The sequence below is a fragment of the Amblyomma mixtum genome, chromosome 4 (assembly GCF_055824585.1).
Source record: "Amblyomma mixtum isolate Tamu chromosome 4, ASM5582458v1, whole genome shotgun sequence".
In the NCBI taxonomy this organism is placed as follows: Eukaryota; Metazoa; Arthropoda; class Arachnida; order Ixodida; family Ixodidae; genus Amblyomma; species Amblyomma mixtum.
In genome coordinates, this window is record NC_143015.1 from 85,830,440 (window position 1) to 85,971,068 (window position 140,629).

The 140,629-nt window shown below is 46.0% G+C and overlaps 1 protein-coding gene and 1 pseudogene across 1 annotated transcript; both read left to right on the forward strand.

The window, feature by feature from the left end:
• The first annotated feature begins 4,444 nt into the window (after positions 1-4,444).
• Positions 4,445-58,484, forward strand: LOC149347291 (uncharacterized). Its single transcript, XM_089586987.1, has 10 exons — positions 4,445-4,595; positions 10,394-10,547; positions 25,043-25,196; positions 25,861-26,064; positions 28,774-29,029; positions 43,571-43,739; positions 45,890-46,052; positions 48,254-48,424; positions 55,218-55,312; positions 56,614-58,484. The coding sequence occupies exons 1-10, from the start codon at positions 4,481-4,483 to the stop codon at positions 56,855-56,857; spliced, it is 1,725 nt and encodes a 574-aa protein (XP_089443113.1). The 5' UTR covers positions 4,445-4,480; the 3' UTR covers positions 56,858-58,484.
• A 48,358-nt stretch (positions 58,485-106,842) lies between these two features.
• LOC149347292 (uncharacterized) lies at positions 106,843-108,061 on the forward strand (annotated as a pseudogene).
• Positions 108,062-140,629: the final 32,568 nt, after the last annotated feature.

Here is a 140,629-nt window from a genome sequence, read left to right on the forward strand (position 1 = left end):
CAAAAGTCAACCACACCAACACCCAATACTGAGAAATATGCATCCGCAATGCGACGACGGAAGACTCAAGGCAAGCGCAAAAGTCTGGCACTCTATCTATGGCAACGTTGGAGAAACGTTATACACGGACATCCCAACACACCGGATGGCTGAGATGACTGCGGAGGTGGCTGACTGGAAGGGTGACACAGTCACAACCACCGAAAGCACATCCACAGGCCTCAATGGCAGCTCATAGAGGCAAAATAAATCCAAGACATTCAGTAACACTTCGTTCATTTTTAGCAGAATTTTGTGCCCCATCTTTCAGAAGTCTATATCAAATGGTTTGCTCCCTAGAGTACAGAAAATCGCCAAAACGATCCTTAAGTTTAAAAATGGAAACAGAAATTGAGCATAAAACTCTCACATCTTTTCTCAAACCTGCATAACGTGCAAATTACTCCAGCGCATTATAGCTTGCCTGATTAACTGTAAACTGCTTAACTGATTAACTGATTAACTGTAATTTTCTTCTTACTTAAGCAGTAGGACTTCCGGAAAGGATCTTCATTTGACTCGTAACTACAAGTGGAGTTCATCCCTGAATTAGAATTGAACATGAACCCTAACGTTCAAATACGCTGCCTCTTTTTATACTTTTCAAATGTTCCGACCGCGTTTTTAACACCCGCTTTTCGTCAAAATTGCCTGCACTTCACCTATATTCTTTCATAGAGTCATGGCTTCGTACATTTATATCTTTTCGCCAGCAGTACACGGCAGTTAACAGTTTCGCTTTCTCACTTTTTCACCCAACACCAGGTGTGCCTTTTAGTAGTGTTCTTGGCACCTTATTATTTTTATCATACATAGATGGCTACCCACTGAGATATCTTCTTGCTGATAACTTTTTGCTGATGACTTCATCATTCACCGCTTTAAAAATTCGACACATGATAACCTTATGCTTGAATGTTCCTTTACTTTCGTTGGAATTCGTGCAATAAATTGCAATTTACTGTTATAGTTTCCTATAATCGCTACATTATAATCTCGTTCTTCCTTTCCTCTCTCTAATGGTTGGCACTAGAGGTACTTAGAAGTCGGAGTTATCGTTAAATATGTCTCGGTAAGCATTCGGTAAGCAGAAACTCTGCTTACCGAATGAGCCGCGGCGCTCTAACATGATTGATTTGATTTGAGGAGGAAACTCGAAAGGCTTTTTTTTTTGTCTTAAAATAGTTACGTAAATGTAGCGGCTCTAAAACGGGGCACGGTACGCAGCTTCCGCGAAAATGTAACGCGGAGTTCGCTTACATCATGCTGCGCATGGGTGTGTTTTTCTGGAGGAGGAGGAAAATGCTTACTTCAAATGGCAGCACGACTTTCTTTCCTGAAATGAATAATATAGGTTTCAGCCCAAAGCCGTGATCACAGGCGTAATGGCGGCTTCATGGTTGCCCCTGATGGAAGAAGTGGTCGGTCTGTTGTTGCCATGCCTTCGCATATTTGAACGCGCAAGACAGTCAGAAATCTGACCGGATTGGATTGTCACACCTGCTTTTCACAAGACGTGCAAGCGATCAGGCGGAGCTCACACAGCATCGTTTCCGCCTTCGGGACCAAGGGTTCGAGGTTCAAGCAAGGAGGACACTATTGCGCTACTACTACTGTGCAACGACTACTCCCATGGGTGCCAACCCCAAGCAAAATAGTCCGTTGTCCCGTTGTACATGTGCTGGCCTAGCGCTGCAGCTCCGTGCCGTGGCAGTGCCCGCTCATCGTCGCCTTCACGGTGGCACTAATCAGCTGATGCCACGTGTCCGTTCTCTCGTAGCAATGAAAGAGCCCTCGCCGGGTCACTATGGTCTGTCTGCTTCAGAATTGCGGCGTGCTTCCATAGCGGCCTCGTTACCAAACCTACCACCCAATGCGGCACACGACTTAGTCATTGCCAGTACGAACTCCGCAACAGAGATCTACGCAACCACCAAGTACTACACATAGCACAGGACAGTCTTCGTTAATCTAGACAGTGCTTAAGAGCACAAAATATAGACGAAAAATAATGCAGCCATCATGCGTGCATAAATTAGGTCAGAATTCATGGAAATTTCAGGCACAGTTTCAGTTACAAGGAAACAACAGTAAAAAGCTGCTTTCAAATTGCAATCGAAAGTTGGCAGCATTCTCTGTAATGTTTCGGATGTAATTCGAGCTTGGCTTCAATGCCCTTTCGTTTGACAACTGCAACCGCCACATGCCACGAGGAAAAGTTTCAGATATGGTTCGCAGCTATTCATTACCTGACTGGAACAGTTCTTGGTCGGACGAAATTCGCTTAAGATGTTCTGTTTTTGTCCTAGCGGGTGTTTCAGCGAACACATTCAAAGTTTCTAAATATAGGCAGTTCGCAACTGGAGCAACATTCATCAGGCACAAACGGTCACCCGCTGCGGACGTCACACATGCGCTGTTGCTCCGAAGAAGGGTAGGGAAAGAAAGCGAAAGGAAAGGCCATGCAAGTTAAAACAGTTAAATTAGACCACGAGTGTTTATGCCACAGTAAACTACATTGGAAAACATGGCACTTATGCTCAGACCTCATCCGAACCCATATCCGAGCTTGAGCACTCGAAAGCGCGCGGGCAGCATCGCACGCGCAAGCATCTACACAGTCGTTTTGCTGCTGTGCTGTGGGAGCTCGCCGGCCAGTGGAGCTCAGAGGATGAGGAATGCGGGAAACGAGTCTTGGTCACACAGGTCACTCACTGATTGCTCATCGCGTGTCGCCCCCGGCAGCAGCCAGCGGAGACGGAGACTAGCCAACTAAGGCACTCCGCACAGGAGGGCGACAGGGCAGTGCTTGGGCCAAGGCTTGAGCAAATATACCAAAGGAGTGCGTTTAACCACGCTTGTTCATAGTACCCTGCTAAAGGTCGAGGGCACGGTGGAAAACTAAGCGCGCCTTGCGGCTTCCCGGGCCAGTGGCCGACTCTCCGTTCATTTCCCGCTCATGATCTCTCGGAAAAATAACCCCCCAATAATGGCGACTCTAGGCCGAAGTAGGACAAACAGGTGGGAGGGTGACTGACGGCGGTTCTCGAAAGAGCTTCCGTTGGAAAGAGGTAAAGGAGTGCGTCCAGTCTATTCCCGCAAACACTACACAGGCAGATCATACATTCTCTACGTGGACACAGCTCAATACACCCTACCAGGCTATTATATCCCTATCACCGCCTAACAGGATGGCACTATCGAGGCTGCAGCCACTCTCCATGCGAGCAACCTTCCGGAGGTAGAAATTTATACGGTACGCAAGATCCCATCGTCACTGAAATCGGCACCGACTCCGAAGGTGCGTACTTTAACCATCAGCAAAGCATTATGACAACAACCACCCGACGCATTCTCGCATCAGGACACAAGCTTATCCAAAAGATAACCCTGGTGATGGTTACTGGGCATGTCTTGATCCGCGGTAATCAGCGCGCTCAAGCGCTGTCTCGAGAACAATCCCTCCGGGCCCCGGAATATCGGACACCCACAACCACGCGGGAAACCTCGCGGGCTCTACTCACATACCACCAAATCATCATTCTTTACAAAAACAGCCGCTTCACCCCCCAACCACCTCACAGTACACTGTATCACAATACAGTGTGGTCTGGTGCAACTGCCGACAAACTGCTACATCCCACCTTACCTCCTTCTTTGCTACCACCCTACCTTGACTCTTCCACTTTGCTCACCGTGTGGGGCGGCCAAGACCCCCCTCATGCAGTACCTGTGGGAATTCCTCCAACCAATGGCAGTTTCCCCCATACTCAACCCATCCCCCTCCTCATGGGAGGCCGCTCCATTAAGCAGCTTTTTTGACAATAGCGAAAACGTTTATAGCAAGAAACTGTAAGCTTGCAGAGGGGATATCTGCGGCTATATTTACTGTTTACTGGAATCTTACGACATATGAAAACATTTCATTCATAAATAACTTCCAATTGAAACATGCGCTTGTCCAGAATTCCTCGGTATATTGGTGTATAGGGAAACTACAGCAATAATTACTGCTTTTGTTGAAAGGCTTACATGTTTTCGCATGTTTCTGTATTCATATGCAGCGTTTCCTGCTGCAGTGCTTCGTTGCTACATTGACTGGGTTTGTATGTGCAGCAGTGCTTTTAAATCAATATTTGCGTAAATTAAATAAATAAGTAAATAATGAATAAATAAATGCCTTATCTGAACTTAAAACATGACTTAAAATGCCTGAAACATGCCTTATCTACTGTTCGTCGTGCACATAGTGGGCTCTGATTTCATGTTCGCCAGGCTGTCGCGCATTTCCTGGCACGGTAGCATGCCCGCAGCTGGGACAAGGAGCGGAAACACATGTCCCGCACCACACTCTGTACTGCTCCGCAAGAGCACCCAGCTCCTTCATTCGCGCATTAAACTCTCGTGTTGTTGGTTAGGTAGTCGGCAGCGTGCGGTTGTAATGGCCTGGCTCGGCTACAGTCCCATCTTGAGGCGGTATTCCACTCGCTTTCCCGTGATCGCTGCCCGGGCAGCGGTGGTCAGCGACGAAGTGCTCGCCAGCCAAGCAGGCCTCGGTGAGTTTGATTGCGTGAGCACCACTTCTTGCCTGCATGATTTGCGATGAGGATGATGCGTTCGAAATGTTACTACTGTTTTTCTTTTTTTTCAAACGATAGCTGTGTGCGGCTTATTCTTCGTGGGACTTGTACTCACCGTCGTTGTATGGGTAGTACGTAGTAAATAAAAACTCCCCTTTTAACGCTAAAGGACGGTGTTGACCAGCTCGTCCTGAGTCATAACAGATATAAGAAGCGGCTGGTCACCAGTCCCGTAAGAGAGTGCCGAGGAGGCATAACGAAGAAATGATTAGCAGACGCGTACTTAGCTGTGCCATGAGGGACTGGTGAGTCGGTGCTGCGGATGATGTTTCATCGGTCGTTATGTTGTCCTGGCATCAAGCCTTAGAGGAAGAGCAAAGAAAGGGAGATGAGGGGAGAGTGCAGCTATCGCAGTGACTCCTTGCTTCCGAAGGAGCGAGAAAGACACAACATTTCTACATGCTAAAGAGAGCTAACAAAGCAGAATTACCAAGGAGAAATAATACACACACGGAACTGTTTGTTTCCCGACCTGACACCGAATTTGGTAACGATTCCTTGCTCTCAGCTATTGAGCCGGAGGACGTGGATGCGATCCCTACAACCACGGCTGCATATCGATGTAGGGGAAAAGCATAAGGCGCCCATGTGCTGTGCGTTGTCATCGCACATTAAAGAACCACGCATTATAAAAATAATCTCAAGCCCTGCACTACGGCATTCCTCATAACAACAGGCCCACAATTTAAAAGGCCTAGTTCTATTCGTTTCTGCGCTTGTTTATTGGACTTTGGTCGTGTGGGCTTTAGTACCAAAGCCGTGGAGTTATATCACGCAGTAGCTGACAGTTATGACTTCACAAGCGACAGCTACCAAATATGTAGAAGGGCAAGAGAAACCGTACCGTTACAACACTTTTTTTTTGTTTTCGGAGGCCCTCGGGCAGTGTGCATGAGGCAGTAGCTCGGCGTCAAATAGTGAACGGCGATACGTGGTGTTGCGTGCGCACTTATGTCAAATGAGTCGATTTCCACTAGCCGTTGATTCAACAGGAGGATGTGTTATCTTCTGTGGAAGTGCGGTCATCACCGTCAGTGCTTAAATACGGACATCATTAGGGATTAGTTAGGTATACAGGCATGCTTCGTTAATATGTCCATTATGGTTAACACGAGAAGAACTTTTCATGAAGCGAGTCGTCCCTAATAACGAATCATGAAGACAAACAAAAAAGTTTTTGTGGTCAAGGTGCACTTCTGAGCATTGTGATGGGGTGTGAAGTGGTAACTAGACAAATTCGTGGCAGCTCCAAGTGAGTTTTTGTAACTGCCATTATCTTAGCATAATGTAGTGTAGTCTGAAGCGGCTGAGTGGCATATGACTCTCATGATGCCGTCTAATGACGCGAAGAGGTGTCCTGTACTACGACTGCTCATATACCACAAACCTCTAGAACATCTGTACTAAGTTGGGCGATAGCTGCTGAAGACGGCTTACAAACTAACACGGGCCGCAGAGAGCATTTATTTTGCAACTATTCACGCATTGTGACAAATGGTAAGGAGCGTTAACACGTTTTGGCGGGCTAGTTGGTTAAGCATCTTGAATAAACAGCGCGAACGAAGACGAGCACAAAAGACAAGAAAATGGACGACACAGCGCTGTGTCGTCCATTTTCTTGTCTTTTGTGCTCGTCTTCGTTCGCGCTGTTTATTCAAGATGGTAAGGAGCGTCGAATTTCACCATGACGCTGGAAAGCATGAAACCACAAAAACAGAGGCATCATTCTGGCGTGACCACTTTCGCGCTTTCTTTTGTTAGTATCCAGCACTGAAAGCAGAGGAAAAGAAACATCTCGTTTTGGGAGCTTACACTTTGTTGTCATCGCTCTTCATATTGACGCGCCAAGAATGCATGGACCTCAATAGGCTCTGAGCATTTTCGCGTGGTCCATCGTTAAGAGAGCGAGTTTCCGCATGAACGAACCGAAAGTTGGGAAATAATGTCGCAATAAGAGGGCCTGTAATATAGGGACGACTGCAAACGACTGAAAATGATATGTGAAATATGTGAGGTATTTCATTGCTGACTTAGATTTTGTAGTCTTGCATCAAGATAAAAAGAATAACATCTTGCAAGTCAAGCGCTACAAATATGAAGGACAGTGAAGAAAAGAGAGAGAAAAACTTTGTTATCAGGTATTCGGAGCATGCCCCTGGTTCCCCGCACGACCCCACTATACTGAAGCGTTTAAATTCCTGACGTCCATAACACTGGCAGCCCGGCCGGTGGTGCTCCGAGCGCAGCACGGTCGCACAGCCCTCCCAGGTCTTGAAGAAGACACGAGACAAGGACTTCAGTGCGATCTGTTTTGTTGGGCTACGTTTGCAACATATGATCGCCTAATACGCCGAATACGCCAACTCGCCGAAACACGCCGTATTGTTAATAAAAATAACACCGTAAGAAAAAAAAAACTCACCGCTGCTGAAAACAAAAGAAAATTGGTTTTCAGGAAAGGGAATAAAGCAGTAACTTTCTCACGTACGTCGGTGGACACCCGAACCGCGCCGTAAAGGAAGGGACAAAGGAGGGAGTGAATGAAGAAAGGAAGAAAGAGGTGCCGTAGTGGAGGTCTCCAGAATAATTTCGACCACCTGGAGATCGTAGCACAACACACTGGCGGCTTTTGTGTTTAGCCGGCATCGAAACGTGGCCAGATTGGAAGCCGGGAAATCCGGCTCAGTTGCCGATAGCCTTAGGTCCTGAGCCACCGCGGCGGGTAGGCCACAGCTGCCATCCACGTGCTTTATAGCCGTGTTTCTTGATTTTTTCTGTTTCACTTTTGTCAATACTCACTTTTACTTTATCCCTCTGAATCTGCTGTTATGATTTTTTAGCAAGCTTGTACATGTGCACTTCCGCGTGTCGCCCGTTTTAGCATTAATTCCTGTCTTTTTATTGCATTTTAATGACATTTGACAAGCGTTTCCGTTTCGCTGTCCTCTGTCCCTCACCTTTTGTGTTGGTTTTACAGCACGTAGTATATATGTAGTGCTTTGCTGTTCCGTTTCTGTTTTTTTGTGTGTGTTTTCCGGTGAACTCAGTTCTGTCAGTTCTATGCCAGCTGTCGCAGCCTCCGTGCCTCACTCACGTTTAACATTTTACCACTCTCCCCACTCCCTGACGCTACCTCCCTTTTCGTTGCTTCCTCTTTGTAGTGAAAGATTCATATAACTTTCGCCAGTGATGATTGTACTCAAGCACACGAAGACATATACGTTTGTCGAAACGTTGGCTAGTAGTCTCAGGCTCTCTTCCTCTTTTTGTTTAATTTTGTTTTGTGTTTTCATTAATTTAATTTTTCTGACGGCTTTCTACCGCGTGAGATTTGTGACCGTTATTTCAGCCGGCCGTTGGCCTTATGACATCGGTTAGGAGTATCTGTTCTCGCTTCGGCGAGCGCGGCTTCGGCCGCTTCTTTTTGAGCAGCGTCCGCTCCGGCGGACGCAGTTGTTGCTGCGACGCGCGTCTTTTCTTTCCTTTTTCTCTTTCCTCTGATCTTTTAGCTCTCCTCTATCTGCACGTGGCAGCGGTGGTGGCTTGGCTCGAGCCAGTAGCAGGCCCGTGCAATTTCCTTTTCATCCTTCTCTCAGTCACAACAACAACAATGACATCGGTTGAAACGCATGCAGCAGTTTTCTGTATCACTGACTCCAATGCTGCGAGATTTGAATGCGGATGCTTTGTGAGCGCATATCACCACCTTTGCTTTAAGGTCAATCTTAGGACGAGGAGCCGGTAGGACTACCATAGGTCGAAGCCGAAGTTTCTGCGTAAAAAATGCATTTTCATAAGCAAACTGCAAGAAATTTGTAAACTTAGACGGTGAAATTTGCACGGCTTATATCGAGAACAATGTAACAAATCTGAAATTTTCGTCTCCGTTTTTAAACAAAACCTTTACATCCGGAAGCAACGGCTTCACATATGCACAAGTGGAAAAGGCTTATTTCGGAGAGTGCGTGATTCGACCGGCAAGGATACGCACATTTTTGAAAGGCTGCATGACATGCAGCTTTTGGAAAATGTGGCTCATTTGTCGGTCCTGCATGCATGTAGCATTGAATGCCTACATGCAATAACGTAATCGGTAAGGCCGAAAATATATCTGCTGTAATCAACATAGACTTAGCTATGGAGTAGGCGTGACGAGCAAAATATCGCCGATAATTTAGTGTTTTCATAATGGTGGTGGTGAAAACCTTTTATTTATTTGAAGGCCTAAAAAACGAAAATTATGCAGAAGCATTGCGGGTGGCCTTCAGGCTGCCGGCTGTGGCGTCTAAGTCGTGCCTAGTCGCGACGTCCTCTGCCCAGGTCACCAGCCGAAGTTGGAGATTCGGCTCTCTGCTGGACAAAGCAGCCTCCCACTGCTGCGGACTGTTTAGGTGCCAAGAGGCAGGGGGCAAGTGTGCCAGGCAGGAGAATAGGATATGAGTGTACTGGACTCTTGGGCTGTCACATATGCGGCAGGCCGAGAATTTCAGACACCTTTGGTGGTGCAGGTTTAACACCACTCAGTCTCTTCAACGATTTTGAATAGCGGTGGGGAGTAGGCCTGCCTCACGGATGGCCGTGCGTCTGGTTTCGACCCCGCGTCACACGCTGTAACTCACGGTCACTAGTCCATTCATTTAATTTCGACCTCCGGCGGGCACTATGACGTCACTAAATTGCGATCAAACGCTATGGAGATGCTGACATTACCTTAAGATTGGAATACAATAGCATTGAATTTGGCATTGTCGTAACTTCTATTACGAACCCTTTGTGCATTTGCGTCAGTTTATTTCTGATTTTCAGTCAATCAACAGCCATTATCGGACTGCTAGCCGCAGTAGCAGGTATCTGCTATAATATAATGGTGCCAGCAGTCGCAAATATATTTGGTTTTGATTTTCATTTTGATTATTAATTTTGGTTGCTGTCTAGAAACTAGGTTCCTAACAACTGGGGGGACAGCTTCTGATAACGTCAAAATAACGTACTAACAATTAACTGAAATGCCGCCTGCCCCGATGGACAAGTTGCTCACAGTCTGGTGACGAGGTTGCCACCTGCCAGAATGGCAGGTAGTGATGACGTCACGAGGTCACGTAGCCTCTCTGAACTAATAAGCAAATTTCGTTTCGGACATCGGCGGGGTTTGGGTGTCATTACAACTACAATGCTGTCGCACCAATAGGCATGGCACGCTTCGCCTGCTTTCTCTCCCTCAGTTATTTACTCACCGCACTGCTTATTGCACCCACGCCGCAGGTTCGGGGCATGTACCCTTTACTGCTGTCGCATTTAAAAAGGTCGCTCTTCTCCTGGCGACGAAAAGAGAGTAATACTTTTGCCCCCCCCCCCCCCCCCCCCCTCCCACCCACCCAAGCTCAGGCGTCAAATGTGTAGATCCAGCTGCACCCCCACAATCCAGAACTGTGCATTATTGAAAGGTTTTCATCTCCAGATCTGTATGTTGTCTTCTGGCTCCGCATGTTGCGGTCTCGTCTGGCAGAGTCAGTTCAATAAATTTGTGCATGCGCTCCCAGGGGAAATTAGAAGCGGGGGCAGCCTGCACCCGGTGCAAGACGCTGTTGGCGGCATTTCCTCTGCCTCAGGTGGTCAGCAAAACAAAGCCGTTAAGAGCATGTCCACTATAAACGCTAAGCTGCTACGCTGACGCAGGTTCCGATTCCATTTCTACTTTCTTTCTTAACGCGTAGATGTGCTGCGTCGCGGAGGCAACGCGGCCGACGCTGCGCTCGCGACTTCGGTCTGTATGAACGTCCTGCAACCTTACACCACAGGAGTGGGAGGGGACTGCTTCGCCCTGTTCTACGACGCCCGAACCAAGAGGGTGCACTGCGTGGATGGAAGGTAAGAGCTCAAATGGATCTGGCCTAAAAACGCAGCCAGAGACACTGCGCTTTTTCTACTGATTTAGCCATCGACTGAGAACAAACATCATTGTACGTACTGTCGTCGTGAAATGAAACGCGAACCGGACAACTGACACGCTAGCAACGATGGGGGAGGGATTTTTGGGGGGAAAACAACACTAGCCTATTTGGTATTAGCGTTTAAGTTTTGAAGACCAGTCTTTACAAGTTTTAATGAATGTTGGGTGTCTTTCCTCGACACGACTTAATATATTTATGCTTGCATGCTGGCAGTTGAAGAGTCTTGTTTATGTTTCATTGCACTCCCAAGGTACCTCCGAAATTTGCTCCGATCCGTGGGAGAACTGCGGTGCTCCGCGGGGAATAATACAGGTAATGCATCTCGTGCATAGTAAAGGCAATGAAAAAGCTGTTGCCAGTGTGAAATTGAAATAAAGTAAAAGGACCATTTTTATCGCTGTCTTTGAAGCTTTCTATAATTATAAAAAAAATGAAGTCATATGAGGGGGATTTATAATCTATATAAATTTGAATACTGTATCAACCGTAAGCCGCTGGCTATGACAGAAGAGAAATTTTTGGTTGACGAAAGCCGAAGGTTAAACAGCAGACGAAATATTTTATTAGGAAAAGAATAAAGAGCCAGTTTTTGTGTAACTGACGAAGAATAATTATTACTTCCGCCACAACGCAATACTTTTCATTACTAACGATCCATGCGCCCGTACGAAAGTATTTCACTTGAGGTTTCGATGCAACCACAGAAACGCGCGTGCGGCTTGAACTCAGTTTACCTTCTGTGATGGATCAGAGTGTGGCTAAATCAGAATTGAGTTATTCGTTGCTGAGCGTCTTAGTTGCAGACAGAAGACCCGAACTCAGGCACATTGCCAAGAAGCTCACAAACGATTATTTTTGCACCATCCAAAGGCGACAGATTGCTTCTACCGTCTATTGTTGCAAGCACAGAGGACAATTGCACAGATTTCAGTAGAATTTCGTAGCTGCAAAAAGATTCCTCCAGATCCGAGGATCGAACCCAGCACCTCCATTTGACCGTGGCTGTCATTCGACTTACAAGGATAAACTGGCCAGCTAACAGATTTAATCATCATAACCATCTAGGCGGCGCGCACTGGAGATCAGAGCCTTCCGCGCTCTCCAATTAACCCTCTCTTGTGGCAACTGCGGCCATCGCATGCCCGTGAACTACCGAAACTCATCTGCCCAGTTGACTCTCTTCTGCCTTCTGCTACGCTGGCCTTCGCTTCAAATCCAGTAAACTATCCTTAACCACCCTCGGTTATCTTGCCTTCGCATTATATGTCCTGCCCTTGGCCATTTCTTTTTCTTGATTTCGACTAGGTTGCCATTAAAATGCGGGCTAAAATTACTTTCTTTATACCATCCAAATAAAAGTTGCTTCTTAAATACTAATTTCCATCAAATCTACTCCGTCTTGGGGGGTTCGTCATGAAACATTCGGTCATGTTATCTTCGTTTACATGTTCTGACAGAACAGAGAGCTTGGGAACGTGGTATAAGAAACTTGCTGTTTCGTCTGTGAATGGTCGGTATTTGTCTACAGATAATATGCGGGGTAAAACAATATGCGAGAGGGCGTGAAAGTTCCGACATGAAACAGAAGCGTTCAGGAAACGGAGATGAAGAGAATCAGTGCCGCATAAAACGACTTCAGGCACTGCGCACTGAAGCCATGCGTGCGCAGCCTCTTTTAATGGTAACTAAATGTCGTCGATGGCGAAAAGTGCATAAGATTCTTCGACAGATACGAGTCTTCCTTCACTGTTGAGCTGACGTGGATCGCGCGTCTCCGGTTACATGAGATTAGTTTCGAGCGAAGAAATATGAAGTAAGACTCACGGCTCACCGAACGAGAAGACATCATAGAGTGGCAGCGAAACTACTTGAAAGATATTGCGGTAGGAAGGCAGCCAGACTTTAACCTAGATTGTAGCAGCGGCTACTTTTCGCCAACGACACCGCCACCACAAGGCTGGGCTCATCGGACATGCCGAACAGACGGAGTGCGTAAATCGTCTGCCGCTCACCCCCTTGAGCAATCGCCGCGCCATCACGCAAGATGTTTTTTGCCCGTCAGGTGAGCTTGTTTAAAGCTCGGTACTTCACCTCCCAACTGATTTTTTTTCGAGATTACTTCCTCACCTTCCTCACCAATATCGACATCTCTGCTGTGCGATGTATTTCTGCGTCAGTCGGCCTAAAAAATCGCGCCCCAGAATACTTCGTGCAGTTTGTACCACATCACCTACTGACAGCTACCCACGCTTTTGTCCGTCAAGCATCACAGCACAGCTCGCTTGATTTCCATAACGTAGGGCCGTTTCGAGACCTTGAGGGTCGTTCGGGGTTGTGCACTGCCGACATTAATGATTCCGCTTACTCGACCGCTTTTGAGAGGCTCATGAAGGCCTTCTTTGCAGACTCAGTTGCGTCTCACCTCCCTCCGCGTCTCTGAAATGCGAATAAGGCGTTCTGCTATGTTCATTGGTCCAAGCACCTCAGTCTCGCTCGTCATCGTGTCTCATCGCATGAGGAGGAGAGCCCTGTAGCAGCTGCATATTCGGACACGGTCTTCTTCACCATCGGCAGTAGAAGATTACGAAGAAACCCGAACTGCGTGACATAGAGCTTGGGTCTGGGATTCCCATGCTGAGTAGAGAGAGCAAGTTTTACGGTTCGGCAACACATCCGGCACGGGTCCTATTGGCGTCAATGTTCTACAGGATGATGAGTGAGTGGTCGTAGAAAACATGGCCTCAGTGACGCGGACGGACGAAAGAGTAGCTTGTTACAAGAGAGAGAAAGGATTAATGCGAGGTAGTAACACGTCTCTGGCCAGCTACTCGACAACAAGGAAGAGAGAAAGGAGAAAGAAACAAGGAAGAAGTAGGGAGTTCGCTGGGCGCATCGCCTATTGGAGATGAGTGCTTCATATAAGCATTGCCCTTCTCCTATGGTAGCCTCAAACCACCTTCACAAGGCCGCGGGTGTGCCATTCTTGGTACGAGCTCCTTATTTTGCACTATGACAGCTGTTCGCAAACCTGTTTGCACTAATGGAGAGGGGCTTACCAACAGATGTCAGCATGTGTTTCCTAACACAAAGAGTGCAGAATATCACGGGGAAAAGCGCGACAGCCGCCTAAAGATCTGGTTAACTGGTGTGCTACAGAAGCTGCCCAACAACGGAGTTACTGCGGTGGACAAAGCGCTGCGCCATTCACAGCGACACAGATTGCTGTTAGGAACCTCACGCAGATTTCTTCAGCAACTCTGAAAAACGGAACAGGTGGTGAAGACTACCAATGCCCGTGTTCAGCGAATAGTAGTAATAAACTTTTATTTCCTGGGTCATTCAGGACCTTTCAGGCCGGGGAGCTTAGTCCATGGCTCCATTAGCTGCATGTATTCTGCAGGCCATGTAGATCAGCCATCACTGTTCCTACGGGACGGTGCCGGATAGAGCGCCTTTTCATGATGACGAGTTAGTGGTCTCAAACGTGAGCTGGGTGCAGATGATTACGGCACTCTCATGAGGAGTGCTATACATTGCATCGGGCGCAGCAGGAGGAAGACCATGCTGACGTTGCTAGCGCGAGGGCTTGCAGCATTGTGTCTATGGTGCAATCAAACCGCTGTGACGTCAGCTCTGCATAGCTCTCAAGGACCCAAGTCAGTTAACTGCGCAATGGCGGCGGGACCTCACTACCGCGCATTACATAGGTGCTGCGTTAGGCTCTTCTAGGCCAACGCATATTCGCATGCTGTCCGCGCCCGCATTCGGCTTGCGCGAGATGGGAACAGATTTTCAGACGCTTTTCATGTGGGGAGTAGGTGGATCAGGGTCAGTTTCAACACTTCAGTGTTAGCGCTTTAACCACTGAGCCGCCGCGGCATCTGTAGAAAGCGAAAAGTTAGATGCTCGAGTATTGTGTATTGTAAATGCGTGTTAAAAAACCCGAGGGGCATAATTTCCTAGAGCTCTCCACTACGGCGTCTCCATAGCCTGAGTCGCTTTAGGACTTGGTACCCCATAAAAATAAACCAATTCAAACTTCCAGCGATAAACCGCCCCTGTGCTTTATGCATTTTAGGTGCACCGTAGTTGACCATCTGTTGCTGCAGATGCGCTATCCACGTGCACACGACGGTGCATTACCTGTTGCCGCGACTACGGAGCCTTCATGCGTACAAGCGAGGCAGTGACCCCGCTGTTCGCTTCCATTTACCCGCCTCACTCAACTGCGCACCGGAAAAAACAAACAATAGAGCGCGAATAGGAATTACGGAATGTTGAGTCGCACTTGCACAATAATAATACCAATCAAGGTGTGACATGCATTTTGCGAGGTGGTACATAGTCGCCGGCCTCCAATGGCTCCGTTGTGGAATTCAGAACAGTGGCCACTGCATATGTCTCAAGCAGCCAAAAGGAGCCAACCCTATTACTTCGGCGTCAAATTTGTAGCCATTGCATTAAATTAGATTAAAAGAACTCTTTATATCTAGCGTCAGTCTATGGTAATCTAAATATTTGATGCCGCAGCGCGAGGGTTGTTGGTGTGCACTTTCTACAAAATAAAACTGGGAGCCTCGAACGTTGACGTACAACTTTTGTGAAAAATAACCAGGCTGCGCGGTTTGCTTCTCAGTCGTAGATTAAAGCTATTAGGGAGTTTTAGAATAAGAGGCTTCAAGCTTTGGGGCCTCGAAGTGCGCATGCGCAGAACGCAAGGCCCGCCTTGCGTCTTGGGTTAACGTTAGCCCCAACGTGCGCCCCGACGCCGCTCTACGTTCAGGCAACATGGCGGCACCCATCTAAGCGTAGCCTCTCGCTTCACCACCGATTCGTCGTTGTCGCTACGCTGTGCCCCACGTTGACGGCAAACTAAAGGCCCAAGAAGCTTTCGCTTTGTGTGAACTTGCCTGCATCACAAAATTTGAGCGATAAAAGACCCAGATTTTCAGATTGCTTCCGCGTTTACAGGGCTGCTAGCGAGTGCGCATTGTTTGGTCGCCATGGGGATGGCGGGACGGTCTAATGTGTCGTGTTCATTGTGTATCTCAGTCATTTCATCGAAAAAATTCTCATATGAACACTAAGGGCAACCGCATGCAAGCTATCATAGAGTGAAAACACCTAAGAGTTCACAAGTAGGGAATGAGAAACCGGTCAATAGTATGTCTGCCTTTTTTGCACCGTATCAGTATATAGCCTGCTAGCTTTTCGGGCTAACTTCTACTACTTGAAGTTTCTCAGCATTACGTCAAAATAGATTAGTTTCTCCTCTACCGATACGGGGGCTGTTCCTGGGCACTAGTGTTTACGAACCCAAAGCGACCGTAGGTAAACCACGAGCTCAGTGGTGAGCTAAAGGTATGGTGACATGGTGGTGACGACAAGGCGAACTAAACTGCAGCATTCAGGCTTCCGTAAAGTTCTAAACTTCAAAACAAAGAGCTTATTTGGCCGGTCTTGATTCCTCGAAAGGAAGCTTTGCGGTGACGATACCGGCCCGTTCACTCGAACCTTCGCTATAGCTTCGTGGTTATGACTTTTGGCTGTTGGTCTCAACGTCGTGCGAGGGAATCCCGGCCGCGGTGGCCGAATTTCAGCGGAGGCAAAATGAGAAAACGACCGAGAAATGTGCGGCGTCGATGCGCGTTTAACAAGCGGACGTAGTAAATGTTGATAAGGAGTCATTTACTGCATGCCGCCCCTCGCATTCAATGTGAAGTTTTTGGACGTTGACTTCACCATACCATACCATACCATACCGTACCATACCATACCACACCATATCATACCATACCATACCATACCATGCCATACTATTCCATACCATACCATACCATACCACACCATCCCATACCATAACATACCATATCATACCATACCATACCATACCATGCCATACTATTCCATACCATACCATACTACACCATCCTATACCATGTCATACCATACCACACCATCCCATACCATACCATACCATACCATACCATACCATACCATACCATACCATACCATACCATACCATGCCATTCCATAAAAGGTAGGTCTGGCCGTAACCCTAGGTCGTGTTCGACCTAAAAAAGAATAAACGATGGCCGCGAATTTCCGGTATAAGGCCCTTAACACGCCGGCGTTCCTCTGGAACATAGTATAAACAGCCGCGCCTCATTCTGGTTGTCTAGACCGCTCTCGTTACAGTTTCGCGTAGCTAAGACAAAGGGACCCGGTCACGTGACCGCAGCGATAAGTACAAGATATAAAAAGAAACAAACAAGCAAGCAAACTACATTTTGGGGTAGTGTGCTCAAAAAAGTTTCCGCCTCCGCCAAAACTGACCAGGATTCATTGCTTGCTGCTTACTAGTATAGTGAAGTCCTTAAGACTTCTTTAAAGATAAAAAGTTCTTTAAAGGTGAGGAAAAGTTTTGGCTTTACCTTACTCAGATTTATAGTTCGCGAGGTGATGTAAACATTACATTTCGCAAAGACGGTAGGTTATACATATTTCGAGCGGCATAGCCTCAACATACGCTGTAGGGACCACGACATTTACATGCATTTCGCAATTGCGTTGTTTTTTCTTCTGAAAAAAAACTTTTTCATTCACTGCATGTGTTGTGGTACCTAGACAAAGAATGGCTTCAGCACAGCTGGAAAATTATTTACGATCGTTGGTTCATACTGCTGAAAGCCGCCCGCATATAGCTCGGCGAAGAATAGCAAACGTTCCGTGGATTTTCCAGCTACAACAGAAAAATGAAATGATGCGATTCCACACTTCTGGGCACGGCACTATATTTAGCATTGTATTGTTTGTGGAGGTTCACTATTTGACGGAGGAGGTCATACGTGAAACAGCGGGAAAAAATTGAGAACGACTGCTCTGTACTATGGAAAACAGAGCGATAACTGTTAATGCTGTGGTGTTCCCCTACCTACGGCAGGCGCGTCCGGCTTGGCGATGTTACGCTTTCAGACAATGACACGATGTACCGGATGCAGCCAGCGCCACTCGGCAAGCGCCAATTCCGACATTGGTGAATGTATTCTTTGTACTTCTTTTATGCTGTCCCTGATTTAGTTTTTGCGCTGACTTCCATACAGCAGCGTCGACGTCGCGCAGAGCACCTATTTCTCGCCGATCGCGGTGGCCCCGCAGGACCGTTTCCTGTTCTCCGTGAATCCATGACACGTGGCCTGTGAATCCACGATACTTGGAGGCAGCTGCTACGCCGCGTTGGACCAGCTGGGTTGGGCTATGGGCGCGCCGAATTAGCGCCTGAAGCGTCATCGCCAACATGCCATGAGTCGTATGACAGACCACCACCGACGCTCAGCCACGTGCCGAGGGCGTGCAGTAAAACCTCGCGGAAGAAAAAAAACAAGAGCCATATGCGCGACATCCGGCCGCGACCCCGACATGAATACGCGGAATCAAGTGATTTAGCTGCATCCATAGCGTGCGACGCATAGGAGATGCGCACAGTTGCGGCGCGTCGATAACACACATGCACACAAGACATGTTGCCACAGTGAGCTAACTGGCTACGCAGCGCGTGTTCTTGTCTTTTCTTAAAATGCTTCCCCTGCCACGTTCTCCACGAAACGTACCCCAGTTACTAAGCCCGACTAGCAGCCCGGGATGTCCTCCTCCCCGCCCCTGTTTCGTCTCGTTGTCCAGTGAAGTGACGCATGCCAGTGTGAAGGGAACAATGCCGTGCTGTTTATTCATCGAGCATATTTAAAGAGAAATAGTGGCAAGGGGGTTAAGAAAGAGGGGACACAATATGAAGTCAGGGCGAGGGCACAGCGCTATCTTGCGCACGCAGGTTGCGATACGATACATCCTCCTCCGTCACAGTTTTTCGCAGCACATTTAACGCTGGTGGCTGATTTGCTTGAAGTTCTCGTCGTAATGAAGGCGGTCAAGCGGCTTTCTCACACGTGCGGACCGGCGGGGTTGCTGGGGCGCCGGACTGGTGTCTCTGGTCGGCATAACCGGAGCCGCTGGTGCCGGTGGTAGGGTTGACGACTCTTCCCGGGCTAAAATGCTGTCATCGCTAGATTCATCGCTGTCTGAGGCCTCAGTGTCAAACTTCTCCTTTGTTGCCAGTAAATGTTGTCGATTGCGCCGCAACGTCTTGCCATCATTGGTTTGCACGTAGTAGGAGCGAGGAGCTGCCGCTGCAGTTACCTTGGCCTTGCGATCCCACGTTGTCCCCTTAATGCGCACGACGTCGTCTTTTTGAAGTGGGACCAGGCATCGGGTGGCGTGACTCGCCTGCTCATGTTTCTTGACCCGTGTAACAGCCTGACGTCGAAAGTCTGGCAAAGTCGTGCGCAGGGTCCTCCCTTGGAGCAGTTCGCCGGGCGACCGGCCGTCTTCCAATGGGCTTGATCTGTAATTGAGCATACCAAGCCAAAAGTTTTCATTCGCCTCTGTGGTTTTCTTGAGGATACGCTTTACTACTTGCACTCCCTTTTCGGCCAGCCCGTTGGACCGAGGAAACATCGGGCTTGACGTAACATGTTTGAAGTCGTACAGCTCAGCGAAAAGAGCGAACTCATGGCTGGAGAACTGTGGGCCATTATCTGTGCATACCTCCATCGGGATTCCGAATCGTGAAAACATGGCCCCAAGTTTTTCGATGACGCCGGATGCCGTTTGGTCGCAGAGCTCCTCGACATCTGGAAAATTCGACATGGCATCGTAAGCAATGAGGTAGTATTTTCCGCCATATTGAAATATGTCGACACCAACGCGGTACCAGGCTTGGGTTGGAGTGGCGCGGAGCATCAGTGGCTCTGATGGTTGGTTATAAGCATACTTTCTGCAGGTTGAACAACCCTCAATCATCGATGCAACGTCACTGTTGATGTTTGGCCAGTACACCAGCTGCCTTGCCCTTGCTCTGCACTTCGCAATGCCAAGATGCCCAGCATGAATGCGTTTCAATGTCTCGGCCCGCATGCTTCGAGGTATAACGACCTTCGTTCCTTTAAACAGTATTCCACCCACTACTGAAAGTTCAGCAGCCACAGATTTGAGCGGACCTTCAACCGTGACCCCGTCTGCGAGGTTCTGCATCACCACTTTGAGATAGGTATCAGCTCCCGTCTCACGCGCAAGTAGTGCAGCTGTTCTGTCACTCACCAGTGCAGACAAAATGCTGATGGCATGGACTTCAACATCTTCTGTCTCCGAGTGGCTGATGTCAGCAGGACCCGCCGACCTTGAGAGCATGTCTGCCAACTGCATCTGTTTACCCGGAACAAATGTTAGAGCGTAATCATATTTCAACAGTCTCAGGAAAAACCGCTGCAATCTCGGCGGCATGTCTGCTATGGCCTTTTTTGATATATTTATTAGCGGCTGATGGTCACTTTCAAGCAAGACTGGGCGACCGTATGTGAAGTGGTCAAACTTCTCACAGCCAAATACGAGAGCCATCGCTTCTTTTTCGATCTGTGAATAGCGCTGTTCACACTCTGTCAGTGTTTTCGACGCGTAAGCGACTGGCCTCCAATTTACGCCGTGCCGCTGTAGCAGAGCTGAACCGATGCCGTTCTGTGACGCGTCTGACGTCACTTTTGTTTCTTTCTGTGGGTCAAAAATTGCGAGTAATGGTGCCTTGGTGAGCGCGTCGCATATATCTTTCCACTCTCTCTCGTGATTGGCCGTCCATTCGAATAAAACATTTTTCTTTAGAAGAGAGCGGAGAATTGGTGTTCGCAGAGCTAGGGATGGCAAGTACTTGCTGAAGTAATTTACCACCCCGAGCAACCTGTGTACTGCCTGTTTGTTTTGTGGTTTTGGCATGTTCCTTACGCTTTCGACCAGGGCCGGACTAGGGCTTATTCCTTCGCTGCTGATCACGTCGCCTAAAAATGCTATTTTTTCGGCGCCAAACTCGCATTTTGCAACATTGAATGTCAGGCCTGCAGCTTCAGCTGCTTTTAGTGCACATCTTAGTCGTTCATCGTGCTCTTCTCTGGTAGTGCCCCAAATGAGAACGTCATCCACGTACACCCGTACTCCAGGAACACCGTCAGACTTCATTCAGCGCCTTTTGAAACACCTCGCTGGCGGACGCGAGCCCGAAAGGAAGCCGGAGAAAGCAGTACCGGCCGAAGGGCGTTGCGAACGTACAAAGTTTCGACGACCGCTCCTCAAGCGGGATCTGGTGAAAGCCCGCATTTGCGTCTAGACGAGAAAAGAACTTAGCTCCCGCTAACTCCGCCTCGATATCTTCCCGACGCGGCATCTGGTAGTGCTCTCTTTTCAGGCTGTCGTTGATCCTTCTCGGATCCATGCACACCCTCATTTTTCCGTCTTTCTTGCGTGTAATGACTAGTGGGCTTACCCAGTCGGTTGGGTCGCTGACCTTTCTGATGATTCCTTCTTTCTCCATTCGCTGTAGCTCAGTACGCAATGGCTCCTGTAAGGCAATGGGCACCCTCCGAGCAGCTTGAACGACGGGCACAGCGTCCTTGCGCAGCAGTATCCTGTATTCACGTTGTAAGCACCCAGTTCCTTGAAAGAGCCCAGGGTACTCCCTAGCCACTTCATGAGAAGAGGTCGAGGTGACGGTGTCCACTGTGCGGCGAAGTAGACCTAGCAGCTCGCTGGCTTGAAGTCCCAAGATGGCCTGGTGGTTTTTCTTGACTATGAAGAATTCAGTGCAAATTTTTCGTTCACCTACTTGCACCGGCGCTGAGCACGTGCCGCAGTGTTTGATGATACCACCTCCGTACGACCGCAGAACGGCACCACTGGGCTTCAGTGCACCTGCATTTAACGTCCGAAAGAGTGACATAGGTACAAGATTCGCCTGGGAGCCAGTGTCGACCTTGAACGTCACCTCCTTGCCGCCAAATTTGGCCTTCACACACCAGTCGCGGTTGCTTATGACACTGCCAATGGCTATGTCCAGAACGTCAAAATCGTCACCTTCGTGCTGTACTTCTTGAACGTGGGCATTCGCTCTGCAGCACGATGCGAAGTGGTTGGGCCTGCTGCACGAATAGCAAGTTTTGCCATAGGCAGGGCACTGTCGTGGGGCGTGAGTGCGGTCGCATCGACTGCACCTGGAAACTCGCCTCGAGAGCTGTTGTAGCTTCACTCCGGTTCTACTCGAAGAGACAGCGTTGATCTCGGACAGTTTCTTTGTTCGACTCCAGAACTCGTTCTGACGTGCTGATGTTTCTGCCGCCTTGCACAAATCTACGGCTTTTCCCAGAGTTAGCTTCTTTTCCCGCAGCATTTTTTCTCGCAGTTTTGGAGAGTTCGTGCCGAATACAATTTGGTCGCGAACCATATCGTCTGCACTTGTCCCAAAGTTGCAATTCATGGCCTGCTTTTTTAGGTCGCGAAGGAACTGTTCGAATGGCTCTGCTTCGCCTTGGATCCGTGAACGAAACACATACCGTTCGTGTACTTCGTTCTGTTGCTCGACGCAGTATTCCTCGAACTTCGCAATGACGGTGGCGTAGTCTTCTCTGTCTTCCCCGTCGGCAAACAAAAAATTATTGAACACTTCAATTGCATCCTCACCGGCCACGCTAAGGAAGAGTGCAGTTTTTGCTGCTTCTGATGCTGGCTTGCTGGCAGTGGTTTTTTCTGCTTCTGATGCTGGCTTGCTGGAACTGGACGTTGCTTGCAAAAAGAGTTCAAATTTCTGTTTGAACAACTTCCAACTTCGACCGCCGTCTCCTGTTAGACGCAGTGGTTCTGGCGGCCTTAGGCGCTCCATTTCTTGCTTTCAGCAGCACGCCGCCGGCAGCCGTTCCAGGTCCTAGGTGCAGGGGCGTTCCTTAGGCCGAGCCTTATCCCACTTCTGACACCATGTTTCGTCTCGTTGTCCAGTGAAGTGACGCATGCCAGTGTGAAGGGAACAATGCCGTGCTGTTTATTCATCGAGCATATTTAAAGAGAAATAGTGGCAAGGGGGTTAAGAAAGAGGGGACACAATATCAAGTCAGGGCGAGGGCACAGCGCTATCTTGCGCACGCAGGTTGCGATACGATACAGCCCCTAGCTTCTGCAGTGCTCCTCCCTGCATCGTCACACCGAGCGCTGGTGGTGGTTCTCTCCCTCCACCGTAGCTTCCCTAATCGTGGGCGGTGAGGACGGCCTACAACGCTGGCTTTAAGGACATCCCATAAACACCTAAATCTTCAGAAACATATCCGAAATGCGTAGTGTTAGGTGTGTTTTTCCGTATAGGAATTTTATAACGCTAAAACCCAACGAGCCCCGCCGCGGTGGCTCAGTGGTTACGGCGCTCGGCTGCTGGCCCGAAAGACACGGGTTCGATCCCGGCAGCGGCGGCTGAATTTCGATGAAGGCGAAATTCTAGAGGCCCGTGTGCTTTGAGATGTCAGCGCACGTTAAAGAACCCCAGGTGGTCGAAATTTCCGGAGCCCTCCACTACGGCGTCTCTCACAGCCTTAGTTGCTTTGCCCCAATAAACCAAACCAAACTAAAATCCAACGCTTTTCACTGGCACACTCTGAAAAAATGCAGCGCTCTGTAGACACCCGTGTCAGTCGACAATATTTTCAAGGAGGCGATTTCTCATAAAATTGCTTTTTTGATGTCGAGGTCGAGGCGTGCACATAGCCATCTCTTGTTCTTCTCTTCATGTCGTATATGTAGTGCATGTTGACTCTAACTGGCGTCTACGAAGGCTCTTGTGAATACGATGGCCCTAAGAAAACAGAGTCGTTTTTACTGATTACACAATTTTCGTAGAGTAAGCAGATAATGTACAGACGACATACACACGCCCTCAGAATTATGTCAGAATGTCAGACTTCTCTCTGTGCAGTTGTCACAGTGAAATAAGTTGCTAAAATTGCACGAAAATAACACAATGAACACAAGAGGGTAATACTTATTGTACTCCGGAGAGTTATGATAAGCATATAATTATATGAAGTCTTCAACAAATGCTTATTTCAAATGCTTCGCCTCTGGTTGAGACCTTACCAGGTGGGCATTGCATATATCATACATAGCAAAGGATAACATTTCTAAAAGCGGCTGTGCAAAGGAAAACTATAATCTAGACGAATCATAGCACAGGAAAACTTAAAAGAAGTTTGACAGATTTCCACAAGCAATCCAAAGAAAAAAAGGCATGCTAGTTCAGAAACATAAACATAATATAAACATGGGCACAAAACAACGTATACTCCTTGAAATAGACAACAATTAAGAAAAGCTTTCTTACCAACCCTATAGTTTTAAAACATACCTTACAGATGAGAACAAAAATTTGAAAATGAATCAGCTTTAGTTATAGATGCGTCTAGACGGTTCCATTTTTTCATTACTAGCGGGAAGAAAGAATCTTTTAAAGTGTTTCTGTGAAAAGGATATTCGGTTAGCATACACGCGTGTTGTTTTCTTAATGCACGTTTTTGTGACGGTGAAATGTACTTTGATGAATCGATCTTAACAGTGTTTTTAAGAATCCGATAAAGGAATTGTAGTCGCGCACGCTTTGCCCTTGTTGATAGGGTTTCGAGCTCGGAGATTACAGCTAGTTGTGTTGGTGTGGCAGTTTTTTTGTACTTGTTTTGAATAAACCTAACTTCTTTACGTTGAATTCTTTTACGTCGTGACACATTGGTTACTCAATGAGGAAACCAAACAGTGTTAGCATATTTTAGAAGAGATCTAACAAACGTTTTATAAGCTAAATATTTATTTCAAGTACTACCACTCTGGTTTACTAAGCTTAGTGAAAAAAAGGGTCCTTAATTGAAATACATCACTCAGACATCAATGAGGTGGTGTCTTAAATGTGGCGTATGCTTTGGCCAACAGTTTTGACTCAGAATAAGAAACTAGAAAGTGATTACGGCGAGTACTGCCTGCCCAGGGGCCTTATTTTGTAACGCTTCATTGTCGTCGTTTTGTCCCGATGCCGATCATGACCTGTCCAGACGTGGCGCCACTAATAGCCCCCCCCCCCCCCCTTAGTGCCGCCCCATCCAGTCTGGCCCTGTCATAGGGACTACACTGTGCGAACGCGTCACACAAACACCGGTTAGTCTCTTTCCTGACGCGGAAGTAGCAAGAGAAAGGTGGGCAGGCAGAAACATTGTGCCATTCTGCTTCGTCTTTCTTCGGCGTCGGCGCCAGTTCACTGTTGCAGCCTTGCGGTGGGACTCGTTTATGAAAGTCAATTGCATCTTGGGCGTATTTCTGCCGGGAGCAGTATATGATATCATGCCACGAGGCATACGTTATCCGGAGAGCGATCAGTGGCAGAGGACCGAATGAAGAGAGCATGGAACTAAACGTTAAAATACGGTTCCACGATATCTTTTGAGAGTGAGCGTCTGGGCTTAGTTTGCGCCATACTACTTAAATTGACCATGATACTTGGTTTTTCCGTGCTAGCGGCCGAAGCCCAGCCGCCCTGAGCCTCGAACAGGTGCGGTCCCGCAGCAGCGCCAAAGGTGGCCTCCTGAAGAACACGGAAGGCCTGAATGCGACGGTGCCAGGCGCAGCGAAGGCCTGGTCTTATATCGCCAACCGCTTCGGCTCTGGAAAGGTGCGTCCACGAAATTTTAGCGGTTGGTACTACGTTCTAAGGTACCGCATTGGCCCGTCTCGCGGAGCAGCCAGTATGAGCGCGCTGCATTCACACCAAAGGAAGGCTCATGTAGACGTCACGTGGGGTTCTAGTGACGCCATGGCGTGATAACAAGGTCACAGCTTGCTTATGTGGCGTGGTTGCCGCAGTGCTGGCGTCATTGTCTCCTGACGCGGAAAGAGACGCCGCTGCTCCATTGCTTAAGGTTTTTGCGTCGCGCGTGTCCTCGAGAGCGCAAACATTTAGCCCACTGCGATGCCGAACTGCGTAGCATAGAATTTGAGAAGCAACTGTGCGCTGCACAGGCCCCAACAGTCAGACAGGTGCTGCTGATTTCTCGCATTACGCCGCATGCGAAAAGTTTAGCAAATTTCATTAGGGTACTCGGCTGGTGACATGAAAGAAGAGGGTTCTATCCAGGTCACGGCGGTCGCATTCCGACTGCCGAAATTGCTAGAGGCCCGTGTGCTGTGTGCGATGTCAGTGCACGTTAAAGAACCCCAGGTGGTCGAAATTTTCCGGAGCCTCCCTCTACAGCGTACCTCACAGCCTGAGTAGCTTTGGGACATAAAGTTCATAAATTAAATGAAACCAATTTTTCTTGCTTGGGCGCGCCACGCAGCTGAGCCTGAGTGAGCTGTTCGAGCCTGCCGTCCTCTGCGCCGAGCATGGCTTCCCCATGGATCACACGAAGCAAGGAATTTGGGCCCTGAGGCATGGAGTTCTTCAGCGAATTCCCGGTGGCAGCTACTTCCTGGACAAAGGCTGCCGGATTCCGGGGCTCGGACAGCTAATCACCAACCGACCTCTGGCTGCTCTTCTCAGGGTTAGTAATGTCGGCACCTCTGCGCAGCTTAGGCAACAATCTGGAGGGAATTTTGCTGCACATCATTTCCACATTTAATTTTCCCGAGAATATCTTATAGTGACCAGTCTGTGATGTGTCTATTGGTCGGTTTATATGAAAGAAGGTTCTTTTCTCGGTTCCTCACGGCGAACAAACGACATTCACGGCAGGGTGTCATGATTTATGGTTTTATGGGGTTTAACGTCCCAAAGCGACTAAGGCTATGAGAGACGCCGTAGTGAAGGGCTCCGGAAATTTCGACCACCTGGGGTTCTTTAACGTGCACTGACGTCGCAGAGTACAAGGGCCTCTAGAATTTCTCCTCCAAAGGAAGTCAACCAGAGCGGCCGGGATCGAACTTGCGTCTTTCGGCTCAGCAGCCGAGCACCATAAACACTGAGCCACCGCGGCGGTGCAGGATGTCATGTGTCAGGGGTATGGAGCGGTTCTGTTTGGACAGGACAGATTGAGCGATGGGACACGGAAGAAGAGCGACGAGTGTTTGCGGGTGCTTTAGTTCAAGCGGGCGTACCCAAATAAAAGCGGCAGCTCCGGTTTCCATACAGGATTCACTTCGGGGTTCGCAGGCCAGGACGTGGGCCATGCGACGGCTGGTGGTACACCCGTGTACGCACTGAGCGTTAGACAGATGAACTTTATGGAGTGACAGATAGGCTTACTGTTACCAATGCGTTTTGCCCGCAACGTTTTCCAGATACAGGCGTGACTGTTACGCGATATACTAAGTACGACATTCATTGGCCTTTTCATGTATTGAATAGGTTCGCTGCCCTAGCAGTGAAATGGTTCTGGGTGGGTAAGTAGAGCAGTTGTGCAGGCCTGAGTTGAAGAGAAAAGAACTTTGAAGGGAATGCGAAAAAGGCAAACGAAAGAATAAGCATTTCGACAATGGATACCCGGAAAATAAAAAAAAACTCATTAACGGGACAGTGGGAAAATTTGAAGCTGGCCTCTATCCAGACACCGCCATGTGCTCATGACAAAGAGGCTACTTTCATGAGAAACAGAGCTTTTATAGGCTAACAAGTATCAAAAGATGACGTACAGGTCCCTTTGTCGCCACTGGCTATTTTTACAAGCCAACTAAGATGAAACACAAATTTAAGGAACGTATCTGCGAGAGGCTCCACCGCCATTCAATTTGACTCAGTGATCGGGGAGTCCAGTTTGCTCAATGTCACGAGGTTGAATCGAGTAACGGAAAATTTCGTCATTAATATTTTATAAGCAAAACATTCGTACTTTGCAGTAGGGAAAACGGCAACATAGCCGCCTGGGGCACTAGATCCTGTATTTGCTGAGACCAAAATTGCATGGAGTCGTTCTGAGTGTCCGCTTAAGCAGCTTGTATACGTGATGATTAGCGCAAAAAAAAAGTTGACTAGTAAAATGGGGAACCTGCGCTGACGTTTGCCGTGTCGATTGCAGCGCCGTAACACACAGCATAGCGAGAGGAGAAAGCAGTGTCTGGTGCACTCGTAGTGCTATTCCACGCCACCTTCCTGAGCTTATTGGCGTGACCTTCTGCGCTCTGTCGAAGCCACACGTGGTGCGTGTCAGTTATCTGGGTTATATCTGCAGAAGCGAGGCACATAGTGCTATCAACCAAACGCGGGCTTCTAATCGTTCAGAATGTGCCCTCGCGTTTGTAGCGGCCCAAGCGACTGACGGTAGCAGTTTTTAGTCGAATAGGGGAACAACTGCAGTGCCACCTGGGCAGCGCAGGCTCCCCATAAGCGCTACCAAATGCTGGCCCGGACTAATTTCGCGTAGGCAAAATCAGCGTCGCCATTTCATGTTAAAACTGATAACTTCAGAAGGGTGTAACAGGTGGCCATGTCGCTCAGGTAACTCATGCAAGTTCACAACTTTCATCTGACGTTTTCACTGCCTGGACGTGGTAGGAATGTGCGCCCTAAAACACAGCACAATATAAAGAGAGCGTAAATGGTCTTAAAACTTTGTATTGACATCTTCTGTATCGTTAGCATAGGTCCCCCAGTATCATACTGTTTATTTTTGTAGTAGCTGACCGTGGGAGTGTCCTCTGACCGTATAATAAACTGGAAACTTCAAAGACGACTCTATAAACCTCGGAGACGGTTTTTCACACAACCATAGTTGTAATAGAGCCCGCACAAGGGTCTGCGCTATCATCTAGGACACCCGGTTTGGTCAGAGACGAAGGAACGCGTATTTTGTTTTAGTTCAGCATGCATTAGACTTTTTCGTGCACAAGCAGAGCCATCTGCAGTCGTCTTGCCTTTGAATTAGCACAAATCGTACACGACCCCCGAGTACCAGAAAAGGAACGTCAGTACGACAGGGTCTGGATGTTTGGCGCATGTCGTTCAGCATTACGGGTGACTATAAGCTACAACAAGCTGACTACGGAAAGTAACTTGGTCAGTTGCTGCAGAATGTTTGGCAGAACTGCGCGCAGGTTAACTAGACACAGGATATAGCTCTGTGTCAGTGATGTGCCTGTGTATTCATGTTTGTGTCCTGTTACGTTGCGCGCTGCTTTGCCTAGAAGCGGACTAGGTTAAACAGGCATTATATTCCAGCCGGTCCAAAACTTCAGCATAGCTAGATCTTAAGTGTTGTGCACTTCCAGATAAACTTAGGAAATGCCATTAACACAGCCGTGTCACGGCGCATGCACAGAACCTAGCCAAGGTCGGACCCCGGGTCATTTACGAGGGCCCCGTGGCCAGGAGCATCGTGGACGCCGTGCGGCAGGCTGGCGGCGTTCTATCCACGGGAGATCTGGCCGAACACCTTGCTTCGACAGAAACCCTGGAGGTGGAGCCCGTCTCCACCACGTACCGCGGTGATGTCACCGTCCACACCACCCCGCTGCCGACCCAGGGAGCTATCCTGCTTCAGGCGCTGAACATACTGGAGGGATTCGACCTGCGAGGTGCGTTAGTGACCGTTGCAGTCATTGTGTGAGGATCAGCTCGTTCAGCGCTCAGATAAGGCTTCTTGATAAACCTGACAGGAACGGCTGTCGGGCTCAAGCCCACGAAAAGGCATCGTCTTTCTCAAAGCGTTAAGCAGCTCGTGTCGCAAAAAATCTGGCGTCGGTGTCATCATTGACTGTGAGTTACAAATTCACGAAAAAACCCCGAAGAAGCCTAGGACGCAGGTGGGCCACCAAGGTCTCTGCGACGTCATCACAACCTGCCTACCGGATTGTGCGCGAACTGCCCACTGCAGCAGGGGGCAGTTAAATTAATGATTGGTCGCTCGGGAAGGGCAACCTGGGTCGCACCTGCCAGCGCCTGCCATCCCACGACAGTGGCATGGCACATCGCTTAACTGCTGCGCCACTGCGCCAGGAGTGGTGTGAGGACCCTCAGGATTTTATCAGTGTAGAGTATATAATGACCAATTCGTCACAAATGTGAGAATTAACACATTACGCTGTTGCGTCATACCTTTAAGGCTGAGCTTAAGTGTCCCCTTCAGTTGTTGATAGGTTAATTGGTGTGACATTTTCTGAAGTTGCTGCACTGGGAAAGTACGCCGAAACAGGGAAAAAAGAGCACGCAGGCACATACTCAAGATGAGCGCAGGCTAAGAGCAGCTGGATTTTTTTTGAAAATCAAATTCTATCTGGTCACGGAGAGTAGATGTAAGGAAGAAATGTACTGCGTCAAATCCATAGGGCATTTTAGGACGCCACCGATGTGGCCGTACATCAGTGTTGGGGCCTCCGCCATCAGCCACCTTTCTTTTCCCAGCTTTCTTTGCGAGCTACTACCTGCTCGCTAATTTATAAACAAAGCGCTTAATAGATAATACAAAACGAGAGGACGGGGAGCACTTCTTCTCGTGTCGTGCATCTAGCGCCATTTTTATAATTCAGAAGGCAGAAGCGACTAGCCCGGCAACGCACGCTACCGCCGTTGTTAAGAGGGAACAGCGCAAACGCAGGTGCTTGCGCTGTTCTCTTTTAACAATCTTGAACCACCTAGCCCGCAACAGCACCCTAGTACCTCCGCCGCTTTGGAATGTAGCGATGCGCGATCAGCGCCGGGCTAGAGCCACTGAAAATTTATCCACTGAATCTAAGCCGGGCATGTGCATTTAAATCACGAGATGGCGTCAGCACGCCCTGAACAGAACGCTGGCACCTTTGCCACGGCCAGACACCGTTAGCGAGCCCACGTCGACCGCCACGTCGACGCAACTGCAGTGAATGTGATCGAAGTCAAGTATGAAACAGTAGACCGCGATGGCGATCTGTAACCTGTTCTAGATGTGCCTCCTGCTTCTCGAATGGGGTGGAAATGGTCACTCGACTCGCTTCAGTTGCTCTCAGTGACGCCCTGTTCAGAGAGAGAGAAAAACATTATTTTAAAGGAGTGCGGGACACACCCCTGGGTCCCCGCACGACCGCACTGCAGTGAAGTGTTTATGTTCCTAGGTCCATAACACTGGCAGCAAGGCCGGTGGCGATAGTCAGCACGGCCGGGTGCTTCGAGCGTAGCAGGGTCTCCCATTCCTTCCAGGTGGTGGAGGTGAAAAAGTTTATAAGTGGCGGAGCCATTATAGCTCAAATTTCAGAGGTGGGGCTGGCTCCTTTTCGTAGTTGGTGTCCGACAGCCCGTGTCGGACGGTGACCTTCTCCGCCTACTGCATTAGGCTCAGTTGTGAGGCCCGGTCGGAGCTAGAGACCACGAACTCCCACTTATCCGCTCCCTGCTCATCAAGGGTTGGCAGGAAACAAGGAAGCAGACGCAGCCGCCCGCGCGCTCTCACCGGGCTGTTTTCTCCTCCCCACCCGAAAAGGAACCCCATTTTATTCCGGTCTATACATTCAAGGATGTTACAGCCTACTATCAAGATAGTCATCGCCTTTACTCGTGCCCATGTAAAAACCTCAAGAAGGCGGATGAGTGGCTCCTTTTCCGACTTCTCACCAGTGCTTTGCTGTGTCCGGCAGCCGTAAAACATTTTGAGCCCCCCTTTAACGGCAGCTGCTCGCACTGTATTGCGGTGTCTTTGGACACCTATCACATGGTGTGGGCCTGTCCCTCCAACCCGGCCATTCCCCCCATCCCCAACCCACCCTGGGAGGACTGGGAGGCGGCCCTGCTCGGCTGCAACGACTTACAGGCCCTACAAGCTTTAGTCGGGCACGCCCGGGAGGCGGCCACCGCCACTGAGGTCCCAACCTAGGAACCTACGCATAGTGCTTGTAAAGATTGGTCTCTTACGGGTTGATCCAAACATACCCCCTGTACCTACCAAATCGATGTTTTCACCACCAACCGTCCACGAGGTCCTATTTGGCCGGTGGTTGCAGTTGCCGGCTCATCAACATAATTAATATGGTGGAATGTGGCTCTTGAGACCCCACAGAGGGAACATTCGGGGGTGTGAGCACAAGGGAAGAAAAGCGCAAGGGGCGCTGGGAAGGGAAAGGTGGGAGCCTGTAGGTGCCGCCACGTCGTGTGTTGTTTTGTTAGGGAAGTGTGTTGCGAGGGCTAAAACTTTGTTCGCAGTAGTGTAGCATGACGTGATATGTGACAGCCGGTCTCCCGCGCAGCCTGGGTCTTCGGTAGGCGCAGCTCGGTTGACGTACGCTCCAGCAGCGGAATGGTCCGTTTGGTTACGGATTGGACGAATGGGCCAGTACCTATACTATATGGCTGGGGCGAGGTAGTTGTGGGTTGGAGGTGAGAATTTTATAGGCGGTAGTATGTATCTTTCCGCAGGTAAAATTTTGAATGGAAGTTTTGAATCGCTCAGTTTAAGAGTGGCAGTGGAAGACAATATTGCTAACGCGATTGCTGCTGCTTCGGCATCTATCGAGGTGTTTGCCCTGATCGAGCCTGATGTCGTGTGTTGTTAGTTGTTGGAGGTTACGGAGAGGGCGTAAGCTGAGGGGTGAGAGTACACTGCGAAGTTTTCGTAGAATGCAAGGCGCAGACGCTGGCGGCCCGCCGAGCATGGCAGTGGATTAGAGGCATGTTTTTAGGTAGGGGGTGGAGAGTGAAATGGTCCCTGACGTATTCCGGAACCTTGTGGGCGTTGGGGGATGGACCGATCGGTGGGCGCTGGAGTGAGGCTAGAATGTGACGTTCAGTGGTAGTGGAAGAAAGTCATCTACCGGGGCTATGCGGTGTGCTTCCATCAGCTCACTCAGCGTGATGTGGACTCCCATGCGTAAGAGAGGAAAGGGGGGGGGGGGGGGTACGTTTGTGTGGACTTACGGTCGCCTTGTAGGCTTGTCTGAGTAATGTATCCACATTTTCTGTCACCGTTTTGGTGAGGTAGAAGCAGGGCAGAGAGTATAGGATCCGGCTTATCACGAATGCCTCATTCAGTCTTCGGTAGAGAGAGGGTGTGGTAGATGGTCCTTGGAGATCACAAATTGAACAAGGGAGGGGAAAACCTCAGGTTGCTTGAGCCAACGTTTCGACAAGGGGACTTGTCTTCGTCTGGGCAAAACGTTCATCGTTGGCAGGGATTAAATAGGGCCTTCGCTCCGAGGAGGAAGGCCCCGGGGGTGAGGAAAGAAATTGGTGTGAGAGGGGATGCATGTCAGGAAGGGGAGGAAGGTGAATCTTGATTCGTTAAGCTGCAATAGTGGAAAAACTTATATCCCGGGGGTGTGTAATGAACAAAGGCTTTGAAGAAGCTGCGACGGTGGGTTGACGCTGGGTGGACCTGAAAAACTCAGATAAGATGATTAGTCAGCGTGGCACAGGGAAATGAGAACAAGGCAAACAAAATAGGCTGGCACTGGAAGGAGAAAGAAAGGGGGGGGGGAGCATTTCCAAGGAAGGACAAGGCAGGGGGGGGGGATGGCTCGAGTTCAGAGAAAGCCAAAAGGCGGGGGCGGAGGGGGTAACAGGAATGTCGTGGTTTCCGAGAACTGACAGTAGGGGATTAGGAGAAAGAAAAAAAAAGGAGGTGAAGAAAGGGAGAGGGTGAGAAGCCCGGAAATGTGGTGGAAGATATGACGTGGGAAGGGTCCAAAGAGCGATAATATACTCAGAAGTACTTGTATTTGGCCGTGTTGGTTCATAACTTTTCAGGAGGACACAGGGGCGCAACAAAAGACACGGACAAAGAAGTAGACAGGGACAAGCACTTGTCCCTGTCCACTTCCAAGCCCGCGCTCCCCATTGCGCCCCTGTGTACTCCTGAAAAGATAATATACTTTTGGGAGGTTCTAGGAAAGTGCCTGAGCACGTGAAGACATTTGTTAATTTAAAATTATGCTAACCCTAGAATGTACCTGAGAGATTCCAGGTTTCCTCAGGACATGTTAATCCCTGTTGGTTGGAGCATAGTCCTTCAATGCTTTTATGGTCATGAAACTTCTCCGTAACGCTATGGCAGAGCTTCATATGTTGACCGCGGCTTCCACGAGGCGGCGGTACGAGTCCTGTGGGGGCAACGACGCGAAGGAGCGAGCGTCTCTACGGCCGCGAGTCTACGGGTAGAATGGGACTCCAGCAATGCGGCAGCAACCATTTTCTCTTTTCACTCTGCCTTCGTTTACAAAATAAGTACAGTGCACGTGACGTGCAAGCCTGTGATGCCGAATACTTGCTGCATGACGGGTTGCCGCTCCGGCTACGGAGATATACGCAGGAAAAGGCCTCGCTGTTCTGTCTGCCGAGCGACGCCGAGCGGCGTGAAATATGGAAGCGGGCGATACCCTGACAGGAAAGCGGTGGGTTTAGCTTCGACTCCAAGCATGTCCATGTCTGCGAGAGGCATTTTGCCCCACGGATTCGGTCTCACGAGTTTGTGATCAACAGAGAAGCAGTAACGCTGCAATGCGCGAGAAACCGAAACTCAGGCCCGGCGTCGTCCCACGGATATTCGAAGGCCTACCAGCGTACTTGGGCACGGATCTGTGACGATGTTGCATTTTAGACAGCTGTGCTCTTCAATGTGCTCTTGGCTTTTGGTGCGAAAGCACTACTTCATGGGATGAAACCCAACCAAGAATCTTGTGGCGTCCCTGAATTTAAAGGTGCAGAAATAAAGTCAATATTGCCGCGACTAGAAATTTCGTACCCCCGGCGGCGCGAACGGATCATCTTCGCTGGCCACTGCACGAGAGGACTGTGCTATCGCAGCAGTCGATCACGCCTCGTGTTGTTGTGTTGTTGTTGTTGCCTCAAAAACGATGGAACATACCCACGGTGGGAGATTGGCCAGGGTTTCGTGCAGATCCAAACAGGAAAAAACTAAACTGTAACACATTCTCGCGCTGCGCGCATTGTACACCGTCGTCTTCATCAACGTCCACCTTCGGAACGAACACATCAGACTAGCTTAACCTCGATCAGAGCTTAGCTTCAGTCTAATATCGTCGCCAGACGTGTAACGACCCAGCAAAGCAAAACCATGAGCCAAACAGCCTAAACACATGCGTTCACACGTCTGCTGGGTTTAACCGCGTTGAACACCTAGCGCTTTTTATTTTTTGTACATGTTTCTCCGTGATTTCTATCATTGCTCATTTCTGGATTATTGCGTCGCCGCTCACAGCTTGTCTCTTATCTTGGTAGCGCGAAGCGAGCACATGAGCAATATTTCCTTGCACTCGTCAGCGCCTCCGTAGTCACAGCGTGAAAAAGTATAAATAAATGGCTTATGAACCAAGAGTCTTCAGCAGCTGGCTTTGCTACCTCCGAAAGTGTCAGCAAAAAAAATAAAAAAATGAGAGCACCATCAAACTACCGGTGCATTCGTCATGTGATCGCTCTTCTAGCGCGCACTCCAGTTCTTAAAATACCGCCATAACGTCATGTTTTCAGCATTATTGAGATTGCAGTATTTATCACAAGGTAAACGCTAGCCTTAATCATTCTTGTGCACATAGATGAAAGCGAGGACTCGGCCGAGACAGGCGCAACCCAGACACTTACAGATATGTTACTGATCGCTACGCTAGATCTCCAGAAGAACGTTGTGGGCAAGTTGCGGTAAAAATGAATGCCAAGGCTGGACCGTTGTACGAAAATCGCTTTTTTTGTGAAAATCAACGAGAGAAAGTAAGTGCGTTAATTGTTTGCCAGTAAACAGCCGCTAACAAGGTTCACCAGTGGCCGTCGTCGATCGCACAGGGTTTTTAGTGTCTCGACGTTGCAGCCAAGCTTTCAGGTGATAACCGGTAAAGTAGTGGCCATCGTAAGCCCAAATACCGATCCCCAGAAAGCATAACTACCAGGCGAATATGAGCCGGTTGGCCGGAAAACAGGCGTTGCGAGCAGAGCTCGCGCAGCGACTCGTGCCCCCTCGCCGACAGCCGCGCCTCTAACGGCGCGCGTTGCCCCTATATGAAACTTTGGCCGGAGTTTCGTGACCAGAAAAAGCATTGAAGGACTATGGTTGCAGTGTTTTAAATTTGTGGATTAGGAATGCTTCTCTGTATTTTCTGTCCCTAGTCGATTTGAAGCCTGACTGAAGAATGAACAATTTGAGTTCGTCGAATTTGTGATGGCGTTGATTAAAATGGGTCGACACTGCCTTCTGTTCATTCCGTGTTGTGTCAGCCCGGTGCCCGTTTAATCTGGCATTCATTGTTGCGATATATTGCTTCTGGCAAAAAGAGCACTGGAGCATGTGATAATATTGGACGATGTGCAGTCAAAACTGGTCTTTATATCGAAACTGAAATCGCTTGCCGTACTTTTAACCGTAGTGTCACTTTGTAAATGTTTGCATGTCTTGCATCTAGGTCGAGAGCATAAAGTTACTGTCGGTGGTGGTTTCTTACCGAGCCTAGCATGCACCAGGATGTCCTTCAGGTTTGTGTTGCGTCTGTATGTTACCCTTGGTGCGTCGGGAAATATTTTCTTGAGACGGTCGTTACCAGTTAAAATGGGGTGGTATTTCCGCAGGATATTGTTTATGTTTGGAAGCGCGTTTGAGTATTTCGTTATAAGTGCAGGAGGTCGTTGACTGTTAGCTTTTGTTCGTTTTTTAAGAACTACATCTCGTTTCAAAGTTGTTGCACGTTGGAACGCATTATTAAGGGTTGTCTGTGGATGGTTTCTGGTGATTAGTGTGTTTTTAGCGAGTGGAGGTGTTTCAGGTAGTCGTCGTCGTCGCTACATATTCTTCTTAGTCTCGTTGCCTGTCCTACGAATATACCTTGTTTGCAGTGTCTTGGATGATGGCTAGTGAAATATAAGTATTGTTGTCGGTCAGTAGGCTTCCTGTAAGGTGTGGTTTTGAGCTTGCTATTTTCTAAATGGACAGTGGTGTCAAGGAAATTGACTTGCGTTTTCGAGGAGTTGAAGGTGAATTTAATGCTGGAGTGGCATGAATTGAAATGTGTGACGAATGCCTTCAGGGTCTCAGCCCTATGCTCCCATATCATGAAAATGTCGTCTATGTAACGCAGGTATATAAGTGGTTTTTTTAGAAATGAATTTTGAAGTTTAGATTCTAGTAGCCCCATAAAAATGTTCGCGTAGGTGGGTGCGAAGGGAGTGCCCATGCTTGTTCCAAATACTTGAAGGTAGTAAGAAGAATCGAATTCAAAGTAGTTGAGTGTTAGTACCAATTCAAGTAGTTGAGGTGCACTTCAGTTTCGTGCGGGTGAGGACTTTGAGTTAGAATTTTGGAGAGTGCGTCGATACCTTCATTTATGGGAATATTTGTGTACAAAGCGGCGACGTCAAGTGTGACAAGTGTGCTATCTGCTGGGTCAATGGAAGCGTCTTTCAGATACTCTATTATGCGGAGAAAGTGCGGTGTATCCTCGACAAAGGAAGGGAGGTGGGAGGGAATATCTGCAAGATAGTTGTTCAGGAAAATTGATAAGTTCTCTGTGGGCGTGTTATTGTTTGAAACGATAGGTCTGCCGGGGATATCTGCGGTAAACAAGTCTTCTGCGGAAACGTTATGGACTTTGGGAAGTAGGTAAAAGCGTCCTGACTGTTTGTTTAGCGGATTTAAGAAGTGGTAGTCGGACTGCATGATTAGTTCCCTTGATAATAAGTTTGCCAGTTTGTTCAGAATCAATTTGCAGAACTCTGAAGTGGGATCTGAATCTAATTTCCTATAATGACAAGGGTTGTTGAGTTGCCTAAAAGCTTCTTTTTTTTGTATTTTTCGGCCGGCAGGATAACTATGCTACCTCCTTTGTCTGCAGGCTTAATGACTATATCGGTTCTAGAAGCTGAGTGGTTCAGAGTAGCCTGTTCCGTTGGGGTAACGTTTCTGCGTTTTCGAGCTTGCTTTGTTTGGTCTATAATTTCTTTCGATATAGATTTAATGTACAAGACTAATTCGGGACTCTGCTGCGCTTCCGGCGTCCACGTGCTTTCGGCTTTGAGAGGGATGGGATAAAGGCTGGTTACTTCAGTAGGGTGAGCACGTGTTGACCACGTGTTACAGGAAAGAGCTAGGACTACCGCCTGGACCACACTGAAGGCTCAAATCCTTGCGTAGTATTGCTTTCGCAATAATAAACCAAACCAGAAACAGGGCCGTGTTTGTCGCCGCGCAGCCAACTCCGCTATCAGCCTGTATGAGAAGGACGGTTCAGCGTCGCAACGCGGCTCATTCTTGTGGCGGCGTTCATATGAACATTAACCTTTTCTCTGTGTTCACTCCAGATGACTTAAATGTACCTCCTACTAGGCCCGTCCTTGCATTATCATCATCATCATCATGCAAGGAAGGGCCTAGTAGGAGGTACATTTCAGTCATCTAGGCCCTTCCTTGCCTAGGCAAGCAACTAGGGCCCTGTACGGTAACAGAAGATTAAGCCTTTAACTAAATTTGGTCGATAGAAAAGACGTGGTGCCTGATAACATCTCCAACCTATTCCGGCGTAGATATGACAGCTGGCTAGAAAAATTATTGGAAATACTTTTTGACAAGTCCGTAACTCTTCGTAAATAATGGAAAACAGCTAAAGTAACACTAATCACGAATCAGGAAGCAAATCAGATCCTTCAAACTTCAGAACAGTCACATACCAGTACAGTATGCAAGCGACTTGAACACATCTTCTTAACTCACATAAAACCGTTGCAGGAAAACAAATATTAACACATTTTCAGCATTGCTCTCGTTAAGAACTATCTTCCGTTACTGGCCTAAATGAACTAACGCATGATACGTTCATCGTTAATGATAACCAGAATCACTTAGACATAATACTCTTTGAAGTTTCGAAAGCCTTAGATCACGTATCGCACACCCATGTTATTAAAAACTTGAGCTAACCTTAGAAATAGGCCCATTTTAGATTTGACTGGTAACACCTTACTGGCCGTAGTCAGTTTATTGAAATTAACAACTAAAAATCCGCGGCAGCTAATCTAACAGCATGCGTACCACATCGAAGTGTTCTAGCCCCAGTGTTGTTCTTAATTTTGATAAACGACCTTCCGGCTAGGATTTCGCACAAATTTAGCCTTTTGCCCACGATTGCATACTTTATCAAGAAATTAACTGAGTCATGACCATGCTGCTTCAAATAACGCCTTCACAGCAGTGGTAAAGTGCCGCGCAGACGGTCACATGAGTGTTAACGTCTATAAATCGGCTGTCTTACGCGCGACCAGAAAGAAACAACGATCCCTTTTTCAGTATGCCTTCAACAACATTCATCATGTATCTCTAAGTGAATACAAAAACATCGTTCTAACACTAACCTCTGACCTCAGATGGGATTCTCATGCTAACAACATCACATCAAGCGCACTGAAACTTTTATTTTTCAGTAATAGACGACTCATACTAGCCCCATCTGAAACAATGTAGCTTGCATACATAACATTTATTAGAGCAGTCTTAGAGCACTTTAATGCCGTTTTGTTTCCTTTCAGTAACAAGCTGATAAAAAACTTGGAGTACAAAGAAAGGCGTTCAGATGTATATTTAACAAACAGAGGTTAACTGATTCACTGACACAATTACTCAAACACGCAGGACTGTTAACCCTTCAAAACAGAGCCAAACTAGCCCCTTAAAACAGTGTACCAACTCATGCACAATCAATTAAAGCTCGATACTTCAAGACACGCATCAAAATCTTCAACGAGGCAAGCACGTTATAACTTCACACAAACACTAAACGAGTATCAATTCTACTCTGACACTTCCACTTATTAATTCTTTCCGCGCAGTATGCGTGAGCGATAGAACTTGAAGATGTGCACTGTTAACAGGTCATCAATTATGTGCATTTATTGTGCTTGTTGAAAACAAAATACATATAAGCAATTATCCGTTGTTGCCATTACGATTTCGTTACTACCTTGGTTGTGCATTCTCTGGTGTAATTATCTGTGGAACCAAATTCTTATCACATGCTGTTGTAGCTAGGTTTTAACTTCTGTATTGACGACGTATAGCTTTGTACAATGTTATAATGTCCACTTTGAATCATTGATTATTTTCATAGTTTTATGTTATAGCGCTTTATTGCGCTGTTCTGTTGCGATCCCTTATGGCATTGACAGTATCGCTTGGCTTTATAGGTGTTTTACGGGGGTTTAACGTCTCAAAGTGACTAAGCCTATCAGGGTCGCCGTAGTGGCGGGCTCTGGAAATTTGTACCACCTCGGGTTCTTTAACGTCACAATTAAGCTAAACTGGGCTAGTCGGAGCAATTGCATCTTCGAAAAACGTAGCGCGAAAAACAAGACACAGGTAAGGTGAAGACAGGACACGAGCGCTTTCTCACGACTGAATTTTTTATTAGGAAAGATATCAGAATATATACCATAGATATGGAAGCGAAGAAGAAAGAAGGAAAAACAAAATAACAACTCAAAAAAGGAAAAAGACGAGGAGATAAAAGGCCGGCGATGGAAGAGTGTACATAGCATAGCAACATAAAAAACACGTGCACTGTTACTTGACAACCGATTGGAGGTACACCATCTCACTTTTTGTTAAGGCGATGGATGCGTCACTGATGCATTTTCCCCCCCCTTTCGCGATATAGAACGCTTCAATAATCTCCCTTGTACGTTGATGATATGCTCTGTCAAGTACAACAGTCTTATCGAAAAGGGGGCGGCATTTACAATCCCTGCAATGCTTCGGTAAATTTTCAAGAGCTGTTGGCGTTAAAGAATTTCTGTGTTCGAACAGCCGGACATTTAGACAGCGCCCGGTTTGTCCTACATAGTATTTTTCACACGAAAGAGGAATCTTGTAAATCACCTCTTTTTTACATGGCACAAACCTAGATTTGTGATTAACATGGCAACGATGATCACTTTTAATCCCTCTGCTTTCGCTCTGACCACCGCACACAATCCAGATAACTTCACGGGAGCTGAGATTACTGTTCCCACCTCGTATCGATTGGCAACATTTCGTAACCCATGTGAAAAACGATGTACATAGGGCAAAACGACAGGTTTCTTTTTCGCGTCGAATAACATAGCCCTCTTGGCATCCTTGCCCTTGAGCCACAACAGGAGTTTTTCACAACTAGTGCTAATCAACGAAAGCGGATAACCGGACTTAGTCAGTCTATTAACTTGTTCATGAAAACTTGTGGCTATTTTATCATGGCAAGACTTAAGTAAAGCAGAGCGTAAGCATGAGGAGACAATTGCATTTTTTACTACTTTAGAATGCCCGGAGTGAAAATGTAGTAAAGGTTTAGAGGACCTAGGGTGGTAGCCCCAGCAAAGATGCTTATTGCCAAAATGAAGAGATAAGTCAAGAAATTGAAGAGAGTTTTCATTAGGCAATTCGAAAGTGAAACTCAAACCTTGACCACATGTCTTAAAAACCTTTAAAACGTCAACGACAGAGTGATTGAAACGATCAGAGGGAAGAAGAACCAAATAGTCATCAACATACCGAAAAATGTTCAATGATAGGCCGTCTAGATTCCTCTCAATTGTTTTGTCGATATGGCTAAGGAAAATATTTGACAGAACCGGAGCTACCCGTGAACCGATACAGATCCCTGATTTTTGCAGGAAAAACGACCCTTTCCAACCCACAAATGTGGACTTCAGGTAGAATGATACCAATTCCAAAAAGGAATCCACGGGCATGCCACTATGATTGATGAACCGCGCCTCATCATTGCAGTCGCAGATGCACGTCCGAACACTTTGCAAAAGAGCATCGTGGGGTATATCATAGTAAAGATTCTCCACATCAATGCTGAAAGCATTGATGTGGAGAATCTTTACTATGATATACCCCACGATGCTCTTTTGCAAAGTGTTCGGACGTGCATCTGCGACTGCAATGATGAGGCGCGGTTCATCAATCATAGTGGCATGCCCGTGGATTCCTTTTTGGAATTGGTATCATTCTACCTGAAGTCCACATTTGTGGGTTGGAAAGGGTCGTTTTTCCTGCAAAAATCAGGGATCTGTATCGGTTCACGGGTAGCTCCGGTTCTGTCAAATATTTTCCTTAGCCATATCGACAAAACAATTGAGAGGAATCTAGACGGCCTATCATTGAACATTTTTCGGTATGTTGATGACTATTTGGTTCTTCTTCCCTCTGATCGTTTCAATCACTCTGTCGTTGACGTTTTAAAGGTTTTTAAGACATGTGGTCAAGGTTTGAGTTTCACTTTCGAATTGCCTAATGAAAACTCTCTTCAATTTCTTGACTTATCTCTTCATTTTGGCAATAAGCATCTTTGCTGGGGCTACCACCCTAGGTCCTCTAAACCTTTACTACATTTTCACTCCGGGCATTCTAAAGTAGTAAAAAATGCAATTGTCTCCTCATGCTTACGCTCTGCTTTACTTAAGTCTTGCCATGATAAAATAGCCACAAGTTTTCATGAACAAGTTAATAGACTGACTAAGTCCGGTTATCCGCTTTCGTTGATTAGCACTAGTTGTGAAAAACTCCTGTTGTGGCTCAAGGGCAAGGATGCCAAGAGGGCTATGTTATTCGACGCGAAAAAGAAACCTGTCGTTTTGCCCTATGTACATCGTTTTTCACATGGGTTACGAAATGTTGCCAATCGATACGAGGTGGGAACAGTAATCTCAGCTCCCGTGAAGTTATCTGGATTGTGTGCGGTGGTCAGAGCGAAAGCAGAGGGATTAAAAGTGATCATCGTTGCCATGTTAATCACAAATCTAGGTTTGTGCCATGTAAAAAAGAGGTGATTTACAAGATTCCTCTTTCGTGTGAAAAATACTATGTAGGACAAACCGGGCGCTGTCTAAATGTCCGGCTGTTCGAACACAGAAATTCTTTAACGCCAACAGCTCTTGAAAATTTACCGAAGCATTGCAGGGATTGTAAATGCCGCCCCCTTTTCGATAAGACTGTTGTACTTGACAGAGCATATCATCAACGTACAAGGGAGATTATTGAAGCGTTCTATATCGCGAAAGGGGGGGGAAAATGCATCAGTGACGCATCCATCGCCTTAACAAAAAGTGAGATGGTGTACCTCCAATCGGTTGTCAAGTAACAGTGCACGTGTTTTTTATGTTGCTATGCTATGTACACTCTTCCATCGCCGGCCTTTTATCTCCTCGTCTTTTTCCTTTTTTGAGTTGTTATTTTGTTTTTCCTTCTTTCTTCTTCGCTTCCATATCTATGGTATATATTCTGATATCTTTCCTAATAAAAAATTCAGTCGTGAGAAAGCGCTCGTGTCCTGTCTTCACCTTACCTGTGTCTTGTTTTTCGCGCTACGTTTTTCTTTAACGTCCACTGACATCGTACTGTACACGGGCCTCTACCATTTCTCTATCGAAATTCCCCGATGTGACCAGGCTCGAGCAGCCTTTCGTGCCAACAGCTGATCACCATAGCAACTGCGCCGCTGCGGTGGCTGGATTGACAGGATCAAATGTATAAACATGCTTATACATATGAAGACCAATGTTGGGCAACGCGTAAAAGTTCATCTATGTTTAGCGAAGCACGCCTTCATGCCCGATAATGAAGGCCATGGTTCGAACGTTCGTCGCTGGCTTGAATTGACACTTAGAGTTTCCTCGTTCACTGTCGCTATTAGTTCCAAAATGCAATTTACGTGCCCATATCACGTGCCCATATCACGTGCCCGTCATAGAGTTCATATCGTGAATTCATGTACTATGTCCCAAGAGGAAATCGAAGTTGAGTCTCAGGACAGCTGCAGCCTTAATTCCATGATTCATAGCGCCGCCACTAGCGCTTCGTTGATCACATGCCTATTTTTTCTTCACGAATATTTATAAAGTTTGCTGAAATAGCGAATAATAGCACACATATTAGATTCGTGTGAAGGCTCATACCTTCAGCGAAGAAACGGCTAAGGTGAGCGTATCAGAGTAGCACGCGGTATAGCCAGGCTTTCTTCTTGACCTCTTCTTCGTACTCCTCTTGTAAGCGCAACTGCCGCACAGGTCGCGAGCTTCGAGGCAGGTGTTTTGCAGCTATGAATGATGCCGATACCAGTGAGGTTCTCACTTCTCGTCGAGGACTGATATTGAAGGGGCTGAACCACGTGTCGAACCTTGCGCAGGTCTCCGGCACGTCCCTGGTGACTTCGAGCACGTGGTAATCGAAGCGCTCCGCCACGCCGTCGCCGATGGACTACGGCATGTTGCAGATGCCGCCTGTGGAGGCTCGTTGCAAGAAATGCTCTGCAAGGAGCATGCGAACAAGCTGAGGGAACAGGTGAAACTAGACATGTAGGTCAGTTTTGTCTTTTAAGGCGAAAGCCTTTATTGCCTCATGCTGTCGTTAGCAATCCCTGTCGGCAGCCGTGTCTGCGTCCGTGTCGGCAGCCGTGTCGACAGATGTGTCCGCGTTTTGACGGGTGTCTACCGAGATATGTGAGACAGGTACTGCGTAATTTCCTTTCCTCAAATACAATTTTCAGTTTCTTCATTACGGACCCTGCCACTTCCTCCTTCCTGTAGGGTGCGGGTAAGGTGTCCACCGAGATGACTGAGAATTACAGCTCCATTTCCTTTCCCCAAAAAGCGTTGCGTTCAAAAGGCAATACATCGCGCCGAACGGATGGTGGCGTTCCGTGACTCCCTGACAGCGCTACAATACGCTGTCGCGTTCCACTCCTAAAGGCGAAGCTTAATCCCCATTAATTAGCAGTCAATTAATGCTGTGTGATTAATCAGTAATTAGTCATTAATTAGTAATTTATCCTTACTTCGTCATCAATTATGTGTGACGTCATCCAGTGGTGACGTCACCACTGTCACATAGGCAAAGTAGTGCGGAAAACGCTTTCGCCTCTATGCACATTAGACAGTCAAAGTGCCTCCTGAATTTTTTATAAATGAGGACTCTTGCGATATTCTTTCTTGTTGCACTCAGGTAATGGGTGATTTATATCGCAGAGGCCTTCCTGCCTGAGTCGATTGCTTCATTTTTAAAATACTCGAGCAGTAATTTTAATACGCTATTTATTTACTCAATTAAAGCCTATTTATCGCCCACTACGCCGACGCTGACAACACCAACGCCGAGACGAGGTTTTCTGCGAAACGAGGCCTTTAACGCTTCCGCGTTAATTAAAACTATATGTTTCGATGTATCTTCATTGCGTCTATGACGCCACCTGTAAACATATTCGGGGCAGCACATAACCACCATCTACATGATTAGGAGGGATGTCTACGTTTGTGCAGACAGACGTTTAGGGTTCCTCAGAAACAATCGTGAAAGAATGACTCAAAACTCAATGTAAGGGCGTCAACAGCTTCCAATGCTATCACACGTAATGTAATTAGGTATCCCTGTTGATTTTTTTTCTTGCAGAGCGACTGAGAACCATCACAATTTTCAAGCGGCAGGCACCACTGCTTCTGCGCTAGGCAGCTGATCTGGTCGGCAGTCTTTACTTTATTCACAATAATTATACGCATTCAGTAAACGACCTCGGTTTAGCCATAAACCATTGCGCACTGCTTTAAAGGGCAACTGAAGAGTTTTTAGAATTCGGTGATTCTAGCCGAGCCGAATTCTTGAAACTTGAAGGTAAAGCTTGCCAAGTCATTTTGCGCTAGGATTTGAAATAGTGATATAATGGCGGACTAAATGGGCATCAACGTTTAGGCTTCCCTGCAGTTCACAGCGACCGGCAGAGGCCCCAGTGATTACGTCACGTACGGCTGCGCCAAGTTTCTAGCGAATAAGCGGTTGTTTCAAGGATGAAAAAGAATGACGTCGAAGGTGAAGCTCATGAAGCATTGTTTGGTGGCATCGGAAGACGCACGGCAGCATGTAGACGAAGGCAGTGGACATCTGAAATGTAGTCAGTTATGACGTCACCACAAGTTTCCCCGCACTTCTCCAACGCAGTGAGGAGCAGCCTGAAAATCGTCGTGGTTTTAATCGGTGATTGCGTCGCCATTTTAAATTCTAGCGCAAGACTACTTAGCACGGGTTACCAAGAAGCTTCAAAGATTCGCATTCTCGAATAACCTCGAATTGTCAAAAAACTATTTTACCCTCACTTTAAGCGATTTTTTGTACGCTCCAGTCGTTGCACATATTTCCGTAAAGAACCGGGAAATTACTGTTAGTATTTGCATAAGGAAGCCATGTGATTGAAAAATTTCTCAGGAGAGCAGAAAAAAAATAATGACGCCCACATTTTGTGACCCGAGTCTATAAAGTTTGTGGAAGCCCCCAAGAAGGCTCCTCCGGCGCCTTTATGTTGTTTGCTGGATTGTCGCGTCATTTAGAATAAGCGTGAGCCTTCTGCTCGTGCTGGCAAAAGAAGAACTACCTCGTGCTTCCACCATGAGGGAAAATAATGTAACTCTCTACTTCCAGTTAAGAGCACTGTAGAGATCTGCGGTGCGCTTACTTGCAGGACAGTGGAAAGCCTCTACCCAGAAGGGGATCTGCCTTACAGACTGTCGGGAACCACATTTGCGGCCGCAGCTGATGAGGGCGGAAACGTGTGCGCTTTGATGGGAAGCCTTTCCTTCTACTTCGGGTGTGCCGTGGTAGAGGAGCACGGATTCTCTGTACAGGTAAGCGCAGAGACGAAGAATATGAATCAGTGAGCAAGGGCGTTTTTAGAATGATTTAAGCAAAAAAAAAAAACGAAGCCCACTGCCCATGTTAAAACGGAGGCGCTTTTGACCCTATTTAGTTTAATGTACCGAAAAACTACGCGGCGTGTCAGCTCAGTACGGCGCTAAAAATTACAGTTACTTGTGTCGAGTAACAGGCTTTATGCAGGCGTCGGAGTTATCGACTGCACGAGGGAAAGAAGGAAGAGGGAGACATCAACCTTTTGTGCGTCAACAATGGAAAATGCTAAAATCAGTCGAGGTCATTCTTCCAAACACTATGGAAGTTCACATTCGTGTATACCGAGCCCAGTTAACACGCGTAACAGTTGCAATATAACAGACACCGCCATTGTGGCGATGAAGGCATTCAGCGAGGCTTCCATGATGCAATCGCGCAGCAACGTAGCTGCCACGTATCCATCACACTCTTGCGTCTTGTTGTACCATTGAAAATAACTGTAATACATGTCGTAGCTGGCACTCGGAAACACACTCGCACCGCGTTCGCAGGCATCTATACGAGAAAAAAGAGAACTCACATTTTGGAGCGCATGCTCAAGTGAAGAGAAAAAAAAAGAAGCTCCTCTTGAAAGATTTTTCTCTTGTTGGCTAAGTTCTGCCTCTTCAAATCATTTGTACCTCTCATAGAATCATTCAGAATAAAATCATAGAGCTCGATTTTCCGGAGGAAATCAGATGATGCTCACAGGCCACAACTGTGAAGTGAACCCAAGCATTTTAAAAACTGCGACCATGGGTAGTATAGGCAGATTTGCCTGCAGTACAACTGGCCGCAATCTCGAGACCTCGGCAACGAACTGCACGATAAACCTCCACCCCTTAGAGCGCACTAGGTGAGAGAGAAAGCGTTTTCGGACAGTCCGTCAGGGGGAATCATGAAAGAGAGTTGAATTGTAAGCGTCAAAGCATTCTAAGCGTAATAGAGCGCCAGGTGTTATATTAAAGCGCGTGCTGTACAAGAGACATCGGTTGGTTTCACGTCCTCCGGCGTTCGCAGAGGTGCAGTTTAGGTGCGGACTGATATTTGAACCGCTCGCAGCGCTCACGCGATCCCTTTGTTTAAATTGGAGACAGCACTCTCCCCAATTGTTCTGTACAATGACCCAGCTCTTCCTTATGTGCCGATTAACCGCCTCATTCAACAATATGATCAAAATGAGGCGCCATGAAGCGATTAATTGGTGCTTAAATTCGTAGCACCTTTTATGGCCACCCTTACTGACAAATTTCAGTATAGTGATCAGTAGGCTTCGCTAATTTTAAGTGTCCATAGCTCGAGCGCGTGGTTTTTCATTTCGCAATGCGCAATGAACGGAGAAAATTCTGCTGGTTTTTCTCCTTAATAATTACGTCTAATAGTTGAGTCCTGAAGGGGAACTCTTGCCTTTCCACAATGACAACTTTGTTTGCGAAGATTGTCAGAAACGCGGGAAAAGAAGTTGGAAGTTTCTTCTCTCAAGTGTATAACCGGGTTCCTTGCATCCCCAAATTCAGTGTACAAAGCCAAAACCAATACAACGGTGGGCGGCATTGGGTGAACGAAACTAGCTTTGAGCGTCTCGAAGTCACGGGCCTGCAACGGGCCTTCAGCGATCAACGCCACAAAGCGGCGTCTGCCGATGCTATGAGTCGATGCGACCAAATAACCAAGGAGCAATGTGGAGCGGTCGTGCAGGACGACGTGTTTTAGAGCGCAGCCCTTAGGCGCCCGTTCCTAGATTCTTGTCGTAGTCGTGGGCATTGTCGGCATAACCGGTTCTCCATTACTCCGCTCTAGCCGCAGTTTGGCTCTGCTACTTCCTGTACCTGTCTGCCCCTATCTGCCATGGATAGAGCGGAGGACTGGCCAAACGGAAGGTTACTGCCGCGGGAAGATCCCGGAGAATGGATAGCAGAGTAACACGCCATCTTCCAGCCGTGAAGAGCAGCGCTAAAATTAGAATTGCTAACTATCAAATGGTTAAAGGCGTCAGCATGCTGGTTAAGAGAACGCACAATGCTTGCAGTCTCAGTTAGTCCCAGAGTGTTTTGGCTGGACGGGAAAAAATCTTGCGTTGGCCTCCGCTCAGACACCGTGTCTTGTGCTTTTTGTTCCGTGGTTACCGTCTTTCATGCAGGACGTTCTCTTTATGCAGTCCAGGGGAACCGGTTTCAATATGGAAGCGGGCCACCCGAACTGCTTCGGTCCTCGCAAGAAGCCCTTCCACACTCTCATGCCAATCATGGTGACGGACGCCCACTCGAACGACTGGTTGTGCACCATGGGCACCATGGGAGGAATCCCACAGGCCCCCATAATCGCTCAGGTGAGGGAGCAACCTCAGTATAAGGTGTACGTAGCGTAATGGAGAAATGACAGCACGAGCTCCTCTTCAGTATAAAGACAAAAATAGGTTGCCTGCACACGGCGAGGCCGGTTAAGCATGAATCGCGTTCCATGAATATCATGAATTGAGTGCACCAGCTACCATGTATTGGCAAAATTTTCAGCTGCAGAATATGTGGTCGCCTTGCGTACGGAGATTTGGGCTGCTTGTGGAGTCGCCGCCATCAGCACCTTCTCTCAAAACTGCGCAGTGGGCTCGCTCGGCTTCCTTCGATACTTTCGGACCATAACCTGCAGCCGCTGAGTCGCGTCTGTTTATTGCGAAAGCATTATACCCCTCATTACTCAGGAAATCCGATCTTCCGTCCACGAGAAACAAACCGACCAACCACGTGACCTACTGACGTCATTGACACCACCTACATAATAAGAAAAGAAAGAAAAATAAAATTCCTTAAAATTTCCTCTGAAGTGGGTTTTGAACTCAGGACAGCGACAACAGATTGCCTTCACTGGCCACTGGATTAGAGTAGTACGCCTTCATCGCTTTTTTCTTTATTTCCTCTGCACGGCCGGCAAAAGGTTACAGGGACAGCAGACCAAAATAACAATAACTGTAGGATAATATCCAAAGCCGCAGCCGCAGTTGAGGCTGTGCTGTGATTGAGAAACGTTTTATGTTTGCCATATCGCTGAACAGTGGCATCCATTCAGGTTGCTCGCTGAGAACATTGTATAGTTATTTTTGATAAGCTAAAGTTTCGATGAAATACTCTCTCGCTGAGTGAGCATCCACATCAGCGTGTCTGATAGCTATTTTCGTTTTCCATGCAGTGTGGACGCAGAGCAACGTGAATAATTCGTATGTCATACCCCCTTCACTATGGAGCGTACTGCCGCGGTGGCTCAGTGGTTAAGGCGCTCAGCTGTGGACCCGAAAGACACGGGTTCGATCCCGGCTGCGGCAGTCGAATTTCGATGTGAGCGAAATTGTAGAGGCTCGTGTGCTGTGCAATGACAGTGCAAGTTAAAGAACCTTAGGTGGTCGAAATTTCCGGAGCACTTCACTACGGCGTCCCTCACAGCCTGAGTTGCTTTGAGACGTTAAGGCCCCATAAACAAGAAACCAAAGACCTTATTCCATAAGGCGTGACTGGCAGATCCCTTTTTAATTCCGCTGCTAGACGTTCCAGAGAAATTCTGCGTCTCAGCAGTCATGAAAACTTTGCCTATAGTTTCCGGTTTATGGCGTATTGTGCTTTCAACCCACTAAAGAACCAACACGTCTTTTTCTCTCAACCATGGTTTAACAGCAAATATAGCGCTATGTGAAAAGGAGGGAGAAATATTTTTCCTGTAGACAAGACGGACACACTTTTAACTTTTTTAAGATGTCCTTGCTTTCCCCTCTGCAGTATAAGGAAGGATAAACAGTAATCAGTAACACAACATCAAACAAGTCTGCAGCACAACGCCAAACGCGCTAAACTGCTAGTCTCTCGCGGTAGCTTTGCGTATCGTCGTCTTCCTCAACTTCTATTCAGGCGGTCCGAACGCATAAGCTACGCTGGCCACTCATTAGAGCAATACGCCGTCACCGCAGCACAACGCCCAGCGGCATAAAGTGCCAATGTCTCGCGCTGGGTTCAGGAATCGACTTTCTCGTGAACGTCCATTCAGGTGGCGCGAGATCAGCTTCGCTGGCCACTGCTTTAGAGTAGTTCGCCATTAACGCAGTCGAATACCACGTGTGCACGCTGTCGCATTCACAGCACGTCAATGGTCAATGCCCTCTGTAATTTTTTTAATGCTGGACAGTGCGCTTAGCGTCTAGCTCCCTGACTGCGCTATTTGACGAGGCATAGAGCATTCAGCTTAAGTTAAGAACAACGCAGCGAGCTATGGAAAGGAAAATGATAGGAGTAACGTTAAGAGATCGGAAGAGGGCGGAGTGGGTGAGGAAACAAACGCGGGTTAATGACATCCTAGTTGAAATCAAGAGGAAGAAATGGGCTTGGGCAGGGCATGTAATGCGAAGGCAAGGTAACTGCTGGTCCTTAAGGGTAACGGAGTGGATTCCAAGAAAAAGCAAGCGTAGCAGGGGACGGCAGAAAGTTAGGTGGGCTGATGAGATCAAGAAGTTTGCGGGGATGCAGTGGCGGCAACTGACAAGGACAGGGTTAATTGGAGAGACATGGGAGAGGCCTTGGCCCTGCAGTGGGTGTAGTCAGGCTGATGATGATGATGATGATAGCGCACGCCCGCTCATCAACGGCCTTAGGCAACAATCTCCTCTGAAAACGAACGGATGTAACATGATGGTAATGATCTCCGCCAAATAAGGCGAGAAGCTACCAGTCTGAGAACGCAGTGGTTTAAGGCGTCAGGAAACGATGCTCCTCCGCTGCCGGCGCCACCGGTTCGAATGCCAGTGCGGGGCAGTATTAGCGCAACTCGGATATATTTCGGACAAAATGTCTCGGAATGTTTCGGTTAATTTATGCTTCATGTTCAGGACCAGGTGCGCACCGTGAGGTGGTATGTCGTGGAAAGTGCACATAAGCGTCTGTACAGCGCCGGACGATTTTGCTTCACAGTTGGCATTTTATTGCTAATGCATTGAACTGCTGTGTAGGGACTAAGCACCTTTAAGTTCTCGTCATCCTCTTGAGTGTAGTCTGTTGCCTGTGTCTCGCTTGAAAATTTAGTGGCACCCAGCTTCATCTTAGTAACCACCTCTGCGAACGGGGGCAGGTTTCACCTGGTGCAGTCACTGGTTGGATTAGGGAAAGGCAGCGTCCGCTACTGCAGAACCGGAAGAAGTCCCGTCGCTAAGACCGTTAAGACTGCGTTAAGACCGTTAAGACTGCGGGGGATGACCGCCAAATTCTATGGAATAACTGTGGGCTAATCCGTCACACGTTTCTGTGCGCAGTCAATACCGCGTTACTACTACCGCCTATTTACCGCATTACCAGTTCTGTAATCACCATTGAGTTTTTTTTCTGCACTCTTCTCCTTCCGCCTTCCCAGACTCAAGCGCCTCTGAATGTAAAGGGAGAAGGGCAAGACTGATATATATAACAGTTTGGTGAAGAGGATAAACAAAATTAACAACACTGAAAAAATTAACGCAATTGATAGAGGTAGAATCACTACTTGAAGTACACGTTCGTAATAAGTGAGATTAACAAGCTCATCGAGTCAGCCTGGTGCGTAAAATGCAAGGCTAGCAGGGCTTCGGCATGATGCCTGCGTCTGTGCGCTAATGCCACACATAATGCACCTTAGTAGCAGCCTAATTCGCGGATATGCCTGGCCAGTAAAAGAGTACTGGAGAGGGTGCCGGCGGACATAATGTTTTCAATAACTGCGCCGTAAGCCTCACTCCACGCGCTTGAACCTACGTATCCTCCTGGGACATAGTTGATAAAAGCGACATGCAATTTTCATGCTCCATGTATTTAGCATATTTTCAATCCAGAATTAATTATATATATAGGCTCAATGATTCCATGAACCCCGCCCGTGTGCCTCAACATCAGAACGCAGTCGACCAGTAAGCCACGGCTGCGGCGCGGCCAGAGGAAGCAGCCAGGGGTGCAAAAAAAAGAACTACATTAAGAAAAGTTAGTGAGAATGCACTAATATATCTCGTCCTAGTGATAAGTGGTAACAAAACCACAGAGAGTGCGGAGGAAGAAGGGCGTTTGAATCTGTCTTGAAAGGTGCCATACACTACGCCGGTTCGCGTATGAAGAAATTGTTTGAGCTGGTCACAAACCGTGAGTATAGAACGCGGCAGTGGAATGTATAGCTATTGCAGTTTGGCATTGGAAACGACAGTGTGCGCAAGTGGCCAGTGCGCTAAAACGCTCAAGCAAAGGGCTTACACATCATGAAAGGCTTGAGAAAGTATTAAAAATCCTTCCCTCATCAGTAGGCGCCGTTATGTATATTTTATTCATAGTGTAGAGGTGTTTGCTCGAAGAGCTGGTCTGGAGAAGACCGCAAGCGATGAATCTGCGGTCAGACGTCGCTCAGGCTTCAAGCCTATCTTTGTCATGCTCTTCGCTAGGATGGATCGGTGGACGTTTTTGGAATAATGATACAGGAATGAGTAGACCGGTTACGTTTTAAACTCCATTTAACCGCAGATGCTTTCACCCGTCCGTCCGTCTGTCAGTTTGACCTCACATCGAGAAAAGAGTAAAAAAAATGAGAGACCACTGCGGCGACCCGCATTGGGAGAATACGAAAGCACTGACGCCTCTTCGGCACTCGTCGCCTGATTTAACTACTGAATTAGCGTAATTAATTTATGCTTTAATTAAACATCGATTCATGGACTCTGATTATACCTTATATCTCAATCAACCATTTCGGTTTTCCCAATTTGGCGCCGTGGTTGCTTTCCCGTCCACCTACTATATCCCCGTCAAGCCTAATCAGCCGTCCAGTGGTGTTTGCTGGTAAGTAATTAACAGATTATTGTCTGTCAATTAAACTTGTGTGTTGAATTAATTTTCGCTCATAAAATACATTTAAATTTGTTTCAATGTTTATTTTTACTTTTTTGCCTATTTTTCCACTATTTTGCCATCCAGGGCCGTTTGCCTTTCCACTCACTTTTTCGGCGTCCGTGCTATTGCGACGCTTTTCTGTCTTTTTGGTTATAATTAATTGACTGATAATGCTGTCAACATTTTTTTCGCACAGCATCCTGACATCATCCTCTTTCGATCACACCCACTCTTTTGACGCTATTTCTTTTGAGAACGTCAAAACTGCGGCGGACACGTTCTGCGGACCTGTTCTGGCGACACGACCCCGCAGACATAGCCTAGAAATGCTTTCGAATTAATGAAACATACGCGCAAACGCATCTGTTTGGATAAAATTCGATCCAACACCTTTTATGCGGCATAATGAGTACTGAAAACGTGGCGCGCTATGGCTATTTGCACCCAGGCGAGCAGAGGGCGCTGCTGCTCCTGGCTGGTGCCGCTGAGATCGAAGGAAAGAGGAGGAAATTGAACGGTCTTGTCGACTGTCCTCAAATCGGCCACTAATCTGTCCCGCGTGCAGACCGAAGGTGGGGGATAGAAACAGATAAAAAATAAAAAATTGAAAACAGTCCCGTTGCGGCAGTCGCGATCTCCGAAGCGGTTGCTAGAGCAACAGATACACCAAATACCGCGTGCCATCAGGCATGCGGGTCATAAAATCATAGAACCTTATGCAAAAGGTGCTTGCTCGTGCACTAATTTCATTCCTAGTAGTGCGAAAATAGCAAGAGCATTTATGCTAAAACTGAATTTGTAGGCAGGAAGAAGGAGGACAAATATTTATCTAAGAGACATCTCACGAGGCAGAAATTTTATGCTCTTATGAATTCACAATATCCTGAGATGACAAAAACGACACACCATGAGACCAGTGCAGCTGCTTGTCTTTTTTCTAGGAACAGGCAGATTGCTTCTTTGCGATGCCTTGTGTGTTTCGTTCTAGCATGCATTTGATAGCGCCCCTTGTACGTGCTGTGTTCAGCTCTCCCTCCTGCTTGTTGTGTCAGCGTTTGTTCTCTTCCGGCTGATAGTTTTTTGCGTTTGAGTTACTGGCGGCGTACAGGCATCCAAAAATATTCTTGTTCCAACGTTAGCTTCCTCGTCCCTTGCATCAGTTTGAGCGGCCTCACCAGGAACATATGTCACCATTGGAAAGTAAATGAAATTCACACAAAAATGCTTTCGCCGAAACGCTGAGAACAGGCGAAGATTTTACCAGGACATGTCTTATACGCTACGTCACCGCTGCTTCCATGTAGGTGCTTACAGGTTACGTAGCGAAGAGAATGCAGATGATTTCTTTAGGCACAGCCTACCATCTGTTAGTGCTTGTGTATGTATGTTGGGTAGACAAAGGAAGGGAAATTAGGGTACCATTATGACATACATACGAAGGAAGTCACTGAAACAAAGGAGCATAAGGGAATTTTCTTACTTGTTGTTTTGGTGTTGATCAATGATAAATTAATATCATAATTATTTTATCTCCAAAAGTGACAGAAGCCAACAGCCAGTAGAAAGCGGAAGATAAAAGAATTACATTCCACCGGTGTGATACGATCTGACGACCTCCAAATTTCACGTCGGTGTTGGTAGAGCACTGGACGCGAAATTCGGTGGTCGTCGGTTTGCATCTCGCCGGCGGCATGTAGTGGTTTTGTCTGCTTCTTTCTGCTCAATGAATTTTCAGCGACGAAATGCACTATCATTTGCAGTAGCTCGATCCCACAAATAAAGAAAAGGAAATTATTATGTTATGCTTCTTATTTTCGGTGACTTTTGTCTTCCCTCGTATGCTTCTGAATGTATGAGATGAAAACATAGGACACCATGCATGCATTTATGTAGTGGGGTAATCTGGCATGGCAGGAATTATACCCCAGCGTTTTATTTATATCCGCTGTGTAGGGTATCAAACCTGCGCATAGGCTTGAGATATAGCCTAATGGAGGATGGCTATGGAGTAATTCTGACCACCTGAGGTTCTTTAACGTGCAATGACGTCGCACAGCATGCGGCAGCTGTTGCGTTTCGCCTGCAGTGCATGCATCTATGACCTAATGTTGTATGCTACCAGCGTGAAACTTCTATATGTCTTGGAATGCGTTCATATAAGTTCTCTCAAAATGAGAATAAAACTCCCCTTTTCTCTCTTCTCCCCTTTGTAGACGAAACGCAGTGTCAATGCGCGGTTCTTTGTTGCAGGTGCTGCTGAACATGCTGGAGCTCGGTCTGGATCCTCAGCAGGCGCTAGCAAAGCCGCGGTTTATTCTGGGATCAGCCTTTCAGAGACACCCAGAGTAAGCACTTTGTCATGCCTAAGAGGTCATAAAAAAAATCTCCCCAATGTACAACTATTTCATTGAAACTACAGAGCACTCCGTTTTTGACGTCTTCATATTTCCCAAAAGCATGGACATTTACTAATTGGCTATGCACTGCATGGGATGGGAAATGCGTTGGGATCTGTCGTCTTCCGACTGCCGTCTGCAAGTACTGATTGCTACAGAACTTACTATGTGGCGGGGAGGTTGCCTGTTGGCAACGGTGCCATCACTTATCGAGAACGTTGGCACTGCTCGATATCTCAAGAGTTCAATTTTATCCAGCTGCATGGAGCGTGGACGTTCACGCGAACGGATTGCCACTCTTGAACGCGCTGAAATTGGTCATCTGCCTTATTTTTGAAATCAGTTTTTGCCGCATGACGACTCAAAAGGAACGCATGGGGTGCCCGATTGGCGTTGCAGATCATGTTTCCTCTCTTCACCTGTTTGAAGAACCGACATGGTAGGCCTTGCCTGCAATGGACAGCGGGGAAGGCTATTCATTCACTCCGCCAGCGTGCATATAACTCATATAAGGCTCATTCTTGCGCCCTTGTTGCAAGCAAGCAGTGTTAAGCGACGTCTGTCGTCTGCAGGAATAGCACACACAGCGTCGGAACCATTGCAGTCAACATTGGCAGTATTAAAATCTAGCACAGCAATGCACAGCATGAAGTCTTAAATAACAAAACTTAGAGTGAGCTTCGGTTTCTGGCTCTCTTTACTTTTACCATCTCATACTTTTTTTGTACCATTTTTATCTAGCTTTGGTGTTTGTGGTGATCCTTCACCCTGCCATTAGCCTATAACCTCTAAACCTTCTTCATCCATAGACTCTCCTTCACACTGTTGGGTACCTCATTCTATGGGTCGTCTGGTGAGTCTTCCCACGCTTTTCAGTCTCCATCACCTTCTTTCTGTTATAGTCAAAGTCCTTTCTGATTGCAGGACCTTTTTAGCCTGGCCTGCTTGCCATCGTCGGAGTTATTCTTTCATGGTGTTCCAAAAAGCTTATTTTTTTTTTCGCCGTTGCTTGTTCTACTCTGTAGGGGCGTAGATGCTGACCACATGTAAAACTTCTACGATTTCCAACTTCACCTTCCTCAGGAGACTTGCATTGCCCTTAAACGAGGCTTCATTTTCCCGGATAGGACGATTTCTGGTGCATCCCTTTCTTCGTGCCTGCCTTTTCCTTCCGTGCGCTGAGTTATGTTTCACCGTCTGACCAGCAGTGAAATGACCTGCGAATACGCTCTCTCGTCTCTATACCATAGCGGTCCTCTGATCGTGGAGGCTGACTACCCGAAGGAGCTGCTGCAGTCACTCGTCGAGAAGGGCCACATCGTGCGGGAGAAGTACGCCAGCGAACAGAAGCACGAAGCAGGGAATGCCAATGTGCTGGCAAAGGCGGCACGCTGGTGGTTGCAGGAGGAGTCCGCCGGCAGCCGAGGTTCCAGTGCAGATGCCATATGGTGTGGCGCCGAGCCCCGCTACGCTGGCGCAGCCCTAGGATACTGACGCCACTTTATGGACTGATCTCCACTAACAGACGCCTTGGATTCTTAAAATTTAATCTACACCAAGCCCCAAAAAACCTAAAATTGTTTCCGTACAAGTCACTTGCACGATGTAGCCTGGAATATGCATCAGCCAGCGTGAACGCTAACCAAATATAACCAAACAATTTCCCAATATCTGTAAAGGAACGAGCCAGTAGACTGATTTACGCCTGCTATAGATACAATATCAGGATATCGTCGGTGCCAGCTCAGTCCCGACAAAAAAAAAAAATTCAGGGGGGCACTTTGTTGGCCTAAGGGGCGGTGTTTAGCGCGGTGTTGCTGCTTGTGTCACTGATGTGTGGTTAAGGTGTTAATTGAGTACGCAATTGTTTGTGTATCTTAAATGCTGGAGACACTGGAGGGCGTTTGGTAGGCATCCGTCTGATTCAACGCCTTTTGCAAACACTCTCCAGCGTCCTAGACCAGGAGAACTACATGTGCGTTGGCAGGGCCACTGTTTGCAACTTGTTCTTTACAGCAGGCTCTGGTACGCAATGCAGGTGTTGCACTGTTCAAGGTTAAACATTCAAAAGCTACACAGGATTTTCGCCGTCTTCATCTGGTCGTCTGAATGGGAGCGCTGCAGCCGGACCAACCTGTTCAGACGGGTACACGACGGAGGGCTGAGACTTGGCCTTTTTTTTTTTGCGGCAGCTGGTCAATCGGTTTTTTTTTTTTTCGGGACACAAGAGACCCGTTTTTGCGCACCATATGCCAAGTTGGGCTGCGGCGCATACTGACGGAGTATGTAGTGTCTACTACTGAGGTTTACTTTAGGATCAGCGGCTTTTACCGGGAAATTGTAGCCAGTGTGAGAATCCTCTCCGCGCGGTTTTCAAATGATTTTCTGTTAGCTGTGATACGGAAGAAACTGTACCGTTCTTTGTGCGATATAGTTCTCCCAGTGTCTTTGTACAGGGCCTTGTACAGTGGAGGCCCAGGGAGAGATGTTTTAAAGAGGGTTAAAAAAATGCAGATGCCGCCAAGAACAAAAACCTTTCTTAAGGTGCACACTGCCACCCCACTGGTTAAAAAATTTTTAGAAGGAAAGGAATTTTTTTTTACCCTGGGGATCTCATTGTTTAATGTGCAGAAAGCCGGAAACAATTGACCACGTGTTTTTACACTGTTGGGAAGGGGTTTATTCTTGGGATGTATTACAGCGAACCCTAAAGAAATAATTAGCACTTGACCCGTGTGGCATCCGGTACTTATCTGTAGAAAATGAGGACCGGGTACCATTTGACTTAATAATGCTGATAGGCCTCCACTGTATGTGGCGCTCCAGAATGGCAGGCTACCATTGTGACGAAGACGCAAGACCTGCCCGAACTTAATTTCGGGAAAGCATGGACTGGTTTCTGTATCAGTCGAAGGTGGCCAGCGAACAAATGCACTTTATTGCTGAACGTACAGTGCTTTTATAGCCGCAAGGGGTGTGGCAACCAAGGCGCATATCTAATCTAGGCGAGCACGATGAATCGCCGCACCAGGCATGGCACGTGCGTCATTCCAGATACATCTTCCCTCCTGTGGAGCATAGATGCCAAGTACTTAGTTGAAATTGCGGTCGTACCGCAGGCGCTGCGGTGGTCTCCTATCTCTTGCAGATCGACGCAATGCAAGAGCCTGCGGAGCCGTTGAGCTCACAGTCGGTCGAGCCGTAGTCACGGGCGGCGGCCCCTGCGGAATGTTCTGGGAGCTCACAGGCGACTCTCCAGTGGCAGCAGGTGCCGTGGGTTGCAGTGCTTCACACGCTCGTTCGCTCTCCCGGTCGTCGCATTCGGGGGCTTCTTGCTGGAACAGCTCACCAGTTGGAAGCAGATGCTGCCGGTTGCGACGTAGCACTCTGTTGTCCTCGGTAACTACTCGATAAGACCTCGGCGCAACTGCTACGGTAACTTGAGCTCGGCGATTCCATGTCTTTTCCTGTACTCTCACGACATCGCCGGTATTGAGAGGTGGTAGCGTTCTTCCCCGAGTGTCTGCCTGGGCTCGCTTGAATACTGGTATGCTTGGCTGCAGCCTGAAGTCTGGGAGTAGAGTGCGAAGCCTCCTGCCCTGCAAGAGTTCACCAGGGGAGCGGCCATCTTCGAGTGGCGTGGATCTGTAGTTGAGCAACCCGAGCCAGAAGTCTTCTTTTGTGTCTTCCGTTTTCTTTAGAATTCTTTTCACAATCTGAACCCCCTTCTCAGCGAGTCCATTCGATCGCGGGAACTCGGGGCTCGACGTGACGTGGATGAAGTCGTACCTGGATGCAAAGAGAGCAAATTCATAAGATGAAAACTGCGGCTCATTGTCCGTGTGGACTTGCATTGGAATGCCATGCCTTGAAAAGATGGCGCTCAACTTCTCAATTACGGCACTGGATGTTGTACGAGTCAGCTTCTCCACTTCCGGGAAGTTCGAATGGGCATCAAAAACCGACAGGTACGAGCTCCCTCCGTACTGAAAAATGTCGACGCCTACGCGGTACCATGCATGGGCCGGTGTAGGTCTCATCATAAAAAGGCTCACTTTGCTGTTTGTACGTATATTTGCGGCAAACCTCACAACTCTGCAACAAATCTTTGATATCAGAGTTCAGCCCCGGCCAGAACACTAGGCCCCTGGCTCTTGCTTCGCACTTGTTCAAGCCCATTTGTCCCTCATGAATACGTTCAAGAACTTCCTTTCGCATTGACTTCGGGACTACAACTTTGCTGCCTTTAAATACAATTCCTTTAATCAATGACAGCTCGGACGCGAATGGCTTCATTATCCCCACAATGTCACCTTGGCCATTAATGTAGCGCATCACTGACTGCAAGTCCTGATCATCCGCCGTTGCTTTGGCCAGACGGGCCAGTGTTCTAGCGCTTACCAAGGTTGACATGACTGCAACCGCGTGGACTTCCACATCTTCCGTGTCGTCGGAGTAGTCCTTAGTCGCTGTCCTTGGAGCCCTTGATAGCATGTCTGCGAGAAAGAATTTCTTTCCTGGTACATACTGCAGTTCAAAATCATAAGCCACTGGCCTCAAGAAAAAAAACGTTGAAGCCGGGGTGGCATATCACTGATTCCTTTCGCTGCAACACCAAGCAGTGGACGGTGGTCAGTCTCGATAACATTTTACGTCCGTATACGAAGTGATGAAATTTTTCACAGCCGAACGTTATCCCCAACGCTTCCTTTTCAATTTGCGAGTACCTCTTCTGAGCTGGCCATTACACGCGAGGCATAAGCGACTGGCCGCCAGTTTTCACCGTGGTGCTGTAAAAGTGCAGCCCCCAAACCATTCTTTGATGCATCTGCCACGATTTTAGTTTCTCTGGCTGGGTTGAAAATAGCTAGGAGAGGCGCACTGGTAAGCATGTCGCAGATCATCCTCCACTCACTAGCGTGGTTTTCGGTCCACTCGAAGACAGAGTCCTTTTTGATGAGGCTGCGAAGGAGCGTAGTACGTTCTGCGAGATTAGGCAAGTACTTGCTGAAATAATTTGCTACTTCTAGCATTCTGTGGACCGCGGCTTTATCCGTTGGGCATGGAGTCTCCCTCAACGACTGTGTCAACGCTGGGTTAGGCTTTATTCCATCGTGGCTAATGACGTCACCCAAGAATTTAATTTCAGTCACTCCAACCTTCCACTTTTCAGCGTTGAAAGTTAAGCCTGCTTTTTCTGCCACTTGCAGCACTTTCCGCAGGCACGCATCGTGTTCTTCCTTAGACGAGCCCGATATTAGAATGTCATCAATGTACACTCACACCTTCACAGCCGTCAAATATTTCGCTCAGGATCTTCTGGAAAACTTCCGGGGCTGATGAGATTCCGAACGGGAGTATCAAAAATCGGTAACACCCGAACGGAGTACCGAACGTGCATATAGTTGCTGTGGAGTCATCCAAAGGTACCTGATGAAAACCCGCCCTTGCATCGAAGAGCGTGAAGTACTTAGCGCCGGCAAGCTCAGCTTCTATGTCCTCGCGTCTTGGCATCTGATAATGCTCTCGCTGTATGCACTCGTTGATACTTCTAGGGTCCATGCAAACCCGTATTTTTCCGTCTTTCTTCCGCACGATAACCAAAGGGCTCACCCAGTCTGTCAGTTTCTGGACCCTCTCAATGATGCCACTTCGCTGCATGCGTTCCAGCTCCTCCCTGAGAGGTTCCCTCAGCGCCAAGGGCACCCGCCGAGCTGGCTGCACAACTGGCGTCGCATCCTTGCGTAGGACCATTTTATACTGGCGACTCACTCAGCCGGTTCCCTGAAAAAGCTGGCGGAATTCGGTTAGAACGTCCTCACTGCCGCCGGCTGCGGTGCTTCCTTCTTTTACAGCATCCACTGCACGTGACACCAGACCCAGCGACTCGCATGCTAGTAGTCCCAGTATAGCTTGGTTGCCCTTTTTGACGACATAGAAATTGACGTCCTTCGACCGGCCGTTCACGGTCACTGGTAGCCTTGCCATACCGAAATGTCGAATGACACCACCGCTGTATGATCGAAGCACCGAAGAGCTCGGTTTCAAATCTGCTGCCGTCTTGCATCGTCGGTAGATAGAGTAGGGCAGCAAGTTGGCCTGAGATCCCGTGTCCACTTCGAGGTTAACCATCTGGTCTGCTACTTTCACATGTACTACCCAGTCCGCTCTCGCGTCGATGCTCGAGACTGTTACATCGAGAATGTCGAAGCTGTCTTGCTCCTCGCCAACTTCTCGGATTTGCGGGCCCTTCTTGCAGCAAGCTGCGAAATGGTTAACACCTCGGCATATGAAACACGTTTTGCCGAACGCAGGGCATCTGCCGGGTATGGCGTGTAAGCGATTGCATCTGGCGCATTTCCGAGATTGCTGCTTGTCTTGCATCACTTGCTTATCGGGCTGTGCCGACGGTTCTTTTTGCACCGCGTGCTCCGCTTTGCGAACCTGCCCAGACCGCTTCATGACTAGCGCCACGTGCTTATCGGGCTGCGCCCAGGCATCGTTTTGCAGCGATGCTGCTTCCTCCGCTTTGCAAATCTGCTCAGCCTTGGCAAGTGTCAAGTCTTTTTCTTTGAGGAGCTTTTCACGCAGTCGTGGGCTACTGGTGCCAAACACTATTTGGTCGCGGATTAAAGAATCAGCTATTCCCGAAAAATTGCAGATTCGTGCTTGTTTTCTGAGGTCCCGCAAGAAATGCTCGAATGACTCCCCTTCGCCTTGCACTCTGGATCGGAATATGTACCGCTCATAGACTTCATTCTGTTGTTCTTGGCAGTACTCCTTGAATTTCTTAACAACGGTAGCGTAATCTTGCTTGTTCTCGCCCTCGAGAAAAAGGAAGTTGTTAAATACCTCCAATGCGTCGTCTCCGGCAGTGCTGAGCAGCAGTGCTGTTTTGGCGGCCGTGGTTCGGGGCTCTTTTGGAGATTCCGTTGCTTCCAGAAAAAGCTCGAATTTCTGCTGGAACAATTCCCAGCTCTTGGCGATATTCCCAGACAACAGCAGTGGTTCAGGAAGCTTTAGCAGTTGCTCCATCGTGTTTCGGTCGCTGCAGTCTTATCCTCAAACGGCAGGTCCCCCGACATGAGCTATCCCACTTCTGACACCATGTATCAGTCGAGGTGGCCAGCGAACAAATGCACTTTATTGCTGAACGTACAGTGCTTTTATAGCCGCAAGGGGTGTGGCAACCAAAGCGCATATCTAATCTAGGCGAGCACGATGAATCGCCGCACCAGGCATGGCACGTGCGTCATTGCCGATACAGTATCTAGCCACTCAGAGAGCCGCTGCGGAGCCTCCGGAGTGGCTCTCGAGACTACAGCCACTGTGCAATTTGCGTGAATTTTAATCTGACGAAGCCAGGTTCATGCTTGCCGACCACGACAGTGCCGTGTGTATGTACATAACATTTAGTGTGCTCTTTTGATTGTCTGCTTTGTTGAATGTTGTGTGTCAAAGCCAGTCAATAAAGAAAAAAATGCGTTGGCAGGAAGTAGCGTACAGCCATTAGCAGGCTCGGCTGTGGAACAGAAGGATGGTGGTTCGAATGCCATCGTGCACAGATTTGTTTTTCTTTTTGACTAGAAAAAGCGTGACACCTCAGCTGATAGCCTTCTGTCGACAACGATGAGGCATTAAAGCCTTTTGCCTAAAAAAACTTGGCTTGCGGGCGTCTAATCATCAGTCAGTGCTTGTTTTATAATCTTGCTTTACAATTCCCTTCAGCATCCGCACTACATCTCTCCTTCTTGACACATTTCACTCCGTAATAATGATCGTGGTAAAGTTGTCCGACCACGTGCGTATACCGCAACGTTGGCCACATTATTCCATCCCCGCTCAGGCTTAGACCGGAAATGCCTTCCGCACAACTGTCCGCAATTACCTGTCAATCGCCTTTTTAAACTGTACAGAACACGCGTGCAAAAGTAGAGATACGTGTACATAAATTAATCGACTTCTCCACTTCCTTCATGTCATTTATATTGCCCACCCCTCATGTAACACCTGAATACCTGGGATATTTAAGATAATAAATCGAAATTAGGAGCAGCTATGAAAGCGCCTCGTAGCATATACCTCCGTGATCCAATCCGTAATCTTCACTGGTCGTCGCTGAAAAAAGACATCACGAGGTTTTTGTCTAGATTATCGTTCCGGTCCATGCCACTAACGAGTCACGATATGCTTTCGCGTGAATATCATTTCCAGCAATGACTCGTACATAGTCCAACCAATGCCCCCATGTTTCCTGCTTAAAAACACGCTCAGATCGCATGCTATCTGCTTTAATCTGTTATCATATGTTATCTGCGGCTATCATATTGAATTCAATTATTTCACTTTATTCACCAGATATCTGTGGATGGTTTCCTGGATACAAGCTGCTAACGCAGCTTGACGAAGTCCAGGAAACCAATACAAGGCAAAGCGCACAGCCTGTGACAACTAGTTTTAAGCCATCAGTAACTATAAATGATATTATAACAATAAATAGTAAAAACACAAAGCGTAGAACAGAGGCAGTAATGTAAAAATGTCATGAAACTCCTAGCTGTACAGAGAGAAAAAAACGTAAGAACAAAGAGACAACTGAAGATGGCACATATCCAATCAACGAAGCAAACACAAGTAGCACACAGAGCTGAACAACACAGCAAATAATAATAAGAATGGTATTAATAGTACACAAGTATTTACAACGTTACAAAGTAGTTCCGTAGTTCTTTTCTTTTATAGCCAGTGGTGTTTTGAAATGCGTTTAAGGTACCCACGGCATCATGTTGCGGCGGCGTTCGGTTTTAGTCGTTACGGATTACGCCTTCCATGTGCCGAATTAACGGCTGCGTGCTGAGCACACACTGTCGCCGGCGCATGGCCGAACCGGCCACACGGCAGGCATGCGGAATATGTTTGCGCTTTATATCTTTGTACGGGGCCACCAGGAGCTCGCTAGTGTATTGAATATCCCCTTACCTAAATAATAAAATTAATAAGTGTAAGATAGCACAAGCCGGTTGATCTTCATAAATTCATAGCGAAGAACAAAGTAAGAACCGAATCTAAGCATTAGTGAAGTGATGCTACGTATCGCGCGGTCCGCATGGAGTAAAATTCGTGGAATTGAAGCCTTCGCGAAAGTAAAGAGAGCTGGTTTCGCACGAAGTGGGTCTCATTCTAACAACTTCGGAGGAAACGAAGTGTTCTTGGATAATCTTCTTAAGTCCCTTAAAACCAACCTTAAAACGCGACTTTAAAAGATAAGTACTTTGCACTCGTTTGCAAAGCACGGTTCCTGTAATAAATGGTACATACAAGGAGTGGACGGACAGAGAGCCATGACATTTTATTTCTCCAGTCACTCGTGTTATTTTCCTATTTGTAATGCACATGGCTTCTGAAAGACAAAAATTTTAAATTTCTAATGCAGCCCATGCTTTCTCTGGGCACTTTTTAACCATGACTTAATGCGTGCTGTGCCGTGTTTTGTGCCCTGCGAGTCCATTCCTTCCAGTATACGCGGAAAATGTTCAAGGTTTAAATGTATAGCCTTGGATACTGTGTCCTCCTTTTGCTCAGTATTGGGTAGAGTATGTGTGGTTGATTGTTGCCGGCTTCAAATGCTGGCAGTCCATCAAAGGCCTCGGAGCTTTGCCTGGCAGATCAACTCAAATTAACGGTGATGTAAAGTCCCTCTTAGCTTGTATTTTTACGCCGAGTTCACACATCGGGTGAATTTCATCTTCAATGACTTCACTTTTTTTTTGTTTGGGAGACAGACGGTATGGCCTCGAACGGTTTGGTTTATCCTGCATCAGCTCGATATGTGCTCAATAAAGTTGTTTTGTAGGGTTGAACTGAAAAATTTAGGACCTCCTCTTCTAAGTTGCTGTTTTGTTTTTTATTTAAATTTGGATGTGCCTAGATTTTGGCCAGTAAGAAGATTCTAGCAGTTATTGTGCAAGGAATCTGAACGGTTTACTCTTCAGGTAGGTTAAGTGCCATATTTACCGCCACATCTAGCTGAATGTAAGGCTTCATAATGCTACTGTGGTGCAATGTACAGAGCGTTCTTCAAAGTTAAGTTCCATCCCCCAGTTTGTGCTCGAATGTTTGGACACAGCTTTGGCTTGCAGTTACCATTGGACACCGAGCTCAGATTTTGTTCCGGAGAGTCCACAGCATTAGTTCATCGCTGTCCTTGAAAGTTCGATTTCGAGCAGTCTTCACAGCGCGCCTTGGCAAGCGCCTGCGCCGCTTTTATATATCAGCGAAAGCTTCACTATGGGACCTCGGTCTTCAATCGCAGACAGTGTAAATTTGACCTTCAGCTCAGTTAGAGGTCAAACCATGAAAAAAAAGAAAAATAATTGATTAAATATCCATTACTGGGAGTCGAATCCGCGGCTGCGGCAACAGATCTCCTTTAAGGGCCGCTCAGGCTATCGCCACATTTTTTCCTTTATAGCAAAGAATTAGCGCAGAATTGAAAAATAAGCATGCTTACACTCCAAAACACCAGGCTACCATACCCCTGCATGGACCACCTTCCAGAGCATCAAAAGTCTGGGAGGCACACACATGCATTCAGATAGGGGAGCCAGCTAGGAGGCTCTTGCAGGGCAGCATATACTCCCCGCACCAAAGCGCATTGTTCACGAAACACGGATTTAGGCGACCGCGATGACTCAGCGTGGCAGTCCATCATGCGGCTCTTCCAGAGACTAAATAGTCCCAGCAGCATAAAAGGATCATATGGCACAACACACTTTTTCTCCACAGTCAAGAAACGGATGCTGTAGGGTGTGATGCCAGTGTCTTTCTTAATTGTTCTTTGTAATATCTCCCAGAAGAACACAACATCAATGCACAGAGTAAAACAGTGATCAGTTGTATGGGGTGTATTGCACAAGTGGCAATTCACCGTCCATGGTGAAAGCATCTCCTTAGCATGAAGGCATGCCTTCACAGGCAGCTCAGATGTGGTCAATTTAAAAAAGAATGTTTTTGCAGCATAAGACACCTAACACGTTTCAAACACTGGTGTCAAGGAAATCCAGAAAAGGTTGCCGATACAACGGTTGAGGAAACAAATACTCTGTGAGTGCCTGAGTCATCCGCTTTCTGGAGAGTCTATACAGGTAGTCTAAAGAAAAGCGCACAGTGAGGAAATTGTAGCTGTCAGCAACTTTCTTAAGGAATCCCCATAAAAGCCCCTCAGGAGTGGGTCCAGTCGGTGCGAACAGGAAAGGCAAATGAACACTGAGCCCCCTAATAAGAGCAGCTAGTAAAAATAGATGGTTTGGCGATTTGAAAAAGAAAAAGCGCTAAACAAGCTGATTCACGAATAAATGTACAAGGTCTATCCCACCAGACTATAGAGATACAAAAAGGTCATCGCGACGCTTGGGTTCCCGTTGGGAACGCCATACGAAGATAGCAAATATTCTGTGCATCACCTGCCCTTTCTATCTCGCACAGTGGAGAACCTGCAGCACTTAGGAAAGTTTCGCAAATAAAATATGCTGCAGACTTGAGCCTGAGCAAACACTAACAGTTTCTTACCCAACCAAGCCTGCTTTTGTCGCCTCACGGAGATTATCTGTGAATCTCAGTAGGCTCCACTGTTTCGAATTTGCAGAAGAGAAACCCCTGTGTAGCGAAGGGTACCACAGTCCCAGCTTATGCCAACGTAATGACTTGGCGTTGTACCCTAATTGCCCAACCAAAACTCTTTGGATTTATCTAAATTAAGAGCCCTGCCTTATACTTCGCAAACCTGTTCAGTCAATTGTAATCCATCAAGCTCACTCGTTCTATCAGCACACTCGAAAGAGGGCGACATCACCTGCAATTTCATGCGCCAACGAGAAACCACAGATATTTGCGCTGTTAATAATACTGAGGAAAAGGGGTTCAATATATAGGACAAACAACAAAGGGGATAATGGACAGCCTTGGCGCAGAGATAATTTCAATCTAATAGGTTTAGTTAGCTCTTGGTTAAGAATTATCCTTGTATAGGACTCGTTATAGCACAGTTTTATACCATAAAACAAAAGATCTCCAATATTTGCATGCTCTAAGACCTCAAAAAAGAAAACGTGACGAACGTTATCAAAGGTCTTGGCAAGGTCAATCTGAATTAGAGCTACTTGTCCGGTCTCGTCTGGTGCTGTCTCCAATAATTGGTTTGGATGCTGCGGCCTCTGATACAGCAGACCTGATGCGTACCAATTAAGTGGGCGACAACTAACTGCAGACGATTGTAAAGAACCATTGTAAAAAGTTTGTAATCAACATTACAAAGGGAAATTGGACGATATCCTTCAACTGTTTTCAATTTGTGTCTGTGCTTGTTGGAATTATTATAGTATGCCCAGAATGGGAACATTTTTCTCTTGCCTAGCGCCTGTCTTGATGGAGGTTTTCCAGGCTTCTTACGATGTTGGCTTTTTGCCCCCACCTTCTATTCTGCGCATACTAGGCTGTCGCCGTAGCCAGCACGATTCGTGTTAAACTGGACCTCACTCTCGCGCTGTGTATTGTAGTGCGTCGTCTTCATCAGCTTCCATCTGCTACGTCCCGCGGCACTGCCTGCTCACCGTCGTCTTCTACGTAGCACAAATCTGTGCTTTCGCTCCGTTTCGAATGTAGTAAATATTCTCTGTAGTTTTTACTTTAAACAGCTTTGCGTGTTTTCCCCATGTGTTCCTCAAGTTACAACACGTTGGAAACTACGTTAGAATCTCCGCCTTGACCCTGCCACGATTATCTCACAAGGCGTAGCAGACTTCTTCAGTTACGTCCTTAGCCGAGCTTGAATGGACTGAAACCTGTGCTCCAGTGAGGAAAAGCTCCAGGGGAAAGATCGCCGTGGGAATGCAACCTACATAATGCAACCTGCAACCTAATTCGATGGTGGGTGATGAACTGAGCTGTGCAGGACGTTATTTCCACGTCGTTCTAGGAAAGTCATCGTGAGACAGGTAATGAACCTGTTTCACTTGTCACTTTTCATTTCTGACGGGAATCTGACATGCGAGGATATAACCAGTAAGGCATCAAGAATGCAGGGTGAACTGAAGTCTTTCAAGGAGTTTGCTTCTGGCAATTTTATGGCGACGCGTAGCGCGCTAAAACCATGGCGGAAAGCTGCCTCCGATGCTGGCAGGGACCCTTCGATATGAATAACGAGTTTAACGAATGGCTCATTAGCTATTGGAACCAATTAAATGGACGCCTTCCACTTGTCAATAGAGTTTCCAGTCCTTTGGCACTTGTGGCACGAGCGAAGGAAGTCCTCTACTTCCCTCGAGCCACCGCGCCAGTAGAACTGCACGCCAGTAGTACTGTATTTATAAGCACCGCCGCTCTATCTACCGTAGCATCGGCCTGCATAGTGCGCCGCGCCCCCTGTGAGGGCGGGAGATCCAGTTTGCGACGCCACAGCGGCAATGGCGCTGGCTATCGGTGAAGGAGTCGTAACGCTGCCTGGGCAGCGGCCGCATATGTAACCGGATGATCGGATGTAATTTCGCGGTGTGCATTGTGATTCCCGACATGATATGTTCAAATGTACAAAATGCCTTCTGAAACCCTGCCAGATCGACGCTTTTGCTTAGCATAGTTAATGCCATACAATAAAGTACGCAGAACCCACTGGCTTGCGTGTCTCGACTTGTGCTATGCTATTTTGGGAATAAAAAAACATTTGTCGTTTTAAACTTTCCTTGTGCGTTAGCTTCGCCCGCCATCATTTAGAATAGAGAAATAGCCAAGTAACTATCATTTGCGCTGAAAAACCGTTGCGCTGAAAAACTATGAGTTTAAATCAAGTATACCAACTAGCCCAAGACCTAACTCTACTGAAGAACATTCTCTGTTTTCTGTGGCGCCCTGTCACCCGACTTTGCCTACTGCTTTAAAGCCTCATTTGGTTATTGGCTATAATGGTTTATTCATGAGTCGTCCATGCTTACCTGCCAATGCAGAACATCTTTTGTTGTCGATAAAACACCACAAAACATCGCATGCAAGTGCCCTGCCTTACTTTCTCTTACTCTTAGTTTTTATATCGAAGAGGTCGTACAGAGTTTTCGTGCACCTTTTCGCGTAATTTGGCGATGGTATCAGCTATCTAGAGCTTAATTTGGAGCTTTTTATTGTAATTTAATCGATTTTTTCCCCACTTTCCTTTGTCTGAAGTGATTACCAGAAAGGGGGCATTTCGCATATCCGTGATGTACAGCGCATGACCCTACACCTTTGCATGCACTCACCCGCCACGTTGACATAGTGGCTATGGCGTGTCTTCAGATGGCAAGGCCACTGGTTGGCATCTTCGCCGCGGCGCCGGTGTTTCGATGAAGGTGAGGTGCAAAATGCGCCCTTGTGTAGAGATATCAGGGCACAGTAAGGGGGCACTCAAATAGATCCTCAAGGTAAAGCTTTATCAAACGTAGGTCAAAGGTCACTTTTACCAAATTTATAGCCGTGGTAAGACAGGTAATTGCGTAAGAGTACAGCGTTTCTGGCGACACCGCTCGCGAATTGACGCAGGTGCGCCTAGCGACGCAAATTCTTCGGTGACAAGATTGGCTGGTTGTTTTGTTGGGAAACACTGTTTTGCTGTCAATGGCGTAGTATCCTCGAAATATGAGGAAAGCAGGGTGGCGAGCGTAGCCAAGAATGCGAAGACTCTCAGTATACAAACAGCGCAAAGCAGAGGATGACGAGACACAAACATGAGAGCTGGGTCTTCCTCCTCACATTCAGTGTCTAGACACTGGAAGCTTCAAATACAGAACGGCAAGCTGAAAACGGCAATCACATTTGGAAGTGGCATCTCGGATTAGACGGATAGGTGTGGCGAACACACGTCGTAAAAATGACGTAAAGTTTCTGTGGGCTGCCCTGATATGAAGAATTTCATCTGCGATTTTCTCAGACGTCCAGAAACATTTAAATTGCGAAATAAACATTGGTAGAGTTCCGAAGAAATAATCCACCCGTCTAGCAGAACATGTGGCTTAATTTTATTATTGTCATTTCGTGTCTCTTTAAAGGACCCTATGTGGCCGAAGATAACCCGGCGCTCCCTATACAGGTTTCGTCATAGTCCGTGCTCAACGCAGAGCGATAAACCATACCATACCATACCATACCATACCATACCATACCATACCATACCATACCATACCATACCATACCATACCATACCATACCATACCATACCATACCATACCATTCTGTTAAAGTACTTAAAAAAATATTGAGATCAGCGGCTACTCGCAGTGGAGTATTGCGAAAGCAAAACTTCCACATACTGTATCGACGTCCATGGCCGCTCTGAGGTACATGTACTATATCGACGCCCATGGCTATTTTGACGTCTAAGAGTATTTTTGGGTTCTAGTGATTAATTATTGAACCAATTATACCTCATCAACCAAGTTCTTCTCAAGGCAACATTTTAACACACACTATAGCAATCAGACTTTCCCATATTTACCTCCACAGAACGACGCAATCGCGGGGCATAATTTGCGAACACGTTTACGGACACTTTTTGCGGATCCGACAGAGCCATATATTGTTTTCGCACTAAAAAAATGGCTGAGGCTTAACTTGGTTAAGCCTGGAGAATGCGAAGCATCATCGTGTCGCGTAATTTGGAGGCGCACAACCACAGCGACGGCGCGAGGTGGGCCCCCGTTTCGCCACTGTCGTGACGTCATCGTGTCACGTGGTGTGACGTCATGTATCACGTGATTTGGAGGCGCACAACCACAGCGACGGCGCGAGGTGGGCCCCAGTTTCTCCACTGTCGTGACGTCATCGTGTCACGTGGTGTGACGTCATGTATCACGTGATTTGGAAGCGCACAACCACAGCGACGGTGCGAGGTGGGCCCCCGTTTCTCCACTGCCATGACGTCATCGTGTCACGTGGTGTGACGTCATGTATCACGTGATTTGGAGGCGCACAACCACAGCGACGGCGCGAGGTGGGCCCCCGTTTCTCTACTGTCGTGACGTCATTGTGTCACGTGGTGTGACGTCATGTATCACGTGATTTGGAGGCGCATAACCACGGTGAAGGGCTGAAGTGGTAGCTAAAGTAGTATGCTTCGCATAAAAAAAAACTGCCTTCAACTCCGCTACACAGCCCACATGAATGTGGTCCTAATCCGCAGAGAACGGTTTGCCTGAACCTGGGCCGAATGCAGGCAACGTAGCATTCGTTGCGCACTTGTGGGTAGGGCTAGATTCAGGATGATATTTGCCGGCCCGAATCTCTCCAAAAATTAGCTGCATCGCTTCATACGAATTCCTCACGTTGTTGAAAGCCAGTAATGCGTCATCCGGCTCATTCAAGATAATGGTTTTTTACAGCGAACATGCACAAACAAAATCGAAGCCAGTTCGTGGGCTCATATTAGCAGCTCAAAGCATGTCACTATGGCATGATGCAAAGAACTAGACAAGGAACAGAGTGGCTTGTGTAGGTTTCATTCCTGGAATTTATTGCGTTCCATTTGATGTGGAACTTCTAGAATAGTACTGAACGTCTTGCTCTAAACGACCATGAAGACACCAATGTTCTTGAGCCGCCAGAGACTGCCCGTTAGTTCGCAATAAGCAATACCGAGGAGTTCCTTTGGTCTCCGCTGTCGTGCAGCTGCGGGCTTGGTGTTTAAGAACCTGCAACAGAGTGATAGCAATGACATCGTTTTATGCAGTCCTGAGCAATACTCAGCGTTTTCCGCACGAACACTGCGAAAACAAGCTTGGGTAAATCGCATATTCTCTCCTCTAATCCCTATGTGAGCAAGGCTTGTTAGCCGCCGCGGTGGCTCAGCGGTTATGGTGCTCGGCTGCTGACCCAAAAGACGCGGGTTCGATCCCGGCCGCGGCGGCTAGAATTTCTTTGGAAGAGAAATTCTAGAGGCCCGTGTACTGTGCGATGTCAGTGCACGTTAAAGAACCCCAGGTGGTCGAAATTTCCGAAGCCCTCCACTACGGCGTCTCTCATAGCCTTAGTCGCTTTGGGACGTTAAACCCCATAAACCAAACCAAGGCTTGTTATTTCGATCTTTCTATTTAGAATGTATTTGTTGCATGGATGTATGGTAAGGATGCAGGTGTTCAAACAGTTATTTTTTCACAGCCTAATCGTATACAAATAATGCAGTTTGATATCGTGTCGGGTACCAATGGTGTAACTATCAATCGAAACTAGTACGAATCGCACAGTGCACAATCAGAAACGAATACGAATGGAATATTCGCAGCGTGCAAGCGGAAAAAGGGATACGCTAGCAGCAAGGCTGCAGTACAGCGCTCAAGATCATGTAGTTAAAGCGAGAGCTGCAACAGCAACTCCTTATGCAACCGCTCGGCAACCACCGTGTGAAGCGCATCGAGAGAAAACTAAGTGCTGTTTTTCTGACAGTAGTGAATTAATTAGCGACTCTCAAAGGATGGGGAGGCTGGGAGCTATATAGGCTATATGGCCTGAGAGATTGCGGATTGATGGGGAGCAAGCAAAACCTAGAGTAACAATACTGCCTCATCCGGTCTTGGACGCCATTCTTGAGTATTATCACAGCTACCACACGATTGGAAGGCTGTGCGGCGCTTTCCTGCCGACGCTGACCGAATGCAGCGCGCAACAGTCACGGAAAGAAATCATGACTTTTCGTAATGCCAGTTATTCGGAAACAATTCCAATATTTTGAACATTCGGTCAGCGAATAGGAGGATATTGAATTCGGTCTGCTCCCTGCTGGAGCATCTACAGATGCACGAGCCAAACACACAGAGAAGCAGTGCACCAACAACGTGTCAGGTGCCCTTCCTACGATCCAGCTTTAGCGGAGAGGCAGTGACTGGCACTCGGTCCCTGTATCTTCCTCTGCATCGCAAAGAAAAGTTGCCGCTGAGAATCGACCACTCGGGCAATGCATTAAGAGCCCTGAAATGATTGCTGCAGCAATCCGTCCTTCTCTTCACGGGAGCTACAATATAAAGCTATGTATTGATACTGCTGCTGCTGCTGATGATGATGATGAAGATGACGTCCCCAGGCTTAATGGCACATACCCACGGCGGGGGATGGGTCAGGGTGCATAGCGGATACAAATGTACTCGTGCAGAAGGAGTGGGGTGTTGGGATAATTTTGTGATTGTATCGAGCTAGCGCTACTTCCTCGCATGCTCATTTTTAATATTCTCTATCTTCTTACAAGACCACCTGCTTGGAAATGTATTCTCTTTCTCGCCTCCCACTATGCCCTGACTGGACATCCAGGACATGACAGCCTGCTGCTCAGCTCCTCTGCTTTTCGTCTCACGGGAAGAGCTCCTATAGAAGCCCATTAAACACTACTTTCGCTGTCTCGTTCATCTTTGTCTATTATTAGGCAAGCGAATTTTTCAATGCGAAGTTGTTTATGAACTCAATGTTTGCGTATCGAAAGGGTGCATCATAACAAGCAATACATCCGCTGGTTCCTCCATAGGAACACTTGTAGATTTCTGACATTTATTGTAAAAACATGCACTCTATTGGTTTCCTAGGGCAGTGTTAACCACCGGTGCATATACAGGAGAGAGTTTCAAAGCAGGATTTGTCTACGCATCTAAAGAGTGAATCATTTCAATGCATATTCTCAAAATTATCTTACAATATTGCACAGGGGCCTTACAATTAAAAATAATGCCTAAGAGAGCAAGATTTGACTTTTTGCTTCTTGGCTACTTTTTCTTGCAAGGTCGCTTCCACAGCCCGGTTAACTTTCGCAACATCCGTGGCAATATCTTCCCACCTGCGTGGACATGCGCGCAATGTGAGCTCATGACCCCTTAATTTGTTCCTGCCATATTTCAGGACATGATCTGAACATTGTGAAATACGAGTCACAAGCCACGCTTTCCTCGAAAATGGACGCAATAAAAATGCAACGGAATTAAAGATATTTCACAAAACTACTTGAGTCAGGCCATGTGAAATAAAAGCGGAAAATGGTCATTAAGATGGTAACTTCCATGGTTTAAGGCAGCTTTGCTGCTTATCTGTTCTGCAATTGTCGTTTGTTTGTTTTCCAATAATGAGTAGGCTGAATTGCATAAAGCGTGCTGTTTTCTTTATATTTAGCTAAAGCCCTTAAACAACTGTTCCTGCACGGCATGGACATATGAGGACTAGGCACGAATTGCTTTTGTAATGATCCTGGAGGCTACAATTTTTTTACGGCAATCTAGGCATACTGCGCACTAAACTCTGAAAAATGACTTCCCATTGGATAAGAAATACCGCCTGGTTAGGGTAAAGGCCGAGGTGTGCTTTGCACTTGCACCTGCATTGGTTTTCATTTGAAGTGTTCGGCAACGGAGGGACGAAAGAATTGCCGATGATTACATTGCTTCCTAATGCAAAATTTGAGCGCATCTCATCAACTGTTTCAGTTTTCGATAGATTGAGGCAAATAATTCGACCAAGGCATATATTTACATTACAGAAAACTTGTTACTTTACACACATATTCGTTCTTCAAGAAACAGTCCACTAACAGCTTCCGATTGTCATAAAGGAAGCTTTATGGACGGAGAAATAGATGGATGTATGGTCGACTTGCTGCACCAATGCCTGGTTCTCAAAGACGAGGCCCGTGTACTGTGCGATGTCAGTGCACGTTAAAGAACCCCAGGTGGTCGAAATTTCCGGAGCCCTTCACTACGGCGTCTCTCATAGCCTTAGTCGCTTTGGGACGTTAAACCCCATAAACCAACCAACCATCAAAGACGAGGTCTGCGCAAGTATTTCGTGAGGTTGTCACGGCTGTGAGAGCCGTTACGAGCTAGAGGAACGGGATGTTCTGCCGCATAACTGGTAAGAAATTCCGCTTGTCTTTATATCTGCTTGGTTTGGTTTGGTTTATGGTGTTTAACGTGCCAAAGCGACTCAGGCTATGAGAGGCGCCGTAGTGAAGGGCTCCGGAAATTTCGACCACCTAGGCTTTTTTAACGTGAACTTACATCGCCCAGTACACGGGCCTCTATAATTTAGCCTCCATCGAAATTCGACAGCCGCGGCAGGGATCATACCCGTGTCTTTCCGGTCAGCAGCCGAGCACCATAACCACTGAGCCTCCGCGGCGGCTTTTATATCTGCCTTGAAGTCCCTACCCATCTTTCCACGCTGGCAGGCGGCACCGTCTCTGACACAACGTTGTCAATGCCAAAGCATGCAGGGCACATCTGTCACTACCGCCACGTAGCTTACAGCACGATTGCGGTGTCCACTGTTCCAAGAAGGCATTTATGCGCCTTCCCTTCTGGTTGAGGTGTCTATCGAGATGTATGAGGCAGATATTGCGCATTTCCTTTCTTGTGAAACCAATTACAAATTTTACCCTCTCCTTTCCAAGCCCCCGCTCTATAGATTTCGCAGCTTTGGGAGACAGACACTGCTCATTTTCTTTGCTCAAAGAAATACCGATGACACTTTGGAAGTTCCGAAGTGTGCTTGGCGAAAGCCTTGTGGTCAACCTACCGCCGCTTCCCCGAATTGCTTGGCGCGGAATCACTGGGCCGCTTCGGAGCCATGCGTCTCGCTCACTCGACTACAGCGAGACGTCTGGCGAGGGAGCGGCGGTGTAGCTGCCGCCGCCGACGCGCGCGCTTGTTCTACCGCTACTGTGTGACGTCACCGTTGCTATGCACAGCTGCGCCCCCCACTAGCGTGCCGGTTGCTAAGGAGGGGAGGAGGTTGCGCTTTTACTTTTTCCTTTCCAAGCTCCCGCTCCATTGTTTTCGCAGCTTAAATGGTGTCCACTGCGGGTTACAACGGACAACGGCGACGGCGTCGCCACAAAACGCAGAAATGGGAGCCTAAGAGCTGCGCTCGAAAAACAAAATGTTAGCAGACGGGAAAGCTCACTACGGGGGGAACATGTCTCATAACTAACGCCCACGTAGACACTCATATTTGCAAAATGGTGAATTCATAAATTTTCGGCTGGCACATGCAATAGCGCCGCCATCCATCCCATCTGAATACTTTTATAGAGTTATTTGGGCAAAATATTTTCTTTATAACTAAGGCTAGTGTGGGTAAGCGTTTCGGTAAGCCCCGAAAAACTATCCCGTGTGAGGAAAATTTTGAATTCTAAATATTTTTGTAACAAACGTACCGTAGGTTCTCAGGCACGTTTGATGATGCCTGATGAACAATTATGCAATCTCTGTCGGGCCCTTATGTGTCCACGCCGTGGTTGAACAAAAGATTTCGGATGTCGGTTGAGTGCATGAACAAAAGTGTAATGATGCAACGACATGCTCCCGAGCCGATGGTTTTCTTTATAAATATATCTTTCAGCCTGTTCTGACGCATTTGATTTCGTGAAGGCTTCCTTATGTGATGAGGAGAGCGTATGTTAAGCCGGTTAAAACGCTGATAGATGCAAAACAGCTTCGTTATAGAGCACGATGTTCAGAGCCACAGCAACGCTGATATGAAACATAGAGGCATCCATCTCAAAAGCAGTTCTCGCCGTACATTTCACATGCCTCGTTTTATGTGGTTCTAAGCGGCTCCTCGCAAATAATCACATCTAATATGAGCTTTGTCCTTCCATTTCGGCGCAATATATCCTAATAGTAACCAAAATTTGATGGAAACCAAGTTATGTAGCGACACGTAGACACTTTGACCAAGGAGGCTGTACATAAATTCTATATGATTTTTTAGGCCTCTGACTAATGACTGGTAATTGCGGTGCTCGAGACATTGCTGTGCACGAAAACTACGACGACATATGTGGTCGCATCGGACACTGGAGCTTTAGAATCTTGGCACGCAGTGTTCCCGCTCCCCAGGACTCCGGCGTTATTTTTGACACATGAAGAGGCTTCCGCTAGAAGTCTAAAGATGCTCACACTCATCGACTGTGTTCAATCGCTTTGCTTAGGTACCTGCGTCGATGCAACGCGCTATTATAGAACCACTGGAGCTGCTCACATTTAGCTTCTCTGCCGAAGTAGTCAAGATTTGTACGCAGCTCCTTGTCAAAGCCAGTGGAGCCTAAGTCAGAGATAAGCTGTTTGAGGACGGTGCAGGCCAGTCCTTGGACGAGGTCCTGGCGGTCGGAACCTAGCAGGAGCTTCGAAGGATTGAGGAGCGCCAGCAGCATACACTGCACAGAAAGATAATGTTGGGCAGTTAAATTGTCGCCCCCCAAGTCTGAAATAAACTTCTATTGTTTTGGTCTTCCTACGATGTAGGTTTGTCGTAAAGGCGCCTTACTATAGCCACCGCTTCATGCTTGCATTCTAGGCGCCTCTCGCACATCTATTACCCAAGCGCGGTGACGTAGTGTCATGACGTCGACGCATGTAGAAACAAATGCTTAGGAGAGGCCCTCGTTATGTTGAACTTCGTTGAACTTCAGCAAATGGCAAGCAACAGCCTCTCCTGAATTCTGTTTTTCCTCCATTGTTGAATGCACGGCAGAGGAGCGAACATTTCCGCATCGTTAAGCACTCGAACGCTGTGGTCCTTTGCGGGCTTTCTTTTCTTGCTCTAGTCGACATTCTGAATGATATTTTGTTTTGGTACATTGAACAAGGAATGCTATCTTAAAATTCTCGATGCTGCTGTAAAGAAGCCATGGTAACATGCTAGGTCACAGTGAATGGCGCAACCAATAAACATCGCGATAGTTTGTTTATCACTTGCCGAGACGGGTCTTGTCCAAGCTAGCGCACTCCTAACAAGCTGTCTCGTTTGACTGTACAGTTTATCACAATAAAGGGGGTTTGGCTGCCAAAAATAATAGCATTAAGTAAGCACCCGCTCAAACCGATGCTCCAGGCAGGCGTCCTCTATGGGAGAATTAAAGCTTTGCGTCAAAAATTGGAGCCCTTCGAGGGTACGACAGCGAGGGTTGTGAGCACATACACTAACTCAACTCCTGTGCGAAGTGGCAATGACAGCAGCACAGCTGCTTATCTGCACCCGAATGAATATACGTATGTGCAGGTAGCTCGAACATCAAATGCGACATGGTTTCCTGATGCAGCCAACGTAACCATGGCTCAAAAGCAGATGTTGTCTTCTGTTGTAAATAAATGTCGACTAGACGGAGAACGCGCATCAGGTATCTTTAATTTCTGGGCAGAAATATGAGCAGAATAATATTTTTTTCAGCACACTGACTTTCGTGTTGCAGCTCGCTTTATATCCAGATTTCAGATTACACGTTTACGGACGCAACGCAGCCCACGACCCTTGGTTTGCGGCATACGTATCCTCGAAGCTTCGGGCCACCAGAGCGTAAATTGGAGCAAGAAAAAAATTTAAAGACGGGGCATATGCTTGAAATTCTGGCGCCGCTTGAGGAGCCTTACTTAACAAGTGCAGCGGTAAGCCATTAAATGAAATCTCGCGAGAGTAAATTTTACAGGTTTTAAGGAGATTCTCCTTTTTCTGGTAATGAAGCGGCAGTTACGGAGCGAAAACATTTCCTTTCGTCTTCCGCGGCGGAGTTTAGTCCCCGCTACCAGTTAATAGTTCTCACCTGGAAGGGCATATTAAGGTCATATTTCTTACACTAGTACAAAAGTTTCATCCTTCAATGACAAGCACGAAACAGTTTTCAGACTGCAAAATTTTCTAGGCACATCCAGTTGCTGGAGCCTTCGTAGACGGCATCCGCTGCACTAGCGGCGGAAAGAAAGTACACTTACAAATGACAGAGCTTCGCGGCGTAGCGTATCCTTTATTGCCACGAACAGAGTTGCGTATTAGCGAATGAATTTCTCAGTGAGCACTTGCGTCAATTTACTCGCGCCTTTTAAGCGGACGCGGTCAGAGCGCAGAGCGGCATGAGGTCACTAATTTCTCGGCTGATAGTGCTTTACTTGCTTAGAATAAGGGGCGGGAAGGTAATATTTGCTAGTTCGAGGCCTTTTTCTTTTCCTCGTCAGGAAGACTAATAGAGAAGTAATTGGAAGATGGAAATTGCTGGGCTGCAATTTTTCTTAAAGGTCTCGAAGCTGTGTAGCGAGATTTTGGTATGAGTTACCAAATCAGGTTATAGTTAAGTAAAAGCATAATAATAATCCTACAGTAGTCAAAATGAAATATTTTACCTCATCAATAAGAATGTCCTGCATTCATAGAGAAGACGAACAAGGAAATTTTTAATTTTATGTAATCTATTAGATTTGACTGCAGTCTTATGCAACAGGGTACAGATTGCGCTCTTGAGTAATCTCAATGGAAATAAAAACTGTTTGATAACACATTACTTGTGAAAGACATTTTGTACTTGCAGATGTTACATTACCTTTGAGAAATAAGAAGGAGCCTCGTTATCCGCACCATCGTTAAGTAATATGCAACGCTGGCAAATGACAGACGTAGACAAGAAAGACGCACAACTCGCATTGGGGTGTCCTCGGAATCTCGGTAGGTCATCAGCCAGCGCTGCAAGTTACATAATAACAGAACCCATCTGGAAAGCCGGAAACGCATCCAGACGTGTGTATATGATAGTTGAAGTCCTTATGCAGTTAGGTGTGCCCTTTTACCTGCTCAGGCATAAGCATCAAAAGCAGACGGATAATATGAGGAGGATCATGATAAAAACGCGATGTTTGTTTTTCTGGAATCGTGACCACACATGGTGTTCTTCAATCTTGATGTAATGATCCTGAAGCACATGTTGGGCATGTTAAGGGAAAAGAATAAAATGGCTGTTGTGAAAAACAAAAAAAAACTTACCTCAACAGACTTCACCAGCTTCAGAAGTACTTGGTCCTTAACAGGAAGAAAGAAAAGGATACTGAACTTCAATGGTGGGCTATAATCTCCATAAGCCCAGTTATATGATATGAGAGACGCCCTATTGCAAGTTGCGCAATAATTTAGACCACATGGGATACTGACTGTGCGCTGACATTGCACAGCAGGCGGGTGTTTTTGCACTTCGCCTCATTGTAATGCGACCGCCACTTCCGGGATCAAATCTTCCGGGATCAACCTTTATTAAATATTGGTACTCGAACAAGCTTGCAAGAACACCACCATTATTGGTACGTACGGTTTGCAATTTCGAAAATTTGTTTCCACAGCTAACGTTATTGCGCATCTGAATGCTTAAATTCAGGTCTCAAAATTGAACCAAATTACAATAGTATCTGCTGCGCATCAGAGCCGTTGTTGCAGCGTTTCTTGTTTTTTGTTCACCACCGAATCGCTCAGGTCTGCTCTGCCCGCTATTGCATTACTTTTCGCGGCACTTCTTCGCCTTCGCCTCCTCCATTCAACATCAGTTACTTTGCCCTGTTTTGCTTGATTTTTGTTACGTTGGTCGACAATAATTTTTAAATATTTGCTTCCCTTTGGCCCTTGCTTTGGTTGCCCTGTGACCAACTCCTATCCAAGCCCCTAAAAGATTACAGTATCTTCGATTGAATAAATATAAAATGAACTGCTCTTGGAGAGAGCACTTCTCTATCCTATTGAATTTATTCCTATTGAAGTGCTCTTCTATTAAATTTATTTCTCTATAAATAAACGATTTGCCTGCTGAGAGGTTGATGCAAGATTAAGTGGTAATTACAGTGTTAATGAAGTAAATCACGAATTGAATTGGCCTCTTGAACGCTCCTTGGGGAACTCTAGGAGTTACTTGCATAGGCGGCAATTTATAACCATGGAGGTCGACGAATTGCTTCGTATCTTTTGCACAGTTTATTATACGAATGAAACATAACAAACAATAATTAGTTACTGAAGTTTGCCACTTAATAACTAGTCATATACCGCGTGGAATGCCCTTCTAAATTCTGAACATAAAGTGGCCGCTTGGTTATTTGATAAGATTTTGTACAGTTGTATCTGGTAACTCAGTAATTATTCAGTTTCTGTCGCCAGTCCTACCACCGGGGAGCTGAAACCAAGATTTATGTTTATGGTCATCATTATGGCCATCATTCGGCCTTTTCATTCGTATGGTTCTAGAGGACCAAAGTTGATAACAAGAGTAATAATTTGGCGCGAAATTATTTTATAGCTCATAGGCATTAAAGTTTCGGGAAGCAGACACGAACGCCAGAATATAAGATTTGATTTTATGCGAAGCATACTAGCCGCACAACCGCGCTCTTCCTTGCTGCGCCGCGCGCGGCCGCGTAGCTACCACTTGACCTACATCGGCGCACCACGTGATATGACGTCATAACAGCTGTGAAAGCTGGGGCTCAACTCGTGTGCTCGCTTGCGGACGCGCAGCCTCCGCCGGCGGTATGCTTCGCATCCTAGGCTTAACCATAAGCTAAGCCAGGCCATTTTTTTTTGCTCTCACGGTATGAAAACTTCCTATCTCAAACGTCAAAACTCTCCCGGGCAGTATATTATACTTTGGAGCTTTTCACTGATGTATTTCAGTAATTACTTCATTGTGGGCACTGATCCAAGGTCAGGCTATAAAATTAGACGCCATACCTGGATCATTTCCTAAACAAAAGATCCACGGTAGAGTTTAGTCCTGAGAATAGTGTTTAGAACTTGAATGAATTGACTCACCGTTGCTTTCTGGCCGTCTTCACACTGGAGCAGGGTGTCGTTAAAGCACTGAAAAAGAAGCATTTCCAGAGAGTGAACATACGCACACAGTTGCTCTCCCACAAATTGCGTCGTCAGTGAATTTGCAGTGACAGGCAACTGCGAGATTATACCACTTCTTCAGTAAAACCACGAAGATTAGCACTCCCTGTGAAAAGCAAATGATATTAGCGATCAAAATTATTTTAGCGCTCTCTTTGCATACAACCTGGAAGGTTAATATCAGGTAATTCTGACTAAAGAGTTGCAGAGGGTGCCATTAAATAAAATCCGACGAAATCTGCCCTGTATGCAGAGAGAAAAAATTCTTTCTTTGTAGTCGCGTTCCTCAAAGTAATGACTCCTGGCTTACGTCGGGTACTATTGGAAAGGGCATTTCATCTTCGTGACTAGCATTGCTTTATTGGTGCGAAATGTGTAAGTATAGTACAACTACTCCTTTATCGCACTCGCTACTGACCTTTGATTTTGGTGATTGTTTTACAGCGAAAACTGTTATAGGAGCACTGCGAGCAGATGTTGACAGTTTACGTATGCACCCTGAGCAGCCGGTCATGTTAAGGCTGTTGTAGGGCTTAGGAATTACAGAGAAGACAGCGAACACCTTGACGAGATTTCCGTAAGCATTGCGCGTTAGGGAAGACAACGTACAGACCTGCAGTTGTTTTTTAACCAAACACTGCATATTGAACTTCAGAGTGTGACATGCTGAAAAAAGAAAATGGTGTACCCATAATTTTCATCATCTTCTCGGCCCTTGCAACGGATGGCGATAACCATAGACTAACTACATTTTTTTTTACAGCTGTAGGGGTCCTGGGCGATCTAATCATGGTTTTCTGATAGTGGCTGGGATACTTGCGGGGATCAATGCCTTCACAAGTCTCAGAAGTCTGCAGTGTGTCCGGGTGCGATAGATGGAAAATAGGTGAGGAAACCGTGTAAAAGGTTCGAGAACGCGTCACTTTAAGCGATTTGCAACGTGTCAAAAAGAATTCTTTGCAAAGAAGATGTCTCCAATCGAAAGCTCGCTGATAAACACAAGGAATACAAAACAAACATATAAACAGTGGTCGCGCACGAACTGAGCTCTGAATGAAACCACACAAGGAGGCGTGGAAAACAAATAAAGATAACTAAAAGACTTCCGAAGGAGGCCGGTCCCACCTGGTCAAGTTTGAATTCTCCAGGCAGAGTAATCGAGATTGGTTCGGAGCACTTCTGGTCTCGAGATAAAAAAGCGGCGCAGCTCGTTTTCTTTGTCACCTTACAGACTGCTTCAATCTTCGGCGACATGTCGGGAACCCCTGCGGCAGAGTCAGAGTTTAGTTGAATTCTTAGCGAATTCCGGTTTCAAACAATGAAACAATCAAACCTATAATCAAAACTAATTATATTAATGAAATAAATCAAGACATCAGACAATTAGCCCCGGATAATATGGGCATGAGGAATTTGGGACAGTTTCTTGCTAGATTGCTAAAGCCGGCAAGCGTTACGGTCTGCCGTAACGCTTGCCGTTTTTAGTTAGTTTTCAGTAACGACTAAGGGACATCAGCTGTTCTATTATTAGTACTGTTAGGACTGCTCGTTCTGCTTTTTTATTGCCTCTATCAGTGGGTAACTTCTCAGATAGAGGACTAAGCACATAAAGGAACCTCTCAAACAATGCGCCGCCAGGGTGATTCAGTGGTTAGTCCTCCACTATAGTCGGATGATAGGGTTGAATACAGGCCGCGAAGGTCGTTTTATATGGAGGCGAAACGCAAGAGGCGCCCGTCTACTAATCGATATCAGCGCACGTTAAAAGAATAGAGGCTCGAAATTTACGACTGCGAGTTTCAGTCTGTGGAATGGAGCACCAAACAGTAGCGTACATTGTTTACAACCTAGAATGCGCCTACTACACCTCAACAATTTATAGCTGAATTATTTCTTGCACAGTTTCGTTCTGAAATTGCGGAACGATAGCCGTGACGTCGAAGACGAGCTGAGGTCACGTGAGTCATACAAGAAACTGTTTGGTTTGGTTTATGGGGTTTAACGTCCCAAAGCGACTAAGGCTATGAGAGACGCCGTAGTGAAGGGCTCCGGAAATTTCGACCACCTGGGGTTCTTCAACGTGCACTGACATCGCACAGTACACGGGCCTCATGAATTTCTCCTCCAAAGAAATTCTAGCCGCCGCGGCCGGGATCGAACCCGCGTCTTTCGGGTCAGCAGCCGAGCACCATAGCCACTGAGCCACCGCGACGGCTACAAGAAACTGTGATAAAATTACTGCTTGTTCATTTTTTGTGAATGCAACTACTCGCAGGTTTGCGTAGCAGCTGATGCGAAGTTAAATGTATAAAGCTGCGGTGTTACTAGAGTCTTCCTATGCCCCACGTGACCTCAAATCGTGAATGACTTCACAGCCATCATTCGGCCTTTGAAACCGATACGGGAACAGCATTAGGGTAAATAATGAAATCATAAATAATTTACAGCTTGTTTGCGCAATTCACTTGGCTGCTCATGTTTTTTAATGTGCTGCGCACCCTATCAAAGGCAGAAACGCCACTAATATATGAAATCGCTACTCTTTTAGTTACACGAGGGGGTTCAGTTTATTGCGCTGCCATTCACTGCGGCGCTCCATATAGCCTATATGCCGGTTGGGGAAATTAAACCACGCAAGTTACCATTTTAGACTTACTTGTAGATATTGTTCATTCTGCTGCTTGTCGTACTTACACTTGCGAAGTTGATAAAATACTACTCCTATGACCTTGAACATAGTCCCCACGGTGCCCACGGCGTCGATCTTTGACAGAGGGGTGATTATGCACTGTAACAGGGCAAGAATTTCGCCGGTTACTTAAATCAGGTGGTTTATGCGGAAATTGTTTTGTTTACAGAGACGGGCGCTTCGCTTCATTTTCTCCCGGTATCGACGATTGGATTCAGTGACCCCTCTTTATGCCCAAGCAGATGTGCCTCTTCTTTCCAACAGACGAAAAGAAAAACGACTAACTCTGTTTTATTGTGTAATAAACGGTTTAGTCTTGGTTAAGAAAGAACAATACATTAACGTTGCAAAGACACGCGTCACTCGTAATAAACATAATAAACACGTCGAGGTAGAAAAAGTTTTTAAAGACTGTTTTAATACTCCTTTTTTCCTGTCACATCGTCCGATTGGAACAGCCTTCCTAACCACGTTGTGAATGCCCAATCCCGAGAGCAATTTGCTGCCCTCATGTGAAAATATTTAACGCAGGAGTGCACATAATTTGTACATTACATTGACTGTATTTTGTGAACTGTGTTTGACGGTACTGGCTGTTTTATCGTACTGGCCTGCGTTTATAAATTTTGATGTCGTACCCACTCCTATCTTAGTCCAGCTGGACTGATAGTATGTACAAATAAATTAAAAGGGCCGGACACTACTGAGCCGAAATTTGAGGGGTGGAACCCGGCCGCGGCGGCCGCGTTTCGATGGAGGAGGAGCGCAAAGGTGCTCCTGTGCTGTGCGATGCCGGCGCACGTTAAAGATCCCCAGGCGGTCGAAATTGTTCCGTAGACGAGAACTACGGCAGCTCTTTCACTGTAATTGCACTCCCACCGTCCTCCCTTCCCTTACGGCGGGGTTAAGGTGTCCACCGTGATGGGGCAGTTACTGCACCGTCTCATTTCCTCACAAACCAATTCTCAATTCAATTATTTGTACTGCCCTGAAGATATTTTAGCGGCTGAGCAAGGGGTTCATAGACTGACGTCGGTAGGCTTCCTAATTAGCGGCAGTGAGGCAGGCAGCACCGGATGGATGGATGTATGGATGGTTGGATGGATGGATGGATGGATGGATGGATGGATGGATGAATGGATGGATGGATGGACGGACGGACGGACGGACGGACGGACGGACGGACGGACGGATGGAAGGATGGATGGATGGATGGATGGATGGACGGATGGATGGATGGATGGATGGATGGATGGATGGATGGACGGACGGACGGACGGACGGACGGACGGACGGACGGACGGACGGACGGACGGACGGACGGACGGACGGATGGATGGATGGATGGAAGGATGGACGGACGGATGGATGGATAGGAGCGCCCTCTTTGAAACGGGGTGATGGCAATTGCCACCATGCTCAGCTTTCCTTTCTTTACTGTTTTTTTGTTTACTGTGTTGGCAATTCTCATTAAGATTCGCCATCATCTTTACCTACGGTTTAATACAAGTCTAACCTTATACCACATCTCTGCTTTTCAGTCACCAATCCTCCAATCTCTTTTTGCAAACTTCCACTGCAGGTTTATTCACATGGCCATTGTTATCTCTAAACACTAGGGCCTCAGGAAGAGTGACTGCGCCTGCATCGACATCCGGATATATACCATCACATTTGATTATGAGGTGTTCAATTGTTTCCACATATCTACCACACACTGCACATGTGTCATCTTCTTGGTTAAATTTCTTTTTGTAGCTTCGGGTTCTAAGACACCCTGACCTAGCTTCAAAAAGTAGGGCACTGCCTCTTGAGTTATCATAGAAAAATTCTTTCCTGATCTGCCTTTTCCAGTATCGATATAGTTCTACGCTATGTTTCTTTTCCATTGAATTCATCATTCATCCAATTTTTAACTTCCACGTTTTTAACCTGTCGTTTAATGCTCTTTCTTTCTCCGTCCTCATGACCGGCATACTTACTGATTAGTTTTCTAGTTCTTTCCCGCCACTGTGAGTCAACGCTCTTTCTGTATAAATATTTAAATACCTTAGCTGCCCACCTGTTATCGTCCAATTTCCTCAGGCGTTCTTCATATAGTATTTTACTCTTTGCTTCCCGTGCTTCGAACGATGCACAGCCCATATCCTCTTGTACTGCCTCGTTTGTGGTTTTGCCGTGGGCACCTAGTGCTAATCTTCCAACAGCTCTCTCATTTACGTCTAATCTCGACTGAACTGCTGCCCTTAAGCACAGAACCGCATTGCCGAAAGTAAGACCCGGCACCATTATTCCTTTCAAAATATATCTGAGTACTGCATATTTGTTGTACCCCCATAGTGCCCTCTGTCCCATTATCCCAGCGTCTCTCCGTCCTTTTGCCCTAAGAGCCTGTTCATGCTTTTCCGTGTATATCTGCCCTTCGTTTAGCCATATCCCGAGGTATCTGTATTCGGCCGCTTTGGGTATTTCGTGGCCTTGTATTGTAAGCACCTGATCAGTTGTATCGTTAAAAATCATCACACCTGATTTAGTTGCGCTAAAACTGAATCCTAGAGCATCTCCTTCGTCTCCACAGCAATAAACCAGTTTGTAAATCTTCCTGGCTATCTGCTAACAGTACAATATCGTCCGAGTACATTAAACCCGGGAGTCGCTGTTCAACTACATTTCCGCCTAATCTGTACGACAGATTATATCCTAGATTACTTTCTTCTAGCCTTCTTTCCATATTTATCACGTAGAGCATGAACAGCAGCGGTGATAGAGGACAACCTTTCCTTAATCCTTTGTGCACCCCCACAGTTGTGTTACTTTTTTTCCCTTCCCATGTAATTTCAAGTTCATTATCTCGGTAGATTTCCTGTAGAAAATCAATTACCTCATGACCGATACCTAAATCTTTCAATATGCTCCACAGGAGTTCCCTGTTCACGTTATCGTATGCAGCGCTTATGTACAGAAAGGCTAAAAACAGAGGTCTGTTTTCCGCCTTAGCTATTTCTATGCATTGCAAGCTATGCACGAACAGGCTATCATCTAAGCGCCTACCCCTTCTGAACCCATTCTGAAGTTCTCCGAGTATCCGATTACCTTCTACCCATGACTGCATTTTTAATTTAACCGCCTGCATTGCCAGCCTGTACATAACAGATGTTATCGTAATTGGACGGAAGGATTTTATGTTCATCTTATCTCCTTTCCCTTTATAAATCAAATTCATTTTACTCTGTCTCCAGCTGTGCGGAATTTGCTGATTTGTTATGACTCTCTCCAATGCTTTTATCAGTGCTTCCTTGCTTCTTGGGCCAAGTTCATTAATCAGCTTAATTGAGATTTCGTCTATACCTGCGGATGTGGTTTTAGGAATATTCGCTTCCGCCTTTTCCCAGTTAAGACTAGTCAATTGTAAGCTGTTCTCTGTGGTGCTGTCCTGTGTTTCCGCCTCAAATGTGGAGATTACCCCATTGTCATTGCTAAAAGACGCAGCTATTAATGACGTAATGTAGTTCACAGCATCGTCGCCCTCTAAACATTTTCCCTCAGCATCTACAATCTGTTCCTGCGTTCTTTGATTTGTTTTCCCAACCAGATTATATGCTTCCAGAATTTTCTTGGCCCCCCTTTATTTGCCTCGCGAACTTCAGCCAGCCATTTATCAGAGGACTGCTTCATTTTAGCCTGGACTTAGACCTGAACTTGCTGTTTCTTTTGTCGATAAGATTTCCATTTTTTGCCTATTTCCTCTTCAGATAACTGCGCCCTCTTTGCTTCTCTGTGTTCCCTTGAAGCCACCCGTCGTTGTTCGATGGCCTCCTTAATTTACATATTCCACCAGCTTCGTGGCTTCCTCTTACCTCTCCAGCGGTTTACTCCTTTCGCGTGTTTCATTTTTGTAGCAATGAGCAGTTCTAACTGATTATAATCCCACTTTTCCATGGGGCGTTTCTCGATTGCTTCTTCTATATCGGCTGATATTAGCGCTATTTGTTCATCGCTTAATTTGGCATTGTCTTTTTGACTTCTCTGCATTTCTCTTTTGACTACGGCTCCCAACTATAGACTAATACCTTTATGATCACTTCCTAGGCTGCACTTCCCCTCTTCGTCTATTTCCATTATTGCGAGCTTGCTATAGACGCCCTGCGACATTAGACAGTAGTCGATGGTTGTTTGCCTCTTACGGAATTCTCACGTGATTTGTCCCTCACATTTAGTTTCTCTATTGACAATAACTAGGTTGTGCCGCTCACACAAGTCTACCATTAACTTCCAGTTTTAATCTGGTATCCATCCAGATCCTCGATTTGGCCGTTCATGTCTCCTAGCAAAATAATATCTACACTGTCTCCAACCTGCTTTATATCGTCATTGAGACACTTAACTAGATCCTTGTTTCCTTGCCTGCCTTTGTCCCCGGTCCCTAAATGAACTACCCCTAGCCATGTCCTTTTGCCAGCAAATGTACCTGATACCCAGACATGTTCTTTGCAAGTTGATTTTATTCTTTGCCAATTTGTTCCTTTATGTATCAGCATACCTACTCCTCCTCCCTTATTCTCCCTTGTTGTTCTTTTGCACCCTTCCCAGACATAGCCATCGATTAAAGGTGGATCTTCTAGATCCTTCAGATGTGTCTCGCATAGAGCGTACACACCTACTGCTTCGTCATTTAACTGCTGTTCTATTTCTAGCCATTTCGCTCTCTTTCTACCCCCTTGCATATTTATGTAACTGATCCTTGCGTTAAATTTCTTTTTCGTAGTTTTTTTTCTGGGCCTCCTAGTGGCTATTTTGTTGGGCTCAGCCGCCATTGTTACATTTACTACATCGCTTCTACCTACCCCTACGCCCTGAGCCACCGTAGACCCCCTAAAAAAGCTACCGCTCGGCCTCCCAGGCGCCAGCCTATCTCTTCTCCTACCCTTCCACTGAAATGGATGCCATCTCGTCCAAAATCTTTGCTCAAACCTGCTCTGTGCACTTCCTTGTTTATGTCTACCACCTCAAAGCCTTTCTCGAGGCTTAACTGCTTTATTTCTCGATTAAGATTCACAACGTCCTTAGCAACCTCTACATTCCTTCCTTGTACCTCCGGCCCTGTAGACACCACGATGTGCGCGTGCTGTGCTATCGCCCTTATACCGTCAACTCCCTCTGCTAATCTTTTCCCTACTTGTGCGGCGTTACCATTCAGGACATCATTTAGCCCCGCCGCTACCACTACCAAGTTACGCCTTGCAACCTTCTCGGAAAGTTCACTTTTTGTCGCTCTCAGGACATCGTCCATTGTCTTTCCTGGAAACACCCCGACTGCTACCCGCCTATCACCCTTCACATGGTCCAGAATAGCTTTTTTGCAGCGCCTCATGTTTGAGTCACCAGCGATATGCACTAGCGTACTCTGCCCCTCCCTCCTAACTTCCGGATCTTGCTGCCTCTTATCTGCGACTGTGACCTAATTTCCTGGAATTAGCTCGTTCCCCTTCTCAGTATCGCCTCTCGACTTCCCAGCTGCTACCTGTGCGTAGCTGTTCCTGCCTGAACATGTCTGACCTACTGGCTTATCGCTGTCCATGCCAGTGCAAGCCCCATCTACGTGGCCGGCGCTGGAATGCCCCCCATTGTGGCTTCCAATGGCGGTGTCAGCCGTTTTTGACTCCAACTGACAAAGCTGTTCTTAAAGCTTGCGCTTCTCTGCCCTCTCTATCTGTAACTCTGTTTCTAGAGCATCCATCCTTCGCACTAGTTTGCTGTTCGCCTGTTCAGCCCTGTCCAGGCGTGCACCTAATACTCAGAATTTGCACATAAAATCTGCGCCTTCGGCCTCCTCCACCAAATCGAACCACGTTTCTTTTAAATTCACCGACGCCTTACACTCCATACATCGAACCTTCAGTAGCTTAACCATCTTAGCAACACTCGACTATTGCTTCCACCATATGCTAAGATATCTACAGGCTCAAGACAAAAAACACTTGAAAATACGTGCACAAATAAAATAAAATTCGGTCTACCGTAAATGCCGATCGATCACTTAGAAAAGAATAGTCATCTCTTTAAAAGTTAAATCACAAAAAAGCACTGAAAAAAAAAACTGCCAGACAAATAGTCCTGGCCGAATATACAATACAATAACAATACATCTTTATTTTCCAGAAAACAACTGGATGGTCTCTTGGGCTGAAAGCTACACAAAAGCTTGACGAGGCCGAAGAGACCATTACAAGGCAGCAGCGTAAAGAGTAGATACATAATAAATGAATAGTACGTAAGTAGACAGTAATAGGGAAATAATAAAACAGTTACTGTGACAAGTAATATTGATGTCACTCACATAAAGCAACCAGTATCGAACTGAAACCAAAATAAAACAACTGAAAAGCACATACGCGGAAACAAACAAACAAAAATTATTGGATCACAACTGCACGAAATAGGAATGTAATTGTTTTTTGTTCAAGCCCTCTGCGTGTCCATATTTGTTTAGTATTGTAGGGAGGTTATGGGTGAGTGACTGATATTTATAAAATGTAGGAAAATGAGGAACTGCCCACGCATCAACATTTCTTGTTTGCACGCTAATATTTCGTCGCTCTAAGGATGCCAAGGGCGTTAGAAGGTTAGTAACTTCATCGGAGGAAAAGTAGATAGGACACTGACCTAAATTCTATTCCTTAACCTGCACTTCCCCTAACAGCCTAAAAAAGCTAAACACACTTTAAAAATATTAAAGGAAAGTACTCATCTATTTTACGCAGTCGCTCTCGCAGTCGGTCCGGTCGCGGTCTCCGCGCGTGATCCGAAGAGCACCTAAACCCACGTCCGCACAGCACGGCTGTCAACTGTCCTTTCAAATAGCTACCTCTCGTGGTAATAGCGCTCGGCTAGGTTTCCTCGCTCTGAGCTCAAAAGTATTGCCTGTCTATGTCTGCCAACTACCTCGAGCATTTGCTTACCTGACCGATTTAGATGCACAGGGAGTTTCCTTTTTCCAAGGTATAAAGTCCGCCTGCATCTACTAGCTGGGAATTTGCCGGTGCGGCTTGGTCGGTATGAAATTCTGGGTTCAGCAACGGTTAGTCGTGTCAATACAACCTGCGGAAGGCACAGTTCGAGGAATGCAGACTCGCAGGGTCGAGTGACGCTGCGTGAAATCTTGGTGACGGCAGCCCCGTTGAAATGCAGGCTTAAAAGAGTACACAACATAACTTTTGGGTGCCATTTTAAACGGTGACATTTTAAAACAACCATACCACTTTACGCTCTACCTGAGAGAAACGTGGAAGCACAGAAAAATTAATGGGTCGGTATTCCTGCTCTTCTGTCTTTACGTTGTCAACTTCGCTTGGTAGGACGTAACCTTCCAAACAGATTGCGTTTGCCATTTGGCGATTGTCTGTCTACGAACTTCGCGCTTCATAAGGGCAAAACTCGACTGGTAGCCTGTACTCACCTCCAACAGCTTTGTCAGGCCTCCCACGATATCTTTCTGTGCGATGTCAGGAGAGATAGAAAACGAAAGGGAATTAGGCATTACAGTAATCATGTATGCGCCAATGTTATAAAGCCGCTGATAAGCGAACGGAAGAAACAAACTGTGGTTCAGTTGAGGGACGCCAGAAATTGTCCATTTGAATGGCAAGAAGTTGTCTCTTAGGAGCCATTTGCTTATGCTACAGTGTGAAATAAATAAGGACAGCTGTGCCCATGTTATATTTTTTGTTGCTTGACTTTTTCAACGTTTTTAATAAAATGCTTAAATTTTCTGACATTTTACTACTACTACGAAGTAATGCCTTCTAGCGTCGGTATACTGGCCATTCTAAAGAAACTCAATTCTGGCGGAGGTTTATTCTTGATATTAAATACCCCTGCACGAAATGCGGCACTTTATGTGTTTACAAGGTTTCTTTTCTCTAACACTAAAGGTAACGAGAATTACTGATGGCTTATAGTTATAGTTGCCTTAACGTTTTAGTTCACACTGCCCGTGATGAAAATATTTCATGTTTTCGAATTACAAGTGAAAGTGCGCACGGGTAGTAATAAGAAAAGAGTGCTTCATTTTATGTCACAGTGAAACTAGCGGTTGTGATTATCGCAGTTACATTATAAGTAGTGGCTTATATTTTCGCGGCCCAGCCCGGCCGTGAGTTCCTGCCCTTCTGCATTGCTGCGCACATTTAATGTAATAACAATAGAGCGTTGCGAGCGACCGTACGTGTCCCACAAAACAGGTGGCCCAGCTTCACTGTGATTGGTAGATAGAGGTTACGTAATAAAGTAATATTCAACACTCTAGGAAGAGAACAATAGTTCGCAATTGGTGGCAAGGTGCTGGAAGTGGTGAGGGAGTATGTCTATTTAGGGCAGGTAGTGACAGATGATCCGGATCATGAGAGGGAAATAACTGGAATAATAAGAATGGGGTGGAGCGCATATGGCAGATTCTCTCAGATCATGGATGGCAGCTAACCAATATCCCTCAAGAGAAAAGTATACAACAGCTGTATCGTACCGGTACCCAGCTATGGGGCAGAAACGTGGAGGCCCACGAAGAGGTTTCAGCTTAAGTTAAGGACAACGCAGCTAGCTAAGGAGAGAAAATTGTTGGGTGTACCGTTAAGAGATCGGAAGCGTCGGGTGTTGGTGAGGGAACAAACGCGGGTTAATGACATACTAGTTGAAACCAAGAGGAAGAAGGGGGCTTGGGCAGGGCACGTAATGCGAAGGCAAGATAACCGCTGGTACTTAAAGGGACACCGCAGTACCGATTTATAGAACTAAATAGATTCATCATGCGTCCCAGAGACCAGTGCAAAAGAAAATATTGAAATCGGAGCATGCAAACGAAAGTTATCCCACTTTGAAAAATCGACATGAAAAGATCAGACGAAAACGCTTTTCAGGTGCCTATTTCATTCAGCCAGTACTGATATTGGGCGCTACCAATCAGAACCGCGCCCAGCGCTCAGCAGCGGAAGCGTGCATGCAATTGTTGCTTTGTCGGGGCTGTAGACAGCCGCGCATTTTGGCGGCGTCTTCCCCCCGTGTACACGGTGCCGTAGGCAGAGCAGGGGTGACTACAAAGGAAGCTCCTCGATGTTTCTTTGTTGGTGGGACGGAAAGGCTGTCAGCAGAACCCCCCCACCCAAACTCGCCTCCCGTCTCTGTCCGGCCTTTATCTTCACATTTTGGGGCAAGGTGTGTCAATCGGCTTTTTTTTTTTTTCCTCTGCCTTGGTGTGGTTTGAACCAACGTAGTTTTGTATACCGCTGGCCCCAACGAAGGTTTGAAGCCGAAGGAAAAGTGTCGCCCCTAGAGTTATTCTTGTTAGTTTTCGTTCGCTTTCACTGCTTCTTTCCAGTTTTTGTGGCATACGAAAAGCTTTCAATACTCAGAGACATAATACTTTGGATCCATTTCGCGAGTATAAAGGAACAATATGCAAACCGGATGCTCAATCAATCAGGAAGGCAGCGCCCAATCTGTGTGCCTCATCATTTCCGCTGCCGGGAATCGGCTCGAAACAAGCACTTCTGGAGAAGATTAAAATATTAGATATTACGATTTCGGCGATCTCACCGGGCGTTCGGGACTCACAATGTCCCTTAATCTGCATAAAGAGAATAAAGACGTTCTTTATCCTAATCGGAGGGCCCCTTTATGGTTAACGGAGTGGATTCCAAGGGAAGGCAAGCGTAGCAGGGGGCGGCAGAAAGTGAGGCGCGCAGATGAGATTAAGAAGTTTGCGGGAATACGGCGGCAGCAACTGGCGAAGGACAGGGTTAATTTTAGAGACACGGGATAGGCCTTTGCCCTGCAGTGGGCGTAGTCAAGCTGATGATGATGAGAATGATGTAGCAGCCCATTTATAGCTTTCCTTCAGCATCGCTGAACTGTGAAGAGACATATAGGAAACGAAATGGTTGAACAATTGAAGAAAAATGTCTCATTCACGGCGCTGTGTACTAGACTGCTTTCGTCTCGTCGCAAAAACGGTCTTTAACGCTGCTTGAATATCAACGCTGCCCGCCGAACACTTTGCAGCATTGCATAGTAGGAAACAAATAAAACGAACTTACTTTAGCTGATGTCTAGAGTTTAGGCTGTTGTCTCACAAAATAAATTCCGGCTTGCTCGTAACGAAATTCTTTGATGGGTAACTTCCCTGCCGATTTTCTTAGGGTCAAATGTACCCAACTGACTACCCAACTGAAAAAACGACCTCGGCCCTATGTTGGGCCAAAGTCGGTAGCCGGCCTGGCCGACCTTGGCCCTAGCTTGGCAAACTAGGTTGGGCCGAGGTCGGGATTGGTTATTGGCCTCACACCGGCCGACCTTTGGCTGCCAACATAGGGCCGAGGCCGTATGCCGACCTTGCCGTCGCCAGCCAGTGCCCTGCTAGACTGAATCAATGACGAATCGTGGTTACTTTATCTTTATATGACGTCTGAAAACTAAATTTTGGCCATGAGGAATCCGACATGTATGCACAGGCATCTTGAAGAGACACAAACAATGAAGACGAACTTGCAGCAATTATTAGGTTCCTTTATGCAGACATCAGTATTCAAGCAGTTCCACTTGCTGTAAACGCACGCGTACTGTGCAATCTTACAAAATACTGAAAAACACCAAACACATTTCAGCCATATATCGTTTATTATTGTATTCGCAATCACTTTCAACAGGAATGCTACCGGATGACTGGAAAGTGGGGCGGGTCATTCCGGTCCACAAATCAGGTGTAAAGGACTCTCCACTGAATTATCGCCCCATCTCCTTAACCATGTGTGCCTTGCAAAATCATGGAACATATATATGTCATATATCTATTCCCATGTCGTAAACCTCCTAGATTCTAACAATTTTCTTCATCCGGCTCAGCACGGGTTTCGTAGGGGACTTCCCTGCGAGACCCAATTGGCAATCTTCACTTTCGACCTGCATGCTAACCTCGACCCTAACATACAGACCAATGCATTATTTTTAGATTTCGCGAAGGCTTTTGACAAGGTACCACACCAATGCCTATCACTGAAACTAGCCTTTTTAAATTTGCACCTTAATATTCTAGACTGGATTAAAGAATTCCTAGCTAACCATTCTCAGCTTGTTTCTATTAACAATCACAACTCAGGCACTCTCCCCCATAACATCCGGTGTTCCGCAGGGATCTGTGCTCGGCCCGCTTTTATTCCTAATATGTATTAACGATCTGGCGCCACAAGTATCGTGTAAAATTTGCATATTCGCCGATGACTGTGTAATTTATTGTACCGTTACTAATATTTCTGAACAAGTGACTCTTCAAAATGACCTCAACCGCATCCATGAATGGTGTGACCTCTGACTAATAACACTAAACGCTAAAAAATGCAAACTCGTCTCATTTCAGCGTCAACGCAACCCCCTTATTTTTCCTATACAGTTGCCAACTCATCTATAGAAAGCGTCCAATCATTCAAGTACATCGGTGTAACATTCTGTACCGATCTTTCTTGGCGAATACACATTACCACAATCATATCATCTGCCAATAGATGTCTAGGATTCCTAAACCATTATCTTCGTCATGCACCGCAGCACGTGAAACTTCTAGCTTACAAAACCCTTATTAGACCTAAACTCGAGTACGCCAGTCCCATCTGGAATCCACACCAAATATACCTAACAAATGCACTCGAATCAGTTCAAAACCGCGCCATTCACTTCGTTCATTCTGCTTATTCATATACAATCAGCGTTTCATCTCTAAAGAATAATTCTGGTCTCGAAAGCCTTAAAGCTCGCCGTCGCGTCGCCTGCATGTGTTTTGCTCCACAAGTTTTTCCATAGCACTCTGAATCAAACACCTTACATTTCTCATCCGATCCGCATATTTCACCGCACCGCTCATCCGTTTCAGATCGCCCGGCCTCTATCGCGTACTGCAACTTTTTCAGGTCTTTTTTCCCCGCACCATAGTTGACTGGAATGCCCTCCCCGCCGATGTTGCCGCCATCACGCGCCCACCTTCATTCTTATCCGCTGTAACCACTTGTATCATACTGCAATGATTGTTGAATATGATTGTTTATGATTGCCGCATATTTATGATTGTTGAATATATTAACCCACGCCTTATGTAATACCCCCTGAAGGGGGTCTTTAAAGTGAAGTGAAGTGAAGTCTTATTCTTCTGTGCCCACTGCCTCCCTTGCTCGAGTCGGCTGGCGCCTCTGGCTGCGGCCACCTTCCCGATCCTGCGCGCCAATCAGCCAGCGCTTTATAACAGCGCTGCTATTCTTCAGGGTCACTTGTTCAGGGTAGTGTGCTCTCAGGCAGGCTACGATAAAAGAAGAGAGCAAAAACAAATGCCACCACTTCAGAAAGGCTCAAACCAGCTCAGCAGTGATATTCCAACCAAATAATCCAGTGATTTGTAGTCCAGACTCGGATATAACAGTAACCAGCCCTATATTCCATAACCATTGCAATATTCACTTTGAACCCAAAATAACATGCGGCAATGAGGGCAAAATGCAATAAACTAGAATTTCTGTCCTTTGTACATAGCATCCATTATGATATATTTGTGGGCAGTCTTCAATATCTTCACAACAGTAATATAAATGTTTTAGCTAAAATCAGAGCCGTATATACTAAAATATTTGGCATTGTATGTACCATTGTAAATAGCACAACAATTGCAAGCAGTTTTAGAAATTCATTATTTTTACAATTGCATGAAACCTGATGCAGTATACAGTAGCAATTGTTTTAACAAGTTGCCTTAATGAGGCAATCTAAGCCAACAATAAAACAGCTACCCTACCGCCAACATGCATATTTACCCTTAAATAACAAAGTAGACTAAATAGAATAGAATCTCGAAGCACTTAAATTTTTTTTTCCTGGGAAAACATTGAGGGGTTTAATGTCCAAGAAGCAACACATGGACTATGAGGGACACCTTAATGGAGGGCTCCAGGAATTCCCACCACCTGGGACAAATGTATTGTACTCAAGAATATATGGCTGATAAAATGACCAGCATGTTTAGCACACCATGACAATTCTTCACCAGTGTGGTGAAGAATTTCCGGCTCCATTACTTGGAGCCGAATGCCACATGTCCAATGCACGAAATAAGCCTCCTGAAGGCCAAAATGAACGCACTCACCACTGCCGAGTTGTTCAAGTGGCACGCTTCGTCGAGTGGACACTAGAGCGTACTGTGTCTTAGGAAGATCAGTGAAGTGCGGCCTAAGAATGTCAAGCAGTGAATTAACTACCGCTCTCCTGATATGATGCTTCACAGCCCAAACCCTCAACTGACTCCTTATCCCCTTTGGACACTCGGCATTGTCGGGAACATCAACCAAGTCATGTTCATCAGTAACCATAGGACCAGCGTTTTGGCCGTGCAAGTCACTTCCATCTGACTCAGCTTGATCTCCACTTGAACACTGTGCCTCAGCTGCCACGACAGAGGATTCAAAAGTATTCACTGCTGCCTATGCTTGCCCTAAGCTGTCCCCGAGCGGTGCATATTTTATGTCTCAGAACATGCTGCCGCCTCTGCGTCTTCTGTGACTTGCTGCAAACACCGCACGCTGCCCGCCTTCGCCAGATAAAGCTCTCGGCGACGTTTCGCCCTCAAGAACCGCTCCATGATGAGGTCTTACCTTCCGACGTTTAGATCAGGTGGTGTTGTCATGGTGAAAAGCCAAGACACGGAACAGCAGCAACAACCAATGCTTCAAATCCAAACAAAGCACTATGCCAGCTACGCCGCTGCTACGAGAGCATGAGACTGAAAAGCGCGGGAAGAGCATCGCGTAGCAGATTCAGTCGTTGTGACTGACACCGCGCTTTCGTAGATGTTCTGTCAAAAATATGTTCGCGATGAACAAACAATAAAATAAATGTGTTATTTTATTCATTTGTTTTAAGTTATGCAAGTTAAAATTTGCATTGCTTCACTACGTCTAGATAAAAAACAATTGCTTGCCAGTTTCAATAAAACAACGAAACCGAAACTTTTGAGTTTCGGTTTCGTTTGGTGTCAGAATTACGGGACTTTCTTTTTATCTCTCGATAAAACTGCACTCGTCCGACAATTATTTAAATGCTCAGCATTAAAACGAAATTGATGCCGCATAATTCCAGCTTCATATTGATTACACATTACATTTCACCGATTGATAATTAGGCTCAAAATGCATGCAGACATGCGCGCAGTGTATTCGTAAAAAAAAAATATTGGGATAATATGAAACGTACATAGAGTTTCTTACTATTACCTAGAGGGAAAGCTGGCGGCGCTGCACTTCAGCCGCCATGGACGCCCAAAGCATCATGGGGCGGTGAGCTACTTGTTGCGGAACAGCTGTATTTTTTTGGGAACACGGAGTGGATTTACTGAGATGTCTCATTCCGAAAACGCTGTTTGTGTGTGCGCAGACGACTTTCGCGCGAGCGCAGTGTGCAAAAGCCATAGTAGTGAAAACTCGACGACACACGACGCCAATAAAAGGTTTTACTCTTCCGAAATGCCATTAAAAAAGCTCTTAAAGTATCTAAACAACAACATTTTTTTTGAAAACATATTTACTTTTAAAAGTGCGCCTGTTAACTACGAAATATAAGTTTTTTTAGTGTTCATCACTTGGCCAATAGGAGAGCGAGTCGTCTCTTATTTTGGGCAAACTTTGCACTTAAACGCTTTGCTGCTCGTTTGTTGCAATCATTAGACAAGATTTTCAATGTTAGGACGTTTGTAGTTATCAAGCAGCTTTATTTTTTTATTATTTTTTGGCCAAAAGTTGCAGTTCCGCAACAAGTAGCTCACCGCCCCATGATGCTTTGAGCGCCCATGGTGGCTGAGGTGGTCACGTGGGGTCTCCATGCAAACTCCCATAGACGGCTTGCCAGCTTTCCCTCTAGGTAATAGTAAGAAACTCTATGGAAACGTACGTCGATCGAGCGTTTCGTCCGCAATTTCCACGCGCCTACTGCGCGTGCGTCTGGCATATACGTCACCGGCCAAGCCAGTGGGTAGCCAACCATGGCCCTACGATGGTCCCCGTGTGGTTGCCCGAGCGTTGGGTGCCGACTAATTCCCCATCATTTGCCGATAGTTGGCTGAACGTTTTTGGCCAACATTAACCAGCCCCACTGGCAGCCAACCACGGCCCGATTAGGGGCCGCCATTGGTTGGCCGAGGATACCGGCTGCCGAGCACTGTCCAATTGCTTACCGATGGTCGGCCGTCGGCTAATTTCACTTGGGTAACCAAAGATACGCTCGAAATTTAAAATCCACACAAAATTCTCTGATTCGCTGAGGCAGGTAACTTGACCTCGTGATAATATTACAACGCGACACCTTGGAAGATGGCAACCTGGCTACACGAATGTGAGCAAGCTGCCCATTGTTGCCATATCCTGTGTAGGGGACTCCTGCCCATCGTGGCGCGACGCATGAGCTTTACCGGAACTCGGGAAGAGCAACCTGGATCTCAGAAGCCCCACCAGTGGCTGTGTAATACACTGCCACGTGCCGAGGCCATGGCGCATCGCTTACCCGCTGCACCACTCCTCCAGTAAGGCTATAAGAATTCTGCGCGATCTATGAATCCTACAAACGGGCCATGACGTTATCAACGCCGCATGGCTTGAGTGGACTAGTCACAGGGCATTTCCAAAATGGGAAATATAAGCACAGAGAAATTCAAACAGAAATTTGGAAGTGCGGCCGCTCCTCCCAATTCATTACGACGCCACAAACTGTGGATTGATCGTAGAACATGGATTAATGTAAATCAGAAGGTCGCTATATGAAAATTACGTTTGACCACCAATTAGAAGGCGCTTGAATTCTAGACGGCAACTAATGCGGACAATATGAGCTCAATACAACCACTTTCAAGCGTAGTTTTTCCGGGAAAATCACTAGAACCATATATACACTCATTGTAGACACCGCAGCAGGTCACCTAACTGTTATCGCATTTTCCTCGTTCAAAATGACTGTAGAAAGCACTTAAGTTTTTTATGTTTCTTTGCATTGTCTATTTGCTCCTTTGAATAACTTGAGCCCGAGACTACATTAACAAAAATGAACAAGCACTAGAGGCTTATACTGGCTCGAGAAGGTTTTTGAAGTGCTCATTAAGAGTTATCCCTAAGGAGACAGAGAGTCAACTTTTTTTTGAAGTTTTGTTTCAGCTTACAGAGTATCGTATTAGCTTGTTTCGTAAAACAAAAGGATGACGCTGTTATAGGCTTACAATCTCGTATGGTTTGAATAGGCATACACTCTGAGACATAGGTAATTATTGGAGCTCCGTAAGAGTAGGGGCTATATCACCTTTCAGCTTAGTATGGTCTAAATTTTTTGACTCTTTTTCCAATGTATTACGGCTAATTTTTTTTTTATTTTTCAGCACTTCCACGTTTTTAGTCAATAAAATATGTCTAACTTTCTGTTCACCAAATTATATAATAACTTTCGACGCTTGAAGGGCTCGAAGTGCGCTTGAAGGGCATAGTAGGGGTTCTAGATCATGCCTTACCACCTCCCCGTAATGTCTGCGGTAAAAAAAAAAAATGTCCTCTGTGGCATCAAATTTTTACAAGCAGCATTTTGTCCGTCAAGACGCAACCCTAGCTTCCAAGGCTGAAGCCTTCGATTCACATTGTGCGAAAGGTATCCGGCTTTAAATGCGAAGCAGATCCTTACCCCTGATGAACCGCATAGCTCCATCGAAGTCCCAAGGCACTGGAAATGAAACAGCCTGAGATTACATTGGCGCTCTTGAATTCTACGTTCGGAGTAAAGTTCACTGAAAAAAAAGCAAGCTGGGGAGATCAGGGAAGAGAGTGTACACAAAACAGCGCAAACCGTCTTTTTATTAACGCAAGAAAGCATCGTGGGTTTGTACAACTGAACACACAGACATGCACACAGGGAGCTATAAAACTGAATTTCATTGGCAGCAAGGAATGAACTCTGCCGCGCTGCAATGCACACTTCGTTATTTGACTATACCAGAACAGGAAAAATTAAAATTTATTCAAGCTATTGAATTGCAAAAAGTCACGGTGTGTCGCATAACCTGAAAAAAGTGGCACAACGGCACGGTGTGACGGTAGTGTTTTCGGCACCTTGTAAGATGTCTGGCTTATGTGCACGAATTGCAAAGGCCAGTGAGGGGAAGAAGCCCAAGAGCTGCACTGTTAGGCATGCTAACAAGTTCGTTGCTTGTTCGACTAGGGTCGTTTACAAGATACCCGTTGTCATGTGGTAGAGGCCAAACTGGCCGATGTGTTAATGACCGGGCACGCGAACATAATAATTCTCTGAAAAATTCCTCAGATCCAAATACCCTCCCACGTCACTGCAGGAGTTGTAAAAAATGTGTTCCTCTAGTGTTCTAGGTTTTAACAACATTTCTGTTATCAGAAAAGGGAAAAACAGGGAAGGGAGGGAAATCCTTGAGGCCTTCCATATTAGGCTGCAAGGCAGTGACACATGCATCAGTGCACCGTCCTTGCATCTCACTAGCAAGGAAGTTAATTTCCTAAGCAGAAGTGTGCGCGTGCAAGATTTATAGACATATTATCTCTATTTTGTTGTTTGCCAGTGTTCGAGCGTGTATCCACTCCTCGGTGATCTGCCACTTATGTATCTGTTTGTTTCGTTTGGTGTGTCTGATACGCATGCGTCTTCTGGTGACCTAGGTTGGCCGTTTCTCGATTAAACTTCAGTTGTTAGTCCAGTGTTGCCCTGTGTTCTTCTTCTCCTCGTGTCTCGTTCTTTCGCTGGTGAAGTTATGTCTGATGTACACCAACTAGCCCACGTGGGTACCTTGTTACAATTGCAAAAAGCTTCGCACTTTCGCTTGCGAGCTTACTTTGCTCTCGACAGCACTGAAAAAGTGATCCGCATCCCTACACTGTACGCAGAAAGGAGTAAAGAGGTAGCAAGTTGTCGTCTAGCGCATTCACTTTTATAAAAGAGACGGCGCAAGACGAGAACTTATTCTGTTTTTACTCCCATATGGGTATATTTGTGCTGAGAGCATTTTGATTTCTATGCGAGGCCAGCCAACTTGGAATCACGTCGTTGCGGACGTTTACTGCCTTGCTTGAGCCTCTTTCGTCTCCCTAAGGCCAGAATTGGGCTACAGATAGAAATTAAAGCAGGGGTAACCAGAGCGTAGCCCATTCTCATGAAGGAGAAATGCCTTATTAATTAGGAATAATATTCTGCTGAAGTTTAAAGGGTCTTCGAAAAGGAGGCGACAGTGACAGCAGTTCATTCTCTAGATTCGCCTCAGTACCCAAAGCCCACGGCAAGAAAAAAAACAGCGGACGTATATTTCTAAAATACCTTGTGTGGTGAAATCTCTTGCGATAACTGATTTCGTTTAGGTTGCTGCGCAGTACTGGTATGGAGTGAAAAAAATATTATATTAAACTTAGAGGAAGGATAGCCAAAGGCCGAACATTCTCTTGTCGTGCAGAGCTCTTGTCTTCTACTCTTTCTGTCCATGTTTTTCGCGCTAAAAATTTTGCAAGATGTATGTCAACCAACTGGCCGAGCATGCAGTACTGTTGACATTCTACTCTGCTACTCAAAGCGGGTCATAGTCAGCGATCATGATTACCAGAACCACGATGAAGCACTGCCGAAGATGTTTCAGAGTCAGATCCAAGGAGGATACTAGTATCAAATTTTTGGTGCTTTGCACCGAATATGATCCAATATCGGTTATCTTTCCTCCTTGATAAAGCAACTTATGAACGCCTTTTTTGGGGGGGATCTGATGCTTTAAAGTGATATTTCAGTGCAAATTATTCCTCTTTATCAACAAGTAGCTATTTCTGGCGGTATTTGCAAGGCAAACTCCGGATGCTGTTACTTTTCTACACTGCGCCTGTTCCGCATGTTGAAGAAAAAAATACTCTAGCTGCATATTCCTCGGATACATGCCGCAGTGTAAGACCACGACGCAGATGACATTGCCGTTAATATACGCACTGTTTTAAGGTCCAAGATTCCCGGTAGAGTAGCGTTGAGGCACCCGGCTGGAAAAGACAAGAACATGCGTAAACTTGTGACACTGCAAGTGAAAGTAAGCAGATAAATGAAAAGGAACGAGGGCCTGGCCATTTGAAACGTACGAACGGAGCGGTCTCCAAAACCAAGGCACGCAATGTAATTTAGGCATGTACACATGCATACATACACACAGTAGACACCTGAGGTGCGTGGGTGTTTTTGTGGAAGCAGTTGGAAGCAAACTCGCCTTGCCGCTCTACATTCAGAAGCTTCTCTCTCTCTCTCTCTCTCTCTCTCTCTCTCTCTATATATATATATATATATATATATATATATATATATATATATAAAATGCGAAATTAAGAAACGCTTCGTTTATTGGGAGTCGTCGTTTCGGACAGAGCCTGTCCGAAACGTCGACTCCCAATAAACGAAGCGTTTCTCAATTTCGCATCTTATTTTAAACTAGCAACCAAGTACGTTTACCTTATTGTGCTACATATATATATACATATATATATTGTATATATACATACGGATCCTTCGGATCCAACTACGGATCCTTCCGCCCTGCAGCCACATTATCTGAGCCAGATTGTCTTGAGAAACTATATATTTTAAACCACAAGCCAAATTGCATGGGATGCATCTGAGCACAACTGGGAACGAACTGCGCATACGTGCTATCGGGTTGCACACCAGATTTCTTCACAAGACTTCAAACTCGTGTCGGTTACCCGTGCCGGTGACTTCAGTGAGCTGCTGTTAATTGATAAGGTGCCCTCAACAAATTGTAGAGTCTTATACACAGTCTACAGACACATTTTCGGTGCTTTTCTATAAGCAGTAAATATCCAAGATATAGTCTTGTGACAATATATTGACTAGTGGACGTACATCTGGCATATACTTTTACCCTTTGAGTGTATATTGTCACGTTGTAGTGACGGCAGTCCAGCGGTCAGGAAGACACGCCGTCGGCCGGACCTGTACACACGTCCTTCGATTTTTGTGAAAACTTTCAAGATTGCTAAAATGCGTTTGCTTTCGAAAGCAGCAGAGTGAACAGCCGTCTCCGTAGCTCATTTGGTTCAGCACCGTACGCGGAATTGGGAGGCCTTGAGCCCGGATCCCACCGGCGGCATGTCGTTGTTTTTTCTTCTGCTTTCTATTCAGTTACCTTTTATGATTAATAAAATAACACCATTGGTTTACCGTGGTTCAACATAAAAATAAAATATACAGATAGAAACATTCCGTTATGCTCCTTGGTTTCGGTGAATGTTGGCTTTCTTCGTATACAGTTGACAGCATAAGAGAAAGAAGCTTTTGAATGAAGAGCAGCAAGCCGAGCCTGCTTCCAACTCCTTCCTTAAGCAAACAGGGCGCCAGAGCGAAAGGACGACCACAAAATGGAGAAGATCGGGAGTGACTCTATGGGAAAACTTTTTCTTTTATCACAGGCACCAGGCTTGCCTCGCCCAAAAAGCGGACAAAAGCAGTCCACCCTACTAAAACGGTTTATAGACGCTACTGCATTGGCAGTCTAGTCTATGTACACTCAAAGGGTAAAAGTGTATGCCAGGTGTATGTCCATAAGTAAATATATTGTCTAAAGACTATATGCAGGATTTTTACTGCTTATAGAAAAGCCTCGAAAATTGGTCTGCAGACAGTGTATGAGACTGTCTACAATTTTTGGAGGTTGTGGGCAGCTTATCAAGGAATAGCAGCTCACTGAAGTCACCAGCACGGGTCGCTCGCACGAGTTTCTAGTCTTGTGAAGAAATACTGTGTGGAACCCTATAATACTTCATGTGCAGTTTCGTTCCCAGTTGTTCTCGGATGCATCCAGTGCAATGTAAACGATTAAGTAAGCCCTCAGTTCAGAGCCACTTCTTCTTTAGCACTCTTCGAATTTGGCTTGTGGCTTGAAATATATAGTTTCTCAAGACAATCTGGCTGAGATAATCTGGCTTCAGGCGGAGGGTTCCGTAGTTGATCTCCAAATTATTTCTGTACTGTACCAGGAATACCAAAACACACACGAAAATGCTAGGCACGCTAAAATAACACTCGTATAACAATTAAGATCACCTCATGAATGAGTAAAATTGTGTCAAAGGGCAACTGAGTGGCGCGGAATTGAAGAACATGGTTGGAGATATACGTCGTCCAGCCACATTTATTTTTTCTAAACAGCGGGCACAGCTGCAGGAAAGCCTCGCTGGGCGTGGAGCGATGCTTTCAAACGATTCACCGTCCACGAGTGCCCTATGTTCGATGCTCACGCTTTCCAGCGCGAAGGATGGTACCGAGTTGAAGGTGGTTGCTGAAACAGCATGCCGCCAAAACGCGAACTGACCATAGAGTACATGTCAGCCGAAAAAGCTCGCGTGTGTTACGACTGGGGATATGTGTAAAAAAAAAGTCATGGACAAACATCAGGAGTTCGGAAACACAGAAACGTGGCAATAATTGCTTTGTACCCTAAAAAAGCACTGATATAAAACTAAGTAATCCAACAGAAATCTCCTGCGTCAGGGCCTGTACAGCTGCGTTGTCCGCAGGAAAAAGGCCTCCTTTATTGATATATGTTGAAACCTGTCCCTGCCAGTAGCGGCCACCTTATACCTGGACACTCCTACTTTCACCCTCCCGTCTGCCTGCGGCGCGCGGACTATATTTTCTCTCCTTTATACCTTTTTTCTTGATAACTTCCTCATTCATATAATTTAAGAATATCCGCAGGGCCAGTGGCATGAGCACGGGGAGTGATTACTAAAGTACAGGAAGTAAAAAAAGAAAATAGGAGCGGCAAACGTGGGCAGGACGGCAGGAGTGGGCAACGTGGGCAAACGTGGGCGGGATAATAGGAGTGTGCAGGACGGCAGCAGCCTTCACAAGATGCCTAATCGTTGCATGTTCTTCGTGCAGATCCTCGCGGCTGTTGCTGTTTCGCTTTTTTGCGACTTCGACTCAAGAGCGCCTGCGCAACCATCAAGCTTGCGGCACGTGGATGGGACCATCAGCTTTGCTACGGACTGCCATGTCACCCTTGTTGGTGATATACCTGGCGTGCTCCCCTGGGCACCTGAGGGCTTCCCACGTGCCCGTCTACACCGTCCAATCACCATCGGCCCTTGGTCTACGTCAGCTCTTCCTCGGACTATAAATCGGACCGCACCGGCGTACCGCTTCAGTGGGCAGGACCGCAGCAGCCTTCACAAGATGCCTAATCGTTGCATGTTCTTCGTGCAGGTATGTGACCTAAAGAACGCTCACTGCGTTTGATCTGATGATCGTTGTTTGCTGCTGTTTTCCTGCCCACAGAGTTTTGTTAGCTTCTGTTCAAATGCTGTATTTTGCTTTTCTCGCCTTCTACAAAGCGGGTACGTTGAACAAAACCCAGGCCCCCCTAAACGATCAGTCTCAGCTAACTCGTCTAAACAGCTTAGTAGGAAGCGGGCAACGCGTTCCAATACTGACTTGTCCTCCACTCCGGGGGTCGCAGACGTGCTTTCTCAGCTCTCGCAACTGATTGCTGGTCAAGAACGAATCGCTAGTGACATTACAGATATTAAGAAAACTTTTTCCGCTCGTCTTGATGTCCTCGAAGCTCGTGTCTCATCACTGGAATCATCTGCAACTCCTTCAGCCTCTGAGTCATTGAGCGCTAAACTCCATTCGGACATTACCTCATTAAAAAAACAATATCCAACTTGGTTGTAAAGAATGAAGACTTAGAAAACCGGTCAAGGCGAAACAATCTTGTTGTGCACGGTCTACAAGAGAGTCCTGATGAAGATGGCGCCAGTTTATTGTCCAAAATATGCAAAATATTTACTGAAAATCTTCGCATAGAATGTCCGCGCATTGAGCGTTGTCATCGCATCGGCAGACCCAGTGATGGACGTACACGTCCTGTCATTCTAAGGATCCTTGACTTCAGTGAGAAGATTGTTGTCATGAAGAACCTATCGGAACTCAAAGGGGAAGATTTTTACATCACTGAGGATTTCTCTGCGAACGTCCGTGCCCTTCGTAAGAAAATATGGAATGCATCTTCCTCGCTTCGTGACGGTGGTTCAAAAGTGAAGCTTCGGTACAATCACGCTTTCATTGATGGTGTCAGGTACAAATGGGATGAAGCTTCGAGTAGCTTGAAACGGGACCCCCATCACGATGCGACCGAATCTTCTGAGCTTCATTCGTTACCCTGTCATGAAGCTAGCGAATCTAGTGAGCTTCATCCGTCAACCCGTTGACGTTCACCTAGCTCGCCACCAAGTCTCGTTCTCTTAAATCTTAATGCTAGAAGCATCTCAAACAAACTCCCTGATCTGCTCGCTCTTGTGTCCTCCCATGACCCTCACATTATTGGCATCACTGAAACCTGGCTACACCCTGACATATATGACTCTGAATTTACCCCACCTGGTTACCTTGCTATCCGTGCTGACAGGCGTGAGGGCAAAGGAGGTGGTGTAGCTTTACTTTTGCGTTCTCATCTTAGATTTTCTATACTTCCTGCTCCTTGCAACACCGAGTCAATTTGGTGCAAGCTTTATTTAGAAAAACAGACTGTTATTATTGGCGTTTTTTACCGACCCCCCGGAACCTCTGCTGATGTTCTGCACTCTGTTGGTCAGTTCATACATAGCCTTTCAGTATCAAACATCATCTTCATGGGTGATTTCAACGTGCCTGGTATTCACTGGCCATCGATGTGTTATTCTGGCCGTGACGCTTCTTTAGCAAAAGAGTTGATGGATCTATCGCTCTCTCTTGGACTCACTCAAATAGTTACGCTTCCCACCAGGCTGAATTCACTGCTAGACTTAATCTTTCTAAGCCCCAACCTAATAGACACCTGGTTTCAGTGTACAGTTGTCGATGGTATTTCTGACCATGAAGCAGTTCTCCTTACCCTATCCCACTTCTCTAGTAACCCACAGTACACCTTCACGCCATTTCCGGATTTCCAACACGCAGACGACAACTCCGTAATCGAGAAACTAGCCGAGTGCTTCGACGCCTTCTGCGCGCTCAGCCGTGACGGCGACGTTAATGACCTTGTTGAATATTTCGGAAAAATTGTTAGACTGTGCATTAAACTGTTTGTTCCCGTCAAAACAAGGAAAAGAAATCCCACTCTTCCTTGGATTAATCGCGATATTTTGCAGATGTCACGCCGTGTGGCCCGGCTGAGACGCATGGCACGTAACAATAACCCTGATGTTGTTGCTCGATTTCAAGCTGCGAAAAATGAACTTCGAATTAAAATGCACTCTGCTAAAGATTTCTATTTCCGCGTTGAGCTCCAAGGGCTGCTAAGAGATAACCCTCGTAAATTTTGGCGCTCTGTTCTACCCTCAAACACTTCCTCCACCTCATTTGTTATTAATGAAGAAATTGTGACTGACCCTGTTCAAATATCTGATGCATTTAATGCCTACTTTCATTCCGTCTTTGCACGTGATAATAACATGATTCCATCTTTCAGTCTTCCTAATCATGATCATTCTATCTCAGATATCATGGTTAGTACTCCGGGGATTTTAAATCTTATCTTGTGCCTTGACACAAAAAAATGCGCTGGACCGGACTGTATCCCAAACACCTTCCTAGCACGTTATTCCCTCTGATCATCTCGATATCTCTCAATTATATTTCAAAAGTCTCTTTCTACTGGCATTGTCCCTTCCTCGTGGAAACTCGCCAATGTACTCCCTCTCTATAAATCCGGCAACAAGCAACTGCTTTCTAACTATAGGCCGATCTCTTTAACTGCACATTCATTTAAGATCCTAGAGCACATTATTTATAAACACATTATGGAATTTCTTGAAGCAAATAATCTTCTGTCCAGAGCTCAACACGGGTTTCGTAAGGGGTTTAGTACAGTGACTCAGTTAACCGAATTTGCACATGACATTCTTCTCAGCATAGACGCCGGTAACCAAATCGATGCCATATTCATCGATTTCTCAAAAGCTTTCGACACGGTCCTTCACTCTAAATTGTTATGCAAACTGAAAGCAATTCTCAATAACTCTCAACTCACTGATTGGATTGCCGATTTCCTCTCACACCGCTCCCAGTCTGTTCGCTTCAATTCCGTCGATTCTTCCTTAGCCGATGTTACCTCAGGTGTTCCCCAAGGCTCTGTCCTTGGCCATTTGCTATTTTTGCTCTATATTAATGATTTACCTGACAGTATAACCTCCAAGATCCGTCTATACGCCGATGATTGCGTACTGTACCACACTATCAACTCTGTTAATGATCACGTCCTTCTGAATGAGTCTTTTGGTATGTTCCGTGACTGGTGCAATACGTGGCAGATGAACATCAATTTTAGCAAAACAGTTGTCATGTCTTTCACCAACCGCCTATCACCTTCTAATTACGACTATGCATCACTGCAAAGGGTACATGAATATAAATATCTTGGCGTCGTTTTTTCTCACAATATGCAATAGTCAAAACACATCGATTACATCACAGCTAAAGCTCTTAAAAAGGTAGGTTACTTGCGGCGCACAGTACGGGATGCTCCTAAAGAAGCCAAATTGCTCATGTACAAAACTCTAATTCGCCCTATTCTTGAATACGCTTCTAATGTCTGGAATCCATACAAACAATGTGAAATCTATCAAATAGAATCTGTACAACGTAAAGCTGTAAGATTTATTTTTCGCCGCTACGACTTTCATTTTTCACCCTCATCTGCGATGTCTTCCCTAAACTTAAGCCCGCTCGCATCCCGCCGAAAAACTGAGTCCTTAAAACTTCACTCCGTAGTCCATTCTGCTAATTGCCTTTCGGAGGGTAAGCATATCTCGTTTTCAAAACCATCTGCAACCCGGAGCCATTACGATCTTAATATCCAACCTTTGTTTGCCCGCACTAACATTTTCAAATAGTTTTTTTCCGCGTACTGTGGAGAGTTGGAATTCTTTGGATGGTAACATTCGTGCATTAACAATATCTGATTTTGCGTCGGCAATTGAGTCGTAGCATTGTATGTTGTTGTTCTCAGCGTTTATATTTGTAATGCTTGTAATGAACCCTTGTATGCGTGGAATTGTTCCACATTTTTGTACCCACTCCTGCTATAGCCCCTAGAATGGGGCTGCAGTATTTTCAAATAAATAAATAAATAAATAAATAAAACAAAAAGTTATTAGTTCTAGAATTTCGGCAATTATGTTATTAAAACATTCAATATTTTCAACTATGATTGTGACTACAGGACGTGATTCCTTCATCCAATATGAGCGCTAAGAATTGTCGAAGTAAGCCGTTACTCCCGTGACTTCGAATCTACAGCTCCTGAAGGTAATGTGGCTCGGATGCCAAAAAGATTATCTTAAACATATCACCCGCTGTGGGAGAGAGGGCTTCGAAGTTGACCTCCAATTAACCCTGTTCTATACCAACTGGGAGCAGCTTATCCCGGAGACGTTTCTAATTCCATCCGCCCAATCGACTACCTGCCATACCCGGCAACGCTTGCCTGCTTCTGGGATCAACTCTGTTACCATACAGGACCATCGATTATCTTGTCTCCTTATTACACGTCCTGCCTGTACCCATTTATTGGGCTTGATATGAACTAGGATGTAATTGTAAAAAGAGGTAGGGTGATTAAATATTCTTTCGCACTAAGCCTGCCGCTCTACGCAAGGGTTTTGATTACGAAACGCGCCAGGGATGCTGGCTGCGCACCTCCTCAAAAACAGCCGTGCATGTATCGCTGCAAAAAAGGATAAAAGATAAAGCTGCGGGAACAGCTTTAAGCCTTGTAACATGACTTGTTGATCATAAGCTATGTTGTTAATAGGGTATCTTGTTCATAGGCTATCTTGATCATAGGCTATCTTGATCACAGGCTATCGAAGCGGCGTAGTAGAGAGCTAATTAGTTTCACTTCTCTGGGGTTCATCAAAAGAAACGGTCGTGAAAGCGCCACGGCTGGTCATAACTTGCCGCCTTTGTAATCAAAGGCTGAATGGTTATTTATTTATTTATTTATTTATTGTACCCTCAGGGCCCGAAGGCATTACAGAGGGGAGTGGGAATACATAAAAAGTTCAGTCTAAACAGCAACAACAAGAGAAAACAAAAATAAACCAGGAATACATGACAAATTGAAAACACAGGAAGGCAATAAGATTAGAATGCAGTGGGGATATATTAAAACAGTGTGTAGACAGTGAAAGGCAATTTTTATACAGTAATAAACGACACATACTCAGAAAGAAACATTAAGGACTTGACGAAATGCATTGTTATCAGAAATACCTGCGATGTCGTGGGGAAGGTGATTCCAGCTGGCACAAGCTCGAGGTATGAATGAGTCATGAAAACATTTGGTGTGACAAGATGGGATTCCAACTTTATGACGGTGATCAACGCGTGCTGATATGTAACATGGTCTTGACAGTAACTTAGGATTGAGAAAGCTGTGGTGGTAAATTTTATGAAAAAGACACAATGAGGCTATTGATCTGCGGTGGGAAAGAAGTGGTAGGGACAAACTTGATTTCATGGCGGTTACACTGCTTGTTCGGTGATAATTAGAAAGAATGAAACGGCATGCGCGGTTCTGCACAGCTTCGAAATCTGAAACAAGTGAATCGATGCCAGGGCTCCAGACAGATGCAGCATATTCTAACTTGGACCGTACCAATGTTTTATAAAGTAATAATTTTATTGAACTAGATGAACGTGAGAAATTTCTGCGAAGGTACCCAAGCATGCGATCAGCGTTATTTATTATGTATTCAACGTGAGTTTTCCAAGACAGGTTACAAGAAACGTAAACACCCAGATATTTATAACATGACACGGTTTCGAGAGACACGTTGTTAATGTGATAAGAGGAAGGGGCATTAGAGAGACGAGAAATGCGTACATGTTTACACTTATTAATGTTTAGTTGCATGTTCCAAATAAACACCAGTCAAGAATCTTGTTAATATCGGATTGAAGACAAGAGACATCATTATCATCTAATTTCTCGGTAAATAACACAATCATCGGCAAAAAGATTAATTGAAGAAGAAATGTTAGCCGGTAAGTCATTTATATAGATGAGAAAGAGGAGGGGCCCAAGAACTGACCCCTGAGGCACTCCGGAACGGAGAGGCAAAGAATGCGAGTTTTATATTGTTCGCTGTTACGAATTGTGAACGGTTAGAAAGAAAGCATTGTAGCCATGCAAGGACATTAGGGTCTATGTTAAGATTGCTTAATTTAAGAAAGAGAAGCTCATGCGAAACAGTGTCAAACGCTTTCGACAAGTCCAAGAATATGCAGTCTGCCTGAGACCCGTGGTCAAGGATGCAATGAAGGTCACGTGTGAAACATATTAGCTGAGTTTCGCATGAAAAAGACTTACGAAAACCATGCTGGGCAATGCTGAAAAAGGAGTTAGATTCTAAACAAGATATGAGATGAGAATATATGACGTGTTCCATGATCTTGCACGGAATACTAGTGAGCGATATAGGTCTAAAGTTATCAGGAGAATGTTTATTTCCGGACTTATGCAGTGGAAACACCTTCCCAATTTTCCAATCATTGGGAATACAACCTGTTACAAGAGACTGTTCAAACAATTTAGTAAGAATTATGGAACAATAGAACTTTGTATTAATTAAAAACTTCGAATTAATGTTGTCAACACCGCAGGAAGAGGAAACCTTAAGATTTTCTATGATGCACTGGATGCCTGACGCGTCGAATATAACTGGATCCATAGGAAGAGCATCAAAAACAGGGCACACGCGATGAACAAGAGAAACATTGGTAGAAAATGCCGCAGCAAATGTATTGTTTAGAACAGTAGCACATTCGTATGAAGGAAAGGCAACACCACCAGAAGAAGTAAGTAGAATTGTGGAAGCGTCTTTCTTGTTAACTACATTCCAAAATTGTTTAGGATTATTGACCAGCATAGCAGGCAGGGTGTGGTTAAAAAATGTGTCCTTTGCGTTTTTTAGCGCACCTTTGTACTCTGCAGCTGCGGAAAAGTAGGCCTCCCATCGTTGTTTAGAATTCAACAACTTCGCAGAGCGGAACAAGCGCTTGTTTTTATTGGAGAGTCTTTTTAAAAGATTATTAAACCAGGGTGATTCCCGATCGCAATTCAGAGATCTTAATGGTACAAAAGTGTTAATGAGATGTTCAACGATATCCTTGAACAAATCCCAGTTAGTGCAAACAGAACGCTGTGAAAAGCCTGGTAAGTAATCGTCCAAAAAACGAGCTAGTTCGCAGTTAATAGCGTTAAAGTCAGCCCGTTTATAATCTCTAATTTGTTTAGTCTGACTAACTCGGATAGATACAGGAATTTGTACATCAAAATGGAGCAAAGAATGATCACTGAGACCAGGTAGGTAAAAAATCGAAGGGATAAGATCAGGCACGTTAGTTAGAACAAGATTTAAAACATTCGATGAGGATAAAGTAGTTCGAGTAGGTTTAGAGACTAACTGCGAAAGATTGAAATCCATACAAGTTAACAAAAACTTTTTACACTCCGTAGAAAAAGAGCTGAGATAAGGTGAAGTATTAGTCCACACGATACTAGGGTAGTTAAAGTCGCCAGCTAAGACAATAGGTGTACTCGGAAATCGTACAGTGATCATGTTAAGGGAATCATGCAGTTCATCAACGAATGTTGGGCTCGAGGACGGGGGACGGTAACATATACCCAAAATCATTCTCTTAAAACGTACACTAAGTTCCACCCAAACCAGTTCCAGGCTAGTTCGAATATTAATAGGCGTTGCTACAAAGTTATCCGCGACAGCTATTAAAACACCTCCTCCAGATCTCTCACTTCGGTCAGATCTAAACACGTTATAGCGTTTTTTACAGTCAAATAGTTCAATGTCCGCTATCTTGGAAGAAAGCCATGTTTCGGTTAGTAAGACGACATCAGCATCACACGAATCAATGATAGGATTAAGTTCATACCGCTTGGGTAGTAAGCTTCGTATGTTGGAAAAAAGAAAAGAAAGCGAGTTGCCAGTATCGGACACCGCCCCACTGCCCCTCGCGCAGCCCTACGGCGCGTAGGTCGAGCCAGAGGTACCGTGATTTGACTGCTGATTGTGGACTGGCGAAGGAGACAATCGATCAGTCTGCTCAGCATGTGACGAAGCAGCGCTACCGTGACTCGAGTTACTATCAAGAAAAGTTGCTGATGCCCGAAGATTAGCCTCCATGAAAACGCAGTCGCGAGCAGGGTTATAACTGTAGCATTTGTTCTTAATGTACAGTTTGTTGTACCTAAGCTTGTAAAATGAGTCCTGACCCTTAGCGAACTGAAGCAGCTTTTTCCTGGCCTGACGCGTTTCTAACGAGTAATCTTCACTTACGGTGATACCTTCATCTTTAAGTTTGGCTGACTGGGATAGAATTTGATGCTTTGTTTTAAAGGAGCAGAACTTCACGATGACCGGGCGACATTTATCATCCGTAAATGTACCAATCCTATGAGTACGTTCAAACGCATCCTTCGTAAGCGCCGGACTGAAGCAGTTAGAGATAACGCTCAAAAGCTTGTCTTCCGTTCCTTCCCATGTTTCCGTTGGACTGTCACGTAAGTCAAAAAACAATAGATTGTCTCTTCGCTGCCTGTCTTCAAGCTGTGACTGACTAAGCCGCAATTTGGCATTCTCGCTAATCAGGTTATCAGCGAGTTCGCGCAGGGTCAGCAGCTCTTGTTGAGCCTCGTCAGAAGCAGACGCTTGAAGTTCAACTGCCGACAGCCTCGCATCGATATCGGAGATATTCTTTTTCATAGATTCCTGATTTTCTTTTATTTCAGATATGGAAGCAATTAATCGTGACTGTTCGGTTTCCATTCTAGCAGTTATAAACCTGGAAAGAAATTGCCGCGCAATGCGAACTAATTTGCCCAGGTAAAAACGACAATTTATCCAGAATCAGGGTCAAAAGCATTTTTGAGCGGGACAAATTTTATCAACACCATTTTTCCTATATATCAAGATTTCACTATCACAATCAATATATCCAAAGATCTACCATCGCTATGCTCGGATATTTTTGCAATTAACGTTCTGGCGATCAAAAAAGGCGTTCCCTATTGCTTTTTTACGGCAGTCTTAAAAACTCGATGTGCGTACTGAAAACACTGTAAAAGAGAAACATAACTTCAGACTGCACCAGTGCCTTCAATATTTCTGTGACAATACCTCACAATTTCCCAATACTCAAAATTGTTGTCCAACATTGTTGGACAAGAATATCACGAGCATTGCGGTCTGCTTCGACAAAACAACGGCTGCGATAAACCAGTGAAAAACTAACTGAAGGTGTGCAGAAAATCAAGTAGAAGCAAAGATTCTCACAGGAGCTCGAAGCCAAGGAAGCGGGGATCAGCAGAGCCAGAAATACGATGACAGCAGCCATCGCAGTAGGTAACGAGTAGAGACCTGTCAGCGTGGTAAGCAACAGGACGATGTAGTGCTGTCGTCAGACGGTCACGCGTCGCTTAAGTACCCAGTTGTCTCATCGGGTTATGTTTTTTTGTTAGTATTAACCTGCAGCCCTGCAAGAGAAAGAACAAAGGACGACTAGTCAACGAGAAAGGGTTGTACTCGGCTTAGGCTTCCAAGCAGCGTATTCTGGTTCTTGATAACCAGAACCGTGTGGATGAAAAAAATGCTTGGATTTTTTCTCTCTCATAACGCAAGCGACTACAGGAGGTATCAGATGTCGCAATGTTCTTTTTTAATGAAGTTTGAAAGAAAAATTTTTCATCTGCACAAACCACAAGTGCCATCGTGTATGATCCAGTTCTCAAAAGTTCTGAAAGTCTGCATGTCGTTTGAACTAGAGAGGAATATTGCGCCAACGTTATGCATATGCTGGAATATTTTTATGATCGTTTCTTCCTCCTGCTCGCTTTTGCGCGGAGAGGGTTGAACGCTGACGTCAATTAGATCATTCTCTTCTTGCAGCAATGATAAGCATGCGACGATGAGCCGGGTAGCAGTAAGGATAAATTATGACTCACACGAGCGGAGCATTGCCGCGCGTGGGCGAATTGTCGAGCTCCAAAGCACAGCGAAGACGCAGCTATTGTTTGAGCGACGGCTACGCCAATGCAAAAACCAGTACTGTACTAGCTTGTGTAACATGCCAGTGTGCCGGAAATGAGGTTCCACGTGCGCAAAAGCCGCTTACCTTACAGCTGTTACTGGCGACCACGGAAACATGGAGAGATTGTATTATTTACTTTTGTTTAGTTTTAAGTAGAGATCACCCGGCTGCCTTAGTAACAAGCCTTCCTGGCTGTGCTAGTGTTCTAGAACAGTCTATGTGGCCTACAATATTAAGAAACCCTGCGCCAGCTGCACGCACGTAGTCGTATCCCTTGCAAGGTCACTTCTTTCTTGTGTTTGCTTTTTGAATGTCAGTGTGTTTAAAGCATAGCACTGAACAGCGAGTCGAGCAATGATATGCGCGTGGCATGAGTGGAGTAGCAGCGAGGAGGTCTTATGGCGGACATGTGTCGAGATAAGCGTCGTGTGATATAACTGCCACGTTACACAACACACTGAGCGACGATTCTGCTGATGCCTGAAAGCGTACGAGGCTGGCTTGCGCCACACGATTGTGCGTCGGAAATAGGCTTCAATTTGCTTGAAAATGGCCGCCGTTTAGCGTGCAACATGAAGCGTTATTTTAGTGCATATAATTAATATAACGCCTGCATTTTTGCTCCGCTTGTCTATGGCCAAAACTTTTTTTCATATATCCACAGACGAATACTTCATATGGATGACAATAAATGCAGCACGCATACATATGCGGGGGGTACACTGTGCACATGGCTACGAATAGCGTGTATCGCATATACTGCCGCGTTGGTAGGAAAAGAAGGTACCTGCTCTATCAAGTTAATCTCGAAAGAAGACACAAAAGGGAAAGAAGTAATAAACCAATAAGAAAAAAGCCATTGAACGGGTGTGTAAAATAAACAGAAAGCCGCAGTAACAGCGCTTCGAAGTGCTCCCCTTGTTGTCTTTCGGTGCATCCTGTGGATGGGCTCATTAGTAAGCAAGATAGCACAATGTGGGACACCACGCACGCTTTAAATGCACCAGAGTAAGGCAGGCGCGGCATGAATTTGAATTTGCTCGCGACGTGCCCGTATATGGGAACTTGATGGGAAATATCATTTCTCGGCCATAGCATATCTACCCTGTAAGCGTAAAGGACGCGCATGTCACATAATTTTAAGCCTGGTCTAGGGTCACGTGGCTTTCGAGTTTGTCCTTAAGAAAAACAACACTTTATGTTCAGCGTAATCAACTATCCGTGCAACGCTGTGAGGATCAATCTGAAATATTTCCCAAATATTTGAGTGCTCAAAACCTACTTTTGTGATTCATGGCAACTGCCACCCCTTTTGAAACCCAAAATGCTATGAAATACACGCGTCCCCGCTGCCAGCCAAGAAGAGTGGTGTTGCGAATGATACCCTTCACTGTATGTAGAGCAGAAGAGGAGTAAAGAAAATATTGCTTGTCTCAACGTGTAGGGTAGGCTACAACCCGTGGCTAGAATGTTTGCGACTGTCACCAACTGCTCTGATGCAGGGGAAAACCGTGTTGGTCTTTTCGCTGGCGTTGGTTGGAATATACCTTGGATTGCTGGAAACGTTTCGTATAGAAAGGCACCATTCAGACAGAACACTTCATTTTTGAGGGTGCTGGTTTCGGAGTAAGCTTCGGCGGTGATTTTTCGCTTCAGATATGCGGCGGTTGGGACGTACGCCGTAGTTTGACAGGATTGAAAGCTGAAAGCGGCAGTCCAAATAATGATCGTGTCATAATAATCATCATGAGCCTGACCATGCCCACTGAAGGTGAAAGGCCTCTGCCATGTCTCTCCAATTAACCCCGTCGCTCGACAGCTGCGGCCACCCCATCCTCGAAAACTTCTTAATCTCATCCACCCACCCAACTTTCTGCCGTCCCTGTTACGCTTGCCGTCTCGCGGAATCCACTCGGCTAGCCTGAAAAGGACACTGACTGCAACGCTACCAAATTTTTTGTGTTACTAGAATCCGATAATTCCGCATTTTGTGGCTTTGTTTCCGCTTGTCCGGCAGCGAAAGGTGCATTTATTGCTAAGAGATTTTCATTCCAAGTTGAATACGTTTTCCCGCCGCTATAATACGAATTCGGGACCATATGATGACGAAATAGGAGAAGAATGACGTGAAGTGGCGGAGGCCGCCACCCGAGACTCCGTGATTACTGGCCCCGAGGGCTGCGCTGCCACCAAAGAGCAGCAGGAATGAAAACTGCTGCCGGCCGGATGTTGAAGGCCTCGATCAGCCGTCGTCGCTTAGTTTACGCCTGCAGTAACGTTGCGGGGGATGCCATTCGCGATTCCGACAACGAAGTTCTCGCAGAGAACTGCGGCCTGCATTCAGCGACGTCAGCCTCACGCAGTGTACCATGGTTTTGAGTGGCTGAGGCAGCGGGTTTGGCAAGGAAGTCCTAGAGCCTAGGAGCCGGTAACGTCGCTGTCCCCGCCCAGCCACCATCACGTCTGACCTGTAGCGACTGGTACGTGCGGGGATATTCAAATTCTGTAATAATGGTCATAGTACGGCTGGCTATGGTGCCCAGCGTTATGGTACGTTGACGAAGTGAACATGCTGAGCGGTGCGTTTGCGAACGTTGAGGCGCGTTCAACATTGGCTGTACCAGATATTTTCCTTGCCGAAGTTACGTGCCGTTCCATGAACGTCGGCAGAGGAGCACTTGGAGAGGCAGTTATGGGTCCTCTGCTGCTGTGCCGTTGTGAATCGAGGCGCATAACGAAACATGAGGGCACGCAGAATGCATAGTCGTGACGCACACTAAAACATTCCGAAACTCATCTGGCGACCTTTTCGACGCGAACAGCAGATTTTCTTTGACTTCAAACATTCAGGTTGTATTTTTTCTTTCTTCCTCATGTGATAAAAGTGCACAGGTGGTTTCACAACAAAACTTATATACTTCAGTATCGTTCAAACACGTTACATTCATGCGCGTTTATAAACCTCAGAGATCATTAGTCTCTTTTCTCTTAATTCATCATCATGCTTGTACTTGAGAGAATACCATGTGGCGGTGATATGCATTTCAGTTCTTGCTCTTTCCATCCTTCAAGACGGTTGTTTTCTGAAAAAGTGGCGTTTTTGCATTTAGGAGCTAGTATTCTATTTATATAAGGCAGCTTCAGTTTCGCCTCTCTGGGAAGTTATCTCAGGAGACTAAAGATCTGATTAAGAAACGGCAAATCATGAGGTCGTCTAACTCCGTAGATAGCATAAAACTAGTAGAGCTGTCGAAGTTAATAAATAAGCGCAAGGTAGTCGACATCAGCAAGTTTAACATGAAGAAAATCGAGGATGCTCTAAAGAGCGGAGGTAGCCTAAAAGAAGTGAAGAGAAATGTGGGCATAGGTAAAAACCAGATGTATCCCATAAGAGACAAAGCGGGCAATGTCATTAGCAATATGGATAAGATAGTTAAAGTAGCCGAAGAGCTTTACACAAATCAATAGAGTAGCGATTGCAAGCAGTATGTTACTCAGAGAGGCAGTAGGGCACAGCAATGAGACATCCCGCCAGTAACGAAGGAGGAAGTAAAGAAAGCCTTACGCGCAATGCAGAAGGGGAAAGCAGCTGGTTAGGATCAGATAACAGCAGATTTGTTGAAGGATGGAGGGGAGATTGCGTTCGAAAAACTAGCCACCCTGTATATGCACTGACTTGTGACCTCGAGCGTACCTAGAGCTTGGAAAAACGCTAACATTACATTAATTCATAAGAAAGGAGACGTCAAGGACTTGAAGAATTACAGACTGATTAGTGTATTGTCTGCTGTCTTGAAACGTTTTTACTAAGGTAATCGCTAATAGGATCAGGACCAGCTTAGACTTCAATCAACCAAATGATGAGGTAGGCTTTCGTAAAGGTAACTCGACAATAAACCATATTCACGCAATCAATCAGGTGATAGAGAAATGCGCAGAATATAACCAGCCCCTATATATAGCGTTCATTGATTACGAGAAAGCATTAGACTCAGTAGAAACCTCAGCAGTCATGCAGGCATTGCGCAATCAGGGTGTATAAGAGTGTTATGTGCAAGTATTTTAAGATATTTATGCGAATGCACAGCTACCATCGTTCTCCATAAAATAAGCAATAAAATTCCAATAAGGAAAGGTGTCAGGCTGGGAGACGCGATCTCGCCTATGCTATTCACAGCCTGTTTACAGGAGGTATTCTGGTGCCTAGAACGGGAACAGTTGTGGTAAGAGTTAATGAAGGATACCTAAGTAACCTGCGATTCGCTCATGACATTGCTTTGCTAAGTCATTCAGGACATGGACTGCAAAGCAGGATCAATGAATTAGAGAGGATGAGCAGAGCGGTGGGGCTAAAAATTGACATGCAGAAAAGCAAAGTAATGTTCAAAAGTCTAGCATGGAAGCAGCAGTTCGCAGTAGGTAGCCAGGTACTGGAAGTAGTAAGAGAATATATCTATTGAGGGCAGGTAGTGACAGCTGATCCGGATCATGAGAGGAAAATAACTAGCAGAATATGAATGCGGTGGAGCGCATATGGCAGGTTTTCTCAGATCATGAATGGCTGATTGCCAAGATCCCTCAAAAGAAAAGTATACAACAGCTGTATCTTACCGGTACTCACCTATGGGGCAGAAACGTGGAGGCTAACAAAAAGGGTTCAGCTTAAGCTAAGGACAACGCAGCGAGCTATGGAAGGAAAAATGATAGGTGCAACGTTAAGAGATTGGAAGCGGGCGGAATGGGTGAGAGAACAAACGCGCGTTAATGACACCCCAGTTGCAATCAAGAGGAAGAAGTGGGCTTGGGCAGGGCATGTATTCCGAAGGCTAGATAACCGCTGGTCCTTAAGGGTAACGGAGTGGATTCCAAGAGAAGGCAAGTGTAGCTAGGGGCGGCAGAAAGTTAGGTGGACGGATGAGCTTAAGAAATTTGCGGGAATACGGTGGCCGCAACTGGCGATGGACAGTGTTAATTGGAGAGACATGGCTGATGCCTTTGCCCTGCAGTGAGAGCAGTCAGGCTGATGATGATGATGTCTGTTTAAGGACAAGCGGTTACCTTGCCTTCGGATCATATGCCCTGCGCAAGCTGTTTCTTCCTGTTCAATTCGACAAGAGTGTCATTAACTCTCATTTTTCCCTCAACCACCCTGCACTTTCACGGTCTCTTAAAGTTACACAAATAAGTTTTCTTTCCATAGCTCGCTGCGTTGTCTTTAACATAAGCTTAACCTTTTTCATTTGCCCCTACGTTTCTCTCTCGTGAGTGAGTCTCATGATCTGAGGGAACCTGCTATATGCGTCCTCACCCGTTCTTATTCTTCTATCTTTTGCCGTCTCATGATCTGGATGATCAGCAGTCACCACCTCCTCTAAGTAAACGTATTCCCTTTGCCCTTCCAGCCCCTCGGTACCAATTTTGAACTGCTGTCCTTTTGGGAGACTGGTTAGCACTACATTGGTTTCCTGCATGTTAAATCTATGGCTCACCCTTCTGCTTTATGTCTAAATCATTGATCATGCTTTGCAGCTCATTTCCTGAGTGGTTTAGGAAGGAGAGTCATTGGGGAATCCCAAATTAGAGATTCTCAAATATAGCCATCTGTTTCCAATCCAGGCCTCGGAACACCTAATGTAAACAGGCGGTGAACAGCGTTGGCGAGGGCTCGTCTGCGTGCCTGATATCCTACCTTATCGCTATTTTACAGCCCACTTTATGGAGGGCTATTGTAGGTGTGCATTCGTTACTGATGTCTTGCAGTATGTAAAATCACCATGTAAAATCAATGACGGCTTTATATAGGCGTTTCTTATATCCCGCGAATTTTTCTTTCACCTGTTTGAAAGTGTGAATATGCTTTATATATAGGCTGCCTGATGAAATGTGTGATTGAATTCCAAGGATTTCATGACTCATTTAGCGATCACCTTAGCAAATACCTTCTAGGGAACGGACAGTAAAATTTTCCTGTATTGTGGTAAAAAGTACTGGGCTAAGATGAAACCAATTATACTAAACAGTGATTAGCTAACCCTGTTCCCACACCTTCAGTTTTTGCTGTGGGGATGGCAAAGCGCGACTATATTGCGGCCACTGCTAGCATTTGATTTGCAGCTCAAAAAATCGATCTTCGGCTTGAGATGAAAGGATGGACACAGACGGCAGCGTAGCCTAATGAGCCTTATGCATACGGTCTAGTCCTCGTTAATTCCTGCTGCACCAGTCGCGAGTGTTCTGCAGTCACCAACCCAGCGAGTTCATTGACCGGTATGCATCGCAAGTGGATACTACCAATGCGCTGCCTTACACACCCGAAATGAAGGCTTCGTCACCCACCATCCGCGAGATGGCACATTTTAGAGGGCCAACTTGGCGGGTATCATTGGCGCTGGTTGTTAACATCTCTGCTCAAGCCGCATAATTTTTTTCAACGGTACGACAGGTAAAGGTTTCTCCTCATCTTAACTACTGCTCTTATTGCTCTCAGAAAAAAAGGACGAATGTTTTCACTGAAGTCCCATAATGTTAATTAATAGTCGTCCAAATGGAAACCCAGACTGTTGACCGCGTCAGCCGTTCGTCACTTGAATGCTGTAGTCTTATGAGACGAAATTCATTTAAAGATACAAATGACTGATGGCATGTGCATCGAACGGACCAAATATCACCTCGGTGGCTCTTTCGCATAAACAATGGAAGACCGCAGCAGCCGGCATTGTTTATTTTTTATTCAGATATCACCTCGCGATGCCAGAAGGCGGCACAGAAGGGGTTATAGCATAGAAAAAAAAATTCAGGGGGGCACTTTGTTGACCTAAAGTGCGGTGAGGCGCAAGCCTAAAGCGGGATGTTGCTGCTTGTGCCACTGACGCGTTGTTAAGATGTTAGGCTTCGCCTCTAAGAGTGAAACGCGACAGTGTCTTGCAACACTGCCAGGGAGTCTATAGAACGCCATCGCCTGTTCGGTTCTACGCCTTGCTCGTCGGTAAATTGGCTTTTGAGGAAAGGAAATGTATCTGTTTCTCATATCTCGGTGGACACCTAAACCTTGCCGTAGCGGTAAGGGCGGAAGATGGGAGTGAATGAAGAGAACTAATTCTCTAGACGCGCCTTTGTTCATTCCAAACCATCAAGCTGGTATGGCGGAGTGGATAGCATGCTCGTCTCGCACTCCGGAGACCGGGGTTCGATTCCCGAACTCGACAAGTTTCTTACTCGGTTTCATTTATTTATCTGGCTTGACTAGAAAGGTTAATTAGGCTAATTGGGTAATTAAGCAGTTAACTAAACTCAGCCCCTCTTACTTGGAGCATCACTATACGATCCCTGAAATTGGCTGCATGGTTACTAGGCAAAGTACTATTAGCGCCCGTTTGAAATTCACGCACTGTGACGTCACGACCATTTCGACCAATCGAAAAGCGTGACATTTCTGTCGACAACTCCTGCTTACAACGATGAGGCATTAAAGGCTTCCGCCTTAATACAACTTGAGTAACACACTACACTTGTGCTTCAGTTAACGGATTACACGTTCCGATCTATTTGACAAAGAAGGAGTTGGTGTAGTTGCCAGTCTTGGCATGCATTCCCGAATTTCAGGACTGCGGTCTATATGGCTGGAAACATAACGAGTCTTTGAGGTAGCTGCCTGTTTTGTTATGTAATCCATGGTAGACAGAAGGTTGGTCAGATAGTTATTGATGATCACAAAGTGAACAAGGGAGGGCAAAACCTCATGATGCTTGTCGAGTTTCGACAAGTGGACTTCTACAGTTGCTGACTCCATCTTGGGGAAGTTTATTGCTTGCTGCATCAATCTGAATTTAGCCTTTGAACTACCACTGGCCAGTTAATTGTCCACGACATGCCAGCGAATTCCTCACGCTCATGAAGGTCAGTAATGCGTCATTCGGCTCCTTGAAGATAAATGTTTTCTAAAGCGAGCATACACAAACAATAACGGAGAGAGTATGTGGGTTCATGTTAACAGCTCAGAGCGTGCCAGGAGGGTTAAAAATTTCGGCATAATGTAGAGAACTAGATAAGGAACAGATTTGCTTTCGGAAGTTTTATTGCCGGAATTTATTGTGTTCCATTGGATGTGGAACTGCCCGTTCTTTCACAATAACCAATGCCGACGAGTTCCTTTTGCCTCCGCTGTCGTGTGGCTGTGGGCACGTTGTTTACCAACCTGCAACAGAGTGATTGATAGTAATGACAGCGTATTATGTAGTCTTGAGCAATAATGAGCGTTTTGCCCACGAACACTGTAAAAACGAGCATGGGAAAATCGCATTGCCTTTCCTCTATTTCCTTTGTGAGCAAAGTTTGTAATTTCAATTCTTCCGTTTAGGATGTATGCAATGAATGGATGTATGATTAAGATGGAGGTGTTCGAGCTGTAATTTTTCGAAGCCAAATCGAATACGAATAATTTAGTTTGGTATCGAGTCGAGTACGAATGATGTAACTAACAATCGAGAATAGGACGAATCGCACAGTGCACGATCAGAAGTGGATAAGAATCAAATATTCCTTGCGTACAAGCGGAAACAGGGATACGCTAGCAGCAGGGCTGCGGTAAAGCGCTAAAGCTCTTGTTATTGAAGCGGTAGCTGCTAGAGCAACTCCCTATGTAATAGCTCTGCGACCACCATGTGAAGCGCATGCATAGAAATTTAATTTGTTTCGGCGAAAATCGGTGAATCAATTAGGGCATTTGACAGGATGAGCAGGGCGGGAGCAACATGGCCTAAGAGAGCGCGGATTGCAGGGAAGTTAGCAAAATTTAGACTAATACTGCTGCGTCGTCCAGTTTTGGAGAGCATGTTTCAGCATTATCAAAGCTACCACGCGAGTGGCAGGCTCTGCGGCGCTTTCCTGCATAGCACCCTATTCCTGCCTACGCTGACCAACTGCAGCGGGCGCTGTTTTAGAAACTCTCGGTTAAGATACTATGACTTTTCTTAATTTCAGTTATTCGGAAACAATTCCAATATTTTAAACATTCGCTCTCGAATAGGATGACATTAAACTCGGTCTGCTCCCGGCGGGAGCATCTACAGGAACAAGAACAAGGAACACAGGGAAGCAATGCTCAGCGTGCTGCTAACATGTCAGGTGACCTTCCTACTATCGAGATACAGCGGAGTGTGGGTTACTGGCACTCGATCCCTGTAGCTTCCTCTTCATCGAAATAAAAAGTTGTCGCTGGGTATCGACCATTCGGGCAGTGCATTAAGTGACCTGAAATGATTGCTCTGTGAGTCCGTCCTTCTCTTCACGGGAGCTAGAATATAAAGCTACGTATTGATGCTGATGATGATCGTGCTTAATGGCACATTCCCACGGCGGAGGATTGGCCATGTGCATAGCGGATACAAACGTATCCATGTACTATCAGCAAGAAATGAAATGCGAACAAGACAACTCAGCCTCGAGTAGCAAAATAAGAAGCTCTTAGCCAGGAGAAGCTTATTACTTAGGTGAAGCAATTTCCCTTCGAAAGTGCGAGTACGCTTCTTTAGAAGTATTGATCAACATCGCTTCTATCGGCACTCCAGGAGCTAATATGCAAAAGTTTTTGTCTTGACACCTCAGTTTTCTTGTGCGCGTTTCATTCGTTGTTGATAGTATAAGGAATGGAGGATTTGGATAATTTTGCGATTATATCGAAGCTAACTCTACTACCTCGCATACTCATTCTTAATATTCCCTATCTTTTTACAGGACCTCCTGCTTGATAATGTATTATGTATGTTCCTTGTCTCTCAGTGTGCCCTGTCTGGTCATCCAGAAAATGACAGGTTGCTGCACAGCTCCTCTTCTTTTCGTCTTACGGGAGCTCCTATAGAATCCCATTGAACCCTACTTTCGCTCTTCGTTCATTTTTGTATTTTGATACCTTTAAATGAAGGCAAGCGAATTTTTCGACGCGAGGTTGCTTTCTAACGCATCATTTTGCATACTGAAAAACAGCATCATAAACAAGCAATTCATCCGCTGATTTCCACATTAGAACACTTCTAGATTTCTGCCATTTATTGTGAAAAACGCACACCATTGATTTTCTAGGGCATTGTTGACCACCGGTGCATGCAGGAGAGAGTTTCAAAGCAGGATTTGTCTACGCATCTAAAGAGTGAATCATTTCAATGCATATTCTCAAAATTATCCTGCAATATTCCACAGAGGCCTTAAAATTAAAACTAATGCCTAAGGAAGTAGGACTTGACTTTTTGCTTCTTGGCTAGTTTTTCTTGCAAGGTCGCTTCCACAGCCCGGTTAACTTTCGCAATACTGGTTGCAATATCTCCCCACCCGCGTGGACATGCACGCAATGTGAGCTCATGACCCCTTAATTTGTTCCTGCCATATTTCAGGACGTGATATGAACACTGTGAAATACGAGTCAGAAGCCGCGCTTTCCTCGAAAATGGACGCTATAAAAATGCAACGAAATTAAAAATATTTTACAAAACTACTTGAGACAGGGCATGTGAAATAAAAGCGGTAAATAGTCATCAAAATGGCAACTTCCATGGTTCAAGGCAGCTTTGCTGCTTATCTGTTCTGCAATTGTCGTTTGCTTGTTTTCCAATAATGAGTAGGCTCAATTGCATAAAGCGTGCTGTTTTCTTTATATTTACCTAAAGCCCTTAAACAGCTGTTCCTGCATGGCATGGACATATGAGGGCTAGGCAGGAGTTGCGTTTGTAATGATCCGGGAGGCTGCGATGTTTTTACGGCAATCTAGGCATACTGCGCACTAAACTCTGTCAAAACTGACTTCCCATTGGATAAGAAATACCGCCTGGTTAGGGTACAGGCCTAGATGTGCTTTGCACCTGCATTGGTTTTCATTTGAATTGTTCGGGAACTCAGGGACGATAGAACTGCCGATAATTACATTGCTTCCGAATGCAAAATTTGAGCGCATCTCATCAGCTGTTTCAGCTTTTCGATAGATTGAGGCAAAGAATTCGAGCAAGGCATATATTTACATCACAGACAACTTCTTATTTAACACACATATTCGTTCTTTAAGAAACAGTGCACAGCTTTCGATGGTCATAAAGGAAGCTTCATGGACGGAGAAATAGATGTATGTATGCTCGATTGCTGCACCAATGCCTGGTTCTCAAAGACGAGGTCTGCGCAAGTATTTCGTGAGGTTGTCACGGCTGGGAGAGCCGTTACGAGCTAGAGGAACGGGATGTTCTGCCGCATAACTGGTAAGAAATTCCGCATGTCTTTATATCTCATGTAATACCCCATTCTTGGGGCATTTGAGGTATTGATAATAAGTAAATATCTGCTTGGTTTGGTTTGGTTTATGGGGTTTAACGTCCCAAAGCGACTCAGGCTATGAGAGGCGCCGTAGTGAAGGGCTCCGGAAATTTCCACCACCTAGGGTTCTTTAACGTGCACTGACATCATCCAGTACACGGGCCTCTATAATTTCGCCTCCATTGAAATTCGACAGCCGCGGCAGGGATTAGATCCTTGTCTTTCGGGTCAGCAGCCGAGCAAGATAGCCACTGAGCCACCGCGGCGGCTTTTATATCAGCCTTGAAGTCCCCAGCCACCTTGCCACGCTGGCAGGCGGCAGCGTCTCTGACACAACGTTGTCAACGCCAAAGCATGCAGGGCACATCTGTCACTACCGCCACGTAGCTTAGAGCATGATTGCGGTGTCCACTGTTCCAAGAAGGCATTTATGCGCCTTCCCTTCTGGTTGAGGTGTCTATCGAGATGTATGAGCCAGATACCGCGCATTTCCTTTCTTGTAAAACCCATTACAAATTTTACCCTCTGCTTTCCAAGCTCCCGCTCTATAGATTTCGCAGCTTTGGGAGACAGACACTGCTCATTTCCTTTGCTCAAAGAAATACCGATGACACTTTGGAAGTTCCGAAGTGTGCTTGGCGAAAGCCTTGCGGTCAACCTACTGCCGCTTCCCCGAACCGCTTGGCGCGGAATCACTGCGCCGCTTCGGAGCCATGCGTCTCGCTCACTCGACTACAGCGAGACGTCTGGCGAAGGAGCGGCGGGGTATCTGCCACCGCCGACGCGCGCGCGCTCGTTCTACCGCAACTGAGTGACGTCACGGTTGCTACGCACACCTGCGTCCCCCACTGGCGCGCCGGTTGCTAAGGGGGGGAGGAGGTTGCGCTTTTACTTTTTCCTTTCCAAGCTCCCGCTCCATTGCTTTCGCAGCTTAAAGGGTGTCCACTGCTGGTTGCAACGGACAACGGCGACGGCATCGCCAGAAAACGCAGAAAAGCTGCGCTCGAAAAACAAAATGTGAGCAGACGGGAAAGCTCACTACGGGAGGAACATGTCTTATAACTAACGCCCACGTAGACACTCATATTTGGAAAATGGTGAATTCAACAACTTTCGGCTGGCACATGCAATAGCGCCGCCATCCATCCCATCTGAATATTTTATACAGTTATTTGGGCAAAATGTTTTCTTTATAACTGAGGCTAGAGTGGGTAAATATTTCGGTAAGCCCCGAAAATCTATCCCGTGGGAGGAAAATTTTCAAATCTAAACACTTTTGTAACAAACGTGCCGTAGGTTCTCAGGCACGTTTGATGATGCCTGATGAACTATTATGTCATCTCTGTCGGACCCTTATGTATCCACGCCGTGGTTGAACAATAGATTTCGGATGTCGATTGAGTGCATGAACAAAGGGGTAATGATGCAACGACATGCTCCCGAGCCGATAGTTTTCGTTATAAATATATCTTTCAGCCTGTTCTGACGCATTTGATTTCGTGAAGTCTTCCCCATGTGATGAATAGAGCGTTATTAAGCCGGTTAAAACGCTGATAGATGCAAAACAGCTTCGTTATAGAGCACGATGTTCAGAGCCACAGCAACGCTGATATGAAACATAGAGGCATCCTTCTCAAAAGCAGTTCTCGCCGTACATTTCACATGCCTCGTTTTATGTGGTTCTAAGCGGCTCCTCGCAAATCATATCTAATATGAGCTTTGTCCTTCCATTTCGGCGCAATATATCCTAGTAGTAACCAAAACTTGATGGAAACCAAGTTATGTAGCGACACGTAGACACTTTGACCAAGGAGGCTGCACATAAATTCTATATGATTTTTTAGGCCTCTGACTAATGACTGGTAATTGCGGTGCTCGAGACATTGCTGTGCACGAAAACTACGACGACATATATGGTCGCATCGGACACGGGAGCTTTAGAATCTTGGCACGCAGTGTTCCCGCTCCCCAGGACTCCGACGTTATTTCTGGCACATGAAGAGGCTTCCGCTATTAGTCTAAAGATGCGCACACTCATCGACTGTGTTCAATCGCTTTGCTTAGGTAGCTTGCGCCGATGCAACGCGCTATGGAACCACTGGAGCTGCTCACATTGAGCTTGTCTGCCGAGCTGGTGAAGATGTTTACGCAGACCGTTCTCTAAACGAGTGGAGCCTAAGTCAGAGATCAGCTGTTTGAGGACGGTGCAGGCCAGTCCTTGGACGAGGTTCTGGCGGTCGGACTCTGACAGGAGGTTCGAAGGATTGAGGAGCCCCTGCAGCAAACACTGCACAGAAAGATAGGGTTGCGCAGTTAAATTGTCGCTCCTCAAATCTGAAATAAACTTCCATTGTTTTTCTCTTCCTACGATGTAGGTTTGTCATAAAGGCGCCTTACTATAGCCACCGCTTCATGCTTGCATTCTAGGCGCCTCTCGCACATCTATTATCCAAGCGCGGTGACGTAGTGTCATGACGTTGACGCAAGTAGAAACAAATGCTTAGGAGAGGCCCTCGGTATGTTGAACAAATGTCAAGCAACAGCCTCTCCTGAATTTTCTTTTTCCTCCATTATTGAATGCACGGCCGAGGAGTGAACATTTCCGCATCGTTAAGCACTCGAACGCTGTGGTCCTTTGCGGACTTGCTTTTCTTGCTCTAGTCGACATTCTGAATGATATTTTGTTTTAGTACGTTGAACAAGGAATGCTATCTTAAAATTCTCGATGCAGTTGTAAAGAAGCCTTGGTAACTTGCTAGGTCACAGTGAATGGCGCCACCAATCAACATCGCGAGAGTTTGTTTATCACTTGCCGAGACTGGTCTTGTCCAAGCTAGCGCACTCCTAACAAGCTGTCTCGTTTGACTGTACAGTTTATCACAATAAAGGGGGTTTTCTCTGCCAAAAATAATAGCATTAAGTAAGCACCCGCTCAAACCGATGCTCCAGGCAGGCGTCCTCTATGGGAGAATTAAAGCTTTGCCTCAAAAATTGGAGCCCTTCGAGGTTACGACAGCGAGGGGTGTGAGCACGTACACTAACTCAACCCCTGTGCGAAGAAGTGGCAATGACAGCAGCACAGCTGCTTATCTCTGCCCGCATGAATATATGCGTAGGTAGCTCGAACATCATACGCAATATGGTTTCCTGATGCAGCCAACGTAACCATTGCCGAAAAGCAGACGTTCTCTTCTGCTGTAAATAATTATCGACTAGACGGAAAACGCGCATCAGGTAACTATAATTTCTCTGCTGAAATATGAGCAGAATATTTTTTTTTCAGTTTACATGCTGTTCCGTTTCGTGTTTGAGTTCGCTGTATATCCAGAATACAGATTACACGATTACAGATGCAACGCAGCCCACGACGCTTGGTTTACAGCATATGAATCCTCGAAGCTTTGGGCCACCAGAGCGTAAACTGGAGGAAGAAAAAAAATTAAAGACGCGGCATATGCATGAAAATCTAGCACCGCTTGCAGCGCCTTTGTTAACGAAGGCAGCGGTAAGCCCTTAAATGAAATTGCGCGAGAGTAAATTTTGCAGGTTTTAAGTAGATTCTCATTTTTCTGGTAATGAAGCGGCAGTTACGGAGCGAAAACATTTCCTTTCGTTTTGCGCGGCGGAGCTTAGTCCCCGCTACCAGTTAATAGTTTCATCTGGAAGGTCATATTTAGGTCATATTTCTTACACTAGTACGAAGTTTCATCCTTCAATGACAAGCACGAAACAGTTTTCAGACTGCAAAATTTTCTAGGCACATCTAGTTTCTGGAGTCTTCGTAGATGGCATCCGCGGCACTAGTGGCGGAATGAAAGTATACTTACAGACGACAGAGCTTCGCGTCTCTAGCCTACCCTTCATTGCCACGAACAGAGTTGCGTATTAGCGAATGAATTTCTCAGTGAGTACTTGCGTCAATTTACTCGTGCCTTTTAAGCGGACGCGGCCAGAGCGCAGAGTGACATTAGGTCACTAATTTCTCGGCCGATAGTGCTTTACTTGCTTAGAATAAGGGGCGGGAAGGTGTGTAGCGAGATTTTGGTATGAGTTAACAAATCAGGTGATAGTTAAGTAAAAGCGTAATAATAATCCTATAGTAGTCAAAATGAAATATTTTACCTCATCTATAAGAATGTACTGCATTCATAGAGAAGGCGAACAAGAAAATTTTTACTTTTATGTAATCTGTTAAATTTGACTGCAGTCTTATGCAACAGGGTACAGATTGTGCTCTTGAGAGATCTCAATGGAAATAAAAACTGTTTGATAACACATTACATGTGAAATACATTTTATACTTGCAGATGTTACATTATATTTGAGAAATAAGAAGGAGCCTCGTTATCCGTGCACCATCGTTAAGTAATACGCAACGCTGGCAAATGACAGACGTAGACAAGAAAGACGCACAACTCGCATCGGTGTGTCCTTGGCATCTCGGTTGGTCATCAGCCAGCGCTGCAAGTTACATTATAACAGGACCTACCATGAAAGCCGGCAACACATACCACCTGTGTGCATTTGATAGTTGGAGGAGTCCTTATGCATTTAGGTGTGCCCTTTGACGCGCGCATGCATAAAAATTAACACCAAAAGTAGACTGCAAATATCAGGAGGATCATGATAAAAACGCGATGTTTGTTTTTCTAGAATGGTGACCATACATGATGTTATTCGATCTTGATGTAATGGCCCTGAAGCACATGTTGGGCATGTTAAGGGGACCGGAATAAAATGGCTGTTGTGAAAAAAAACAACTTACCTCAACCGACCTCACCAGCTTCAGAAGTACTTGGTCCTTAAGAGGAAGAAAGAAAAGGATATTGAACTTGCATGGTGGGGCATAATGTCCATAAGCCCAGTTATATGATATGAGAGACGCCCTATTGCGAGTTGCGCAATAATTTAGACCACATGGGATATTTACTGTGCGCTGACATTGCACAGCAGGCGGGTGTTTTTGCACTTCGCCTCATTGTAATGCGACCACCACTTCCGGGATCAAACCAGCAGCCCGTGATTGAACTTTAGTAAATATTGGTACTCCAACAAGCTTGCAAAAACACCACTATTCTTGGCACGTACGGTTTGTAATTTCGAAAATTTGTTTACACAGCGAACGTTATTGCGCATCTGAATGTTTAAATTCAGGTCTCATAATTGTACCAACTTAATATAGTATCAACTGCTGCGCATCAGAGCCGTTGTTGCAGCGTTTGTTGTTCTTTGTTCACCACCTAACCGCTCAGGTCTGCTCTGCCCGCTATTGGATTACTTTTCGCGGCACTTCTTCGCCATCGCCTCCTCCATTTAACATCAGTTACTTTGCCCTGTTTTGCTTGCTTTTTGTTACGTTGGTCGACAACAATTTTTAAATATTTGCTTCCCTTTGGCCCTTGCTTTGGTTGCCCTGTGACCAACTCCTTTCCAAGGCCCTAAAAGAATACAGTATCTTCGATTGAATAAATATAAAATAAAGCGCTCTCTGCAAGAGCACTTCTTTATTCTATTGAATTTATTCCTATTGAAGTGCTCTTCTATTAAATTTATTTTCCTATAAATAAGCGATTTGCCTGCTGAGAGGCTGATGCAAGATTAAGTGGTAATTACAGTATTAATAAAGTAAATCACGAATTGATTTGGCCTTTTCAACGCTCCTTGGGGAACTCGAGGAGTTACTTGCATAGGTGGCAATTTATAACCATGGAGGTCGACGAATTGCTTCCTATCTTTTCTACAGTTATTTATGCGAATGAAACATAACAACCAATAATTAGTGACTGAAGTTTGCCACTTAATAACTAGTCGTATATCGCGTGAAATGCCCTTCTAAATTCTAAACATAAAGTGTCGGCTTGGTTATTTGATAAGGTTTCGTACCGTTGTTTCTGGTAACTCAGTAATTATTCAGTTTCTGTCGCCAGTCCTACCACCGGGAAGCTGAAACCAAGATTTATGTTTATTACTTCATTCGTATGGTTCTAGAGGGCCAAAGTTGCTAAAAAGAGTAATAATTTTGCGCGAAATTATTTTATAGCTCATAGGCATTAAAGTTTCCGGCAACAGACACGAACGCCAGAATATGAGATTTGATTTTTGCTTTCACGGTATGAAAACTTCCTATCTCAAACGTCAAAGCTCTCCCGGGCAGTTCATTATACTTTGGAGTTTTTCATTGATGTATTTCAGTAATTATTTCATTTTGGGTACTGATCCAAGGTGAGGCTATAAAATTAGACACTTTACCTGGATCATTTCCTAACAAAAGATCCACGGTAGAGTTTAGTCTTAAGAATAGGGTTTAGAACTAGAATGAATTGACACACCGTTGCATTCTGGCCGCCTTCACATTGGAGCAGGGGGTCGTTTAAGCACTGAAAAAGAAGGCATTTCCAGAGAGTGAACATACGCACACAATTGCTCTCCCGCAAATTGCGTCGTCAGTGAATTTGCAGTGACAGGCAACTGAGAGAGAATACCACTTCTTCAATAAAACCACGAAGCAGTACGCATTAGCACTGTCAGTGAAAAGCAAATGATATTAGCGGTAAAAATTATTTTAGCGCTGTCCTTGCATACAGCCTGGAAGGTTAATATCAGGTAATTCTGACTAAAGAGCTGCAGAGTGTACCATTAAATAAAATCCGGCGAAATCTGGCCTGTATGCAGAGAGAAAAAAATTCTTTCTTTGTAGTCGCGTTCCTCAATGTAATCACGGCTTACGTCGGGTGCTACTGGAAAGGGCATTTCATCTTCGTGACTAGCATTGCTTTATTGGTGCGAAATGTGTTAGTGTAGTACAACAACTCCTTTATCGCACTCGCTACTGACCTTTGGTTTTGGTGAATGTTTTACAGCGAAAACTCTTATAGGAGCACTGAAAGCAGATGTTGACGGGTTACGTATGCACCCTGACCAGCCGGTCATGTTAAGGCTTTTGTAGTGCTTAGGAATTACAGAAAAGACAGCGAACACTTTCACGAGTTTTTGCTATGTATTGGACGTTAGGGAAGACAACATACAGACTTGCAGTTTTTTTTTTTACGAAACACTGCATATTGAACTTCAGAGTGTGACATACTAAAAAAAGAAGATGGTGTACCCATAATTTTCATCATCTTCTCGGCCCTTGCTATGGATGGCGATAACCACAGAGTAACTACATTTCTTTTCGACAGCTGTAGGAGTCCAGGCTGATCTAATCATGGTTTTCTGACAGTGGCTGGGATACTTGCTGGGATCAATACCTTCACAAGTCTCAGAAGTCTGCAGTGTGTCCGGGTGCGATAGATGGAAAATAGGTGACGAAACTGTGTAAAGGGCTCGAGAACTTATCACTTTAAGCGATTTGCAACGTGTCAAAAAGAAGTCTTTGCAATGAAGATGTCTCCAATCGAAAGCTCGCTGATAAACACAAGGAATACAAAACAAACATATAAACAGTGGTCTCACACGAACTGAGCTCTGAATGAAACCACACAAGGAGGCGTGGAAAACATATAAAAATAACCAAAAAACTTCGGAAGGAGACCGCTCCCACCTTGTCAAGTGCGAATTCTCCAGGCAGAGTAATCGAGATTGGTTCTGAGCACTTCTGGTCTCCAATTAAAAAAGTGGCGCAGCTCGTCTTTTTTGTCAATTTACAGACTGTTCCAATCATCGGCGATATGTTGAGAACATCTGCAGCAGAGTCAAAGTTTAGTTGAATTGTTAGCGAATTCCGGTTCCAAACAATGAAACAATCAAACCTATAATCAAAAATAATTATATTAATGCAGTAAATCAAGAAATCAGACAATTAGCCCCGGACAATACGGGCATGAGGAATTTGGGACCGTTTCTTGCTGGATTGCTAGAGCCGGCAAGCGTTACGGCAGGCCATAACGCTTGCCGTTTTTAATTAGTTTTCAGTTACGACTAAGGGACATCAGCTGTTCTACTATTAGTACTGTTAGGACTGCTCGTTCTGCTTTTTTATTGCCTCTATCAGCGGGTAACTTCTCAGATAGAGGGCTAAGCACATAAAGGAACCTCTCAAACAATGCGCAGCCAGGGTGATTCAGTGGTTAGTCCTCCACTATAGTCGGAGAATCCGGTTCAATACAGGCCGCGAAGGTCGTTTTATATGGTGTCGAAACGCAAGAGGCGCCCATCTACTAATCGATATCAGCGCACGTTAAAAGAATAGAGGCACCAAATTTACGAATGCCAGTATCAGTCTGTGGAATGGAGCACCAAACAGTAGTGTACCTTGTTTACAACCTAGAATGCGCCTACTACAGCTCAACAATTTATAGCTGAATTATTTCTTGCACAGTTTCGTTCTGAAATTGCGGAACGATAGGTGTGACGTCGAAGACGAGCTGAGGTCACGTGAGTCATACAATAAACTGTGATAAAATTACTTCTTGTTCATTTTTTGTGAATGCAACTACTCGGAGGTTTGCGTAGCAGTTGATGCGAAGTGAAATGTATAAAGCAGCGGTGTTACTGGAGTCTTGATATGCCCCTCGTGACCTCAAATCGTGAATAACTTCACAGCTATCATTCGGCCTTTGAAACCGATACCGGAACAACATTAGGGTAAATAATGAAACCATAAATTATTTACTGCTTGTTTGCGCAATTCACTTGACTGCTCATGTTTTCTAATGAGCTGCGCACCCTATAAAAGGCAGAAAACGCCACTAATATATGACATCACTACTCTTTTAGTGCACACGAGGGGGTTCAATTTATTGCACTGCCATTCACTGCGGCGTTCCATATTGCCCATATGCCGGTTGGGGAAATTAAACCACGCAAGTTACCATTTCAGACTTCAAAATATTGTTCATTCTGCTGCTTGTCGTACTTACAAATGTCAAGAGCCGAAAATACTTCTCGTATGGCATTGAATATAGTCCCCAAGGTGGCCAGGGCGTCGATCTTCGACAGAGGGGTGATTATGCACTGTAACAGGGCAAGAAATTCGCCGGTTACATAAATCAGGTGGCTTATGCGGAAATTGAAAGGGGCGCTCCACTACTGAGACGAAATTTGCGGGTTGGACCCCGGCCGCGGCGGCCGCGTTTCGATGGAGGCGAAAACGCAAGAGGCACCCGTGTGCTGTGTGATTTCAGCGCACGTTAAAGGTCCCCTGGCGGTCGAAATTATTCCGGAGACCTCCAGTACAGCACCTCTTTCACTTCCGTTTCACTCCCCCGTCCTCCCTTCCCTTACGGTGGGGTTCAGGTGTCCACCGAGATGACAGACAGTTACTGCACCATTTCATTTCCTCACAAACCAATTCTCAATTCAGTTATTCGTACTGCCCTGAAGATATTTCAGCGGCTGAGGAATGGGCTCATAGATTGACGTCGATAGGCTTCCTAATTAGCGTCAGTGAGGCAGGCAGCACTGGTCCTTTAAAATAGCGACCACTCTTGGTAATAGCGCTCGGCTAGGTTTCTCCGCTCCGAGCTCTGAAGTATTGCCTGTATATGTCTGCCAACTACCTCGAGCATTTGCTCGCCTGACCGATTAAGATGCACAGGGAGTTTCCTTTTTCCAAGGTTTAAAGTCCGCCTTCATCTACTAGCTGGGAGTTTGCCGGTGCGGCTTGGTCGGTATGACATTCTGGGTTCAGCAGTGGTTAGTCGTGTCAATACAACCTGCGGAAGGCACAGTTCGAGGAATGCAGACTCCCCGCGGTCCAGTGACGCTGGTTGAAATCTTGGTGACGGCAGCCCCGTTTAAATGCAGGCTTAAAAGAGTACACAACATAACTTTTGGGTGCCATTTCAAACGGTGAAACTTTAAAACAACCATACCACTCTACGCTCTACCTGAGAGAAACCTGGAAGCCCAGAAAATTTAATGGGTCGGTATCCCTGCTCTTCTCTCTTTACGCTGTCAACTTCGCTTGGTTGGAAGGAACGTGCCAAACAGATTGCGTTTGCCATTTGGCGATTGTCTGTCTACGAACTTCGTGCTTCATAAGGCCAAAACTCGACTGGTAGCCTGTACTCACCTCCAACAGCTTTGTCAGGCCTCCCACGATATCTTTCTGTGCGATGTCAGGAGAGATAAAAAACGAAAGGGTATTAGGCATTACAGGAATCATGTATGCGTCAATGTTATACAGCAGCTGATAAGCGAACGGAAGAAACAAACTGTGGTTCAGTTGAGGGACGCCAGAACTTGTCAATTTATTTGAACGGCAAGAAGTTGTTTCTTAGGAGCCATTTGCTTATGCCACAGTGTGAAATAAATAAGGACACCGGTGCCCATGTTATATTTTTTGTTGCTTCACTGTTTCAATGTTTTGAAGAAATGTTTAAATTTTATGACATTTCACTACTACTTCGAAGTAATGCCTTCCAGCGTCGGCATACAGGCCATTCTAAAGAAACTCAATTCTGGCGGAGGTTTATTCTTGATATTAAATACCCCTGCACGAAATCCGGCACTTTAAGTGGTTATAAGGTTTCTTCTCTATAACACTAAAGGTAACGAGAATTACTGATGGCTTATAGTTAGAGTTGCCTTAACGTTTGAGTTCACACTGCTCGTGATGAAAATATTTCATGTTTTCGAATTACAAGTGAAAGTGCGCACGGGAAGTAATAAGAAAAGAGTGCTTCATTTTATGTCACAGTGAAACTAGCGGTTGTGATTGTCGCAGGTACAGTGGAAGTAGTGGCTTATATTTTCGCGGCCCAGCCCGGCCGTGAGTTCCTGTCCCTCTGCATTACTGCGCACCTTTAATGTTATAACCGTACGTGTCCCACGAAACAGGTGGCCCAGCTACACTGAGATTGGTAGATAGATGTTACGTAATAAAGTAATATTCAACAGTCTAGGAAGAGAAGAATAGTTCGCTACTGGTGGCAAGGTGCAGGCAGTGGTGAGGGAGTATGCCTATTTAGGGCAGGTAGTGACAGACGATCCGGATTATGAGGTGGAAATAACTAGAAGAATAAGAATTGTGTGGAGCGCATATGGCAGGTTCTCTCATATCATGAATGGCAGTTTACCAATATTCCTCAAGAGAAAAGTATACAACAGCTGTATCGTACCGGTGCCCACCTATGGGGCAGAAACGTGGAGGCCAACAAAGAGGTTTCAGATTAAGTTAATGACAACGCAGCGAGCTATGGAGGGAAAATTGATGGATGTGGCGTTCTGATTGGAAGCGGGTGGCGTTGGTGAGGGAACAGACGCGGGTTAATGACATCCTAGTCGAAATCAAGAGGAAGAAGTGGGCTTGGGCAGGACATGTAATGCGAAGGCAAGATAATCGCTGGTCCCTAAAGGGGCACCGCAGTACCGATTTATAAAATTAAATAGATTCATCATGCGTCCCAGAGACCAGTGCAAAAGAATTATTGAAATCGCAGCATGCATACTAAAGTTATCCCACTTTGAAAAATCGAAATGAAAAGATCAGACAAAAACGCTTTCAGTTGCCCATTTCACTCACCCAGTATTGATATTGGGCGCTACCATTGACAACCGCGCCCAGCGCACACGCCGCGGAAGCCTGCACGCAATTTTTGCTTTGTCGGGGCTGTAGACAGCCGCGCATTTTGGCGGCGTCTTCCCCCCGTGTACACGGCGCCGTAGGCATGGCAGGGGTGACTAACAAAGGAAGCTCCTCGATGTTTCTTTTTTGGTCCGACGGGAAGGCTGTCGGCAGTACACCCCGCCGCCCCCCCCGCCGCCCTTCCAAAACTCGTCTCCCGTCTCTGTCCGGCCTTCCTCTTCACATTTTGGGGCAAGGCATTTTTTTTCCGCTGCCTTGGTGTGGTTTGAACCGACGTAATTTTGTATACCGCTGGCCCCAACGAAGCTTTGAAACGGAAGGAAAAGTGTCGCCCTTAGCGTTATTCTTGTTAGTTTTCGTTCGCTTTCACTGCTTCTTTCCGATTTTTGTGGCATACGAAAAACTTACTATACTCAGAGATATAAAATTTTGGATCCATTTCGCGAGTATAAAGGAACAATATGCAAACTGGACGCCCAACCAATCAGGAATGCAGCGCCCAATCTGTATGCCTCATCATTTCCCCTGCCGAAAATGGCCGCCGGGCTGCGACACCATCGGCTCGAAACAAGCATTTCTGGAGAAGATTAAAATATTAAATATTACGATTTCGGCGATCTCATCGGGTGTTCAGGACTCACAATGTCCCTTACTCTGCATACAAAGAATAAAGACTTTGTGCTTTATCTACATCGCAGGGCCCCTTTATGTTTAACGGAGTGGATTCCAAGGGAGGGCAAGCGTAGCAGGGGCGGCAGAAAGTGAGGTGCGCAGATGAGATTACGATGTTTGCGGGAATATGGCGGCAGCAATTGGCGAAGGACAGGGTTAATTTTAGAGACACGGGATAGGCCTTTGCACTGCAGTG

Excerpts from the sequence above, each read along its gene's own strand:
- LOC149347291 (XM_089586987.1), top strand. The coding sequence starts at position 4,481 with ATGGCCTGGCTCGGCTACAGTCCCATCTTGAGGCGGTATTCCACTCGC. Across the intron at positions 25,197-25,860 it reads ACCGCTTCGGCTCTGGAAAG|CTGAGCCTGAGTGAGCTGTT; the intron begins GTGCGTCCACGA and ends CGCGCCACGCAG. Across the intron at positions 29,030-43,570 it reads GGAGGGATTCGACCTGCGAG|GTCTCCGGCACGTCCCTGGT; the intron begins GTGCGTTAGTGA and ends AACCTTGCGCAG.